Genomic DNA, 144,179 nt, shown 5'->3' with positions numbered 1-144,179 from the left:
TGACACATGGGTTGGTTGCCTCCCGCACGCTCCCTGATCCCCGACTGGGGCCCAGGATCGAGCCTGCCCCCGAGGTACGTGCCCTTGGCTGGAATTGAACCAGGGACCCTTCACTCCGTGGGCTGACGCTCTAACCAAACCTTGTCTAGGGCCTTTCTCAACAATTTTGGATGCATCGGTATCTAAGACTTCATTTGCCCGAAAAAGTTTCTCCCGGAGCCTCTCTCAGCTGCCCCCATGTGGACTTGTCCCCTTGCTTGGTGCACCTCCCTTCATCCCGAGATCTGCCTTGACGGTTGTCCTTGGTCTTTGCCTCTCTCTCATTTTGGATCTTGTGTTGACTGTGCCCCATGCCCTCTTTGGTCATGGTATACTCTCTAGCTCTGGAGAAATATATTCTCCAGGAGCTCCCAGAAAACCAGCATGTAAAAGGTAAACTCTTTTCAAGATTTGGCTTGTCTGAAAAGTTTTTATTTTGTCTCTGCCCTTGAGTATCCAGATAGAGAATTCTAGGTTAGAGATAATCATTCTGTTCCTTCTAGCTTCCAAAATTATAGGAAAACCTCGATGTAATGGACTAGTTGGGGCTAAGGGGTGTCTGTTAAAGCCGAAAGTCCGTTATACAATAAAGTAGGTTTTCTGAATGCATATGTTAAAAAATTGAGAAATTGGTTTCCCTGTTTTCACTTATGTAGACACATTTGTGTAGTTAAAGTTAAGTATGTATGAAAAGTTTAATTGCACAGAAAAGTTTTCTATATGTATTACAGCAATTTTAAATTTATACTGAATAGGTCTAGTAAATGAGTGCATTCACCTGTGGCCGAAAGTAAACATGCACATGACTGGGGCATGGCTTAGCTCAGGCCGGACATCCCCCCGGCACCAGTTAAAACTGCTGCAGAAAGTCACCCCGGGTGACAACAGAACCGATTATCGTGTGCGATGCGGTGCCATCATGTGCTAATCATTCGCCAAGGAACATTGTTTAAGAGCCAGGACTCTTGGATTTAAATATGTAGACTATAGTTGTAGGTACGTAATATTTATTTATGTCAGTGAAATTACTACAGTGTTTTTTCCAACGTATGGCCTATTTGCTAAAATTTGTTAAAAATTACAGTGAATTAATAACAACAAAAAAATAAGCTGTTAATTTAATTATAAGCAAATCTCGGCTAAAAGCATTTTAAAATGAACAGGGTGTTAATTTTCACATAGAACGTAAGAGCTGGAAATTTTGTCTGTTAAATCTGAAGCCCATTCATTCGAGGTCTGCAAAATTGAGGGTGTACTGTACCTTTGAGAAGTGTGAAAACACTCTAATTCCTAATATTTTGAACTTGGTCTCCCCCTTCCCTAGAAACTTGTAGGATCTTCTCTTTATGCTCAATATTCTGAATTTTTATGATGACAAGCCAGATACGTGGAGGGCCCTTTAATATGAGAACACATGTCCCTTAGTTCTGGGAATTTTTCTTCAATGATTTGTTGATTTTTTCTGCCCTCCATTTATTCTTTTCTTAGAATCCCTATTACTTGAATATTGGATATTCTGGATTGACATTCTCTTGTTTTTCACCTACTTTTAATTTTTATTTTTATTAATTGAATTGATTGGGGTGACACCGGGTAATAAAACCATGCAGATTTCAAGCGTACGGTTCTAGAATACATCATCTGCACAATGCATGGTGTGCTCACCACCCAAGGTCAGGTCTCTTTCCACCACCATTCACGCCCCCTTTGCCCTCTTTGATCTCGCTGACCCCCCTTTCCCTCTGGCAATTACCATACTGTTGGCTGTGTCTCTCTCTCTCTTTCTTTCTTTGCTTAATCCCTTAGCCCTTTCCACTCAGTCTCCCAACCCCATCTCCTTTGGTAGCTGTCAGTGTTCTCACCACCTACGAGCCTGCTTCTATTTCGTTTGTTAGTTTATTTTGTTCATTAGATCAGACATATAAGTGAAATCACATGGTATTTTTCTTTCTCTGGCTTATTTGACTTCGCATAATACTCTCCAGGTCCATCCATGCTGTCACGAAAGGTAAGATTTCCTTCTTTTTTTATGGCCGAGTAGTATTCCATCGTGTAAATGTCCCAGAGCTTTTTTATCCACTCATCTGCTGATAGGCACGCGGGCTGCTTCCAGATCTTGGCTATTTGTAAATAACGCTGCAGAGAACATAGGGGTGCATATATTTTTTTGAATTAGTTTTTTGGGTTTCTTTGGATATATTCTCAGAAGTGGAATTGCTGGTTCACAGGGTAGTTCCATTTTTAATTTTTTGAGGAAACTCCGTATACTGATTTCCCCAATGGCTGGACCAATTTGCATCCCCACTAACAGTGCGTGAGGGGGTCCCTTTTCCCCACACCCTCGCCAACACTGCCATTTGTGGATTTATTGATGACAGCCATTCTGACAGATGTGAGGTGATACTTCACTGTAGTTTTAATTGGCCATCTGTATGTCCTTTTTGGAGAAGTGTCTATTCAGGTCCTGTGTCCATTTTTTAAATTGGATTGTTGTTTTTTGGTGTTGAGTTGTGTGAGTTCTTTATACATTTTGGAAATGAATCCCTCATCAGGTGTGTCATTGGCAAATATGTTTTCCCACTCAGTGGGTCGTCTTTTCATTTTGTTGGTTTCCTTTGCTGGGCAAAAGTTTTTGAGTTTGATGTAGGCCCATTTGTTTAATTTTTCTTTTGTTTCCCTTGCCCGAGGAGATAGATCAGAAAAAATATTGATAAATATCTGATATTTTACTGTGTGTTTTCTTCTAGGATTTTTATGGTTTTGTGACTTACATTTAAGTCTTTAATCCATTTTGAGTTTATTCCAGTGTATGGTGTAAAGAGGTGGTCTAGTTTCAGTTATTTTGCATGTATCTGTCCAGTTTTCCTAGCACCATTTATTGAATAGTCTGTCTTCATCTCATTGTATGTTCTTACCTCCTTTGTCAACTATTAATTGACCATAAAGGCACAGATTTATTTCTGTGCTGTCTATTTTGTTCCATTAATCTATATGCCCATTTTTATGTCAGTACCATGCTGTTTTGATTACTATGGCCTTGTAATATAGTTTGATATCAGGTAGCATGACACCTCTAACTTTGTTCTTCTTTCTCAAGATTGCTGAGGCTATTCAGGGTCTCTTGTGGTTCCAAATAAATTTTTGGAATATTTGTTCTAGCTCTATGAGATATGCCACTGGTATTTTTAAAAAATATGTTTTTATTGCCCGGCCGGGCGTGGTTCAGTGGTTAAGCGTCAACCTAGGATCCAGGCGATCAGGGTTCGATTCCCGGTCAGGGCACATGCCCGGGTTGTGGGCTGCAGCGGATCAATGACTCTCTCATCATTGATGTTTCTAGCTCTCTCTCTCCCTCTCCTTTCCTCTCTCTGAAATCAATAAAGATATGTTTAAAATATATATATATATATGTTTTTATTGATTTCAGAGAGAGCAAGGGAGAGGGAAAGAGAGTTAGATCGGCTGCTTCCTGCATGCCCCCCACTGGGTAACAAACCACCCAAAAGTGAAACTGAGGATAAGTGGGGACTACGTGTATTCACATACTGCATGTCATTCAAAGGTCTAGTAAAGAATTGACACCAAGATTTACAAACCCTGTAAATGACATATATATTTTTATATGTCTGTAAGATGATCCAATAGATTTTTAAACGTAATAAGAAAAAAAATAACAAAAACAAACTCATGAATAGAAACAAAAAAGATCCTTTACTAGTATAGAGACCAAGTGCAAGTGGGTGTTTTCAAAATCATCCACTTGGCATCTAACCTTCTGCTGTAACTGGGTTGACACCAGCATCATTTCACAAAGGACCCAGGCATGGTCCTAAAACATACTGCCATTTGTGCTGCAGGAAAGGATTCATCAGCTTCTTTTGCAGGCACAGGACACCTTTAGAAACGAGACATGTGACCCAGACTCTTGTGAGGAACTCCTAGTGTTTTGATTGCTGTTGCATATTGGAAGGACTCTTGAAAACAGTTAAAAGCATTGTCCTTCTTGTGGCCTCTTTTGGTGGCTGACTATGAATGGGACATGCACCTCTCTAAGACATATCTGGTGGAGCACTGAGGGATGGATGAGCAGGTGTCTGGGGAAGGCACTCCTTCAACTTTCTTACGGAGGAACAGGAGAAAACATGGACTTTGTAGAGCTGTTGGCTGTAGAAAGGAAGTCATGGGAAGGAGTGTTTCTGGCAAAGTCTATGCTCTGATGACTGTGCAAGGTACGTGGAGGTTGCCGTGAACACACAGGGGATACTCGGTACATGTGACCGCAACAGGGCGTGAGTGGCATGGCCTCAACTTGCTTCTGGATGACATCAGGAAGCTGGCCTTTCGCCCAAGGATTCGGAGAGCCAGAATGTTGTGAAACATGCAGGAGCCACTCACCTCTGCTGTCTTCAAGAAGCCCGAGGAAAAAAAATGCAAAGAACTAAAAATCGAGCCACTGAAGCTACGTTGCAAAACCGGTGATACATTGGATTACCTGCTCTTTGATAATCTTTGGAGAGTTCATTGAAAAGGAAGGAGCTCTTCGAGCACATGCTGTATTTGAGAGGTAGCTGAACCTCTTTTTTCCTGCAGGCTCCATTGTAAATGTTTATCCTTGCTTACATTTCTCTTTATTTTGTGTGTGATGTTTTTTTGGTGGCCTGTCCGGGGTTTTTATTTCTCTTTAATCTTTCACACATGGACCTCTCACTTGTGGAATCTTGAGTGAGCCCATGTAAAGTGGTCTCGGGGGAGGACGGTGACTCCAGGATCTTTGGCATCTGAAGAGGGGACTCCCTTCCTTTTTCTCTACCCACACCCTGTTTCCCCTTTTGCTTTGCATTTTATCATGTTCACAGGCATTTCTCCCCTTTACAACCCGTCTTAGCTGGGTCTTTCCTCATGGCTCCCCGAGCTGGGGTTGGCTGGTCTGAACCAGGGTCACTTTGGGTGGTTGGGGTGGAGGCAAAATGTAACATGTGAAATCGCTTCATAAATGGCACGGTGTTCCAACAGGTTGGCTGTTATTATCTTAAGCATTGTTATGGGATGTGGCTCATCCTGCATAAAGCAGCCCCTCCCTGTGGGCTTGTTCTGAGCTCTGTCCTGAGTTCCTCTTGTCCTACCTCTCACTCTCGCTTCCCCAGCTCCCACTGTGACGTCCATTGAGATCTGATGGCCCTGTTTCCCCATCTCTGCCTTTCCCTTCTTTTCATTATGGCTTATCTACTTTTCTCAGAGCCCTCTTAGGAAAGGATTAATTTTGGCTTGCCAAGCACTTTGAAGCTAAGGTGTTAATGACTAACAGACTTGATGGAAACAGGTCAGGGAAACCCACATTTTAACTGGACACCCCTGACTCCAATATGGCACCTGCCAGTGAAATTTTAGGTAGTGTGAGAGGTCATTGGAGGAGAAAAGAGAGCTTTTTCTTTTTTTTTTTTTTGAGATACCATTTTTATTTATTTATTTTTATTTTAAAAATTTATCTTTATTGTTGAAAGTATTACAAATGTCCCCTTTTCCCCCCATTAATCCCCCCAGGCCTTCACTCACCATTGTCTGTGTCCCTGGGTTATGCATATATGCATATAAATTTTTATGTTAACCTCTCCCCACCTCCTTCTTCCCTCTGAGATTCGTCAGTCTGTTCCATGCTTCTGTGTCTCTTGATCTATTTTGTTCATCACTTTATTTTGGTCATTCGATTCCACATATGAGTAAGATCATGTGACATTTGTCTTTCTGTGACTGGCTTATTTCGCTTAGCATAATCCTCTCCAGGTCCCGCCATGCTGTCTCCAAGGGTAAGGGATCCTCCGTTTGTACAGCTGCGTAGTATTCCATGGTGTCAGTGTCCGAGAAGATGCTTGCTGTGATTTCAGTCTTCTTGAACACTGGCACTGGGCCTGGGAAGCGGTGACTGACACGGGTATCTGTCTGCATTTCAGCATCCTGGTGCTAAGCTCAGAAAGGCCCTGAAGATGAGGCTTTGGAAAGCCTTGGGGAAAAGGCAGGTAGTTCATCTCTAGTTACCGGTATCCATAACCACTGTCAATGGACAAGCCCATGAGTGGAAAAAATACAGGTTTGGGTGCTGTCCTCTCTTTTCATTTCCTTCTTTCTGTCTCACTCCTTCCATGTCCCATGAATCCGTTTCCATCCTCTATTCCACTCCTCCTTCCACAGCTCCTAGTCCCTAGTCTGGGTCTCAAACCATCTTGAACTAGGATGGTGGCCTCATTTCCTCACAGGCCTCTCTCATTCTGTATGTGAACAACCCTAATAATGTTCTCCAAGCATGATTTTGGTCTGTCTGCCCTTTACAGAGACCTGTAATGGTTATCAGTTGACTCTGTGTTTCTTTTTCTTAATGGCAGCATAGATCGCCCCACCCCACCCCTGCACGTTCATTGCCCCCCTCATTGCTCTGCTCTGGGCTCAGTCTCTACTTCAGTCCAGTAGAGCTGCTTTCCATATCCCCACACGTTCTTCCCTCCGGCCTGTGGTTGTTGGCCCATCTGGAATGTTCTTCTTTGCTTTCTCTGCTGTTCTTTGCTATTCCCTTCCTTCATGCCCTGCTATGTCTGATTCATCCATGCAGCTTTTCCAGTTTGATCCCACCGAAGGTTGAGGGCATATATGAATTTTGGGTCAATGTAGGTCCTATCCATGATTTTGTATGTGTGTTATATGTTGGATTAAAATGAATTGTCTGATGTGGGAATGTTTTTAGCTTCTGGCCAACAGATGACAGAGAAAGAAAACAAAGGAAATTTGCTGCAGTGCATAATTTTGACAATCCTACCATTCCTGCTTGCTCAGGAGGTGGACCCTCAGCACCAATGTGTATAGGATGGTAGTCTCCAAATTGGGGTGTTTGCATCCCAGAGTGTGTGCAAAGTGACCCACTGTCTGAGAGAAGAAAAGTGTGGCATCTTCAATTTCCATTTATTTTTATCTTATCCTTCTAATTTCTATTTTTATGTATGTTTTATGATGTACATAACATATTAGTAAAGTAGTACGTGTGTATACTTAAGTAAAAATTTATATGGTGAGATGCATGTTCATAATTTTAATTTTGTACTTTTTACTGATGGAGTTCACTGTAAAGAAAGTAAAGATTGAGAAAAACACTAGACGCGGTTGAGAGGGATCCATACGTCTGAGCTAGTCAGAATGAAAGTAATAAATAGCAGAGCAGAATAGAGTTTACAAGGAATTTTCAAATAAATAACTGCATTGTCTAACGTTCTTGGGAAGCAAAGGCCCCGATACATTATGTCATAATGCTCGCTGGAGGCTGAAGTCTTGGCAAGAGGAGAGAGAAAGAGGGGCAGAGATGAACTAACAGGGTGAGGAGTTCTCATTTGGAAAAAGCTGAATAACACTGTAAAAGAGATTTCCAAATTGCAGGAGAGGAATGCAGGGGGTTTCCAGAAAGTAGAGAGAGGGTGAAGCTGGGTAGAGGAAACTGTGGGAAGCTGTTTCATAAAGAGTTCCCCTCCCTCCCTCCCTCCCTCCCTCCCTCCCTCCCTCCCTCCCTCCCTCCGTCCCTCCCTCCCTCCCTCCCTCCCTTCCTTCCTTCCTTCCTTCCTTCCTTCCTTCCTTCCTTCCTTCCTTCCTTCCTTCCTTCCTTCCTTCCTTCCTTCCTTCCTTCCCAGACCCGGTGTGAGCTGATAACTTCCTACATGGGGAGCAATAATAAATTGTGGGGACTGAGCCTTGAGGCTCAAGCCACAAGAGGGTTGGGTGGAGGCAGCGAGGACAGGGGTGCCTGTCTCCTGTCTGCCTTCTACTCACCTGTGAGCACCTGGAGACTGCCTTTCCCTTGGCAGAGCTCCAGAACTTTCCGGGATGTCTCGAGTGGGAAGGGGATGCCGCTGGGACTCTCGTGTTCTGTAGCATTTCTGCAGTCCTTTGAGTTATGCCACGCCTTGCGGCTTCTCTCAGAAGTCTTCATTGGTGATGGTCTCAACCTCCCTTTCTAGGCTCTAACTCATAACAGTCCCGAAACATCTGGTGGCTCCATGTTGACCAATCGGAACCCGCTACCTCATCCTGACTTTCAGGGCTTTCTGTGATTTCTCCCAAGCCTCCCTTATCAGCCTGATAGGCCACCATTCCCTTAGGTGAATCCTCTGCTGCAGCCAAGCTTATCTGTTCCCTAGACACAATCACATCTTCCCCTCCTTTACTGATGCCAGGCCTCCTTCCTTCCAATATGCGAGAAAACATCTTTGGTGTCCCACCACGAAGGGACGGCTGCTGAGCTCCTCTGAGAATTCTTAGGGTGGCGATAGGATGACACATGACATTCAGAACCACAGGCTGGGAATCCTCCCTTTTTAAAATCCCTCTGAGACAAAGAGTTCTGAGTTGCGTGTTTTCCCATATGGAGAACCTACTTAGGATCCCTGCCTCTGCCACTCTCATGATTACACTCATAAAGATTAGCTGTGAAAATTTTTAAATTCTTAGACTCAGCTTCCACTTAAGAAGATAAATTTGAAAATGAGAAAGAAAAATGCACGAAACCAAAAGCGCAAACAAAAGAATCACCATAAAACACAACACATATTTTAAACACAAATGCTTATTTCCTCTTTGGGATTAACTTAATCTGTATATGCCCAGTAAATGTTTGTGGTTTATGATGAATGCATGAAAACACTGTGAGGGCAGAAACCTAGTTCGTTGTTGCAGCCCCAGTGCCTTTCACGGGGTCATTATGACATATGGGAAATGCTCAGTAAATTGTTAAATGAATGGAAGATTAACTGCACATCTTTCCCCTTGTATGGGCCATCAGAGATGTAGGAGATAGATGGGCCCAGATGAGTTCCCCACATTGAGGGCTTTGTGGCTGGCCAAATGCTAGAGCCAGGAGCCCAGGGTTTGCCTCACTGCTCCTATTTCCAGTAGGAAACAGCCAGATGCCACCCAGAGGAACAAGGGCAGGGAAGAGAGCAGTTGGGAACTCTCTCCCCTGGCGATTTGCATCAAGAAAGGCAGAGTGAGTTACCTTAGTTCACCTTTCCTTTCACCAGGAGCACAGTGGTCACTAGAGCTCAGCCTCTGTGTTGGAGGGACAATTCCACCTGGACCTGGAAAGAGATGCTGCATGTTCTGCACACTGCTCTCTCTTTGTGGAGTTCTGTGCATGAACTGGCAAGATATGATGCTAGTCAGGAGGCGAATGTACCCTGAAATTCTCCCTCGCTGTCATGGTGCTTGATCCTGAGTGGTCAATTGCCAAAATATTGACCACTCAGGATCAAGCAACATTGACCACTCAGGATCAAGCAATATATATATATTTATATTATATATATTTATATTATATTATTATATATTATTATATATGTTTTTATTTATTTCAGAGAGAGGAAGGGAGAGGGAGAGAGAGACAGAAACCTCAATGATGAGAGAATCCTCAATCAGCCGCCTCTACTGGGGATCGAGGAGCCCACACCCTGGGCATGTGTTCTGACTGGGAATTGAACCATGACCTCCAGGTTCATGGGTCAACGCTCAAGCACTGAGCCACACTGGCCAGGCAGTATTGCCGTAGTTGATTCAGGACAATTTCTGCTTGTCTGCCTTCCTACAACACATTAATGTGCTAACATTCACCTGGTTAGTAAGCGCTCACCTGATTGCTTGTTGGTTTGTTGGTTTGTGTATCTATTTATTTCTCTTTGAACTTCATTCCTGTGGCAAATGTGGCCTTTGCTTCCTCTGCCTTCCTCTGGTTAAAGTAGATGGTCTAATATTTAGTTCCCTGGGCCCAGACTACATCCCTAGTACTCTACCTGTGACCCCGCAGGATAGATGGAGTGGAAGACAGTCATTATAATAACAATTGTCATGGCCTTAGTTCTTTCTTAGGCGTGGGCAGAGATTTGTAGTGTCCGTAGGGGGCGCACCCTGTGGATTTGCTCACCAGTTGCCCGCAGAGCGAGGATCATGCCTCAGGTGTCAGCTCTAAGAAGTGTATCGACTGCCGTGTGAGGGATGCTAAATGCGAGGGCCTGACGTATTATCACACCAAGGTTGACACGGGCAGAAAACAGGCAGAGAGACAGCAGGCAAATTCACGGGCCGGCGGGAGGACCTTGGAAACCGAGCCTTAACAATATTTGCATCTATTCTGGGAAGAACCTCTTCGCCTGCTCAGATCGCCTGCATCTGCTACTCCGCCCTCTGCATTGGGGCCGCCGGAGGGACAGCCATCACCCAGGACTTTCAGAGCAACCCCGTGGGAATAGACCTTGAAGTCTGGGCACCCACTTTGTCCACAGGGGTGGTGAATGGGGATGACAAAGAGAGCCATCGTCTTGGATATCATTTCAGTCCTTTTGTGCCTGGTGGCCGTGGCTGTGGTGAACAGTGGCCTCATCACTGCAGCACTGGGCATGCAGTGGTTGCTACAAACATTGTCACCTTGCAAAAGATAAATTATTCATCAGCCTGGGGTCTCTGGCTTTTGTCTGCAATGGGTGGTGATCAGTGAGAGAATTTATGTTTTCCTGTATCCAAAGGCCTTCCCGCACAACCCTGTATCCAGTTCCTAGCCCTGCAGCGGGACTTCTTTACCGCGGCCACCTTATGGCTTTCCAGCTGGCTCGGTCTCTTCCGCTGCGTGAAAATTGCAGCCCTCACTCACCCTGTCTTCCTCTGGCTGAAGCAGAAGGCGTCTGGGTTGGTGCCAGGGATGCTGCTCAGCTCCGTGAGGTTCTCCAGCTTGAGTACCATCTTATTTTTCATAGGCACCCCAAGCATTTATTCAAAGAGAGGCCTGCAATATTGGAATGCCACTGGGAATACTATCAGGAGGACATATGAGAAATTCCATTTCTTCCCTCTAAAAATTGTTACCTGGACACTCCCTACCATTGTCTTCCTCACTGGCTTGGTTTTGCTCGTCACATCTCCAGGAAGACCCGCCGAGAAGACCCTCCTCACTGTCTCGGGCTCTCACGGCCCCAGCGCTCGGGCACACATCAAGGCTCTCCTGGCTCCCATCTCCTTTGCCATCCTCTGCACCTCTTTTCTGTCACTGGTGCTCAGCGCTGTGGGTGTCTTCCCATCTCGGGAGTGTAAATGGAAGGTGATGATTTTTTGCGCACAGCGGTCCACCCCCAGTCTACTGGTGCAACCCCAGGCTGAGAGCTGTGCTGGAGAGGAGAGGGGCTGCTCCTTCAAGGTGCGGGGCATCTTGAGTCGCGACGGATGAAAACCCTCAGAGACTCCATTGCAGAAAGCATGGGGACACTGCTTCTTTCAGTCCCTTTGCCACCACCCTTAATGCTCTTTTCCTCTTTGCCACATTTCATGATGAGGAGAGGAACTTCAATGAAACGGGATTTCAACGGGAGATCGAAGGTCCTGAAATAGTGGCTGGCATCGCTGGTTTACACACTCAGCAGGCGTGTTCCCTGATACGGCTGTGCTCCCCGTGGGACCTGATGTGGCCGAGACTCAGGAAACGTTTACTTCCCCTGCGGTCTCCCTCTCGGTGTTTAAAATTATCCTTCTGAACACCGGACGCGCGGATCCTGACACAGCAGGCCATTTGTGTCTGCTCAGTCGGACTCGGGCAGATCTTTGGACCCTCAGTCGTCCTCTGGCCTGGCGCTTCAGACCGCATTTCCTTTTTTATCACCAACCTGTCTTCCAGCCACATCCCGCGGTGCGGCTCTCTGCCCTTCCCTGCAGGGGCCCCCGATGGCCGAGTCCTCCCAGGGCCTGCGGGGGTTCGTGCGTGTGCGTGGCAGTGAGTGTTACCGGGCTTCGGATATTTGCAGACGGCCTTCTGAGGGCCCTCTGAGGGCTAGTGCTTTATGGTTTATGTATTGTCTGCGCTCTCTTAGCCCAGCCTCTTAGCTGGTTTTGTACATGTTAAGGTCCACGCACCCAGAGGCGATTTCTTTTTTGCTGACGTTGAGACCCACGGAAATCTTGATGTGGAGAGTTTCCCCTCCACCTGTCTGACCCTTGAGATTTTAAGAAGAAAAAACAAACCAGATCCTGGCGTGATGTGCTGAAGAAGGAAGACTGCGTTTTCTGCCCGCCACAGATCTGCTGAGACCTCCCTTAAGCTCCGTTACCACTGGAACCATTCGCACTGAGACCCCTAAACTTCCCTCTGTCGGCTTTAACACCTCTCGGCCTCGGCTCCCCTTTCCCCTCCCTCTCCCCTCTGCACCCGGAGACGCGTCCCGCTTTTGGCTTTTCAAGGCTTCTTTTCTGCTCCCTGCTCAGAGCCTCACTTCTGCGCGAATCTTCAACCTTTCCCTCCCTATTGCCTTTCCCTTCTCCAACAAATGTACCTCTTAACTTTTCTCCCGAAAAAGATCCACTCGGCTCTCTTACCCACTCAAGTGATCATCCTGCTAATTAGTCACTTGCCCAGAGTTCCCCCCTCCCCACAGCCCTTCATGGTCATCTTCTGTTCCCCATTCTGTTGAAATGTGTTTCTAAAGGACACACATGAGTTCCCGATCCCTCCATTCGATATCCTCAGCTCTCATCTTCCCTTGTCTCTGTAGCATTTGCCTCTCTTGATAACAGATTATTTCTTAAAAACAAGCTCGTTTCAAATATGTTTACAGAAGTAATGCCTGCTCTTGGTAGAAGATACTTAAAAAAGGAAAGTAAGCCTGGCCAGTGTGGTTCAGCGGTGGAGCATCCACCTAGCATCCAGGTGATCGGGGTTCGAGTGCCGGTCAGGGCACATGCCCGGGTTGCGGGCTCCATCCCCTGTTAGGGGCGTGCAGGAGGCGGCCGATCAATGACTCTCTCATCATTGATGTTTCTGTCTCCCTCTCTCCCTCTCCCTTCCTCTCTCTGAAATCAATAAAGATATATTTTTTTTAAAAAGGGAAGTAAATACCACCTGCCATGGGTGGAGTGGGATGACCAACTTCCTCTGATAAGGAGGGGTTGCCTCTGTCGGTAAAGATTTGACAGAATTTAGAGGTTCAGGTTTCTTGCAATCTTCACTCCAGATCTCCCATAGTATCAAACTGAGTCTAGAGTCACCCCCAAACCACTTCATTTTTGGCGGCCTAGCTTCTTCCCCTGCCCTGTCTGGTGTCCTTCAGTTCCCTACAGGTTCCTCCTGAAAGCAAATCTTCAAAAAGAGCCCCCGTCACAGGCCCCATTTCTGCAGAGCTGGATCTAAGTGGGCGACCTTCAGACTGTTCCTCTGCGCCACACTTTACATCCCCTCTGAAGCATCGCATGGACGTCTAACAGGCATTTCAAACAGATCCAGAATGCAGCGCCCAATATTTTCCGGCTCCCACACGCTTCGCTCTGTGTCCTTCCTGTTGCGGTGTCACAGCTCCGATTCTTCCAGCTGCTCTGGACAAACCTTTTTACATCCCGCCTTCAGTCGCTCGGCAACTCTGATGCCAGACTGTTTAACCTGGGGGGGGGGGGGGGGGGTTCATATGTAGCAAGCAGCCCCTTCGCTGCGATCTATTGAAAGTCAGCCCTTGACACGAAAAATTAGGGTCAGACTCGTTCACTCTGCTTCCAACACGAACCTGTCATTTCGCCTCCCGTCACCTCCCCGTCGCTCCGGCTCCGGGGCAGGCCACTCTTAGCTCTTGCTCGGATTGTTGCAGTGGCCTCCTAACTGGTTTTTCAGCTTCCGCTCTCATTAGCCTTTGGTATATTCTCAGCTCGTCAGCTAGCAGGATCCTTTCAAAATGTCTCATATCTCTGTCATGATTCTCCATTTGCTTTTCAACCTGGGGTAGAAGCCTAAGTTTCCATAATGCACTACGGTGCCCTCTATGATTTTTGTCCCCCATCTCCCATATCCCTGATGTCATCTCCTGCTATTCCAGCTTCCTCTCACACTGTTCCTGCCACTTGGGCCTCCTCAGTGTTTCTTGACCATGCCCGGCATCCATCTGCCTCAGGGCCTTTGCATTTGGTGGCCTCTCTGGTTGGAATGCTCGTCCCAGATATTGGCATGACTCCCTCCCTCACGTCTTCCGGGCGTTGTCACTGCCACTCTAAAGCGCGGTCCTCCGTACTGCTATTCCCAGCGCTGGTTTCCTCCTCAGCCCGTCACCATCTATTTTACTTATTTATACTTTGTATTATTTGTTCCCCTCGCTCTAATGTAGACTCCAAGAGTTCAGGGATTTGCATCTGGTTTGTTCCCTACTGGCAAGTGGAAGAGACGCTCAGTAAATATTTGCCGAGTCACTGAATGCATTATCCGATTATAATTAACTAGATTATTAATGCAAAAATCCATTACATATACACCCGTAGAAGTACCTGCGGCTGCTGGAAGCTGAATCGCCAGTTGATATTCTCTTACTAATTCAAACACTCCGGAGATTTGGGCGGGCTCGCGGGTGTAACCCAGCCTTCAGTTTCCAAAGCTGTCGTTAGAGAGCAGGGATTGCTGCCGTGCTTCTTTCACATTTCCCAGGAATTTACCGAACATCTAGACATTGGAGGTCTAGCTACGTATCTTCCTGCCAGGTGCAGTGGGGATGGGAAAGTAGGATCTAAACATTTAAGAGACCTGCCGTGTAACGTACATAAACCAGTCAGAGGAATACAGACCAGTGATGAGCCGACGGGGTCCTGAGTCGGGCTCGATCGCTCTTCTTTGCCTCTGGCGCCGAGGGAATTCTAAAGTGGAAATTACCCAGGCACGGTTGTCTAGCATTGGCTCTGTACAGTGTTTGGCTGCAGATTTGGCATGTCTCAAATTCGTGATACTGGGGAGTTTCCGTCTTTCTTTCACAACAGCCTGTTGGTTTCCCAAATCTGTTGTGACATTTCTGGATGTCACCGGTGGCCTCCTCTTCGGAATTCCTGTAGATTTTTGGCCCGTGTCTCTGGCCACTCTTGAGCGAGTCACTGAAGTGAAGGGGGATCATCTTGAGATTTGAAAAGTCGCAAGGACAAAGGCTTGCATGGGAGGAGACTTGTGAGGGGAACTGAACCTTTGAAGCCAGGTCAGAAGAGTGCAGCAGGGAGAGAGCCAGGAGGTGGCTCCTGGTGGCTGCTCTTGGGGTTGGCCTCAGTCACAGGCTTATAACGAATCCAAGTTCCAATTGTTTGGATGGTTGGCCTTGGTAACAGATAAAAAAGCTTTTCAAACTAGGCTTTAGCAGAGGGCAGCCAAATGCATTTTGAACTTTAGTAAGCTGAGCCAACTGACACGTCTTTTAACTATAAATAATTCTTGTCCTGCACTGTAATGATGGAAACCCAAGGCTAGGGTGGCAGAGAACTGTGGGTCGTGACAGGTTTTTTTGAGGACTTTTCGTTTCCTTTTAGTAAAATTACACTATATATTTTTTAAACAAGAGGTTGAATAAACTAAGATACAACAGTTACATAATACTATTTGTTCTTTATTTTGCTCAAGGTGATTTTTTAAAATGTGACACCTCTTACATCAGAACTAAAGGACAACAGAATTTGAGAGGAAATGTGGATTTCTGCCTCCAAGGGGCACTATCCTTTTCATAAAATAAGTAATTAGACTTGATTTTTTTGAGGTTAGTAGCTTCTCACCCTACTGACAGACTTGTTGGGAGCACTGTGATTTGGGTCAGCACCAAAAGTAGGATCCGTTCAATCCTGTAGGGGTCAGATTCAAGGTGACTCTTGTCCTTATTGCTGGGAAGTTTCAAACAGAGAAGGAAAAGTAGCTGGTCCAAAGATTAGAATTGGAAAGCATTTAGGCTCTAACTCCTCGGTACTGTAATAGAGAAATCCACTACGAAGCTGGGGCGAGCTGCACCTCTCCGGTTACAGCCAGTGAGTATTATGTGAGTCAAAAAACATTATAGTTTACTTCATACTTGTTTGACATTTTTTTGCTACATGTATTATTGTAGTTGAGTTTTTACTAGTCTGTCATTTTGGGGGGAAATCATCACCAACCTCTAGTAGCAAGACCAGTAAGACTGCAGCATCTCTGGTAGGCACACACCACATGCCTGTTTCTTCCCAGCGTTGCTGAGCGAGGCACAGGTCCCTGCTTCTGTTATCACAGCGTTTATGTAAAACCTTGCTGACGCAATCTCCTCAAATACCCAAATATTGAAAGCATCTGTAGCAAAATATTTCAGTAATTCAATTTGTAGAAGGGTGACACAGAGAAATTATTTTTAAAAGGAAGAGCATCCAAGCTCATTCACTCAACAAGTATTTCCTGAGTGCCCTCTCTGTGGGAGATGTGGGGGCTGGAGAAGACACAGTCTTTGTTCTGTAAAAGAATAACATACTTTTCTTTCTTTTTTTTTTTAAAAAATATGTCTTTATTGATTTCAGAGAGAGGAAGGGAGAGGGAGACGGAGAGAGAAACATCAGTGATGAGAGAGACATTGATCGGCTGCCTCCTGCACGCCCCCTGCTGGGGATCGAGCCCCCAACCCGGGCATGCGCCCTGATCGGGAATCGAACCGAGATCTCCTGGATCCTCAACCGCTGAGCCACACCGGCCAGGCAAAAGGATAACATACTTTTCTAGTAGACCAAGAAGGATGTTATTAAAAGATTAAGACTTTATAGTGTGTCAAGAAAATATTCTTTGAGGAGATACTTTTTTTATTGTGGTAAAACACACGTAACATAAAATTACCATTTTAACCATTTTTAATTGTATACCTCCGTGGCCTTAAGTACAGTCCCATTGGTATGCAGCTATCACCACCCTCCATCTCCAGAATGTTTTAATCCTGCCGACGAAGACTGTCTCCATTAAACAACTCATCTCCCCTCCTCTCCCAGCCCCTGGCAACCATTCTACTCCCTGTCTCTGAACTGGACTATTCTAGGTTCCTCCCGTAAGGAGAGCCATACGGTATATGTCCTTTTGTGACTGGCTTAATCCACTTAGCGTAATGTCTTCAAATTTCATCCATGTTGTAGCATATGTCAGAATTTTCTTCTTTATTAAGGCAGAATAATAGTTCATCGCATGAGTATGCCGCATTCTGCTCACCCACTTATTTGCTGGTGGACGCTGGGTTGCCTCCACCTTTCGGCTCCTGTGGATAATGCCTATTGGCACACACATATCTGTTTGAGAGAATCCTTTTTAGAATCAGAATACGAGTGGCGATGAACACTGAGGAAGAATCACTGAGGCACAGTGGATGAAAGTATTTACAGGTGCTAATGGGTGAAAGAATTGGGAACATGATAGCATGTTAAATTACTAGTTTGGTTTTTTTTTTTTAGCAGAGGCGTGAAAGAGAGACACATTGCAGAGTGGCTACAAAGAATGTGAAGTTCTTTAGATATGGGGGAAGCTCAACAGTTCCTTTGTGGATCATTTCAGAACTGCGGCGTCTCCCAGAGGGGGAGCCGTGTTGCTTTGTTGCAGCGACAGGCCCAGGCCCAGGCACCCGCAGAGCCCTGCTTCTCTCTGGAGGGCAACACGCCAGAAGGAAGGACTTTAAAATCACAGAGCTCTGGGCAGTCTGTCCCTGTCCTAGATCAATAGCATATTCACTGGGGTAAAACTAAATTAAACATTGACATGTTTTCCTCTGCTTCGCTGTGCTGTCTGGTCACATTTCTTTGCTTAGTTTCAACTTTGGATTCCGCCCGGCTGGTGTGGCTCCGTTGGTTGAGCATCTCACCATGCACCAGGAGGTCGCTGTTTGGATTCCCCGTCAGGGCACATACTTGGGTTGCAGGCTCCATCCCCAGTAGGGGGCCTGTAGGAGGCAGCCGATCTATATTTCTCTCTCTCTCTCCCTCTCCATTCCTCTCTCTGAAATGATAATAATAATAAAACCATAAAAAAACCAAACCAAAAAAAACCTTTGGATTCCAACTTCTGCTTAGGTTCTTCTGTTTTGTAGAGACATCTGGAAAGTGGATTGGTTTTCCAAGGAGGCCTATCCCCTCCTGTGCTTGCTGTCTTGGACTCTTTGACTCGTAATACCGGCACATTTGGGCCTGCTACTTGCCTTGGAAAGCATCACACTTTATGGACCAGCATGGTTTTTTCCCATCCTAGTTTCTCCTGGCCGGCCCAGTCCTGCAGCAACCAGCAACCCAGCCCTGGAAGTGAAATTGCCAAAGCCTCAAAGGAGATTCTTTTCTTTTGCTTGGACTTGGAATTTGTGGTTGGTTTCCATGAACATAGGAAATCCCGTGGGTCAGATCCTGAGGATTTGGAATAGGCCAGTCAAGAGTCCTAATGACAGCCAGTTGTCCTACTAATGACTAATTCCCAAGATACAAGCGAGGGCCTTATACTAAAACTAACTAACTAACTAACTAACTAACGAACAGTGCTAACCAATACAAACGCTAGTGCTACTTTGCTGCACCGCACCTTGTGTGCTGCTGTTGACACTCTCCCTCCCTCAGACCGTAGCAGAGATTTGGGGAGTAGAGAATATTAGTTTCGATTTTGGTCATGGGCATGGTAATTAAAGGGCTTCCAGGCAGGACACTGGTCATAATGATAAGAACAAAACCAAATGACACAAGGGCTCTCAGAGAGCGTAAGACAGTGTCTTGGAGTCAAGATCTGAGTTTAAGAACAAAACCAAATGACACAAGGGCTCTCGGAGAGCGTGAGACAGTGTCTTGGAGTCAAGATCTGAGTTTAAGAGTTCATTATTTTCTGCCTAAGTGTCTGTTACGGGAGAGTCAGTTACCCTTCCAGGGCCTCAGTTTCCTCGTGTGCGGCATGGGAGTGGAGGTTGGAATCCTCAGGTTGTCACAGGTGGTAGTGCTGTGTTGGTGGCGGTGTCATGCGTGGGTCTGCAGGGAGGCATTGGCAGATGTGCTGGAAAATTTAGTTGGACCAATTAGTTAAATGCTTACTATTTATATAGAACATTTGCAGGAAAGCAGGGGTAAGTCAGTCTTTGGAAGATTCACACACATCTCTGCATAATAGTGGCACCTTGAGTCCTGGTTCTGTCCTGCTCGGCTCCACCCTACCTTTCCCTGCCCTATGCCAGGCTAATTAATTCTTCCTAGTCCCAAATCATAGGATCCTGCAGGCTAAGGTTAATGCTGGAGATAAAGCAGAGTTACTTATCCTCTCATAAATATAGCAAAAGGATTTATTACTTTTAAAACTTAAATGTTCTTTTTCAATAATACGTGATTATTACAGGAAACTTAGAAACAGAATATTATAAAGAAGTTTAGTAATCACTCCAACTTTCATTGTCCAAAGTTAATCGCCATTAACAGTCATTCCTTCCAGACATTTTTTCTCACCTAGGATTGTATCTACATACAGTGGCCCCTTGGTTTTCGAATGTCTCTGTGGACGAACATTTTTGGTTACGAACGCCGTAAACCCGGAGGAAATGCTTCGGTTCTTGAACTCGCCTCGGAAGTCGAACATGTCCCACGGCTTCTGCTGAGGGCAAGGTCCTGAGGCCTGGCTGTTGGCTGTGGATCCTTTGGTTTCCGAACATTTCAGAGCTTGAATGGGCTTCCAGAATGGATCCCATTCAAAAACCGAGGCGCCACTGTATACATCTGCACAAAAAGAAATAATGCTGACATTTCAGAGATTTGAACAATTTTTATAAAATTAGGATAATACATTTGTACATTTTTTCATGTCTTATGAATATTTCCCTCTTCTGCAATAACAAACATTAGGAGGCCTTTCAGTGACGATTGAAAGAGACTTTGAAATATATTAAGTGAAAAACCATGAAAAATAGAAAATGATGAGTAATGAGCGAATAACTCTCAATTTCCCATGAGAAATCTGCATTTGTTCCCACAGATGGCAGTTTTGTAGGGCGCCCAGATATTTTGTGGGAAGTGTGGCATAAAACGTGAAAAAAACATAAAGCTTAGGAGTAAAAAGATTTGATTCAATGAAGCTGCTGAATAAGCAGGATTTTATTATAGGACCTTCATGGTAATTTTAAATGGCACCGGGACGCAAGAACCTCGGTGTCGCTGCTTCAGCATCATTCCCTGCAGCGGCGCCCCCCCCCCCCAGCGCCCAGCAGGACAGCCTGGAAGGGGACGCATCTGAACAGTTCATTGCAGGCACTATTTTCAACGTGGCTCATAGTTGTGCAAGCTACGTGGTGATGACTGTCGTCTTAGATGTTCCATTTCCTCTCTTCAGAGAGGGAACCACGGGCCAGCCTCACCCTAGATTCTCAGCCACTGTTATTCTGCATTATAACACAAGGTCCCAAAGAACATACTTTCACATATGTTGACTTTACATTTATTACTTTTTAACCACTATAGACAAACGATATATTATCTAAGACTGTCCCAGAGGCCATATTTGCTCAGACTCTGCTACTTTGGGGATATTTATTATGCCTATTTTATCTTGCATCAAAAGTCTCAGCCTCTCTCCCCCTCTCTCTCTCGATCTTTCCCCAAATATCTTATGTTTATTTACCCTTGTTTCCATTCATCCTATCATGGAAATAAATATTTGAACACTAATATAATAGTTAACACACATCATCTTATGTTCTACACTTCTCAGTTAAGATTTGTATTTCTTTTTTGATTGACCCCAGTCTTTTTTTTTTCAGCTTTATGAAAGTATAACCGACAGATAAAATTGTAATGTATATGACATGTATAACGTGATGATTTGGTATATGTATCTATTGTGAAAGGATTCCCACAATTGAATCTGACATTGTTTTTTGGTTCCATATGTCAGTGATATCTTACATATTTGTCTTTCTCTGTCTGGCTTATTTCACTTATATAATGCTCTCCAGTTTCATCCATCTTACGGCAAATGGCAGAATTTCCTTTTTTTTTTTTAAGGTTGAATAATATTCCTTTGTGTATATACACCACATTTCTTTACCCACTCATCCATCAACAGACACTTAGGTTGTTTGCATACGCTGGCTGTTATGAATGGCCTACAGTGAACATGGGAATACAGGTATCTCTTCAAGATAATGCTTTCACTTCCTTTGGATGGATATCGACCCAGGAGTAGAACTGCTGGATCATACGATAGTCCTGTTTTTAAAATCTTGAGGAGCCTACATGCTATTTTCCAAATGGCCGCACCAGGTTTTACCAACAGTGTGCAAGGCTTTCCGTTTCTCACCTCCCCGGCAACACTTGTTATCTCTCGCCTATTTGGTAATAGTGATTCTAATATGTGTGAGGTGATATCTCACTGCGGTTGTGATTTGCATTTCCTGATGGTTAGTGATATTGAGCATCTTTACATACACCTGTTGGCCATTGGTGTGTCTTCTCTGGAAAAATGTGTACTCACGTTCTCTGGCCATTTTTAAGTGGGATTATTTGTGTATGTGTTTTTCTTTTTGTGTGGGTTTTTTTTTTTTTTTGCTACTGAGTTGTGTGAATTCCTTGTATATTTTGGGTATTAACCCCTTACGGAATAAGTTGTTTGCAAATATTTTCTCCCATTTCATAGGTTGATCATGGGTTCATTTTTATATGGGTTCTTTGCTGTCAGAAACTTTTTACTTTGATGTAGTCCCAATTACTTATTTTTGCTTTTGTTATCTTTGCTTTTGCTGTCAAATCAAAAAAACTATTGTCAAGACCAAGGTCAAGGAGCTTACTCTCTTAGTTTTCCCCTAGGAGTTTTACAGCTTCAGGTCTTACATTCAACTCTTTAATCTATTTTGAGTTGATTTTTGTATATGGTGTAAGATAGGGATCCAGTTTAATTCTTTTGCATGTGGATAGTCAGTTTTCACACCACCATTTCTTAAAGAGACTATCCTTTCCCCACTGTATATTCTTGACACCTCTGTAAAAATTAATTGCATGGATTTATTTCTGGGCTTTCAAATCTATTCTGTTCATTTGTTAGTTTTTATACCAATACCGTACTGTTTTGATTACCATAGCTTTGTAATGAGGAAATATGATGCCATCAGCTCAAGAGAGGGGCTCAGTCTTCCCCTCTCTTGACAACATTTATTGTCTTTTTTTTTTTTTTTTTTTTGCTTTTAACCACCCTAATGCATGTGAAGTGGTATCTTGTAATCTTGATTTGCATTTTTGTAATGACTAATAATGTGAAACATCTTTTAGCGTGCTTATTGGTCATTTGCATATCATCTTTAAAGAAATCTCTATTCAAATCCTCCACCCATTTTTAAATTGGGTTACTTGTCTTTTTATTGTTGAGTTGTAAGTGTTCTTTATATATTCTGGATGCAACTTCCTTGATTTGCAAATACATGGTTTGCAAATATTTTCTGCCATCATGGGCTATCTTTTCACTCTGTTGATGCTATTCATGGAAACAAAAGTTTTAAAATTTTGATGAAATCCAATTTATCTATTTTTTCTTTAATAACTTACACTTTTTGATATAATACCTAAGTAGGCTTTGTCCAACCCAAGATCATGAAGATTTACTCTTACGTTTTTCTAGAAGAGTTTTATAGTTTTAGCTCTTATATTTGGATCTGTGATCCACTCTGAGTTCATTTTTGTGTGGTGTGAGGATGGGGTCCAACTATATTCTTTTGTGTATGGATATCTAGTTGTCCCAGAACCATTTTTGAAACTCATTGAGTTTTTATGAGTATCAAAAAATTAATATATGTAAAGCACTTAGAATAGTGCAAGAGGATGCTTAGCAGCACTGAGCAAATACTAGTTATTATCATTTATCGTACCAAATTGTCATTATATGTTTACTTGTATAATTCTCTCAAGAGGCTATCTTAATTTTTGTACCTATGTGCTGGCCTAGTGCCCAATAGACAGTACATGCTGAATAGATTTTGTTGAATGGATGAATTATAAATAGGGCTTCTCTGCTCAGGCAGTTAGTGGGTAAAGCACAGGACAGATGCCAGTTTCAACACCGATATTCTACTGTGCTAGTCTTGAGTCCCTACCAAAGGGCCTCTCAGAGTTAGAACATGTTAACAGTGGCTGCCCTAGGGCATCTCCCCAGAGAGCAGAGCCTATGATCCCTGGGTGCAGATCACTTCAGCACATTTACATTCTCACGTCTCCCTCCCCACCTGCATGTTTCTTCCTCCCCTGTCCTTGAGCATGAGCTCATGGAATAGAATCCCTCCCTAATGTTAGCCTCAGCCAAATCTTCTTTGTTGCAGCCTTTGACTCTCGGTCCCTAGCACTGAAGGTGCATGACTTAACAGCCATCCCAGACCCTTAACAGCCTCCATCTACATTTCCCCACATGATCTCATCCAGTTTAATGGCTTTAAATACATGTTAGTGTTGCTGACTCCCAAACCTGCTACTCCAGCCTTAACTCTTCACTGAAAACCAGGCTTACATTTCAGCTGTCTGCTTCATGTCTCATCTTAGATACCTAACAGGCTTCTCAAGCTTAACATAACCAGAATAGTTTCTCCCACAAACATTTTTCTCTAAGTCTTCCTCATCTAAGTAAATGCTCCATAGAATTCTCCCAGTCACTGAGGCAAAAATATTTAGAAGTCATCCTTGATTTATTTTTCTTTAACCCCCTATATCAGGCCAGTCTTTTTGAATCTGTCATCAAAATATGCCAGCATCTTATCACTGCTCACCACCTCCAGTGGTCCTTCTTGAGACTAAGCACCATCTGCTTGTACACAGTCTATTGCAGTAGCCTGTGACTGCTCTCTTCCATGCTTGCCTCTCCCAATTCCATTCTCTACATAGGAGCCCAAAGGATCTGTTTAAAAACACAGAAGATCACGCTACTCCCTGTTTAAACCCCCTAATGGCTTTCAGTTTACATTAGAAGAATATCCAAATTTCTTACCATGACCAACATGACTTTCTTGGTCTTGCCCTTTAAATAACCCATTGTTCAAAGTTGAAATTTCTATCAGGTGCACAGACTTAATGATATGAAATATCAGAGCAAGTTGCCAGTTCATGATATGCAGGTTTTCAAAGGAAGTGGGTATAAATCTGTTCCATACTCTTGAAACCCTTTGATAAAATAAAAGGGTTGAGACAGTAAAAGAGAGAGGATGTTTTGAGGAATAAACGTTTAGCAAAAGCCGAAGAGGACTTAGGAATGCCTCCCCTCAAACCTGGTGGTGATCCAGAGGCTCCACGAGGCCACTCACAGAGCTCACTGTGTTAGTTCTTCAGCTGGGAGGCATAGTGCGGTAGGGGCTTGCTCCTGCCTGGGGACTAAAAGATTAGAGACAGGCCGGCTGGCTAACTTTGGAGTGGAGTCAAGGGAATGTGGCTCCACTAGGACTATGGGAGTAGGGTTAGGGGGGCCAGCTGTGAGCCCCAGGGGAGAGAGCATGTGTGTGCGAGTGTCCTGAGATCCGACTAGTAGGCCAGAGTGTGGAAACTCAAGCAGCAACAATTTGGTGGTGAATGCCTAGGGGCTGATGAAGGAATCCTGAGGGATCACTCAAAACTAAGATGCCTTCTCCCCATCGAAGGAAACTCCAGGGGAGTAGGCCCAATAGGGGCTTCCGGATCCCCGAAAGGTCCCCATGAGGGAGAAAGTCAGCATAAACATCTGCCAGGCCTGGGGAGCACAGAGCCAGGTCACTGTGGTTCTAGCCCAAGCTGGACCCTTCCTGCCCCTCTCCCATTTGGCCTCTTCATTAGCCCATCTCGCAGCGGTGGAGGCCTGCAGTTATCTAGTTATGTAATATTTATATATTGGACAGCAATGTCCACTTTCTGATGTGAGACTGTTTTGTGACTTGAAGTGATCTTGGGACAACCTGTTTGATAAGAGTGAAAGGAAAGTCATGCAGTCGCTGGAGCTCTTCTCTGGCAGACGAAGGTTCACTTGCCACATAAAGTTAGAAGGATGATGGAAGAGAATGAATATGATTATAGTTTGACGATATTATGAATACGGCCAGTTATACATGTAAAAGCTCTATTGTCCAGGCTGCTGAGGTCACGTCACCCGCTGAGAAAACCCTCCTCAGCCAACAGGTCTAAAGGAGCCACTTTCCCCTCTCCCGCCCTCTCCAAGAGTCTTCTTTATGTGTTTACTTATCCGTAATCTTCCGTTGGGCTGCAGGCTCCATAAAAGCAGGAATGCCACCTCTTTGCTTCACTGCTCTGTCCCTAGGGACTGGGACAGGTGTATAAGTGCCCAACAAGTACTTGTTGAGTGAATGATTGACGGTGAAGACCGTATAAGGAACAGATATCTGAGAGGGAGCATATTCACCCAATTTCAGTGGAGTCTCTCTTTTAATTGTGAATAATCTTTAGTACAATTATACATTCACGTGGTGGTGACAACTTCCACATCATTTGTACGACTAATTTTCTTAGTTGACTTTTTCCTGACAAGGTCACAATGTAAAATGATACACAAACATAAAAAAGTTTTAAACAAATGTCGGGGAAGGACAAATGTGATATAGTAAACAGAAAACATTTGAGTATGGATTGATTTGAATCTATTTTCATTTGGAAAAAATATATATTTTTTTCACATGGACTCATAGGGATCTCTCTTTTTAAAAAATTTTTATTGATTGATTTTAGAAAGAGAGGGGGAGAGAGAGAGATGAGACATGTTGATTTGTTGTTTCACTTAATTATGGATTAATTGGTTGACTCTTGTATGTGCCCTGATTGGGGATTGAACCTACAACCTTGGCATGTTGAGACAACGCCAACTGAGCTACCTAGTCAGGGCAAGGATCTCTTTTTAATGTTGGTGCTGGAGGATAGGACTCACACATGCCTTGTAAGCTACAGTATCTCAGTGTGGTAGGCACACTTTAAGTTGACCCCCAATGCCCCCCATCCTTGGTATCCTCACCTTTGCATAACCCCCCCTTTTGAGTGTCTGTGGGGAATGTGACTTGCTTCTAGCCAAAAGGATATGACAAAGGGGAATCACACCGGGGATTATGTTTTGATATTTAAGACCCTCTCTAGGATTTTAAGTGGCTTGAGCCACCATGTTGAAACAGCCCACTTGGCAAAGACGTCAAGCAGCCACTAGGACCTGAGGGTGACCGTCAGTGGACACCTAGCAAGAAGCAGAGGCCCTCGGTCCCATAACCAAAAGGAAATGAATTATCTCTCTGGAAGCATGAAACCAGCTTAAACCATTGTCGATCATTTACACCTCAGGGGCATGAAGGATTTAAGAAGAGGTTTGCTACCAGAGTGAACCAGGGTATCTGACCTTGAAGGGATGGCTGTCTCTAGGTAAGGTGGACGTGTAACAGGGGAGCTTGGCTAGATACATGCTTCTTGAGCATCACTATTTGCTAGGTCTTGGCCATGTGAGTGTCTCTATACTTCCTGCTTGTATACTTCATATCTTGAGAAAGACCTGATGGGGAGGTGTGTGTTTAGAGGGCCCACGGATGGCATAAGAAGGCTGAAGCTCAGTCACAGACTCCCTGAGAAGCCCTCTACGTTGATGTTAACCATGGCAACATGCAGGCAAAACGCGAGAAAGCAAATCAGGGCCAGTTGGCAGGCATAGTGGTAACTGAGCCCAGGGGACATTTGCATCCTCGCTGAGCCAAGCTCACCTTTTCTCTGTAGCCCGAGCACCTTCTTTCTAAGTGAACTCTGGCTCAGATGCAGAGCCTGGGCATTCTTTCCACATCCCCCAAGGAAAAATCAGAAGAGGGACTGTGAGGGGGTAGGAAGGAGGCCAAGGACCGAGGCAGGGGTGGTGACCAGAGGAGGGGTGGTGACCAACATGCAGCCAGCGTTCACAGCCCTCTTCATGCTGCTCTTTGTCCTGCTGTGTCTCCTGGGCATCCTGGCCAATGGCTTCATTGTGCTGGTGCTGGGCAGAGAGTGGAGGCGGCTTGGGAGGCTGCCCCCCTCTGACATGATCCTCATGAGCTTGGGAGCCTCCCGTTTCGGCCTGCAGTGGGTTGGAGTGGTGCACAACTTCTACACCTTCCTCCGCCTGGGGGAGTTCAGCGCGGGCCCCGCTCGGCAGCTCTTCGGCCTCCAGTGGGACTTCCTGAACTCGGCCACCTTCTGGTTCGGCACCTGGCTCAGCGTCCTGTTCTGCATGAAGATCGCTACCCTCACCCACCCCGCCTTCCTCTGGCTGAAGTGGAGGTTCCCAGGGTCGGTGCCCTGGCTCCTGCTGGGCTCTCTCCTCATCTCTACCGTCGTCACCCTGCTCTTCTTTTGGGGCAACCACACTGTGTATCGAGGTTTCTTGTTTAGAGAGTTCTTTGGGAATATGACCTACAAGGAGTGGAACATGAGGATGGAAATCCACTATTTCCTGCCCCTGAAATTTGTCACCTTGTCGATTCCTTGCTCGGTTTTTCTGGTCGCCACTGTGCTGTTGATTAGCTCTCTGAGGAGACACACTCGGACGATGCGGCAGAATGGCCACAGCCCGCGGGACCCCAGCACCCTGGCTCACACCAGAGCCCTGAAGTCGCTCGTCTCCTTCCTTATTCTGTACGTTCTGTCCTTCATGTCCCTGATCATCGATGCCGCGGGCTTCTTCTCCACAGACACCGACTGGTACTGGCCGTGGCAAATTTTAACCTACCTGTGCACATCTGTCCATCCCTTTATTGTCATCCTCAGCAACCTCAGGCTCCGAGGGGTGGTCAGGCAGCTGCTCCTGTTGGCCAGGGGCTTCTGGGTGGCCTAGGTGGCATGGGCTCCCTTAGCCTGACCCCCAGAAGAGACTCGGGGAGGAGGGCAGAACCACGGCCCGGTTACGTGGAGATGCCTTCAGGGGTAGATGCCTGCTGCCTGGGGCTGTGGGCTCCTCCTCTGAAAGGAGACGACAGCAAGACCGGGGACACTCTGAGCATGATACCTTCCTTGGGACACTATCAGATGGGGCCCAGGAAGCCAGTATTGTCCAAAAGGTCAAACACAAAATTTTGTTACTCTCCCTATTTGTGTCTCTGTTGTGAGGAAGCCTTCAGGCAGAGCCTCGGTTTAAGTGAACTCTCTTATCTTGACAGCCCCTTGGGAATTAAGAGAAGATAGGCCTGCAGCTGATCGGGTGTGGCCGGGGGTGCCGGCCTTGGCGAGGGTGGTGCCCAGGCTGCTCCAAGGGGCAGCTGCGGCGGCCAGCGGCCAGGCTGTGAGGTCCACGCACGCTGCCCTCGGTGGAGATTCCTTTCCTCTCCCCAAACCTGGCTGACTTGGTTTGGATGTTATGAAAGCTACTGGGAGGTTTCTTTACAGCCCCCCATCATCTCTTTCCTCACTAGCGTTTCCATTGTCCCGCCTTTGATTCCGCCTCGCCGGCGTCGAAGTGGCAGCCAGACAGTGGCCGTGTTTGTTCCTCCTCTAGAGTCACCCATTGCGATTTTCTCCGTTGACATATCATCTCTGGAACTTTTATTCCCCTCAAGCAAATGTCACAAAGTCACATGTGAATTGAATAAACATGTACTTTTTGTTCTGAAAAATAAACACCCAAGGATTTCACTTGGTTTGCGTCCAAAGACTATTTAACCTCTGTTTAAATAGAAAAGAATCACGCTATTAGATCTCATGTTTAAATGTTTTAAAATAGTTTGCTCCAATTACTATGCAAATGTTTTCAGAAATAATTTTGTGGAAAACTTTCATTAGAGCCGGGTGCCTCTAAGGCAGGCTTAATCGTTTTGGCTAAAAGGCACCAATGTGCAGATTTCAGAGACCAACTTGCAACTGGATCCCAAGAAGGAGAAATTTTCATCTCCTCCGAGAGTGTAAATAATTTCCCTCCCAATCAGGCTGAATGCCGCCGAGGGGATGCACACTCATGAACTAGAATTTTGGGGCAGCTTATTCTACATTTTTATTTTAAACATTTATTTTTAGTGGGCGATACACTTGTATGGTTAAAAATTCAAAATGTACTAAAGAGTATATATAAAAACCTCTCTCGTCCCTGTCTGAGGCATTCTTACCAGTTTTAAATATTTTTTTATTTTTTAATTACAGTTGACATTCAATATTATATTAGTTTCATGCGTACTCTTAGCAGCTTTTTGTCTGTCCTTCTAGAGATATTTTATGTATAGCAGAAAGCCACTGAAGCTAACTAACAAACCAGTCAATTAACTCACGCACATCCAGTAGCTAACTAACCAACTAACTTAACTATGTTCTCTCTGTGTCTTTGTATTTTTAAAAAAATTAAAAAAAAATTCTCACCCAAAGATATGTTTACTGATTTGAGAGAGAGAGAGAGAGAAAACAACAACAACACACAAAACATCGAAGTGAGAGAGAGACATCGGTCAGTTGCCTCTTGTACGTGCCCTGACTGGGTATCAAACCTGAAACCTAGGTATGTGCCCTGACCAGGAACCAAACCCGCAACCTTTTTGGTGTATGGATGACACTCCAGCCAACTGAGCCACCCTGCCAGGGCTCCCTGTGTATTTTTATATGATTGATTGTACAATATGCATACTGTTCTGCAGGTCACAGGCCGCCATGTAGTGGTCTTAAGCCATAGCCGATAGAAGAAGGAGCTAGACCCCCCCCCCGCCCCCCCCCCCAGGACTAACAGGAGGAGCTGGGCCCCACATCACGCAAAGGAGATAGCCTTCTTCTCTGGGAGAAAGTGCACCAGCATCTGGGGGACCCCTGGGCCAGCTGATAGGCGGCCCCAAACAGGACCAAGAGCCACCCTGGGTCCGCCTGTCCCTGGACAGCCCCAGTAGGACAAACTCACCCACCTGAGTCAGGTTGTCCCTCCTCTAGAACAGGCGGGCCAGGCTGCAGGGGGAGGCGGTGGGTAGAGAAGCCAGAATCAGAACCAGAGTTCACAGGCTGGGGCCGAACAAAGGAGTTTAAGGAGGAACACACGGACTCATGTTTTCTCTGTTAGACTCTGAGCTTCTCGAAGTCGGGGATTTTTAATGACTTTTCTTTTTATACGAAGATTCCTGACAAATGTTTCACAATCAGACATCTTTGTTGGGAGCATGACTAGAGAGGTTGAAGGTCCTGAGGATTGCTCCGATCCCAGGATGTGGCCCTGGAATTCCCTTCTCACTTGGTTCTCAGCCCACTGATGGAGCAAGCTCCGTCCTAGGCTGATAAGATCAAGGCCTCACCGGAGACCACGATACCGGCTGTAATTACGTCCCCACTTCGTGCGATGATGCTATTTCCTTGGTGAAACGCTGGCATTTATTTGAATGTTAAAGCGAGTGATTAATAGAAGATGAATGCAACATCACTTTCTTGCCGTGGCAGCATTTGGAGACGGTGGTGCCCACAGATGACATCAGCGAGGGAGTGCCTCTGAAACCCTGCGAGCCTTGTTGTGTATAACCTGTTACAGCGAAGATGTGTTTGTCCTTGGAACACCTCCCTGTTTACTTTCTTGGTCTTTAGCCTCTATCCAAGGGTAAAGATGCCATTGTGACTGTTAATATGAACGCATTGAGCAGTTTTATAATCTTCATTTCTCTCTTTATTAGTAACAAGCCCCTCTAGCCCCATTTAGCATGTGCCTCGAGTGCCTTTGCAGTAAGGTGGGAGAAGAAACAGCTAGTGTCTGGTAGGGTAATAAGGAAAGACCACAGGGACAGGGACAAGAGTCCAGCTGCCAGGAAAGCCCATTTGAATGCCCGTTAGGGGGAGCTCGAGAGGGAAGGAAAACACTCCAGATAAAGGGCTTCTGCTATGAAAATCCCACAGGATCCCTGGTGGATCCCAGAGCACTGCTTTCCACATTGGCTACACATTAGAGTCACATTAGGGACACTGAAAACTCCAGAAGTCCAGACCACAGTCCGGAGTAATTAACTTAGAATCTCAGATGGGCGGAACCCAGACATTAGTGTGATAGTAACTGTTCATGTTTCCCAGGTAATTAAAATGTGAAGCTGAGTTTGAGAACCATCGCTGTAGAGGGAACCTCAAACCTTCTGAAGATTCAGTATGTGGGTTTTGAGAGAGGATTTGAAAAAAAACCTTAATTCTTTCATCACCATTTAGTTTTGAGAGAGGAATTTGTTTTAAGATAAACCTAGAAGGGCTTTCGAGGAGGAAAGATCTTTCGGGCTACACTTCTTATTGTTTGAACACGTTGAAGCCAAGAGAGTGTGGATGACTTGCCTCAAATCCCACGATGAATCAGTGAAGATGTCATCCTGGATATCGTGCCTTAGTCTGAGCTTTCTGAGGTCTGGTCCCTGAACAACATTTTAGAACATCTTAGACCCAGGGAAGGACTAGTGAGTACCCCGTGAGGTGATGTGTGAGAAGGCCCTTCCTGAGTTTCAGAGCATTCTCTAATGACAAGGATTTGTACTGAGGATATGAGAGCTGGGCTATGGAATCCAATGAAATAGAAACGAAAACAGTTCAACCCAAGTCTTTCTAACAGGGTGTGGCGATAGGGCCTGTCGTTGGGTGGGATGAAGAAGACGGAGCAGCTGGATGCTTTCCTCTGTCTTTCCTGGATGGTTGGGACCAACCCCCATCTGGTTCCCGTTGCGTCTATGGCCAGAAGGTGTCACTGTAGGAAGTGCTAAGAATAGAATCTGGTTTTGGTTCCTGAGCCCTGCACCTCGGATGGGAACTCCTGGCTTGCCACAGAGCCCTTTTCTTGTTTTGTTTTTTGGTCAGCATAGTAAGTAACCAAGCTTTAGTCCCCAGATGTGGCTCCTGATTACTGAGAAAATCAACTGAGATTCTCACCATTGAAGAAAATAAAGTGCAAAAGGGGAGTCACAAAAGAATGAAAGCCTGGAGGAACTTTTAGGGTCATTTCCACCTCATCGTTTTACAAAAGAGAAAACTGAGGCCCAAACAGCAGAAGCGATTTGCTCGAGGTCATTCTGCCTGTTGGGAGCAGAGTGGGAGCTGGATCCGGGACCCGAGGACCACAATCCCGTGTTCGTCCTGCTCTGGGCACTGCTACCTGGCAAAGCACAGGAGGGGCTCAGTGGCCAGGGGGCAGCATCCCAGAGGGACCGGAGGGCAGGTGTGATTTATGGGGAAAGGTGTAGTGTTTAGGATGTTGCCCCTGGGGGTGTGTGTGGAGGGGAGGTAGAGACTTTGAACTTCCACAAAGTAACACAGGGCAATAGGCTGGAGCGTAGTTTGGACAAGTCGGTGGGTGGAGGTCCAGCTCATCAGTGCGCTGACCTCTTTCCATTTCATCTGCAAAAGGGAAGCACCCACTTCATAGCTGAGTGAGGGCATGGAGCCCATGACCAGCTCTCAGATTTCCCAGCAGCCGGAGGTAGAGCTGGAAATACCCTCCACTAGGCCCAGCTTGCTTTCACTTCCTCTTTCTGATTTCTAATGAACTGCTTGAAGGGTGGCCAGGGTGTTTCCCTTTTTTATTCTACACATAATAACAGAGATTGGCACATAGAGTTGTGGGCTGACTGAATGGATGCACATCAAGGAGTGGTTTCTTTGAAATTCATTCTCTCGCCTAGAAGCTCAGTGTGGAAATTTCTCGTAGGTGTTTGTGGAGTCCACTCTGCGGCCACCTCAAGGATGACTCCACTCAGAAGGGTCTCTGGAGGGACCAAACAGTTGTTTCCTCCTGATTAGTAATGTCCTTTAAATATATCAAATTTCTTTTTAAAAAGGACCCAAATAAATAATCTAAACTCTAAAACTCAAACAGTGGGGTAAGTAGGAAAGTATTTTGGACTCCTCCCCCCTTTCTCTAACATGTAACTTAATGATGTCTTCCTTGGATAAACTAGATGTGTGCACTTTGGCTGTGGAGAATAGAATATTAGTATTATTTTATATACAAAATATATGTTTTAGTTATTATGATTAGAAGGTATGAATAGATTACTGTCCTGACTATATCAGAGTAATATTTACCTAAGGGATGCTTTATTTTGAATTTTAAAAGCTGTTTTAAGAACATTTCTCTGGATAAAATGATCGCTGCTGCTTCACTTTCCATTTTAGGATGTGTAGAGCTCGATCATTAATTGGTATGTTACCGGAGTAGAGCAAAATTGTCACCACTGGGGAACTGCGGTTCTTTCCTGCAGAGCTCGGCTCACCTCTGAGGGTGTGTGCCACGATTTCTAGTCAAGCATGGGTTCTTTATACATCCCTCAGCTTTCACAAGAAGATACCCTTACACCCGATTGTGCAGAAAGATAGGTGTCGGAGGTCCTGAACTTTGGACTTTTGGGCTAGCCATTTGCCACCATAGCAAATCACAGAGGTGAACGTGCGGAGTGATGTCTGTGCCACTCCCACGAGGTCCAGTCCTGCTCATCGGGGCTGTGGAGACCCTTAGTGTGACTTTGGCTCTGGGCCCCCACCCTGCTGAGCTGGGCTGCGCCATGTGTGAGTCATGTGGACGACCTTTTCACTCCTGGTTAAGGACAGTTTCATCCCAGGGCACAGTGAATTTTGTAACTTACAGCTTCCTCTCTCCCCTCTTTTCACTGACTTCAAAAAGCTTAGACATATAGTGGTAAATTTTAGCAAGGAAATTGACTCTCTGGGCATACATTTGTGTACTTCTCTGACTTCTGGTCTAACTATTCTTTTTAATTCATATATATTTTTTTCCATTATTCTAGAGGGTGTATGTATTTCTAAGTTGTTGTAATTTACATTTTTTACACTAAGTCAGGACCAAAACCAAATTCCAGAGATAAAATTCCACCTCTCCATGACCTCCAGAGATAGTAGTGTAGATTGTGGTCTGCCCACCGGCTCCCTTACACGCGCACACATGCAGGTGCACACTCTTAGGCCCGAGCCCCACCTAACGCTTCGATCCAGAGCCCCTCAGCAGAACTCGGCTCAGGGCAGCCCGCACCTCCTTGTTCCGCAGGCTGTAGATGAGCGGGTTCAACATGGGGGTCAGCACAGCATAGAAGAGCACCACCAGCTTGTCCTGCTCGGCGGAGGCTGTGGAGCGGGGCTGCATGTAGGTGACCAGGGCCATCCCGTAGGACATGGAGACCACAGTGAGGTGGGAGGCGCAGGTCCCGAAGGCTTTGCGGCGCCCCCCGGTGGAGCGGATCCGCAGGATGGCAGCCACGATGTGGGCATAGGACAGGGACACCAGGCAGCAGGGCCCCAGCAGCATCACCATGCTGGAGGCCACTATGACCACCTGGTTGAGGGTGATGTCCACACAGGCCAACCTGACGAGTGCCAGCGTCTCGCAGGCCACATGGTTCAGCACGTGGTGCCCACAGGTGGGCAGGTGTATGGTGACCGCTGTCACCACCGCAGAATTAGTGATGCCCATAAGCCAAGGGATGGCAGCCAGCACCACACAGCGCCTGGGGCCCATTGCTGCCACGTAGCGCAGGGGGTCACAGACCGCCAGGTAGCGGTCATAAGCCATTGCGGCCAGCAGCAGGAACTCGGTCCCCCCAAAGGCCAGCGAGAAGAAGAGCTGGGCCCCACATCGGGCAAAGGAGATGGTTTTCTTCTCCAGGACCAAGTGCGCCAGCATCTGGGGGACCCCGCTGGAGGTGTAGCAGATGTCCACCACCGAGAGGTGGCCGAGGAAGAAGTACATGGGCAGGTGCAGCTGGGCGTCCAGCTGGATGGTGACGAGGAGGAGACCGTTGCCCAGCAGGGTCAGCAGATAGGCGGCCCCAAACAGGACAAAGAGCCCAGCCTGGGTCCGCCTGTCACTGGAGAGCCCCAGTAGGACAAACTCGTCCACCCAGGCCAGGTTGTCCCTCCCCATGGCGCGGGCGGGCCAGGCTGCAGGGGGAGGAGCAGAATCAGAGAAGGGCCAGCACAGGCCATGCTTTAGGGGCCTCCGGGGAGCGTGGGCTCCCACGGGGCTGGGGTCGGGGCACCTCCCCTCCGGTTCCTTCACCAGGTGCTCGGAGGGGACTGCCGCGAGATGCTGGAGAAGGGGACAGCTGGGCTCTCACCCCAAACCGGGAGGCTCTCAGGGGTGAAGCCCCTGCCACGGCCGCCCTTTTACGTCTAGGGTCCAGCAGTTACAGTTCTACAGGCGATCACCTGTCAATGCCGAGAAAAGACGGAGAAAGAAGGTGTTGGAGGAAAGGGGGAATGACACAGGGAAGACAAATAAAGAGAGGAAAAGAGAAAGGACAGGGGGCTGGGGTGCAGGACCCAGGGCGGGGGGGAGAGTGGAGCACAAGAGTCTGCAGTGAGGGGGCAGCTGGCCAAGCGCAAGAATCAGCGCTTGAGACCACGAAGGCCCCGGTCCCTCCGTGTCATTCCTGACAGACTGGATCCCATCGCTCTTCACGTTTCTTCTAGGGCCCAGTCTAGGTTACTGCCTAGAACGGTGTCCTCTCCTATAGTTCTCACTGTGCCCATCAGTCAGGTGAGGTTTAAATATTTTAAAACACTCTCTGTTCAGCCCCTGTGTGTGCCAGGGACTGTGCTAGACCTCAGACACCTGTCTGTGAACGGGAAAGACAGAAGCACAAGTCTTTTTCCCTTGGTTCTTATAATGTAACCAGGAACACAGATTAAATTAATGATGACGAGAATTAAGTCCACTTGTTCCAAGCGCTATGAAAGAGATGAACAAGGTTACTAGTTGGTTAATTAAATTTGCAGCTGAATTAAATGACCACTGCAGTTATACCTTCCTTCTCAATAATGTGCAGTTTATATAGGAAGTTGCAGGCATTTATTTAGACGTTTAAAGAAATGATTAACAAAATAACGTAATGAGAGCACTTGGAAACCAATGATACTTACATATCACTACTGAGTGCGAAGTGGCAGAAATCCACTAAATTTTCCTCAGAGGGAGTGAATTCTCCTTTTTCAGCTAAGGTTGCTCTGGGCTCTCTCCCTTCCGACATGTCAACCAGCCCTCTATAAAAACAGAATTAAATGCCATCAGTTCTTCTTAATACAAATGTAATCTCAAGGCATATTTTCTGCTCTTAAAGTAATTCATAAATTAACTCATCTATTAAAAATATTTTTGTGTCTATGAGGCACTATATGTTCTACCAGGTTCCAGGAAATGCTTCCCCCCCACCCCTTTTTAAAAAATTTTTAAATCCTCACCCAAGGATATGTTTTTATTGATTTTAGAGAGAGGAAGGGAAAGAGAGAGAGAGGAACATCGATGTGAGAGAGAAACATCAATTGGTTGCCTCTCATATGAGCCCCAACTGGGGACAGAACCCACCACCTGGCTATGTGCCCTGACTGGGAACCTTTCGGTGCACAGGGTGATGCTCCGGGCGACTGAGCCACCCAGCTAGAGTGGACATGCTCCCTTTCAATGTTAGGAATTTGTGTTTAGAAAATCAGCAGTGCCACAGAATCACATAAACTATTTTAAAAAATGGATCTTTGGTACAATCTGTGAGAATTAAATGAGAGCCAAACAGAAGACAAATGCAACACATCAGTGTTAAAACCAGGGGGAGACTCAAATACAGTAGAATTGAAAAGCATAATCCAATTCAGATTTCTTCTGGCTGGAAATAGTGGCCCCCGCTCTTTGTGGAGGGAGAGAGCAAAGAACCTGGATGGAGCAGGTCATCTATTCACCCCTGGCCCTGCAGTGGCCGGAAGGTGTCACTGTTGAAACTGCTAAGACTAGAAACTGGCTTTAGGATCTCAGGGTTGGTTGGAGGCTGGCTTCTGGGGCCAGAGCCCAGAAGCTGGAGGGTGGCTGGGGTTCTGAGCACGGCCCAGGGAGCCTGTGGCAGCCCACAGAGCCTGGTCTTTTATCAGCAGAGGAAATAAATCAGTTCTGATCTACTGTGATCCAGAGGCTGCTACAGCATCCAGAATGCTCACCTTCAGAGTCACTGTCATGGATCAAGAGCCCCTCCAGAGGGGCTCTTTTACGATATAAGAATATAAAAAATATTATAAATGAAAGAAATCATATAGGTTATGTTTACCATCCATTTCCTTTTACAGATGGGGAAACCAAGGGCTTTTTTTCAATAAATTTTGATGCTGTTTTTAGATGATGATAAACTATTTTTATTAGTAAATAGCTCTGTCTTCCAATTTTGGGGATAATTAGAGATAATTTAGAGATCAATTTGGGGATAATACTTTACGTGACTTAGTGCTAACATTTCCTGGGCACTGAGTAGTGTCCGTTCCAGGGGCAGGTGCTGGCGTGACAGGGACCAATACAGCCTCGTCTCCCTGTTCAGGAAGCCACGAGTTATGATCTTATCAGAGTTTTCAAAGGAAGCTCAAGTATCAAGTCTGGCAACTGGAGACCTGGAGTCGGAATATGTAAATAGCCAGGCAGATATGTAGAAGTAAAAGCAAAGAAAAAACCAGCCCATTTGCTTCTTGGAAAAAAAGTAGGTGAGATTTAAGGTGTATGTAGATTGGAGACCTGGGTTTCAACCTGTACCGATAAGCCACCCAGGTTTCATTAGAAAACCCTTCCTTTCTGAGCCATATTGTCTTTGCCTGCACAGTGAGCAAGTTAGGCAAACACCAAGATTTCTCCCAGCTCTACAGACCTGCAATAAATGAATATACCTAAGCTGTAGTTTAAAGCAGTATAAAAAGGGAAAAACTTCTTTGCTTTTTGATCACTCTATTTAGTAGGACTAGAGGCAATAAAATATTACGGGTTACTAGGTTTGGGAATCAAAGCATTCATACCATACATAACTATATGGGGAGGTGTCAGTGATTGGGACTAGGCTGACTTGAGACAAGAAAGGGGCCATACCAGTAGAAATGGGAGAACCTCTGGGTCAAGGCTGAAAGACTTGTAGACATCTGATACATGCATGTGCTTCTATCTAAAGTTGGTCCCAGATATTTCCTAGTGTGAGGTAATCCCTAACACCAAGTTTTCAACCAGATCAGGGGCCAAAACTGAGAGAAGAGGGAGTCTACGTCTACCTTTGGTTCTTACAACAATCCCAGCCCTTCTCCATTCCTTCCTCTTACTTAACTCCAACATAGTGGACTTGCCTTGCGGCCAAGAAAAGAGCTTATCTCTTCTCATCTCTACTCCTTAGTTCTTTGAATGTATGTCTGTATATGCCGAGCACTTTGGTTTATGCTGTGGATTGGGTCACTGACCAAGACCAAGGACTCTATTGATTGGCTCACAAACGAGGAGTTACTTGTCTAGGTCAACGGAAGGATCGAAGAGCCTCTGGGTACAACAACCACTGAGAAAAGCACAGGGGGGATCCCAGGGCAGTCCTGGCTGCCCCCAGGGATTTGGGCTGCATCCCCTGGACCTCCTCACAACCTGCCCTGGGTCACTCACCGAAGCCGAGTGCTCACCTTGTGCACAGAACCTATGTTGGATGGGAGGCAGCACATCTCTCAGGAAGTCCTTGGAGCAGTTGTCCATCTTCTTCCTGGGAATGGAGGTTTTACTTTGTCAGCCTTAGCTGATACTTTGCAGAACCGAAGAATCCCCAGAGGTCAATTACTTGCTCTTGGTGTGCTTTTTTTACTCACTCCCTTGCCCCCCTCCCAGCCACCTACTTCTCAGCAACCACCGCAGTTCCACACTCTTCTAAGTTCCCAATGGGATAAACATTCTGAAAATGTTTTACCTCAACTTTTAATTGTTCTTCTAGATACCAAGCTAATGAGCCCTTCCATGACTCTTTGGGGTCTTTCACTGCTCTTCAAGGCTATGGCATTGCTGAGACTTCTGGCAGGAGTCAGGAGACAGGAATAGTCTAAGCATGAGCTCCCTCCCAAGGGGAGAAAATGAAAGCCTCTTCCCCCCTCCTTCCACACATCTAGTTTTTATGACCAGGGTGTGGTGAGTAAGTGTTGCACAGTAGAATCAGTATTTCCATGGCCTGGAAGCCATTGAGAAATCCCAAGTTCACAATCATTAAAATATTTCTACAGGCTCCTCGGTGGTCTCCCAATTCACATTTCTGTTGAATTGGGTTTTCTTTCCATATTTTCATACCACCAGAAGCTTTTCCAGCTTTCACTAATCTTGACCTCCCAATTCTTAATCACTTTCCTCCAAGTTTTAATCTCTTCACTGGCATAACCAGAAGGAACAGAGAAAACAATGAGTTGGGATGCAGTTTTATTTCCAATATTTACCTACCTATTTCTATGGTATTAAAACATGGGTCTTCGGTAATATGGGAAGGAGAAGCAGAGGCATTGTTAGCGAGGAACCCACTAGAGTTTTTTTGGTAATAACTGGCCAATATCAGCAAGATGCAGGTTTAATGATCTTGAAGATTGTCACTCTGATGGCAGTAGACTGGGGAAAGGTGGTCTTAATTCATGCTCTCCCCCTAGTGCAGGGTACAGAGAATCTCAGGTTCACCTCTGCTCCTTTCATCATCCAGCTAAGCCCAGGACCCAAAGGGCCCGAAGCTCTCCCAACCTCAAAGTCCATCAAAAGAAAAAAATGATGGGGCCTTTTGACTTAGAGTTGGAGCCAACAGCCAAGGGAAGGAAGGACAGAGGTGAAAAGAAGCCTGCGGGCACCATGAGGGGGAATAGGAAGAGAGAGTGACACCTGAGAGGTGGGATTCCTGAGGCCCATCAAAGGCAGACTGAGCATGAACTGATGTAGGCGATTCGGCGGTAAAGGAAAGGAACTGCCAGGTACCATCTTCCAGAGGACATAGTACATGATCATCTAATAAAAATATTTCCTTGTGGGTAAAACAAAAATGCAGCTTTCCTGCCTTTCCAAACACCAAGATTACAGATATGTAACTGGATGAGAAACAGGTTAGAAAATAGTAGATTCCGAATGATCCCAAATTGCAAAAAATAATATACATGGAGTTGAACTGAAACATAAAGACCTGAGAGAATGATTATAAAATGTCAATAGATTAACTCTGGTAATAGGTTTAGAGATATTTTTATTTTCTTTTTGCTCATCTATATTTTGAAGATATGGACAACAATGATACTGTTTTTCTAATATGAATCGAAATGAAAATTTTAAAGTTACTCTTCATACGGACATGACGGATGGAGATAGGGGTGCTGAGAAATCAGCTCGGTGGTTTCCCACCCAGCGCTTCTGCATGGCCTTCGGACAACATGGTGAGTGTTAAGGAGCGAAGGGAAGGTACAGTGAAAATCCTGCCTTGAATCACTTACACCGCGAGAGGTGACCCGCAGACAGTCTGCGGTGACACACACACTGGACTGGGGCCGGGATGACGGCTGCTGCTCTGCCTTCCGTACGAAGAGCTCCACCGCGTCATTGAATCTCCCTGGGTCTCAGTCTTCTCATCTGGGAGATGTGATTAGAGATGTGATTAGGTCTCGAAGGGTCCCGCAGCTCCGGAAGTCAGAGTTCTCCAGGGGGACCGCTGCGGTGTCCTTTCAGCCGAGACACTGAGGTCCGAGGCTGGACTCAGCGTGGTGGGTTCCGACTGCGGCCTTGCGGAGACTGGAGATTTCTCCTTTGAGCCCGCTCGCACCAGGAGCTCCATTGACAGACCAGTACTTTCCGCACTGTTTGGCCCCCTGGCTCTGGGGAAAGCTCGCGCCCTGTCACGTCTGTGCAGCCCCAGACCTGCTGCTTGCCCGGGTCCTCTCACTCCTTTGGATTTGCCACTCACCCCCCCGGCCCCTCCTCCGCCCTCAGCTCCTTGCCGCAAGACTGTCCTCTTACTAAGAATAGTTTAGTTAGTTCCAGTGAACTGCAACATCTGGTTCCCAGGCACCTTCCCCTTTCAGTTCTTTCCACTTAAAGAAGAATTAGCGTTTCCCTACCTTTCTCCGGTGAACTGTCAAGAGGCACCTGTCGGAAGCAGGTTATGTGGGCCGACAGCTGCCACACTCAACCGCAGCTTCGAGAGCCCTGGATGCAGCTCGTCGCCTACAAGCTCTGTCCTGAGAGGGTCCGAGCACTGCTCTGCTCCCCAGCTTTACACTCGAGGAAGCGTTTAAATGGCATTTCTGTGCTTTGGTCTGCTCTATGCGACTTGGGGGAAAACCATGTAAGAGGTGGTGGTGGGGATGACAAAGAAAGACTTGGCCACAAATATATAGTTTCAGAATATGTTGTTATTGATTTTAGAGAGAGAGGAAGGAGATAGAAGGCTGCCTCTTGGGCGCCCCCTACTGAGGATCAAGCCCGCAACCCGGGCATGTGCCCTGACCAGGAATTGAATTGGTGACCTCTTGGTTCATGGGTCGACGCTCAGCCACTGTGCCGCATGAGCCAAGCTGGCCACAAATATTTAATGAGTGCTAAATGCTTTATAAGAATCATCTCCTTGAAACTTGATGTTACTTTATTATGTATTAACACTGAACAGATGGACTACAGCTTATTTCTGTAAATAAAGCCTTTCTTTCATAGATTAGCAGCGCACACATGAAATCAGAGCAACTTCTACTTCAAGGTCAACTTGCTTATGTGATAGAGGGACAAATTAAAATACACTCTTCATGGACGTTCAATGAAAATGTAGCTTCTTTGCTTTCTACAGGGATCTTATTTTCTTGACTCTACATCCTGATGGGTAGTAAGGGGAGGGGGAAAAAAAAGCAAACAGTATAATAGGCCAATTAAAAATATCTCATGTTCTACAGTCAGTATAAACAGTTTCTTTGGCTTAATTTTTCTTTTTAATCTTTCATTAAACACTAGTTAAATATTTAATTAGTTCGAAGTTCAGCCTTTGATCAGACTGGTTGATTTCTTCCCTTGCTTAAAGTGTCTTCTGGGAATAAGAGAAACTGATACTACTGGGGTGTTGTGGAACGTGGACTGAGGGTGTTTCGTGCTGGTCCTGGTGCTGGCCTCTGCAGCCGGGCAGCTACTCTCATCTGCACGCACACGGCTGGTTTCTGCTGAGTGGTGGGTGCTTGGGTCTAGTCTGTGGCATCCGCTGTTGAAGTCTGTGGCTGAGGGACTCAAGGACTGTCGTCTTGGCTTTGTCAGGGCTCTGTGGCAACCCCTTTGATGAAATAGTCCTACTTCAGGGTTTCCCAATATGATTTCTCCAGACACACACCCCCTTTAAAAACGGACCATGATTCCTTTGGGGCCCTGGTTTAGGAAGTCCACTTTGTAGTCATTTTCCCCACCAAGCTGATCCTGTCCCGGCAGGTTCTCTGGTAGAACTTTCAGTTGCCTCTGCACCTCTTATTTTAACCATGCAGGAGTTTGGGGCCTACACCCCACATTCTAGGAGCACTGCTGCGGTTCTGTTGTCCTACTACCTCCTTGGAGTTTCTGGGCTGCCCCGAACAGTCGTCTCCCACCAGGTGTCCAAACGGGGATCAGGAAAGCATTTCTGCTTTCGGGCCTCTCCTCACCATCCTCAGGGACCTAAGTCCATCAAAAGGGGTGGTCAGGACACATATATTTGACTGTGTGCTTCTCTCACTTTTCTCTTTCTTTCACTCCACACCTGTGCCAGAAGGGAAAGGTTTTCCTTCTCTAAGGAATTCGGGGACTTCCCTTGTATCATACCCTGAATTTCCTGTGCTTCTACTTTATTAAAATATCTGTGTCCAAGTCAAAAGGCTGTGGGCTTTGAGTTAGGTGCCTCAGGAAAACTAGAAATTTGGACTCAATAAAGACAAAACAATATTGATCTGATATTCCCAAAATACTAACCGTTATACCAACTATTCTCTATACAGTGTCCCTCTTGCATGGAAAATTGGTCGTCTCCTCTCTCCTCTATTCAGTTCATTACACCTGCCCCCAGTGGACAGACGGGGCCTTCAGTTTCAACTCCATGAAATTCCAATGAGGGAATTCTCAGACTTCCTCTCCCCATTGGTTCCTGTAGTCTCTGTGCTCCATATGTGGCGAGTGTGGGACTATCTGTGCCCGAGTCTCTTGACTCTCTTGGCCACAGGCTGGGCTCTCAGGACACCATTCACAACAGCCCAAGGTCCCAGGGGTGTTCTGTGTCACGACAGCTACTTAAGTATCTGTCACTGGATACCAGGAGAGCTTCACCTCTTATTGCTCCCTCTTATTTTTCCAAAGGCTCTGCAACTTCATAAAAGATACTAAAATGGATTCTGTCCCCTGCATATGAACCATACATCCCAAGGCACTGACAGGTACTTGATTTCACTGTGGCGTTCGATGGGTTGAAGGAGGCAGGGCTAGATCACGCATCACACAGCAAGCCTTCTTGGAAGTCACCCTAAGTGTCTTTCGTCTTCCCCTGAAACCCCTTCCCTATTACAACTGCCTCTTTCCCCATAACTGAGACTTTCTCAGTCAGATGTGCAGGCATGATTTTGTTTCAGGAAAGAGTGATGTGAAGAAGTATCCCACGTAGGGAAGGAGGTGATGGAAGCAGCAAGGTTCTCAGGGCAGAGGGTCTGGTGCCTGATCCCCAGTGTGATATGTGCTCTGTCCCTAGCAGCAGAAATGTGGGGCATGGCTTCCCTGCCTCCATGCCCAACTCTGTAGCCCTCCTAGAGATTCTACAGGTTTCTAAATATCCCTTATAAATTATTTTTATGCTTCATTTACTAGAGTGCGTTGTTATCATATTTTTAATGCAATCAAAACCCTGGTTGATCTATCTGCCTTGTTGATCTCAGCCTCAGCCCCCAAGTTAGATCTCAGCCTTTCCATCCTTTCACCCCACTGGCTTTCCCATCTCAGAACTCCTTTACAAATCAGGAAAGAGAGGCAGAGAGCAGTCCAGCAAGACAAACCCCGCCACCCCCCTGGGACACTCAGTTCATCCAGGAACAATAATAAAAACAAGAGCAAAGACACCACGAGCGGCTGGGGCCTGGCACCCAGCCAGGGCATGGTCTCTGGCTAGACAATATTTCTGGACATGGGCATTGTTCGGCTGCCAGATCTTTGCACATGCTTTGCTGAGGCTCACACAGGTGAATTTGGTGTTCTTTGGGCTGGGTTATACATCTCTAACACCATCTCCAGCTCCAGTGTCATATTATTCTAGAAACAGCAGTATCATTTGGCTCTGTCGATCACTCCATCCCTTCCTTGGTTTCTGTGACATCACGCTATCTTGAATTTTCTCCTATTTTTCTGATTGTTCTTTTAAAAAAACAAAACTCCTCTTTGTATTCCTCTTCCTCTGCTTAGCTTTTATTTTTATTTTGTAAGCGTTTATTGCATAAGTAATGCACATATGTTTATAAGGAAAGTGTTCAATGAGAAGTGAAGGCTTGTCCCACCTCTGTCCCTCAGTTCCTCAGACTCTTCATTTGGTTGTGTGTGTGTGTGTGTGTGTGTGTGCGAGTGCGTGTAAACCATACAGGACACTCATGAGCACACACAACACACACACACTTTATATTCTATGTGTTTTTATATATAGATGCTGTCATATCATAACATTGTTCCTCACTGCTTCATTCACGACTCTAGGCCGCTGCTATGTGCCGGACGCTGCTCGGCAACAGGGGATGTCGCAGGCAGATCTCACAGAGGTTACATTCTGTTGGGAGGAACAGGCAATTCAAACATCAAAAAGTGTCAGATCATGTCCAACGACGAGCGATGCTTGGCCATGAAAGCATGATGGCGTGAGAGGCGGCGGAGAGGTGGTGCTACGTAGGGTGACCCCTGCGGGCCTCTGTTCCACGAGGCGTCGATCCTGGGGACGAGACAGCCGCCGAATGACCAGGAGCCAGCCTCCGAGGACCTCAGGCAGGAGCCTTCCAGGGGTGGAAATAACAGGGACCAGGCCAGGCTCAGGGATGACTCCTTGATACACGGCACGGTGCGCCTTTCTTTTCACTTAGCAACGTAGACGAGAGATGGTTCCAGGCCTGTCACAGACCCGCCTCCCTCTCCCCTTTCCCCCCCGTCCTCCTCTGGGCAGCTGCACAGGATTCCATCATGGGGGGAATCATAATTTATCTAGTCCCCTGTGGTACTTACACAGTTTGTAACCGTTTGCCGACTCCTGGACGTCCCTGAGCCCCCCTGGTGGCATTCCCGAGGCAGAGGCCACCTGCTGAAACTTCAGGGAGCGGAGCCGGCCCTGCCTGCTGTCAGGGCTCTGAGCCCGCGTCCGGCCCCCGCCCCAGCACCCTGCGGATGGCCGCGGTGACCTCGCAGTTGCGCAGGCTGTAGATGAGCGGGTAGAGCAGCGGCGTGGCGTTGGTGTAGACGAGCGCCAGCGCGCGGTCCCGCCGCGGGGAGTAGCTGGCCTTGGGCCGCACGTACATGAAGGTGGCGCAGCCATAGTGCAGGCAGGTGACGGCCAGGTGCGAGGCGCAGGTGGAGGCGGCCTTGCGCCGGCCCCCGGGGGAGCGCAGGCGGCGCAGGGCGGCGGCCACGGCGCAGTAGGAGGCCAGGATGAGCGCGGCGGGCAGCAGCAGCAGCGCCAGGCAGGCGCCCAGCAGGGGCAGCTCGTCCGCGTAGCCCCGGGTGCAGGCCAGGTGCAGCAGCGCCGTGATGTCGCAGAAGAAGTGCACCAGCAGGCGGGGGCCGCAGAAGGGCAGGCGGAAGACCGCCGCCGTGAGCCCCACGGACACCGTGAGCCCCCCGAGGCAGCAGGCCAGGGCCAGCCGCGCGCACAGGCCGGGGGTGACCAGGGCGGCGTAGCGCAGAGGGTGGCAGATGGCCACGTAGCGGTCATAGGCCATGGCGGCCAGCAGGAAGCACTCGGCCCCGCCCAGCGCCACGAACAGCTGCATCTGGACAGCGCAGCCCAGGAAAGAGATGGGCCTGCCCCTGTCCCCGCCGGGGGCGGCCAGGTCGGCCAGGGAGCGGGGCACCACCACCAGCGTGTAGCACAGCTCGATGGCTGACAGCTGGCACAGGAAGAGCAGCATGGGCGGCCGGCTGGGCACGCGGGCCACGGCCACCAGGATGAGCAGGTTCCCGCCGAGGGTGGCCAGGTGCCCGGCCAGCAGCAGCAGGAAGAGCGCGGGCCTCAGGTGCGGGAACTCGGAGAAGCCCTGAAGGACAAAGCCGCAGGGCACGGTGGCATTGCCCGGGCAGCCCATGCGCGGCCGCCCAGGGGCACCTGTGGGAGAGAAACGCGGGAAGGGGAGCGTGTGGGGCGCCACCCCTTTGGCCCTGCTGGCGGAGTTAGAGGGTGGGAGGGGGTAGTGGGTACAGAGAAGGGTGGGGTTCACGTCCATGCTCAGCCCCCTCCCCATGACGTGTCTTGTTAACTTGTCCAGAAACAGGCGGCAGGTCTTCCTGCGTCCTGGGCTAGAATTCTCACAGCTGTTCTCTCAACATGCTTTTTCCAAAGAAGCCTGGATTGTAGGCCCTTTCCTTGTAACGCGTCTCTCCTGACCTCCACCTACCAAGAATTCCCTGCCTTCGGACTCCAGTTAGCATTCTGAGGGGCCCGAGCTCCCCAAGGCAGGAGCTGTGTCTTTGGTCTCTGCCTCTGTTTCCTCCCCCGTGCCCTGCGCGGTCACTTCTGGGTTGCTGTCTGTCCGTGTCACAGAATCACAGAAACATAAAGCAGATGAAGACCTCAGAGCTCATCTCCTACACCCTCAGAGTTGTCAAGAGGAAAATAAAGCTGGGGGTGGTGGTGGTGAAGGGCTTAACTGTTCACCGAAAATTACAAACAGAATCTGCATTCCCCAGGCTGAATCTGGAACCTCCCATGACCCCAAATGAGGCCATAAAGAATGTCTCGAGGGTCAGCCAGTTCATATTAATTTAGTCTTAAAAAAGACGCAGGTCTGCACCAGGCGCTGAGGCAGGCACGCAGGGGGCAGGGTAAGTTAGTGGGAGGGCCTGGCTGGGCACATCAGGAACAGTGTGTCCCTCACATTTTTATTAGGAGTGCCGTGTATCTGCCCTAACTCGCTTTCTGAGCGAGCAGTACATTCCAGAATTGCCAAATGAACAGTTTCTTTCTAAGCATCATCCCTGACTCGCTTGTAGGCAACTTTTGGAAAACATTGATAGCCTGTGGGTGGACTGTGCTTGTTGTAAACTTCTGGCATGGGGGGAACGTGGGTGGTAAGAAATTCAAGGCCATGCAAACCGCAGGAGGGTGCTCGATTTTCCCAATGGCTATTTACGGTATCTCTTATTTTCTTACCTCTTATTAATTTTAATTGTAAGCTTGACTACTATATCCTGTCGGTGACTGAGTCACAGTTGATAGTGTTGGGAGTGGAATTTATGCATAGAATGCAACAGCAATAGAGCTGAGTCAAGGGCACGGTCGCATGAAAGAGTTGAAAGGAATGCGAAGAGCTTGGGTTTTGCTAGCAAATGCTCCTTTTGGAGAAGAGAATTCTGAGGATTTATATTTATCAGTGTCCCCCTGTGCTTTTTCTTGTCATCTGAGGGGAATGTCTTCAAACAGAATGTCTTGCAGTTTTATGGAGGATGAATAGGGTGGGGTTTGGAGTGGGTCTAAGGGGGGGGGGGAATCATTTCCCTTGTGTTTTAGAGCCCTCACTTTTTTGGGGCAACATGCAGTCCCTTGAGCAAATTTAACAAACCTCTTTTTGTTGAGTGCCGCTTCCTTGCCAGGGGTTGCAGCTGCAGGTGTGAACAGGAGAGAAGCCTGGCTGGCCCGGAGGTCGGGGCAGGATGCAACTGCTGCGGGACCCTCTCTACTCAGTCCTTCTTAGAGATGCAGGGGGTGGGGGGCAGAGGGACAGAAACCGTCCGGTTCTTTTGCCTTCATGTTCATACTAAGCAGAAATGGAGATGACAAGAAAGGCCAGGTGAAGGCGCCAGTCACTGCACATGGAACGCAGATCATGTTTTTTTATAAGCAAGGCCCGCAGGCAGCGAGCCAGGTGGGCCAACTAAACCCAAAGGAGACTGAGGAGTGTTTCTACTCTGTTTAGAGTTTTTAGGGGGATTTGTTACAAACTCAAGGAATGTATGTTACAAAAGCCTTTTCTCTGCGAGGGTGAGGGAAACAGACACTTTCCAAACTTCAATGATTTGGCCCATTCAAAACCCAGCTCCTCCCGAGTCCTTGAAGCTACGGAGGGAAAATAAAGGATGACAAGGCCTCCTTGAGCCCCCCTCCCCATGCCCCCTGCCTCCCCCCAGGGGCAGAAGGGCAGATATTCTCATTCTTCCAGGTGATTCATAGCATCAACAATAGCTTTGTTTAAGAGAGGGGCAGGCAAATGCTCCTAGGACTTCACACATTTAATTCACTTAATCCCAGTGGCAACCGGATGAGGCAGGCCAGCTCTTTACTCATTTTACAGACGAGGAAATTAGGGCCTAAAGGAATTAGGCGGCATGAGCTGTGGTAAGCCAGGCTTTACACCCAGCCCTTGGGTCCATGGTCCCGTCCACTACAGTCTTCCTTACTTAGACCTCTCCTGAAACTTCGCCCACCTAAGACACACCCGGCCTCCTCCCACGCCTCCCACTCCCCCGCCTCCACCTTAGCTGCGCTCTCCTAGGCATCGCTGTCCTCAGATTTCCCTCTTCTGACATCTCTCGAGGCCACGCGGATGTGAGCAGCAATACAGATCCTCTAAGATAGCAAATCTAAAAATAATTTCTCCTTAGCTTTGACATTCCTCGCTGCTGCCATTATTGTTCTGGCAGATCCGCTTTTCTAATCGTGTGAGGCTCAATGGAGCACCCGCAGAGTGATGGCTGGCTGGGGGCCCAGGACACAGGGATGTGGCTGAAAGCCTGGCTGGGCTGCGGCTGCAGAGCTGGGCTTTGATTTTCCTGGTGCAGAATAATTAAAATTACCCATAATACTGATGTTTTTTAAATTGGTTGTTTCAATAGTCAATGGGAACCCTTGTAAAGAGAGGGGATGAGATGGGAGATTGGAGAGGTAGACAGGTCAGGTCCCTCCAGACCACTGGACATGCCCAGGCCCCTGGCACCCACCCTCTAGACTACATGGCATCGATTGTTTTGACTGACATCTGACTGATCACCATCCTGGACCAATCCTAGGGCTTCGAATGCAGCTGGTCATTCTCAAGAATGCACTTTGAGCTATAAGAACTCAACTTTTCTTTCTTCTTCTGAACGTTTTTGGGTTTTTGCCTGGCTGTGTTCCCAGTTTGAAAACTGAGACCCTGGAATAAATCTTCATCGTTCGTTTCTGGCCAAGCCTCCAGGCTCTTCTGGAGTTCCTTCAACATGGGTTAGAACCCAGCCTCTACAGTATCTCGGCAGCCCTTGGGCTCCATTTGCATAGCAGCTGACAAGTATAATTATGATAATGACTCCTTTTCCCACGTCATCAGCCTTTTCCTTGATTTATGACAGATAGCTCAAAACTTATGAGCATCCATATATTTCCATTATTATTATTATTATTTCAGATTTAGATTTGTTTTCTAAAAACCCTCGAATTCAGACTCATTTGCCATTTTCTTACTGTGTCATGCAAACTTACATCTTTTGGTGGTGTTTTTCTCATCGGTGTGATATCTCCTTTACTCAAAGGAGCTAAATATCATCTCTGGATGCACAGATTTTACTGTGTGCTCCCTCTTCCGACCATTTACAGTCTCAGCCTCGGCCTGAGGTATGTGCCTCTTTTCTGTCCTGGTGTTTCTGTCTCATGAGCCATTTCCTTTTACACGATAAAGCAGCCCTCTGAGTCCTTGATGACTAAATTTGGTAAGATAGCTTGTCAAAGGCTTTTGAAAGTCTAAACAAAAGAAATCCTTTGTTACTTCTTGTTGGCATCAGTGTCCCCTAAAAGCATTTGAATAGATTTAATAGGGATATTTTCCTTACACAAACATTCTTGCTTTCCCCCCTTTATGGTATTTTCAGAAGTATTTAGTGATCCTACCTATTATAAAAGTGAGATGCCCTTAATCCTTTGTGTCTTCTCAGGAGTTCTTCTTAAAGCGATGGTTACATGGGCGTCTTTCAGTTCTCCAGCTCTGGGTCAGTACATTATCTTGGGTTTTGCATTTTGGCCAACATTTATCCTTCGGGTTTCCTGACAACTCAGAATTATAACTGGGTGTGCACCTGTGTTTAGAGCCCCCTAAATAGTTGCCACTGTTCATTCTCTTTTTTTAAATCAACTGTGGGATTAGGGCTTTGAGTAAAGTATCATTTCAGGCTCATGCTCTCTTGTATTTTCATCTGAAGAGAAGCTTTGAACCACACAAATCTAGGAGTCCTGCTGCTTTTAGAGCTTGCTCTCTGCCTTTGATGCTTCTAAAGAATTCTCAGCTTGAACGAAGCAGCATCCATTTCAACGGGTAGCTCTGACCCAGGCTTCTGCCAGAGGAACAGGGATAGACTTCAAAAACCAGCTCTTTAATGTTTAACATCAAAATCGTCTGGCAAAGAGACTGTCCCCATTCTGGGACTGTGAAGGTCACCCTTATCACACATAAATGCATGGTCATTGTACTGTTAGACTCTGAACAGTATTCTAGGCCTGAGGGTCCGTCACTCGATTGACTGGAAAAAATATTAGCACCTTTGCTCTATAGGGACACCAGTTTGTTTTCTAAATTTATTTTTAAGATCAACTGTCATTTTTCGTGAAGTAGGTTTGAAAATACTTTTAATTTCTAAACTGCATCTATCTTATGCCGCAAAGTGGCAGGAGGGTGACCTCAGCAACCCAGATGGCCCTCCTACTGAAAGACGCTTCTCTTTTTTTTGTGGGCCACAGACTGACAGCTGGAACTAGGAACAGGGCAAGGCGGCTGCTTGAATGGGGCAATCAAGGCTATCTCAGTTCCACCAGGCTCTTTTCATGGCTCATTAAGCTAAAAAAAACACACACACAAAAAAACCACACAAAACAAAAACCAACACACCAAAACCCACTGGCGAAAAAAAATATGTTGATCTGCTAGTCCAGCCCCCATGCAGGAGAGAGCACGCTGATATCCTGGGGACACTGCCTCAAACAGCCAGGGGCCCTCAGCAAGCCCTTCACCTGGGCGAGTTGCATGCATACTTCTGGCTTCAGGAGCTCTTTCCAATGGGGTACGCTCCGCCCCATCCCCCTGCCTACCCCCGAGTTTCCAGAGCAGGCTCCTGTGGTTGCTGAGCAAAAGGAACAAAGGCCCAGATGAAATGAGGTGGAAAGCACAGGACTCCGCCAGCCAGGGGTGGGCTCTGGTGGCCGCCCAGGTCTTCTGCAAGGGGGAGGGTCCCTGTGGTTGGTGTGGTTTGGGGCCCGGAGATTTAGCTCTTTGGGCCCGAGCAAGGGATAAATGCAGCCGCTGACAAGATCACAATGGGAAGTTCTGTGTGGTCAACTCTTTGTGGTCCGTGGAGCTAAGGAATAATCATGGGTATCACCTTCATGAATGCTCTCTATCTGGCCTCTAAAAGTTGAAAGGATAATGTTTTCCTCAATTCAGTTCTTACCCACCATTCTGTAGAAACTACACATCATCAAATGCTTCTCTCTCTGAGAACCTCTGTCCACCTGAGAAGTCAGGGCTCTCCCATTTTATTTTTTATTTTTGTGTGTGTGTGTGGGGGGGGGGGGGGGGGTTGGAAAAGCTGAGGCAGAAGCGATGCATTTGGGCAAAGATATTGAATAAAATTATATAAGAACCTAGACGTTCTGGCATCTGTAGCTGCCTCATGTTCCTCACACAGCACCCCATCTCAGGGTACCACAAGTGCCCCATGATGTGGGGTGCCTGGTCTGACCTGAAGAGGGGGTGCATGGGAAGAAATACTTCCCTCCCAAGTAGTTACCTCTTTTGGGCAAACCTAGCTGGGAGGTGTTTCGATTTCCTTATTTCCATGCTCCATTCGTGGTATTTCCTTACCTTGTCTGCCCACGTACCCGCTAAATGCCAGGTTCTCCTTACCTGGGCCCAGAGAGAGGGGGGACTTGGAGACGGGTGGTGAGGAGACTCAGATCATGGGGACTGGAGGTTAGAATTGAAGCAGCAGAGTGCAGAGTGGCGGTGGGCAGTCGTAGAGGAGCCGGAGGGCTGAAATGTGAAGAGTGGGAGATGGAGAGGCTGCAAGGAGGGGAGATGGCCCAGAAGGGCTTTCCACAGCAGCCTCTGGTTAGCAGTCTGCTCCGCACTATAATCTTAGCTTGCTATGTATCCCTGGAGAGGTGGGGACAGAGGAGAGGAGTGTATTGGTCCCTTCCAGAGGGAGGGCAGGCAAGAGCCAAGGCATCTGTGATTAATGCGCTCACCGCAAACCTCTCCTCAGGGCTGGAGGCCTAGGTGGGGCTTGGCACCTCTGCAGGGACTCTTCACCTGTCCGAAGGGAAATGACTCTGCCTCTCTCACGAGGCCCACTGTCCAGAATGCTGTCCGTCCCACTGGCCCTGCGCTGTCTCCCTAGGGTGCTCCTTGCTCTCTCATCATGACAGCCCCCCTCTCTGCGTGCCGGGGCAGGAGGTTCCAGAACCTGCTGGGAAGTGTCAGGTGCCTGATGGGCCCGCGATGCCTTAATCTGTCCAGTGGCTAGAGCGCGGAGCTGGCCCTCGAGGCGCATGAATGAACCTCCTTTCAGCTCTCACATGTGTGCAAGGGCGCAGGAAACTGCATGAGGAAGCCTCCGCCGCCAACGCATCCTCCTGACCCGGGAGAAGGAGCTCGGCCGTTCCAGCGGGTCCCCCCAAGTTTGGGGACTGAAGACCTGCCCTTGAATTTCCGGTTATTATCCTGCACATTTGTGTGTATAAGAGTTAGACTATTTAGAATCCTCATTTAGGTGGAATTAAACTGATATTTCCCCCATCGTAGAGAAAAGCTCTCTGATCCCATATTTTCACCTAGTTCCCATTCTCATGCAGTAGGGAAAAAAGTGAGCTCTGTCTTTGTCGTCTATACTTCCTCTCCTCTTCTTTCTATTAAAAAAAGTCACTTTATCGAGACATGATTGACATGTAAAATGCTGTTTTGAGATTTTTACTTACGAAAACATTTTAAAGTGCTACAAAAATGTCATTTATTATACTGAAGAGCCACGATGAACATATTTTCCAATATAGGACTCTACCCCGCCTTCCCCGGCTCTGAGCTTTCAGAATGTGGTCTGCCCTCTCAGCCTTTCTTTCCAGGCACATAGTTTCCCCGAAAGGTAAGAAGCAGTCAGTCGGGAAGGGACGCGGTCTGGACAGGCCTCCCTGGTGATCAGGACTCCCGGATGTGATGATATCACACACAAACAGCGGTGTAGTCATGGTTCAGAATTTTGGAAAAGGTGCCAAGAAAATCTTGGACATAGTCTTCAGGATATGTCAGCCCCTGACCTAAAGCAGAATTTACCAGTGATGGGAGTTTGGAGTTTCGTGCACAATGTTTTTCTTGGCTGGAGTCTGGCTTTATGTGAAGAGTTGTGTCAACACGGGGGAGTCCCTGCTTGGGCTCAGGGAGGCCTCAGATTGGTGGTGCCTCTGTCCCTTCTTGGAGAGTTGCTGTGAGTTTTCTCAGACTTGGAGTCATGTGGGATCTGTGTTTGGAGGGACTGGAAATAGTTACATCATCTCCACATTCCTCAGCCGTTTGTCACCAGGTTATACATCGCTTGGTGGGATGCCTGCTTCCAGGGGGAAAAGACACCCCTCCTCTCTGACTTCAGCAGAGAAGAGGCTGGTTAAGTTGTTGAGTTTGATGAACATCTCTGGCTCTGTCCCTAAGGAGGAAAAGTTTATTTCTTTGGGGTCTTTGCATATTTTTTTTGAGTAAATTTATAGACATATGCATAATAGAAAAAGGGCAATAGAGTAAACCTAGAGTATCAACAACAAATGAAATTACAGTGGTACATGAAGAAATTAGAAGTGAAACAAAACAGTATAACCAAAATCTTAAGTTGGTTCTCTGAAAATTCTAAGAATATAGATACATTTCTGGAATTCTCACCAAAGAAAAAATTTAAAAGATGGAATAAAAAAATGAAAAGGTAGAAATTAAAATAGATATAGTAGAGATTAGAAATAATAAAATAATATTATTAAAAAGTAGTTATGGCCCAGCAGGTGTGGTTCAGCAGTTGAGCGTCAACTCATGAACCAAGAGGTCACCAGTTTGATTCCTGGTCGGGGCACACTGCGGGCTCGGTCCCAGTAGGGTCGCGCAGGAGGCAGCCCATCTATGTTTCTGTCTCTGTTCCCTCTCCCTATGTTTCTACCTAACGTCAATAAAAACATGTTAAAAATAAATTAAAAAGAACTTATGGATGCAATAGACACACATCTGAATATAAGTCTACTGGCCTAAGAAGGATCAGAAAACTTGGGTAGAATTTTAATCATTAATAACATTGAATTGCTACTGAAAATATATCCTTTCTGCCATTCTCATGACACCCGTGGAAAACAATTTTACAAGTGGACTTTACCAAAGTTTCAAGGGACACATAAATAAATCCCCACATATTAATAAGCTTTTCCAGAAAATGAAAAAGAAAGAAAAATTGCTCAACACATTTTATGAGGCTTACATAAACTAGATTAAAATCATTCTTTTAAGTATATTAAGCAAAAAGTATACACTGATTTTATGGATGACAACATCTTTTAATATTACCCAAAGAAATTCAACATTTTTTAAAAAACAGCATATTTCTACCAAGTGACAGTGTTCCCAGGAATACAGAGATGATTCAATTTCACAAAATTCGTGAATTCACTATCACACTGGATGACTAGAGGAAAACAGTCATTTCAATACACATGGAAGAAATGATGAACATTCTTAGAAAGCTAGAATACAGAACTTGGTAACCCAATAAAACCTATATCCCAAAATTCTACAACAAATGATGTACTTAATAGGTAAATCTGAGGTACTCCTTCTAAAGTCAGAAACAAGATGCATTCACTTTGCTAAGTGACACTTATGAGCACACACAGTACTTATGCTTCTAGCCAATACAAAGAAATTAATTATTGATATGGAGAATGTACTATAATTATTTGCTGATGGTATAATCCAAGATCATTAATGAGCAAATTAGTCATGCTAATAAGGAAGTTCAGCAATATTTCCAATATAAGAACAACATATAAAAGTAAATAAGATTCCTGTATACTAGTGATAATTAAAAAATGTAATAAAATAAGATACCATTACAGTAGCAATATACGCCATAAAATATGGAATTAATTTAACAAAATGCTTTATAAAAAAATTAATAAACTCCAGTAAAGGACAAGAAAGACAATTCCAATAAATGTAAAATTTTACCATGAATGATAATCATGAATGATTTTTCCTTGTAAAAATGTCAATTTTTAAAAATTTTTGGATATAGTAAGTGCATTTTTAATAATTACAACAGCAATCAGAAGGCTGATTGGCATATCAGTTCAAAAAAATATATGGAAAAATAAAAGCCCTAAAATAGGTAATAAAAGTAAAACATTTTGAACTAAGGTAGTGAGGAGAGAAGTTGACTAATTCTCTTAGATATTAAGATACACTGCAAAGCAATAATTAGTAAAGTAATTGACATTTGTATAAGAAAACTGGCATAAGGTACAGGATTGACTGTTCAGAAAGAGATCCGTATTTTTATGTGAAATTGGTAAATGATGGTGATTGCACCATAAATCAGTGGAAAATGCTTTAATTTAAAAATAAATGTTTTAAGGAAAATAGACTAATTAGATGGAAGAAAATCAATTAGTTGCTCCAGACACACCCAAAGATGTAAAATACACAACCTTTAAGAGAAAAATTGGGCATCCAGTCTGCACTCGCTCAGTGCCAGCCCCTCCGGTTCAACGGCCAGCCTGCTGGGACCCGTTTGCTGCCTGGTTTCTGCTGCGATCCACAGGATCCCCGATCCACAGGATCCCCGATTCCAGGTCAAAGCTGAAGCAATGCTTGACCTCGCCCAGCTAACGGAAAATGAGGTTTGCCTCCTACACAGCGATTGTCCTTTCGAAAATGATGCTTGTGAGTATTCAGCTGCAGTCTACAGATGGGCAAGAAAGGTTTTTGCCAGCCCAGAGGACTGTGCCGGCGCTGGCAAAGGGGAAAACGCCAAGAGCAGAGGGCGCCCGGAGGGCCCCCCGAATGACCCGGAGAGTATGGAGCCGCGGCCCGGCGTTGGCTCCTGTACGCCTGACGGGGCCCAGGCAGATCTCCCGCAGCACCCTGGCCAGGCTCCGCGGGGGCGCCGAGCCGCACACAGTCGCGCCCCTTCCCCGTCCCGGCCGAGTCGCTCGCTGGCTTTTCTGTGGGGCATGGAGTGACTTTGTCAGTGGCTGACAGATTGCTGAAGACTGGATTGTACCAGCAAGGAGAGCCATACAGCTCACCATCCAATTATTTTCTAAGATTCTGTACTTGCAATTTTATAGTGAATGCTTTTCAAGGTTTTAAGTGGGAGGGAGCAGAGAAATTAAGATGGGGAAGACCTAGCCTGAATCTTAACATCACCAGTCCCCTTTACTCTTGTGTTTCTATTTGTGCGAGAAATTTAATTCTTAAATAGTTTTTCTTCTTCTTAAAGTACGTTGTTGTAAATTTTCATTATAATTTGTAACACTCGTTCACCATTTCATATTTTAAATCTATAAAAAGAGTGAGTGCATGTATGAGAAACCTGTTTTAATATTGCTGAAATGGACATACGAAATAAAGAATTTAAAGAATCTTTTAAAAAAGAAAAATTGATAGATTTGACTACATTAAAAATAAATATTTTGGTTAACAAAGGATAACATAAGTAGAAATAATAGTCCAGGAAGTGATACTTGCATCATTAATAACAACAACAACAACAAAATCTAGAGTCACATAAGGAAATACTACTAATTAATTTTAAAAAAGAAGAAATATGAACAAAATTATTAAGACAAATTTGAATGAATAGTAAGTCATTGAAGAGATTCTCAGCATCATTTTTAATCACAGATAAGTAAATTACAACAACCATGTAATCTCTCTTTCTTCTTTCCCCACCATCACTGCTATGACGTGGATACTTGGCCTTCATTTTAACTTCGGCCATCATTAGCTAAAGGATCCAGTTATCTTTCATCAAAAACAAAAGCAAGAATATTTTAGTCTGTGAAGCACCGTGCTTACCCAGTGTGACTCAAGCTACACCTTCAGCCTCGGTCAGGTGGTGTGACACGTTGAGCATCACGCCTGACACTCCGAGATGCTGAACAACTCTTCAATCAAACAAGCAAGAATAAATGAGAAGCCCACTGGTAACCACCAGGCTGGCAAAAATGAAAATGCCAGATAATATGAAGTGCTGGTGAGTTTGTAGAGAAAGAGGGGCGAGCCCTCCTGAACTCGAGCGGGGGTATAAATTACTGCACTCGTTGTGGAGACAACTAAGTAATATTACTGAGATGGCATCAGTCTCAGATGCTTCATATTTTACGTCTTCGCAGTTTCACTCCTAAGAAAATATGCCCCGCAGGTGCTCTTCTGGAGGTAACAGGAAAGAAAAGTTCTCAGAAGCATAGTTTGAGCTGCAAAGAGTTGGAAATAACTTGAATGGATAGAGAAATGGATAGGAAGGGGAGATACATACATGGGAATGATGAAATACCATGCAGGCGGTTAGAAGTAATGAGCTAGATTGCAGTATGTTACATGAATAAATATCAAAATGCAATGATGAATTAAAAAAAAAAGTAAGAAAAAATGTAGCATAATGCCAAGAATGTAAATTAAACACACGAGAGTACTTGAATATAATATTAACATACGTTAAATATAAGAGTATGAAAAGAGGATCATGCGTGACTGATGATGTCATTGTGCCACAAATTGACTTTGGTCAAATTAGCTTTTTGCCCCATTTCCCAAGACTTAGTTCTTCAACCCTTCTCCCCTGAAAGAATATAGTTGGCTATAGCTGACCAGCGTCAAATAATGATGGATCCTTCCCTTTCTCCAGTCTTCTCTTTGAGATCTATGGGATCACCAGTTCGTATCAGAAATTCTGGTCACCACTGTTAACAAATCTCTAAGATTTCTTTGGCCGTCTTTGGTGATTTCTCGTGATAAAGGCTGAGCAATGTGGGGCGAGGGCAACATTGTCAGCCTCCTTGAAGTCATATAATTGGTTCCTTGAATGAAGCGACACTGCAGAACCATGGTTCTGTCCATCTTCTGCATTTTCAGTGACTTCACCACTATAATATACTAGCCATACTTCCCATCCTTGACTATTTCCTTCCCCTTTCTTTTTTTTTGGTCACCGTTTATCTGCTCTGTGCCCTCTTCTACCTCCACCTACCCCCTCCTCCACCCCCTTTGACTAGTAGCAAGGAGATGCTTAAGCTTCATGACCGAGTGTACACCCTCCTCTAAGATATCATCTGCTAAACCTTTTACTTATGTATTTATTTTCAATTCTCACTGGAGCATTTTTTCCCCCCATTGTTTTTCAGAGAGATTGGAAGGGGGGGAGAGAGAGAGAGAGAGAGAGAGAGAGAGAGAGAGAGGAGAGAAACATTGATGAGAGAGAGAGAGAGAGAGAAACATTGATGTGAGAGAGACACATCAATTGGTTGCCTCCCGCATGCGCCCCGACCTGGGCTGGGGGTCGAGCCTGCAACCGAGGTCTGTGCCCTTGACCAGAATCAAACCTGAGACCCTTCAGTCCTCCGGCCGACGCTCTAACCACGGAGCCAACCCAGCTAGGGTTCTACTAAACCTTTTCAATAGTTGTACCCTTGTTTGTGTAGTGTGACTGCCTACTTATTCCAGTTTCACCCATTCTACAGACTTCCTTTCTGACCAGACACCGACCAACCTCTCCCAATGTTTGGCCAAACTTCAAGTGGGTTCCCACAGATCCTTAATAATAATTGTTCTTTTGCTGGTGAAATTGCCGTAGCATCTCTTTCAACCTTCTTTCTCCTGCTTTTCTCAAGCTTACTTCTGCTCACTTTTTTCTTAAACAGACATTTCATATTGATTATTGCAGCCCATGCTCCTTCTAATTCCACCACTACCTCTGCAATAGCTTAGAAAAGTTCCTGGAACATAGTAGAAAATCAATGTTTGCCACTGTTTTTACTACCAGTATTAAGTCTCCCAGGATCACCACATGTCAAACAATTATTATGTGTTGTGCCTTGTGCCAAGCATTTTATGTATCTTATCTCGTTTAATTTAATAGACTTTTACTGAGTATGTTGAAACCATTCAAGAACAATCCTTAGGTTTTTCAAAATGGATTTCCTTAAAATTGGAGCTCTCCTCTGATCTTTCTTGTCTCAGAAAGAGTTGTGCTCTTTCTCTCCAAGGCTAACACTTCAAGACATGTTTCCATCCTCAGTCCTTTCCAAAGCCATGTTCCCGGCGTTTCCCACTCCCTAGATTCTTCAGTCTCTCACTTTCCGCTGATTCTTTTTTTTCTTGGCCCTCAAACATGCCCAGGTCTGCCTAGCTTGTCTTGAAAGTTCCCAGGTTTGAACATTTTTCTGTATAGCATTCTGTGGCCATTTTCTCCTTTCCATCATTGTACATATTCTTAGGTCACTTTTCTATCCTACGCCTTTTTCTTGCTGAATTCTACGTTTCTGAAACCCACCTCTATCATTTCTGAACTAATCATGATCGGTCATGACTTCCTAGTTACCAAAGCCCTCTTCTAATGGCTTATCCTCTATAGATTTGTCTAGTGCACTTTGCCCCTTTGACCACCGCATCCTTGAAACTCTGCCTGCTTTGGTTTTCATGATAGGGCACATTCTCGATTATTCCCCTGTCTCTTCCTGTCTCTGTGAGGCCAGATGGCGAACATCATGTGAGGGCGTCACCTGAGGGATCTTGGAAGCAGAGCGTGCACAGAAGGTCAAGGTTGGGGCATCAGAAGCTCAGTATTAGCATTGTCAGGGAGAAATCAAGAGGACGCCAGGAGGCAGAGGAAGGCAGGAGGTTCAGATTCCTGGCATCAATTGGTAGCTGAGACAGCTGCAGTTGCAGATGAAATACTATGAATGTCTGGGCACAATTGGTCAAAGAGTTTACAAAAACGGATGGAGCCGGAGCAAGGAAGGGCAGAAGTGTGCATGTGGCAGTTGGGTGGGATGGCAGGGAAGTAGGTGGGTTGTTGGGCAGAAGAACAGATGGACAGCAGGGGGAAAAAATGGATAAAGAAGAGTCTTGGCTCCATTTACTCACCACCTGGTGATGGGCGTTCACCCTGGGCTGGCCTTGCTCAGAGGCGGGGGTGATGCTGGCCTGAAGTGGCAGGCTGGTGATCCGGAGAGCGAGCTGGGGACCCTGGTTATTGGCAGTGGGATGGATGGGCCCCGGTAGAGGTACAGGCCTGACGAGCAAGGCGCCTGGGCCACCATTACCCTTTCACTATAATAAACAACGGTCACCCACACGTTTTATAGCTTTTCGTTACAGAAATTTTCAAATGTACAAAGAGAACCTTCACGCATCTGCCGTCCCATTCAGTAATTACCAACATTTGGCTGATCTTGTTAAATCTGTCTTTGCCCCGCGCCCCTTGGCTATTTGTTTTTGTTACAATGTTTTAAAGGAAATCTAAAATATCCCATTATTTTACCCACAAATAATTCAATGCATTCACTTGTTTTGTGTCTAAGCATCTGCATACACTGGTGCATTTTCTGCTTTTGTACAGTTATACCTGTGGCTCTTCAGTTATGACGTTTGAGTACCAGGCGAGTCTCAAAAAAGAGCATTAGCCTGAGAGCCCTGCTGGTTCTGCTTGTCAATGTGATAATGACCCTGGTGCTAGTGTCTTTTGTTTCCTTTGGGTTTTGTGGTTTCAAGACCACCCCCCCTCCCCTTATTCCTTATGTTAGAGTAGAGATTTCTTTCTCAGGAAATCAGCCTGAGCTTTACAACTGAAACTTGTAGTTTGGGTAAAAAGGATTTTGCCATTTGAATCTCTGAGCTAGTCTTATGGTCAACCTTGGAATCATTATTATAATCAACCTGAGTTATTAAGCATCTAACTGGAAGATTCATAAGTACTGGAGATACATGGACCAAAAGTAGGAGGGATACGAAGGCACAGAAACATAGTTCACAGTACATACTCTGTATAGTGCCTCCACTAAACAGTACAAAAATAGGTGTGCTCAATAATTACAGTGAACCACCTATATAAATTGGAAATCAGGATATTTTAAAATTTTTTATAAAAATATGTCTTTATTGATTTCAGAGAGAGGAAGGGAGGCAGAAAAAGAGAGAAACATCAATGATGAGAGAGTCACTGACTGGCTGCCTCCTGCACGCCCCCTCCTGGGGATCAAGCCCACAACCTGGGCCTGTGCCCTGACTGGGAATCGAACTGCGGTCTCCTGGTTGAAGCTCCACCACTGAGCCACTCCTGGCCAGGCAGGATAGGTCATTTAATAAAGATTTTTTCCAAATGTGAATTTACTTATAATAAGAATCCCTCAAAAAATCATATTTCATGCAATATTTGAATAATTTTTATTAAGAATGATAACTCATATAAGACCAGGGCCATGTAGAGCACCTGGCGCCCGTGGTCCCCAGTGCAGTGATGTAGGTCTGGAGCTCTCAACAGGCCTCAGGTGGTCAGAGAGGGTGATGTTACACCCAAAGGTGTGGCTCGGTCCAACTTGGTCAGGAGCCAGTGTAAAGGCCCACAGGGACTTTTATAGGGTAGCATTAGAAAGTAATTTCAGGAAGGGACATGGAGGTGACGTGGTGAATGTCCTGAACTGTTTGTTGGGACATTAGTGCCCATCAGATGTTCCTAAGTTTTCACTGAAAACAGTGTTCTGTGGCCAAATGCATTTTGAAAATGCTGGTTTTCAAAACATTTCAGGTCTCTGATCACGTATTCAGACTCTTGGCTAATGAGCCTGTATGGAGAAGAGGTGATAGCAGGTAGCATTGTTTTCTTAAATAAATCATCTATTAGACCAGTCACAAGTATATACTCGTGTCTGCACTTACATTAACTTAAGTAATTTTAAACACCTTGCTGACCAAAGTAGCCGGCCACATGGGCAAGCTCTGGCTCAAAATAGCCAGTGAGCAAGGTGTTCATATTCAAAGAACATGGCCCTTCTCAACACACAGTTCAGGAAGCGCCAGTTAAGGGACTGATCTTACCTTAAAGGACACAGAGGGCCACAGGAAGCTTTTCTGCAGGAACAGTGACGTGCTACCAAGGCTAACCTGCTGTGGCTTTAGGATGGAATGAGAGGGGCTAAGACGAAAGCAAGGGGACTGCAGTGTAGCTAAGGGTGAAGTGAGGCGGCCTGACTCCAGCAGTGGGTGTGCGAGTGCAGAAAGGAGTTCACATACGGGAGATGACACGCAGGGAAAGCATCTTCATTTTCCCTCGAGAACTGGATCATCGAATGCGGCTGAGGAGGGCGAGGAATAAGTCATGGGTTATGCCGAGTTGTTCTGTGTAGGAAAAATACGAGGCCATGGACAGAAACAGGCATTTACCCAGAGCTAGGGCTGGAGAGGATGCCAAGGTGAGAGCTGAGCACCTGAGCTGCATGGGGCCATTCAGGTGATTATTGCAGCAGCTGCTGATTGAGCGCAGAAGGTGAGAGAGCGGGCAGGGCTGGGCAGGGAGCGCTGGACATTTTCATAAGTGGGTTTCCAGCGGTGGAGGTCTATGCAGGTTTTATAGGTAGTGTGGCGTGCTGCAAAGAATACAGTATCTGGAGTTAGAACGCCTGGCTTCTAGTTCTCTCTCTGCCACTAATTCTTCGTAAGTTTGGACAAATTATTTCTCTCTTGCAGATAGATAGGTAGATAGATGATAGATAGATAGGTAGATGATAGATGATAGATAGATAGATAGATATTGATATGCAATAATGCCTATCTCAAAGGTTGTTGTGAAGTTTGAATTAGATAATGTTTGTGCAATATAAACTGTAAAGGGCTGTGCCAATTTTTAGTTACTACTATGAGTGATACACCTAGGGAGATGGGTCTGACATGTAAGCCCCAGATGCAGAGGTCATCCCCAGAGTAGGTCAGCAGCGCGTCAAGACCACCACGCCCATGTCTACACAGATGCCAGGATCTGGGGGATGGAACTCTATGCGGGGGGGAAAAGTAGGGTAAAAGTGGGCAAATCACTAGTAACAAGGAGCTCTGATATCAAGCGTTAGAGAGCCACTCATTGGGCACCTGGGGCATGAAGGGCAGGCCACAGGGTGCTCTATGTGAGGGAAGAAATCCAAGCAGCAGGCCTGGGGTGGAGGAGAGGGACACCACGTCCTTGGACTACCAAGAGCGGAGCAGAAACAAAGCAAAGCTGGCAATGCCAAGCAGGGGACTAACAGCAAGAATCGGTCCCAGGGCTGGGAGCACAGCACCCTTAAGGAGGTCCTTAAGTAATAAAAGTGCAATAATAGTCATCAACCCCCCGGCACTTACCGCGTGCCAGGCGCTGTTATAAGCTCTTCATTTACACCGATGGAATCTCTTCCTCCTCAGATAACACAATTACCGTTAGCATTTTGCAGATGAGGACCCCGAAGCCCAGAGGAGTGCAAGGACTTCCCAAGTTCACAAGGCGGGGAAGTAGCCGAGTCAGGACTTGCATGTGGTGCGCCTGGCCCCCGAGTCTCTCCTCCACCTCTGTGCCACAGCTGCTACTAGAAGGGAGAGGGTTTCCTTAGAGGACAGGTAACCCATTCCACCACCCACATGCTCAGGATCTGGGGCCTCAAAACGGAGGTCCCAGGATGCTCTCCCTCGCAGGAGCTTGCAGGGCACCTCTTCCCTCCAGCTTCCCCTCCCTCTCTTCTTCCCCACAGGTATTCGTCTCCTAAACCCTAAGGGACCCCAGGGGGCTTGCAACCAGGGCAGCACTCGGCGGCAGCAGTTCATGCTGGGCAACCCCCCTGAACTTGTCCCCAGGGTCCCTTTTTCTCTGACTTCTTAGTGAGGCAAAGCAGCCCAACCCAGACTCATTTCCCCACCCAGCACGTCTCCTGTTATCCTAGGCCCTTCCTTGTTTCACTGTCGCAGCTTTAATAAATGTCCTCTAACATTCAAAAAAAGGAGAAGAATTTGGGGATTCTTACTGTTAACCTCTACAAGTACTTTCCTATATCTCTGTGCTCTCCACGCCCCTTTACTCACGATCACCCCGAGTGTTAATCCTATGACAGAGGGTGGCTTGCTTTCCTTGCTCGATTGGATCTTCCATTGTGGAGGCAGCGTAACACATGTGGGCTTCGGGTTTGAGGACCGGCTCCACTCCTCGGCGACCGTGAGCCCTCGGCTTCTGACTTTCCTCTAGGCCCTCGCCTGGCCCGTGTCGCTCCAGGCGAGCACTGTGTGGGACGGTCGCACTTACGGGCTTTGGAATCACACACTTTGAGTCCTGGCTCGGCCGTCTACTAGCTGGGTGCTGTTGGGAAGATGATGAACCTTCCTGTTGCTCAGTTTCCCCATCTATGAAACAGGGGTAACCACAGTCGCACCCCCACCGGAGTGCTGTTAGAAGGATTAATGGAAGGTCAGCATAACCCAGCCAGGGTTCTCTATACACCGATGTATAGGGTTCGAGGGAGGGTGCAGAGGGATAGTTCGCGCTGTGGTGAGTACAGTGCTTGGCACAGAGGAGGTCCTCACTAAATATCATTTATTATTACCTTTTTATTTGTCTTCATGCACAAAACAACAGCAGCGCGAGGTCCATAGTCTTCCCCTTGAGGACTGACCCTCTGCATGTTCCCAGGGGTCTGGCTCTTGGATTTAGAAGGCCTTCAGGTGGGCTTGAATCTAAAATTCAGTCTTGTTACTGACTCCAAGGTCCTGAGGGAAACTTCTGTTAGAGCTTTTGGCTTCCGGGCAGCACCTTCCCAGCTCCCTTCTGTGGTCTCATTTGAAGAATTCTCCTGCCCCGCACAGCGAGATGGAGCCTGGGCAGGGCAAGGCTCGGAGGTGGGACACCCCTCCTGCTGCCGGCCGTCGGATTTCCTGTAAGCCTGTTTCGTGAATCTCACCGCATGCCCTGCCCCTGGCAGGAAAATACACTTCTTTTTCAGTTGAAGTTTTAGAAGAAAGTTTCTGTCCCCTACTTTGCCCCTTCCTACCTCTGACTTTTGCTGCTCAGTGTCAGCTCTTTTAATTACTTCTTCTGACCCTGTACTTAAAAACCACCTGAACCTATTATTGGTTGTTTTTTCCAGTGCTACATATTATTTCTCAACTTTCTACTGTGCAAAGACGGAAATTTGGCTTTCTGGTCTCCTTTTCCCCAACAGGAACACATATGAGACAAACACGTACATCTTTTCCCCATATGATAATTAAGTGAAAATTTTGGTACAGAACGACAGTCGCTGTACTGTGTTCATGATCGCGGTTATGTTAATATCCACAGATGAGCCATGGATTATACTATTATCACCAATTAGCACATTTGCATTCTTGTAAAACTTTTATTTCCCTAGAGTTCATAATTACCTCATTTTTGTCGTTTGCCTGGTTTCCTGTCTGGAACACTGCGCCAACGCTGTGGGTCTCTGAGGACATTTGAACATGTCAGCCACGTGTCAATTCTCCCACTGTCACGGCGATGCCCCTCCAGGAGCCCGAGCCTCCTGCCCCAGCGTGGCCCTGTGGGTCCCTGCCCACTGCACAGCTGTCCTGGCATCTGCCTGTGTCACCCTCCTGGAGATTTCCTCACGTCCCCTGGGTCCCTGTGTCCTGGATGCTGGATCGGCCTCCTTCCCCTTTACTCCCTTACTCGTGGGGAAAGATCCGCCTGGAAGCTTCCTTAAAAAGGGCGTGTGGGAAAAGAAAGGTGTCGAGGCCTTTGATGTCTGATAGTGTCTCTGTCTGTCCACACGATGGACGAATACTTTGCGAGGGTGCAGACTGTTGTGCTGAAAGGGATCCTTCCTCAGCTCCGTGAAGGGTCATCTCATCCTTCCTGGCTGCCAGCGTTGCTGTTGAGAAGTAGGGTCCCGTCCTGGTCTTCACCCCTTTTCATCTAACCTGATTTTCTCTCTGAAAACATGTGGTGTCTTTGTCCAGAGGAACCTGAGACGTGATGACACTGTGCCTTGGTGGGTTCAGTCACCCTTGGAACTCATTGCCTTCGTTGCTGGAAGCCGTTCCTTTACTATGTTCAGTCTAATGTTGCTCCCCCGTGTTCTCGGCTCTTCCTTTCTGGGACCCCTGGTCAGGTGTTGAGCCTTCTCCCTGCTCCTCGATTTCTTTAAAATATGTATTTTTGGCTAGTTTTCCCGCTCTGTCTTTTTGCTCTACTCATGGGAGGTTTTTCTTGACTACCTTCCAAACTGTCATTTAATTTTTCATTTCTCCTGTCAAGTTTCTGGTTTTAAAGAACATTTTATTCTCTGGTGTTCCCTTTGCCCGTGTGATGCGATGCTCTAATTGTTTTCATTGGATACGTGCAATGTCTTCTCTAATTTCTCTGAGGAAATCCACTCTATATATTTTCGAACATCTTTCTTTCCCCTGAGATTTCTTTGTGTGTGTCTGTTTTCTCCAATATTAGCGGTTTTTAAAGTGCCTGGTGCTTCCCAGCTCTCCGTTCGTGTCTCTGATGAGTCAATAAAGACCATTTCGAGGGACAGTGTACAGACAAAGCTTGTGATCTGTGGGCTTCCCCTGCTATGGGGACCTCTCGCTGTCAGGGCCTGGAGATCGCCTCCGCTGGCTTGTCAGTGCGCTCAGGGAGCAAGGGACTGACCCCCAGCTGCAGGGCACAGGCCCTGTGCCAGCCGAGGCTCTGCTAGGGGGAGGGATCCAAGGGTGAGCTGGGGAGAATCGCCCTCAGTGCCCGTCCCCAGCCAACCTCCTCGTCCTGGGACAGGCCACGGCCCTGAGTGTAAAGTCCCCTGGCTCCAACTCTGCCACCTTCGCCTGGGGTAAGGTAGGGGCAGCCGGTTGACTATAGGGGTGGCACTGCTCCTGGGCAGAGCTTCCGAGCAGCCCCGATTTTCACCCTTCAGACCCCTCTCCGCCCCAGGTCCAGGTCACTGTCCGTCCAGCCTGGGTTTCTGTTTCCCTTGGGCTGCGGAGCCGGTCACCCATCGGCCTGTCTTGCAAAGGGGAAGGTTTGATTGCTGTCGTCTCTGCTTCCGTTGTCTTGACCCTTGGAGATTTTTACCTCTTGCTGTCCCTTGCTTGTCACTTTAGTGACAGGGCGCGGAGGCGAACGCGCGTGGGAAATCGCAGGCAAAAGTGGAAGTTTCTTGAGAAATATTCCTTCTCCGTATTTCGCAGGACTGGCTTTTTGGTGCATTGATTTTTTTTTTCTTGTCACCTCTCTTTTTTTCCACTTTATTGTTCTTTGCTGTTATTCTTACTATGTCCCAGGAATTCTGGGTTGATTTCCCAGAATCAACACCATAGGTCATCGTACCTCAAACTTTTTTTTTTTTAATTGTGATTTATAGTAAGGACTTTTTATATCATATTTCCATATGTGCAGGAAAAAACCACATACATATAATTAGAACAAATTTTCACAGAATAACACTTACCTGTGTTATATGCGGTAAATTTCAGTTTTTCCAGCTCCACTCCATTCTGTTCCAGTCTAGCTATATTATTTTTTGTTAAGAAAAAATCTGAATTAAGCTAAGTGAAAGAAGCCAGCCAGAGAAAGGCAAGAACCATATGATCTCACTTATATGTGGAATCTAATGAACAAAATAAAGCAACGAACAAAATAGAAATAGAGGCATGGACACAGGGAACAGACTGGCAGGTCTCAGAGGGAAGGGGGGGCTCGATGAAGGAAGGGGAAGGGATCAGCCAGAGAACACACATGCGCAGCCCATGGACGCATTACAGTGTGGTGATGGCCGGGGGGGGGAGCTGGGTGGAGGGGGGCCCAGGGGAGGGAAACGGGAACATCTGTAATAGTGTCAACAATAAAAATAAAGCTAAACAAAAGGGACAAATCTCTTCCAAACCTGCGAAACTATATTCATTGCCTACTAATGGTTGGTGATGTACAGTTTGAGAAACATTGTTGAGGACGATTCTGCTAACAGGCCATACGTACCACATTTTGTGGAACCCAGTGCTATTTCTTGCTCCGTGCCATCGATAAAAATGGAAAACAAGACAGGGCACACTATCTGGTCCTGTGGAATATTTCCAGAGATCTCTCGCCAGGTTGAAACAGTGCCGTTAACGAACATACTTTGCATGCGGTTTATCCGTTTATTCAGCAAATATCATACCCAGGTATCACTGCGGGCAAGTAGAGACAGCAGACAATAAAACAGATAAGGTCGTTCACCTAGGAAATTTCTATTTCAGTGGCTAAAACAGTCAAGGACAAAATACAAATAAACGTGTCCAGCGGTGATAAACGCAATGAGAAACTAAAGCAAGATAAAGAAGAAAGACAAGCAGATGCTGTGCCATTTTATTTGCAATTGCCAGTGGTTGTTTCTTTTTTTAAAAAACACACAAACCTAATATTTGAACAAAAAGCTGAAGAAGTGAGAAATAGCTGGGGAAAGAGCATTTCAAACAGAGGAAAGAGTGAGTGCAAAGGCCCTGAGGCAGGATCCATTTGGGACTGGAGAGGAACACGTGAGGGAGGGGAGCCATAGAGACGAGAGCAGAGAGGTAGCAGTGTCCATCCAGCCCGTGGACTGCTTTCAGGGCCATGGCAGTGGCTAGATTTTACTCTGAAAGAAAGTGCTTTTTGCAGCTGAGTTATATGATCTGACTTACACTTTAAAATACTCATTCGGACTGCTGTAGGGACAGTGGAACATGGGTACGTAAGGGGAAGGTATTGCAAACGTCCAGGCAAAAGGTGGTTGTGACTTGGGTCAGGGAGATAGCAGTGAAGGTGGTGAGCGGCGACTGAGTTCTGTTCTGCATGTTCTGTCCTGCGTGTATCTAGAAGGTAAAGCACATCAAATCCGCTGGTGACTGTATGAGGGTTTGAAAGGAGGGAAGAGGCCTACACCCACTCTGTCATCCCGTCTTACGTATTTTATAGCACTCTTTACTATTTATAATTATATTGTGTATTTTCCTTACTTGTACACTGTCTTCCTTAACTGCTAGACTGGGGCCTCCGTGAGGTCAGAGACCTTCCTCTCTTGTTCCAGCCATAATCCAGCACCTAATGCCTGTCACATATAGAGGCTCAGTAAGTACTTGTCTGCATGATTGAGAGAAAGGAAAAAATGGCAGCTATATTGAGTCCTTAATATATTAATATATTTCTGCCATTTCACTCTCTCAATCCACTTCTGGGAACCTATTTTGAGGAAATCTCCACAAATGCAAAGGTTTATCCCCGTAGATATTCATCAAAGCAACTGATTCTAATAGTGGAAAATTCAACATCCTAACTGTTCAACAAGAGGAGAATTTGAGACGCTTCAAAAATGTTCAAGGGAGCCTTTGCCCACTTTTGGGCAGGCTGGTCAATGTTGGAAATAGCCCTGTCTGCCAGGGTGCACCAGGGCCCCGCAGGCCCATGGGCACAGGACTATGCCAGCTAGATGACAGGGTTTTGTTAGTTCACTTCAAATCGTGCGTTCTAATTACAACTCTTCAAATCTCGGGGGTCCAATTTAAAAAGTTTTACAGCAGGCTTTGAACCAGCTCCTGGGGCCTCATTATTGTCAGTTCTCCTCACCATGGGCCTATGTGGAGAGAGTTAAGAGAGAAGAGAGCCATGACTTAGTGAGAAAAATGGAGAAGGAGACGTGTACTATGATAGAAAAACCCAAGGGAGAGTAGGAGCTGAAATTAAAACCCAGCTGGGCAATTTGCATCAGTGAGTTTAACCGGAGAAGGAGAGGGAGGCCTGAGAAAATGCTGTGGGAATATGGGCTCCTGGGCCCCTCCCAGGTAACATTTTCAGCGGACATTGCAGAACGGCGTAGGGCAGGTACTCAGCATTCCTGTGGGAACTTGTGCTTGTGTGTACAAATAGAAACACACTAGCTGTTATAATTTTACTAATTAATAAAACCTATATTTATTCTGCTGAGTGCTGGGAAAAATAAATAGGATACAACACCATTTTTTTTTCTCACCAGAGAATTTTTTTTTATAAGTTACACTCACAGAGTTCTAAGTCCTAATACACAATTGCAAGTATATTTATTCCAAATCAAAGCACTTGCAAGCTGAAAGGAACTTAGAGCTAGTCTGCCTCTTCATTTTACAAATAGGAAAATGATGTCCAGAGAGTATTTGAGGTAGTAGAGAAAAAGAAAGGAATTCGTTAATTCCTAACCCCTATTTCAGGTCTTTATCCACTATTCTAGAATGTTTTCCATTTTTTTCTGGATTTATTTATTTGACAAATACTTATTGAAAACCTATGTGCAATGCATTCGTTAGTGATTAGGGAAGGTGGTACACAAAGATGAAACTGGAATGAATTTTACTTTCTAGAGATGTATACTCTGGATATAAGTAGTCTCACCCTCATTCTTTTCTCTTTCTTTCCTCTTTCTGACGCTAAAGCCAGATTTAAGTGGCCAAGATTTAGATCATCGTGAAACAAATGGGATCTGATGCAAAATAGAAAATAAAAGTGTTATATGGACTTCCAGGGATTCTAAGAATTGGGTAGAATTCTTGGAGAAGGAGGCTGACAGGCTGGCCTGAGAGGAATCACTATCTATGACAGCTATAGCCTTCCAAAATGTATTTCATAAATAATAAGGCTTGAAAGTCAAATTTACTCCTTGATCTAAGAACTGAAGAATGGATATTGTGTTAGCAGATATGAAAACAACATTGATATTGTTGCACATCTCCACTAGAGCTCTTGAGTGACTAGGTACATTGTTAATCAACAGTAGGTCTCAATAGTAGGCTTAAAATATTCAGTAAACCATGTTGCAAACAGATGTACTATCACCCAGGCTTTGTTGTACCCTTTATAGAGCACAGGTAGAGTAGATTTATAATTCTTAAGAGTCCTAGGATGTCCAGAAAGATAAATGAGCATTGGCTTCAACTTAACATCACCAACTGCATTAGCTCCCAACAAGAGAGTCAGCCTGTCCTTTGAAGGCTTGAAGCCAGGCATTGACTTCTCCTCTCTCACTGTGAAAGTCCTAGATGACATCTTCTTCTAAAATAAGGCTGTTTCTTTATTTTATTTTATTTTATTTTTATTTTATTTTATTTTATTTATTTTATTATTTTATTATTTTATTTTTTCCATCACCATTTGTCCCCTGTATGCTCTTCCTCTCTCTCCCCCCACACAATCACCTCACTGTTGTATAAGGCTGTTTCTTTTACAATGAAAATCAGTTAAGTGTAGTCGCCTTCATTAGTTATCTTAGCTAGATCTTCTGGATAATTTGCTATGTCTTCTACACCAGCACGTGCTACTTCATCTTGTACTTTTATGTGATGGAGATGATCTCTTTCTTTACACCTCATGAACCACCCTCTGCTAGCTTCAGACTTTTCTTCTGCAGCTTCCTCACCTCTCTCAGCCTTAATGGGATTGAAGAGAGTTGGGGCCTTTCTTTGGATTAAGCTTTCATTTAAGGGAATGTTGTGGCCGGTTTGATCTTCCATCCAGACCACTAAAGCTTTCTCCACATCAGCAATAAGGCTGCCTTGCTTTCTTATCATTTGTCTGTTCACTGGAGTACTTTTAATTTCCTTCAAGAACTTTTTCTCTGCATTAACAACTTGGCTAATTGATGCAAGAAGCCTAGCTTTCAGCTTGTCTCAGCTTTCAACCTGCCTTTATCACTAAGCTTGATTATTTCTAACTTTTGATTTAAAGGGAGAGATGTGTGACTGTTCCTTTCACTTGAACACATAGTAGGGTTACAAATTGGTCTAATTTCAATATTGTTGTGTCTCAAGGAATAGGGAGGCTGGAGGGGAGGGGAGGGACGGAGGAATGGAGAAAAAGAGAGAGAGAGACACACACACAGAAAGGGAGTGAGGGAGAGAGAGAGATGGGGAACAGCTAGTCGGTGCAGCAGTCAGAACACACACAGTGTTTCTTGCTTAAGTTTGCTGTCCTATATGGGCACAGTTCATGGCACCCTAAAACAATTACAGTATAATATCAAAGATAACGGATCACAGATCACCATAACAAATATAATTAAAAAGTTTGAAATATTGTGAGAATTACCAGAATGTGATACAGAGACACAAAGTGAGCAAACACTGCTGGAAAAATAACGCCAATAGACTTGCTCGACGCAGGGTTGCCACAAACCTTCAGTGTGTAAAAAACACAGTATCTGCAAAACACGATAGAGTGAAGCACAGTAAGATATCTGCCCGTACAGCTACAACTATGCCACATGAAGGACTTGGTGAGGAGGTGGCTGCTGGTCACTGGATGCCCCTGACAGAATTAATTCCACTCTTCTCAAGTCATCTGCTTGGGACTCAACATCCCGGTGGACCCGACTGACTACACTCTAGCTACAAGGGTTGAGGGTAGAAAATATACATATTTGGCATTTTTAGCTAGCATCCTGTGAAAAAGGACCCTGCCTTCCACTCAGACTTGGAATATTGGAGTAGGATTCCGAACAGAATCAGGATCCTGATTCTGGATCCAAGTAGCCAAAAAAGAAAAAAAAAGGAAACTAAAAGTCCCCTATGCCTTTTTCAAGTTCAACAGAATTCAGTGAGTTGAGAATAGAGTCTGGTGATTCCCATCAAATTTCCACTTTTCATTCATAGGTTTTTAGATGTGAATCAATATGTTTGTCGTCAACATAGGTTCATCCTAGACCCCAAAGATATACTGAGAAGTAAGGTGCTATTGTTAGGGGAACCCACCTCCCCCAGATGTTTTACTGTTATAAAAATAGCCCTGGGTGGTGTGGCTCAGTTGGTTGGAGTATCATCCTGTCCACCAAAAGGTCACAGGTCTGATTCCCAGTCAGGGCACCTACCCAGGTTGTAGGTTCGATCCCTGGTTAGGTGCATACGGGAGGCAACTGACTGATGTTTCTCTCTCAGATTGTTGTTTCTCACTCTCCTCCTCTCTCTCTCAAATCAATTTTTAAAAAAACATATCCTCAGGTTAGGATTTTAAAAAAATCTCTGAGCTAATTATAGTTCATTAAAATAAAAAAACATTGTTTACACATTACTCTCTTAAATTTCAAGCACATAATAAAATCTAATTGAGTTGATAGAAAATCAGTTTTTCTGGCTGACCTATAGGTCACATTCTAGCTAATCTTTTTTCCTTTACTTGAAAACTACTTTATATTTTCATATAATACTAAATATAATGTACTTTCCCCCCTTTTTAAACACATAAGTCACAATTTCTCCCTCCATTCTGGATTATTCACAACTATATACAGTATAAATATTCTCAACTATTTCATTATTTTAAAAAACAAACTCTTGCCCAGCTAGTATGACTCAGTGATTGAGCATCGACCTATAAACCCGAAGGTCACGGTTTGATTCCCAGTCAGGGCACATGCCCAGGTTTCGGGGGGACCCACGGTAGGGGGCGTGCAAGAGGCAGCCAATGGATGACTCTCTCTCATCATTGATGTTTCTATCTCTCTCTCTCTCTCTTCCTTCCTCTCTCTCAAATCAATGAAAACATATTTAAAAATAAAATAAAATGAAATAAAAACAACCTCTTCCCTTGGCCCTTGAATCCTTCCGTTACCTGTTTCTTTGCTTCCTTACCAAGAAAAATGTATTAAAAGCGATTTGAATATGAGTTATCTTGAATCCCTCACCTCCGGTTCTCCTCAACCTGCCCCAGGTGGGTTTCTGACTCAGCCACTACCTACCTTGATGAGATCACCAACAACCTCCATGAGCACTGCTCCCAAAGTTACCTCTCAACCCTCATGTTACATGACTTTTTCATGAGTATTTAACAACACATGACTGTTGACATTGCCCTCCTCCTCTGCTTTAACATAATATTTTCTTTCCCACAGTTCTGTGATACTATCATAAATTTGGGCTTTCCTCTTATCTCACCAGGCTAGTCCCTCCCAACTTCGTTTGCTTGCTTCAAAACGTTGGCCTGTAGCATTCCCAGTGTTCTCCTTCTTAAGGAATTCAACTCAGCCTAAGACTTTGAGTACCATCTATATTCTGGTAAGTTCTAAATTTACATTTTCAGACATTACCCCTACTCTGAAGTCTAGACTCATCTATCAAACTGCCTATCTAATATCTCCTCTTAATTCTGTACTCTAAACCTCTAAAATCTAGACTCATTTATCAAATTGCCATTCTAATATCTCCTCTTAATTCTGTATTCTAAACTTCTAAAGTCTAGACGCATCTATCAAACTGCCTATTTGATATTTTCTCCTAACCTCATACTCTCATTTCCCACTATCTCAGTTAAAGTACGAAAAACTCTGATGGCTCAAGCCAAGAGCCTAGGGTATCATCCTTGATCTCTCTCTACTTGTCCCCGTCACTCCCAATTTATCAGCTACGTCTACTGCTCCACCCCCAAATATAGAGGATCATAGTTTATGAAAATAATGACTATTTTGTCTCTTCCTTTTTGATCTGCTTATTTTTCTTCTCTTACTGCATTAATAAGGACCTGCTGGGATATGTTGAGGATAGCATTAAGAGTGAACATTATTTGCATGTACTTGAATTGAATGTGAATGCTTCTAACTTTTTACTACTGAGTATAATGCTCTCCGATGGTGTCTGGTAGATGTACTGTTTGTTATAGGATATTTCTTTCTACTTGACTATGCAGCAAATGTTCGGTTAGAACTGGATCTCAGACTTTTCAAATTAATTTTGGACATGATCGTAAAATTCTTCTCTTGTAATCTATGAATTTAGCGAACATATTAGATACCCTAGAATCGCATCATCTTTGCATTCTTGAGGTTCACCTGTTCCTCCAATTCACTTCCCCTGGACTTGGGCCGCTCCCGTGTCCACGGCTGCTCTGAAAGCACTTTGTACTAGGCAGGCTCTTGGTTTTCTTGAACCATGTGATACCATCTCCCCGGGTCCTCTAGAAGGAGCCTGCCTTCTGGTTTTCCTTTTCAGTGAAGGATCACTGAAAAGGAAAACCCCTCAAAAATTAATGCTGGCTCAAGTTCAGGTAAGGTGAGAAAAGAAACCTGTGCGGGGAGAAGTCGAGACAGAGACCGTAAAATGTCAAGGCCTAACCAAAAGACTAGTCTCTCTAGGTGATTGCGAGCCGGGTCGAAGAGCCTGGAGCCTGTGCTTAGTATGCCATCTTGAGGACAGAGAGGAAAGGACTCGAGTTATTTTGGTTGATGACATAAAGAGATTTGGGGATCATCTTGACTTAGGGGAATGCCCTTGATCTGGAATATAATGACATATAGCAGGGCCAGGAAAAGTGATCCTTTACAGAGAAGGAAAACCCCACCAAAATTAATGCTGGCTCAAGTTCAAGTAAGGTGAGAAAAGAAACCGGTGTCAGAAGAAGGAAAGACAGAGACCATAAAATGGAAAGGGCTAAAAAATTTTAATTGAAAGCTGATTATTTCCCTTGAAAATTTCCATCATCATCATCCTCCGAAAAAAATTTGCTAAACATTCTCATAGGTCCTGAATCTTTAATATATAAAAGGGGTGGGGAGGAAGCCAAAGGAAAGTTCCCTTTCATCCAATCTGACCAGCAATATGGCCAACATTTGTATGTAGCCAGGTATGAGGTAGAAAACGTGGAAGAAAGATTGAAGTCATACTGAAACTTCCTTCTAGATTAATGGGAGAATTTCTTTGAATTTTAGTAACTATCCTAGGCCTCTTAGAATATTCAGGGGGGATAAGAATTGGGAATCCTAAATCAGTCTTATATACCTTGATTGAGTACACAAATACCTGTGGAAACCTTTTGACATGCCAGGCACTAGGACATGCATTGGAGATAAAGCTCTGAGAAATGCGGGCATCAGCCCTGCCTTCATGAAACGTGCGGCCTGGTGAGGGGCGAGAGCACGGACAAGCATTCACTGCCAATGTGATGCGAAGTACTGAAAGCAGGGGAGGAGTGACTGCCGGTAAACAGCATGCAGAGGTCATTAAATTGAGACTTTAAAAGAGTAGACACACAGCCATTGGTCATTCCAACCAGACTCCTTGTTTCTTTCCAAAGCTGGAAAAAAAACACCCCACAGATTCTTTGCTTATGACAGATATTTTCCTCTTTATCTAAAGGTTTCTTTAAAAACAAGAGTGTGCCCTGGCCAGGTAGCTCAGTTGGTTAGAGCATCATCCCCATACACCAAGGTTGCCGGTTCTGTTCCGGGCAGGGCACATGCAACAATCAACCAGTGAGGGCATAAATAATTGGAGCAACAAATCGACATTTCTCTCTCTCTAAAAACCAATCAATGAATAAAAATTAAAAAACAAGAATGTATGGTTGCAGAATCATGGCATTCCAGAGGCGGGGGCCTTGGTGACCACTGGCTATCAGTGGAAAATTGGCTTGTGTTCTCACTGTCACAACTCAAGTGGAGCCCACCGACTGTGAGGAAAAAGATGTGACAGCCTGAGGGTCTGCTCCAGGGCAAATCCTCTATGAGAAAAGACAAAGCTCACGTTGTTCTACTAGCGAACTTAAGAGGACTTGGGGAAGGTGAAAAATGTTTTAGTTGGACTTCACTGATGACCGGTTTAGGTTATCGCCAAGAAGCAGGAGAAAGGATAGCAGATGGGCTAGGACCTCAACAAAGCTATCTGGGAGCGACTCTGATATTCATGAAAATCTCTTGCATGAGGACCGAATGCTAACCTCAAGGTAGTCAACTCAGAAGTGAGATTCAGTTTTCAGGTTGTCCCCACAAAACTGGACATACGAGCCATTCTGGGACCTGGCGAAAGCTGAAGAATGCCCTTGCACAGGGTGCAGGAACACATTCGCCAGTATCAAGGGATAGGCTTTTATCCCCACGTCCTGGATACCTGAATCACTACGAGGGCTTTCAGTGCAGATGTACGTTGAATATGCTCTGGGGGTCAAACATGACAAGATAGACATTTATGAAATCACTACTTTTTATTTTTAAAGAAGGAAAGAGTATAGAAGCACAGAGAGGGTAAGTGGTTTCCCATAGAATCAATCACAGGCTCTCTCTACTATACTAGCTTGCCTCTCTTGCTATTGGAGAATTTCTCAAAGCACAAGAAATCAGGGGCCTTGTTCAGGGCTGGCAGGGGTGAGGGAGTGCTATTCCATTATTATGGTAATCTGTGGTCTTTAGAACTACAAAAGCCTGCAGGATCTCAAGATGTCTAGACGAAAAAAGGCTTCCACTGGAGGACTGGGATGGTGGAGCATGGCTCCTGGAGAGAGTGACAGTGTAAGCGGGGGAGCTGGCGAGTGGCCATTCCTGTCCCCACAGTGACTGCACGTTTTACTTCTCAGCGTGGATGTAAGCCCACAGCGGGTTTTCCTCCCACCAAGGCAGACAGGCCAGGCTGGTAGCCACTTCCTTCTGGATGGGCCAGCCCCAGGCCTCAAAGAACGGAACCAGATTCTTCTGCACTTTTTTGGAGAACTTCATCACCCACAGGTTCATCTTGCCAACGTTGTCTTTGGGGATCTCGACGAGGTTCTGGTACTCAGCAAAGAGGCAGGTGAATGACTCCCACCCAAAGGCCTCCTGGAGCTGGGAAGACATTTATGAAATCACTACTTTTATTTTGAAAGAAGGGAAAAAAGAAATACGAAGCACAGAGAGGTTAAGTGGTTTTCCATAGAATCAGAGGCTCTATGAGGCGTCCAGTTTCCAAAAGGAACTGCAATGAGCTTGGTCATCGGAATGTGTCATTGTGGGTGATTGCTGCCTCTTAATCATTCATTAGCTTCACTATTATCTGTCCCTGTCTCCCCACATGACCCCTGCACATAAATACAATCCCATTGGCTCATTCCACCTCCTGTCAAAAACCTATTCCCCCTGAGTCTAGTAGGGGATGTTATGGGAACCTAATATCTGAAAGGGGGTAAATATTCAATAAGTGACAGTTATTATGATTATTATTATCTTTAACTTAAAAAAAAAAAAATGGCCCGGCCGGGTGTGGCTCAGCGGTTGAGCATCGACCTAGGATCCAGGCGATCAGGGTTCGATTCCCGGTCAGGGCACATGCCCGGGTTGCGGGCTGCAGCCGATCAATGACTCTCTCATCATTGATATTTCTCTCTCTCTCCCTCTCCTTTCCTCTCGGTGAAATCAATAAAAAATATATTTAAAAAAAAAAAAGATCCCCCAGATCCTAACTGTTTTCCCAGGCATCAGACAGGTCTGAGCCTGAGTGAGATGAAAAACCCTCACGTAGTACATCCTTGGGATGTTATGGAGAAAAGAGGGCAATAGAGCTGAACTTTGATAGGTGACCTGCCAGGTGATAGATAAGATGTTCAAACAAGTTTCAGCCACAGGAAGGAAACATGGGGAGGCACAGAAGCCTGGAACAGCAAGGTATGCTCCTAGGGGGAAGCAGCCTGGTGCAATGGAGGGTAATTACGGAGGTGAGGAAACTGGGCGCTGGAGCTGGAGGTTCCCATAAGGCGCCTTCCACACTCTGCTAACCAGCTTCGACTTTATGCTGCGTGGAGAGGAGAGCACTGGGAAAGTGTTAAGTGTGGAATATGAAGATTGTTTAGGAAGATGGGTTGTAGAGGTAGAGGCAAGGTGCTGGAACAATTTAGGAGGCTTCTGAAATAGGCAAGGAAGGGTAATGAGGACCTGAGCTAGGGCGGAGTGGGAGGCGTGAGGGCGAGGAGAGCCCCTGCAGGCTTGGGAAGCAGGTGTCTGCTTGTCCCGAGGCCGAGGCTCAGGCGCCAAGATGGCTTTTGCAAAATGAAGTTCAGGGCCCCATGGTGAGTGGGGAGGTGGGGAGGGCAGAGTTAGGCCTTTGACTTTCCGCTTCAGTGGCAACCTCCTACCATCTAAGGTCTGTTTCCTTGTAGACCCTCAGACTGGCTAAATAAGAATCCAGAATGGAGGCAACGCAAAGTCATTTCGTTGACATTCACTCTTTAGAAAAGTGAGTGAAAGATACCCGGCCGGTGTGGCTCAGTGGTTAAGCATCAACCCATGATCCAGGAGACAGCAGTTAGATTCTAGGTTTCAGGCTCTATCCCCAGCAGGGGGCGTGCAGGAGGCAGCTGATCAATGAGTCTCTCTCATCATTGGTTTCTCTCTCTCTCTCTCTCTCTCTCTCTCTCTCTCTCTCTCTCTCTCTCTCTCTCCCTTCCTCTCTCTGAAATCAATAAAGGCATATTTAAAAAAAAAAATGAGTGAAAGCAGAAATAAAAAAGAAATAACTCATCATTAACTTCTGATTTTAAGTTCTGGGTCCGTCCTTTAAATGTGTGATGTTGGACAGGCTGTTTAAACTCATCTTAGTATGTGCGTCTATGAGAAGTGTGCCGTCCAGCTCCTAGCGGCAGGGTTGATGAGGACAGTGTAGGAGATCTGATTTGGAGAACAGCTTTGACAACTCCAAAACATTAAAATCCCAAGTAGCACTGGGGGAGGAGACAGGGACTTGTGCTTATTTCACAGGAAGTGGACCTGGTTCAGGGCTTCCTCCTACTGAGTTGGTTGGTGAGTTAGTTAGTTAATGATTCTAAAAACATTTGGGGTTCAAGTGGGGTGACAGAAATCTGCGAATCTCCTTGCTAGACTGACCTCCTACCATTCCTTCTTGCAGTTGTCCCATAGACACATCACTATTACTATGAAGGGACGTAACACTCACTTGGCCCATAAAACTAAGTGAGGTAAAACAAAGCGAAATAAGACAATGACCCTGTCTGGAGCGCTTATTAGGGGACCAAGGTCAAAACCAATGAGTGGAAGAGCTGCGATTCAATCTCAAGAATGCCTAACTTGGTACTTTGGCCAAGAGCTTCTGCTCTTGGCCAAAGTGCCAATAGGCTGTGTTTCTCTCTACTTTTTTTTTTTTTCTTTTTCATAATACTTTTCCTTTCCTCTTACTTATGATCGCAAAATCACAGGAGGCAAGGGGGACAACTCCAAAACATTAAAATCCCAAGTAGCACTGGGGGAGGAGACAGGGACTTGTGCTTATTTCACATCTAGAAATGTATAAGGTGAGAAATCGCCGTACGGCCCAGTCTCCCGTGTCTGGGGGAGGGGGTGGGCCCAGGCTGGTGAGGGTGGTGAAGGGTGTTACAGGACGAAGGGGTGTGATGGTCCCCACCTCCCCGAATCTCGGCTCAGTACCTGTAGATACGTTTCCAGAGCTGTCCACGTGTCCCACTTACACAGGGGGGCTCCCTCCTTCAGGTACTCTCTGATTCTCTTCTCTCGTGCTTGAGGGCACAGAGCTTGGTGGGCCTGAGCCCTGGGGATGCCCAGGACTGTCTCATGCACATAGACGGACCAGAGGTTGCAAGTAGCCTCAGTACTGTTTGGGGGGAATTCCCACCCATGCTGCTGCTGGTTGTGGCCCAGCTCATGCATGGGTCCCCACAGACCTCTTCTTCTTATGTGGGTCTCACTGATGAGTTCCTTCACCGACTGCACGTGACACATGATGGGGTACCCTGAATGCATCCAGCCTGGGAACCCAAAAGGAAGAGCTGAGGCATGGTGGGGGGGCACCCGAACCCATCTCCCTTCATTCCTCTCCACTGTGTAACTTTCCCTCAACATCCTGGCTGCAGCCAGTTAATTCCAGGATCTCTGTGCTCATCGGAAAGTAGATGGCTCTCCTGACTTGGTCAGAAACTGGAGTCCTTGCTCCCACCCAGCCCCTCACACTGGAGTTACACCCTCCACCTCACTGGGGCCCTGAAGACTATGAACACACTTCACACGTTCTCGATATAATTCCGGGCTTCATTTGCGTGTGTTACCTATGCGTGTGAGGCTGTGAGTTTGAGACCCTTGAAACGAGAATGGTGTCATCTCTTCTCCTATGCAGACTACTACTGTCCAGATGTATACTCTTTAACACAGAGAATCTTGAGGCCCAGGGGAATTTTTCCCACGTGGGAACCAGACTTCCTTATTTTTTCCTTTAGATTCCCTTCTTTCCTCTAAACCACTCAATACTTAATATAAGCCTCGTTAGTCCCTCTTTTCATTGCCAACTCTGACTTATGCTTGAAGGGAATGTTTCTATTTTAGCCTCTCCCAGTGTCATCTGTGAACTCCTGGTACTATGTTTTCTGAGGTGGTTCTACCCATCCTGTGCAATCTCACCTTGTAGGTGTAGATGATGTACCTTCTCGCATGTAAACATCTTTGCATCCCATCAAGGTCCATGTCTTTTATGTCTATCTACCTTTATCAGTAAGATTATGCCTTTCCCATACTGGACATTAAAAAGGGGCAAAATAATAAATGGTGCCCACTGACTAGAAGTCCTTCCCTGGAGCACCCACCAGAGGAGATCTGCACGTCGGCAACAATCCTCTCAGGACGGTGGAAGGGGAAGGGCTGAGACGCCAGCTTGGCTATAGCCTGCATTATCTCATCCCAGAGGCGGAGCACAGGCTCGGGGTCCTCCAGGGTCTGGAGGTTTGCAGTTGGCACAGTCAGGATGATGTTGTCTGTTTCCAGCTCTCCCCAGGGAGCCTGGATCTCCTGGACACAGCTCCTCCACTCCTCCAGGGATGTCTTACCTGGCAATAAATACCACGGATCTGTCAGCCGCTTCCCCAACTTCCCTTGAACTGAAAAACACAACTTGAACTCCAGGAGGAAGATACGGAAATAATGAACTACTATCACGCAGGTCTCCATGCTGTGAAGGGAAGAACAGGCCTCCAGGCCCTTGCTTTGGTTCTACCCTGCAGTCCCCACAGACAGGGTGATCGATTTCTCCTGCCTCCACTTCAACGTCGAGCAGTTCTCCCTCCTTCTGCCCACCTGGCCTTACCCCTCTCCTCCTTAGCAACCAGCCTCTAACCACTGCAGCACCCTCAGCCGACCCTTCACCCCTCAACGTTTAGTCCACTTACCCAGCTTGTAGTATGGGGCAGGCACAGCCCCCTTAACAGTGACGGAGATGGGTCCCAGGTTACTGCCTTTGGGTAAGATGACATAGAGAAGGCCACCCCAGAGGCAAGAGATTGACTGACTGGTGTTTCCCATACACCACTGGCGAGTCACCACAGGGGCTCGACACATCTTGCTGGCATTGGTCAGGTCATCGGTGTGGCAGCCAATCTGTACCTGGAAAAGCGATTCCACCGTGTGTGGGAGGAACTAGGTCCCTGTGGTGTGAGTGTGGGGTGGTGTGCAATGTTGTGTGGATGCAGGGTATTAGAAAAACTTCAAGAGCTCCAGGATGGCCGTGGAGTAGATGGAAGTTACACTCACCTCCTCCCTGGACCAAATCAAAATTACAACTAAATTATAGAGCAATCAACCTGAGTGATCAACTAAAGACTAGCTGAACAGAAGTCTTATAAACAAGGATTTATAGAAGATTCCACATTGAGACTGGTAGGAAGGGTGGAGACACGAAGGGGCTGGCCACACAGCCATGTGCAGTGGTTGAGAATACCAACAGCTACCTCAGCTGCAAAAGTACCCCGGGAAGAACACGGGGTATCAACTTCACACCAGGCTCCCTACCCCGGAGCACCAGTGCTGGGAGCCCGCATAACATCTGACTGAAAATCAGAGTTTAAAGACAAAGAGAGAATCTTAAAAGCAGCAAGAGAAAAGCAGTTAGTTACCTACAAGGGATCACCCATACGACTGTCCGCTGATTTCTCAACAGAAACCTTGCAGGCCAGAAGGGAGTGGCACAAAATATTCAAAGTGATGAAAAGCAAGGACCTAGCCCTGGCTAGTGTGGTTCAGTTGGTCAAGCATCGTCCCAGGCACAGAAAGGTCACTAGTTCGATTCCCGATCAGGGCACATGCAGTCGGGCAGCAACCAATTAATGTTTTTCTCTTCACTTCGATGTTTCTCTCTCTCTCTCTCTCTCTCTCTTCCTCACCCTTCCTCTCTATCTAAAATCAACATATATAATTATTTGCAGATGACGTGACACTGTATATAGAGAACCCTAACAATTTCACCTAAAAACTACTAGAACTGATGAATGGATCCTGTAAAGCAGCAGAATACAAAATAAATATTCAGAAATTGGTTGCATTTTCATATGGCAATAGTGAACTATCAGAAGGGAAAACTAAGAAAATAATCTCATTTATAGTTGCATCAAAAAATAATAAAATACCTAGGAATGAATTTAGCCAAGGAGGTAAAAGACCTGTACTCAAAAAATAATAAAATGCTGAAGCAAGAAACTGAAGATGATATAAATAAATGGAAGCATATACCATGTTAATGAATTGGAAGAACTAACTTCATTAAAATGTCCATACTACCAAAAGCAATCTATAGATTCAAAGCAATTCCCATCAAAATACCAATGGCATTTTTCATAGAACTAGAACATGTCATCCAAACATTTGTATGGAACCTCAAAAGACCCTGAATAACTACAACAATCTTGAGAAAGAACCTGGAGTTGGAGGTATCATGCTACCTGATATCAAACACGCTATAGTCATCAAAACAGCATGGTACTGGCATAAAAACATACACATAGATCAATGGAACAAATTAGAAAGCTCAGAAATAAACCTATGCCTATATGCACAGCAAAGGAGGCAAGAACACACAATGGAGTAAAGACAGTCTATTTGATTAATAGTGCTGGGAAAGTTGGACAAATACACGCAAAAAAAAAAAAAAAGAAAAGAAAAAAGAAAAGAAACTAGATCACTCCTTACACCACACACAAGAATAAAATCAAAATGGATTAAAGCTTAAATGTAAAACTCAAAACCATAAAAATCCTAGAAGAAAACATACCCAGAAGTGAATCACTGGGTCATAAGGCAGTTCCATTTTTAATTTTAAACATAGGCAGGAAAATATCAGACATTTCTCATAGCAATATTTTTTCTGATGTATCTCCTCGGGCAAGGGAAACAAAAGAAAAAAAATAAACAAATGGGACCACATCAAACTAAAAACATTTTGCACAGCAAAGGAAATTCTCAACAAAATGAAAAGACAACCTACTGAATGGGAGAAGATATTGGCCAATGATACACCCTCTAAGGGCTTAATATCAAAAATTCATAAAGAACTCATACAACTCAACAGCAAAAAACCCCAAACAATCCAATTAAAAAATGGGCAAAGAACCTGAATAGTCACTTCTTCAAGAGGACATACAAATGGCCATAGACATATGAAAAGATGCTCAGTGTCACTAATCATCTGAGAGATGCAAATTAAAATCACAATAACACTCACACCTCTCAGAATGGCTGTCATCAATAAATCAACAAACGAGGTGTTTGGTGGGGCTGTGGTGAAAAGGGAACCCTCGTGCACTATTGGAGGGAATGCAGACTGGTGCAGCTACCATGGAAAACACGTAGGGAGGCTCCTCAAAAAATTAAAAATGGAGCTGCCTTATGATCCAGTGATTTCATTTATATATATATATATATATATATATAAGTGAAATCACTGGAGATATATATATATCTGAAGAAACCCAAAGCACTAAATCGAAAGAATATATGCACCATTCTGTCCATTGCAGCGTTATTTACAATAGCCAAGATATGGAAGCACCCCAAGTGCCCATCAATAGAGGAGTGGATAAAAAAGCTGTGGTACATATATACAGTGGAATATTACTCAGCCATAAAAAGAATGAAATCCTACCATTTGCCACAGCATGGATGGACCTAGAGGGTATTGTGCTAAGTGAAATGAGTTGGTCAGAGTAAGATTTGTCTTACCATGTGATTTCACTTATGTGTGGAATCTAAAGAATAAAATAAATGAACAAACAAAATTGAAACAGACTCATAGATACAGAGAACAGACTGATGTTTGCCAGAGGGGATAGGGGTTTGGGGAACTGGGTGAAATAGCTGAAGGGGTTGAGAAGTACAGATTGGTAGTTGCAAAATAACCATGGGATGTCAAGTCCAACATAGGGAATATAGTCAATAATATTGTAACAACTGTGTATAGTGCCAGGTGGGTACTTGAATTAGTGAGGGGAAGACTGTGTATAAAGTATGTGATTGTCTAACCACTATGCTATAAACATGAAACTAACACAAAATAATGTATGTAAACGGTAATAAAATAAAATAAAAAAATTAAAAAAAGACAAACTCCAGCTTCTCTTTTCTCTGAGCTGTGCATGGAAACCTGTGATATTTTAGCACTCCAAAAGTCACATGGACTGAAAGGCACATAGAATGACTTTTTCAGGGATTAGAACAGCTCTTGAGGCTGATTCTGACTAGGGTCCCTTCATACCAGGCAGAAGCCCGGGCTGTTCTACGGGGACCCTAAACCAGCGTGTTGAGTTTGATGCTGGGGATGAGCCTGATGGGTCCTGTCTGCCCTTTGTGCCCAGACTGGAGATCTGACTACAGGCTGTGGGATCTGGCCTGAGGGGGAGGCCCGAGTCTCTCTTTCTCTCTTGCCCAGGGCTCCCCTCCTGGTCTGATGGACTGAGTACTCCTTTGTCTGGAGTCCTGGAATTGCTTTTCTTAGGTTTAATATAAGTGAGCTCCAGAAAGGAGCCTGACACAAGAAACCCTAACGGTGGAAGGAAGCGACCTTCAGAACTGAGGCAGGGAGAATTTAAATTCTGTGTGCAGGGCCTAGTTTTGTGAGTGACCAGATTAAGTATACCCTTCAGGTGTCAAGGTAAAGCGGTAAAGCCCAGAAAGGCAGTGTGCTATGGGGAAACGGGTGGGCTTGAGAATATGCAACGGGCCCCCCTTCTCACACTTGCTGTCTCAAACGTTGCCACGCACAGAAATCGCAGGCTTAGGGCTGAGTCCTGGATCTGATGTTAGCGCTCTGGCAACGTCGCTCACTGCCTCAGGCCCCGTCAAATTTCGCTGCTTCACCTGGGAAATCTGTAAAACGGGCAGAATACTCCCTTCCCGAGCTCCTGGGAGCACTGCCATGAGCTGGATGGGCATGAAGCAGCCCTGAGGTTTGGGGTGAGGGCAGTGGGTGTTCTGGCCTTACCTTCAGGCGGGCGGAGGCCGCAGCTGCAGACAGTGAGACTTCTGCCTTTTGTCCATTTGGGATGTAGAGCCCAGTGCTCACCCAGGAGTCACTCTTGCCTGAGAAAAGCCATAGGAAAGGCTGAGCTCTTCCCCCACACGAAGCCTCACTCTCAGGTGCAGGCCTCCCCGACATACCCTAACTCACCCATGCTCCTTGCTCTCAGCCCTCCTAAACCCCAAGCAGGACCCCAGCGCCTCTTCCTGGACCTCAGCACCTGCTAACCCACCTTCCCCGGGTCCCACGCAGCTCCCAGCACTCTCCCCTCCCTCCACACCTGGGTTGTTTCCAAGGATGTCCACAGTGATGGGGCAGTCCGAGGGGGCCTGGCTGGTGTCGAGTTTCTTGGTTTGCAGCTCCTTCATCAGGTCGGTGCAGTCAGTCCCAGAGCTGACGAGCTCCGTGGCTAGGTGGAGCACTGCAGCCTCCCGGGAACCACTGGCCACTGGGTATTTGGGGCTCACAGCTGGGATGCCCCACACCTTCAGCATCTTCCGTAAATATCGGTGAATGGATATGTACGCAGGGACCTTCTCTGCAGGGATCTGCAGGAAGGCGGCCCCATCGAATTCCAGTTTTTTCATCCAGCTCTTTTCCAAGTTTTCGCCCCCATGGTTCAGGGAAGCCTGGAACTTCAACAGCGCCTTGCGAAAGTGGTAGCTCCTCATCTCGGGGGTGGGGACAGGGAAACAGCCTGGGTTGAGGGTCTGAGGTAGGATGCTGAGGCCAAAGCAGTTGAGAATGTTGTTACCAGGGAAACAAGCCAAGGCGGAGCAGTCCGGGTTCCGGGCGGCCCAGCTCCAGGCCTGGCCCCCGATCAGCAAGCCCCCTCCTTCAGCCACAAACTCCTGCAGCTGCTTCGCCTGACTGTTGCTGTAAGCCTTGCAGCAGTAGACAGCCACGCAGCTCGTCACACGGGCCTCCAGACTGCATTCCACGCCGTGCTCTGACAGCAGGGCATACAGGTCTTTTAGTTCTGTGTCCACCCCGACTTTGCCAGTCTGGCCTCTGGATAGCCAGCGTATGGCATTGAGCAAAAAGGGCCCCAACTTGGGAGTCAAGAGCATGCCCTCGTGGGCAGCCAGGACCACCCGGCCCCGGCCGTAGCGGGCCGCGGCCAGGAAGCAGCTGAGGGAGGCATCTAGCCCCAGAGGGAAGGCCAGGGCCCCGTGCACCAGCAGCTGCGAGGGGATTCCTCCCATCCTGATGTCCAGCTCGCAGATCCCTTTCAGGAGCTGGTTCTGGTCCTGCTGCAAGTCCTCTCCACACCTGGAAAGTGAAACGGGGAACAAAGGGGTTACAGTCAGTCAATGAACCACTGACCTGAGCTCACTGCAGAGAGAAATCTGTGTGTGGGTACAGAGACCACCAGGTTCATGCCAGTTTCCTGTTCTTACTGGTAACACTTAGGACTGTAGTGCACAGAACCATTTATTTTTTCATGTCTGAGGCATATGTTTTCACCTCTTAACAACTGATGGCATGTCATTGTTTAATGGGCATTGCTTGCTCTTTCTCGGTGACACATAAAATAACGGTGCCTCTTATAATCCATGTGGCCATAGATCTGATGAAATACTGAAGAGGTAGTGGCCTTAATTGCACATTTAAAAAAAAATTTTATTTTAAATACATCTTTATTGATTTCAGAGAGAGGAAGGGGAGGGAGGGAGAGATAGAAACATCAATGATGAGAGTCATTGATCGGCTGCCTCCTGCACACCCCCAGCTGGGGATCGAGCCCGCAACCCGGGCCTGTGCCCTGACCGGGAATCAAACCCGTGACCTCCCGGACCCTAGGCCGATGCTCAATCGCTGAGCCATGCTCGGCCGGGCTCGCACATCTTAAAATCCACACTCTCCGAATGAATTCTTCCCATGTCAGTCAACTGAGTGTGAGCTAGTCTGGCTTGAATTTCCTATCTTTTCAAATAGTTAAACATATAAATGAATTAAATTAGAAGAAATGGTCTATTATTCCAAGAGAAAGTAGTTCTACTTATACATATCTCAGAGCTAATTTTCTTCAAAAGGTGGGTGGGGGGGGAGCTGTAAGAAAACATCAAATTACCCTCACCTTGTGCCAGTTCTGATCCAGGGACACATTACAAGTAAGTTGTTTAACATAACACTTGAAGATTTATACAAACACACTTTTTTTTTTTTTTGTTACAAAACAAAATTCTCGCCTAAATCTGATGATGTATTTACTACTTTTTATTGAGAAATGTTCAAAATGTAATGATTCAGAAAAGGTTTTGTATTCCAGGACTTTTCCTTCTTTCTCTTTTAAAAAAACCAATTAGTAGATGCTCTAAATGTCAAACAATAGGAAACTGGTTAAATAAGTTATGGTTAACCCTAGAGAGCATACCAAGTGGTAATTAAGAGAATTAGATAGTGGAAAATGCTTAGTGAGAAATTTTTAAAAATCAGATTCCAAGATACTGTGCACTAAATAAGCCGGTTTGCAAAACAAACAAAACACCCAAAACAAAGCAAAAACAGATAAAAAACACAAAACCAGACACAGATACAGGATTTAAAGTAACATGGCGAATGCCATACGGGTTCAGGTATCAGTGTTGTTTAAAAAAAAAGTTTTTATTGATTTTAGAGAGAAGAAGGGAGAAGGGAGAGGGAAAGAGAGAGAAACATTGTTCACCTGCCTCCTGTATGCACCCCGACCAGAGACTGGACCCACAACCTGGGCATGTGCCCTGACCAGGAATCGAACCAGCAACCTTTCGGTGCACAGGACGGTGCTCAACCAACTGAGCCACACCGGCCAAGGCCAGGCATCAGTTTTGCTCGTAGCCTGTTCTACCTGTAGAGACCCTAGACTTGTGGGAAGTTAATGACATTGAGCTACAAGACTTAGCTTGTAGACTTGGCTTCCACTTTTAAGTGTTCTTCCAGAATCTTCTGAAAAGCACCTTCTAAAGTCTCACCTAATGACAGAAAACCTTCAGTCTGGAGAGCCGCCGTTAATGAAATTGCTAACCTTCGGATTCACGCTCACTCCTAAATCTACTATCCAGCTGAGCGGGTCGCTGGTGGGCCCCGGTTCTGATGGTCCGGGCATGATCCTGCTTCCTCCCTCCACACAACAGCCAGAGGACCCTATGAAAATCACTTGCCCTCTCAAAGCTGCCATTCTCTCATTGGTTTCTGGGCATATTAAATAAAGATAACATTCCTAAGTTGGCAAATACACTGCTTGATACACAGAAAGCCTTCAACAGGGGTCAATGATTATTTAAAATACATAAATACCCCCAGTATACTGATCTGATAATAGGATGTTATATCCGATAAACAGGGACCTTAATACCTAAAGGTCACTGATACCGGTTGAGTTGTGTCCCTCCGAAATTTATAAATTTATATGTGGAAGTCCTAACCCCCAGCACTTCAGAATGCAACCTTATTTGGAAATCAGATAATCGAAGAGGTAATTAGCTAAGTTAGGATAAGGCCATACTGGAGTAGGGTAGGCCCCTAATCCAATATGACTGGTGCCCTTTTTAAAAGGGGAACTCTGGACACTAAAAGCAGACAGGGAGAATACCGGTTGTCCATGAAGGTGGAGATCAGGGTGATGCTTCACCAATCCAAGAAAGGCCAAGGACAGCCAATACACCACCAGAACAGGTTCACCCTGGCAACCCTCACAAGGAACCAACTCTTCCAGGGCCTCCATCTCAGATTTGCAGCCTCCGACTATGAGATAAGCCACCCACTTTGTGGTACTTGGTTCTGCCAGCCCTAGAAGCTACTTGTCACAATTCTGAAAACTGATCCTCGGGAAACCCTTAGCTGTAGGTGATGTGTAAAACTGGTCTGGATGTTTCCTCACATTCTCGGACCTACTTTTAAAAACACTGGCACCAACTCAGAAAGTTGCTCAGGGGTAGGACCACATCTTGTATGTATGTCTCTGGCTCCAGAAGCACCTACTTCTGAGCCCGGCGGGGAGACAGGATCTGTAGGCAGTTAGGCATGCCATAGACACTAGGGGGGCTTTGAGGATGCAATTAGGTGAAGTTAACACGCAACGGGGCGAGATGACCCATTGAGCCGCATTGCCTCATAGGAGTGTGCCCGTTTCCTCTCCGGAAAAGACTCTCCCTCTCAGCGTTGCCAGTGTTCAATAGGTCATTCTGTATTAAATGCCTAAGACAGTGCCTGGCACAATTCTGAAATTTTAAACTAGGCAGTCAGGATGGGCTGCCCAGGTCGGGCCGAGGAAAGCAGCGCCGAGCCTCCAGGAAGAGCCTGCGGCCCAGAGAGGGAGCCTGTGCGCCTGCGGCAGAGCGGGCCGGAGGCCGGAGGGGTGACGGGAGGCCGGGTAAGGGTAATGCGAATGACCTCAGATCTCTACTTGCCAGTATTTAAGTCTTGTAAGATACCTTTTTTATAATATTTAATCTGGATAATGGCATAATGGAAGCAGCTATTATTTAAGGAGGCTTCATACAGGCCAGGCATTTATACGTAGGGATGATCTCTTTTCATGATTATAATAAACCTGAAAGGTATCATTCTCGCTTTATAAATGAGACTTAGAAACGTTAGTCCGTTCGCCCCATGTTTCTTAGCTAATAACTGGCAAGGACAGGAAGCAGATCCAGGGTGGCTCTCACCTGCACACACCAGAAATCTCTCTTCCACTGTGGGGTGTTTGCATGAAGCCCACAGCGGGCTACACGGCAATCGACAGGTATATTGTGTGCAAGAGAGGCTTTGAATAGGCATGAAGGTGCCGACAATACTGCGTTGATGAAAAAGGAGAAGCGTGTCCCTTTAGAGCTGGAAGAGCAGAAGGCACAGAGGAAGGGAGGGAAGGAGAGACGGTGGCGTTTAGGTCACACACCAAATCCCACCCGAGCAGACAGGTGACACGGGCGATGGCCTTCTGAATGCCACTGACTGGCCTGTCATAGCAAAGCCAGCAGTGATCAGAAAGTTCAGTGGGAAGTGAGTTGCCGTCATTGTGGCCACAGGTTGGCCTCGTCTATTCTGTCCCCTGTGGTGACGAGTTGACTTATTTTACCTGAGGCGCTTGGTTCTTAATTTGTTTTCTTGACTTGGAAATCCCCCTTTCATCTCATTCTGTCTCCGGTTTTATTTAACATCCATTTTTTTAGAAAGTTCTTTCCTGGCTTTCTGGAAGCATTCTCAGGAAACGTGCTTCTGTTCACGGGGGGTGGTCACCTTTTTCCTCCAGGTGTGACTGATTCCATCGTCTTTCCATACTAAATTTCTGTCTCTCATATTTCCCTTTTAAAAATCATCACAGCATTTGTATGTGGTCTTTCTATGGATTTTTTTCGCAGCTGGCGCGGGCAGGGCTTTCGCGTGTCCTGGCCTAGAGTGGGTGAATTCTCTGTGATGTTCTAAGTCACCCAGGACCGGCTTGTTTCTATACACACATCCACCCACCTTCTCAAATTGTATTGAGGTCTGTAGGTTGCTTCTTTCCACTTTCCTATCACCTGAGCTTCGTAGCACTAACTGAAGGGCAAAGACCAGCTGGGGCAGATTACTGTCCTCGCTGGGGACCTGTCCCTCCACTCGTTGGGGTTCAGTCCACCACGGTGCTGGAAACAGCATCCCTCCTGCCTCCCCAAGTCACTCTGCTGCTTTTCCACCTGAGGGTGGTTTCTCCTTAGATGTCCACTCACCACTTGTTCATTCTCCTACAACGTGAGAGGCGGTGATGATCATTCTTGGATTCGTGGTTTCAAGTTTCTCTTCGCTTTCAGTTGCGCGTCTGGGGTGGGGATGGTATCAGGAGAGGCCGTACACTGGGTCACCCGTCAGCCACCCATCTCTAAACTGGCCAGTGCTCAGCGACCTAGGCCTCAGCACCAAACCCTCCAGTTTCAGCTGCCTCGTTATTATTTCTCACCCATTTGGTCAGATTTGGTGGAGAGGTGATTCCGGGATCTAGCCTCGTTCTCTGCAGTCTTTTCCTGGAAACTCCACATGTACGGATCTTGGATATAAAAACAGAACTGTGCGGCGACAGCTGGGGGTCCTTGGACAAACCCCTCACGCTCGAGGGGACTGCGGAGAGAAGCCGAGGAGACTGCGCGGGGTCTTCGTGAGATGCCTAAGCTACTAGCGCGCACTGACTTGTGAGCAGCTCCTGATATGGTCCAGACCTTGCAGGTTACACAAGGTGCGGGGTAATGAGCTGTTGATCTGAGCTTAACGTTTTCTCCGGACTGTTCTGCGTCTTGGCACTAAAGAGGCAAGGGCCTTTGAGGCTGATTTTGCACATAAGAAAGGGACTGCTGTGCCCTCCTCCGGCGTACAGACCAGCTGTGCAGTCAGCTCTTGTCCTCGGGGAGAGGCCGAGTGATGGGATCTCCCGTTGGTTTGGGGGGTGGGCCCTCCCCTGGGCACACAGACCAGCCCTCTGAAGGAGTTCCCACACCTTCAGCAGAAATTTGAAGTCAGCAAACCTGCTGGGTCTGTTCAGGAGCCTCTGACCAAGATTCGTTGGCAGGAAAGTTCACTGAAAAACCTCAGAGGGGACATCCCTGTGAAGGAGGCATCTGAACGGAGGGCCTGGGCCCCATTTAGGGGTCGGTCTGCTCAAGCTGCTTTCGGCTGAGGCTGGACTCGGGTCCCCCGGCAGTACATTCCGTGAAGGTGTCTGTCTGCGGGTTCCCGCTAGTACCCTAGGCCACCCTTTCTCCGGTTATGGTTTTGGATGGGTCGGCATTCACATATTTATTCATCAATCTCTATGGTCTACAAGGTTTGCTGCCCTCTCCCACCCGTCAGGCGCCGAGGATAGAGCTGCATTCCCGGGGCTTTATATCTGGGCTGGCTAGACAGGCACTCGCAGGTACACAGACGGGGGGTTACGGTGATCAGGACCTTTAGGGAATCATGGAGGCAGTGTGGCAAAGGGGATGGAAGGTAAGGCCTGGTGTCAACAGGGCCACTGGGGAAGGCTCCCTGTTGGAACATATTACTCACCTGACCTCGAGTGGGATCTTGGGTATCTTCTTAGAGATTTTGAACTGGCTTATGTCGCCATAGGTGTCGGTGAAGTACACTCCAGCCACACTGGTCACCTGGTTCCCGGGGAACTTGGACAGAATGTGTTCACGACCATGCTCACTGGCCCAGTACCAGGCGTGGCCCCCGATGAGCAAGCCTCCACCAGATTTTACAAACTGGACCAGCTCCTCAGCCAGGCATTCGTTGTAGGCATTGATGCAGTAAACCCCCAAGGGGTCTCCCGGTTCCTGCTGAACCTGCGCCTTCACCCCAGAGCACTGCAGGATAGCAACGAGTGCTTCTACGCTCCTGTGCACTCCCACGCGAGCCCCGGGAGAGGGACAGAGCCAGTTCACGACGTTGCGAAGAAATGGAGCCAAGGAGGCTTCCAGCAGGTAGCCCTCATGGGCCATCACCACCAGGCGGCCTTGGCCGTAGAAGGACCCAGCGATGAGGACCTGGCCCCTGTCATTCACCAACACTGGGAAGGCGGCCTCTCCAACGAGGAGCAGTTCACACGGGGTGGGACCTTTCGGGATATCCCAGCTCTTCAATCCAAGCATAAGGGCCTCGAAAGCAGCCATGGTCACTCCGTTGCTGCAGAGGAAAGCAAACACGGCGTGGTCAGAGCAGGTGGAGCAGTGAGGGAACACATGAAAGGCTGAATGCTTTCAGATAAGAACCGTTTCTTGGGTCCCCACTGTGTGCCAGCACTGGGGGAGCAGCAGGGAACAAAACAAACCAGGCCCCCGCTTTCCTGAAGCTAGTATTTTAGAAGGGGAAGGACCCTAAATAAAGAGGTGACAAACAGATCAATAAAATGCAGCAACTAATAAGTGTTGGGGGGAAAAGAAAACAGAGTGAGGTGTCATTGAGCGACTGGAAGAGTACTTTAAACTCAGTGATAGGAAAGGCAGTTATGAGAAAGGGACATGGAAGCTGAAACCTGACAGGTCCCACTAAGAGAAGTGACAACGTGGCCGCAGAGAACCTGGGCGGGGAGGAGTAGGACCTGGGTGGAGTGGGGAGGGAATGATGCTGCAGGGCCTGGTAAGTCACTGGGACAGGTGACCCGCATGTGGGAGACGACTTGTCTTTCTGTCACTTCTCTGGACCAAAAGGTCAGGTGACCTTTCAGAAACTGCATTTGTTCTGACAGCTTCTTCGACTAAACGAGTGAGGAACGCCTCCCGATTGAGCTTGTCTAACTGGGGAGTTCGCCACCTCTTTTGGGGTAGCATTCTGTGGTTTGGGGGGCTCGTTTAAAATTCGCTGCTCCTGAAACTAAGCTCACTATACCCCCTTAAAGCAGCTCCTCTTGGATAAACTTAGTTAAGCCTCAGTGTCCCTGTGTGCAGAAAAAAAATCATACATCTCTTTGAGGATTGGAGAGATTAAGAGAGCCCATGTAAAAACGCTTTGTCCTGGGCTGCGTGCACAGGGACCACTGAGAAAAATGTGTCTGTCCCTTTGCTGCCCTTTTTAGCTTCTCCAAGTGACAAGGCTCCTCTAGTAGATGCTCTGGTGCCGGTGCACGCCCCCCCCCCCCTTTCTGACTTCAGTGGCTGCCTGAGATGCGTCCTAGAGTCCTCAGAGGTCCCCGGAGGAACCGAGCTCCAGGGGCCCACGGTGGAAAACAGCTGAGAGACATGCCCTTCCTTCCCTTCCTTGTCTCCTCCCCATGTCCTCACCCTGGTTCTGGGCTCCCTTCCCAGATCAACTAAGTGCACCCAAGTCCTTCTGCCAGGCCTTGCTCTGGAAAAAAAGATCTCACCTAAGACAGGTACCCAAGCCCCCTGCTGATTTGGGCTCCCCCCCCCTTCGGTTCCATATGAAGTCAGCTGCCTCGACGTCCATCGTCCTTCACGTCACTGCCTTTCGTTTAGGTTCCTATCTAGAGGAAAGCAATCTGGTTTCCTCCCCAGGATGCCAGGACGTATTCTCATCTGCACCTTTCTCAAGCCACGCTACACACCTCTCTCTAACAAGAGCCCCCCAATCTCACCCACTGCCCATAAGGGAAGAGCTGAGCGCCTCTCTCTGGATTTCCAGGCCTCCAGGGTCTGGGCTTTCCATTGTTTTCTGGATTTTTTTTTCTCCTTTCTTTGTTGGTTCTCCATGGACTCTCTGGTAGGCTTGACCTGTGCTTCCCGTAAAATTCCAGGGCTTTTTTTTTTTTTTTTTAAACTCTCACCCAAGGATATTTTTTCCATTGATTTTTTTAGAGCGTGGGAGGGAGGGAGAGAGAAAGAGAAAGTGAAACATAGATGGGAGAGAGACACATAGATTGGTTGCCTCCCGCACACACCTTGTACGGGGCTGGGGAGAGAACCTGTAACCCAGGTGCGTCTCCTTGACCGGGATTCGAACCCGTGACCCTTCGGTGGATGGGCTCACACTCGAACCACTGAGCGCAGCCAGGGACTTTTTGTTTGTTTGTTTGTTTTTAATCTATCACCTCTTTCTCAGTATTGCTCCAGGGAGCCACACCCCTCCTGGACTGCGTGGGTGCGCGATCCCAGCCTTGGGGTTCAGGAGTGGGAAAGGCCGGAGGGAGGCCGGCCCCTCGAGGTCCAGATCCTGTTAACTCCCTCTGAGATAGCGAGGGAAATCTGTCACTAATCTGGGCAGCCCTCGTTTTACCGGAGAAACCACGACGAAACCCAGGAGATGAGGAATAGGTCCTCGGGACGCTGACCCCCAACTCTCCAGACCAACCAGCGCGCGCGCCTCCTCCCCCTCCCCCCCCCCCCCGCCCCAACTCTGTCAAATTCTTGTTCCAAGAGGCGAGAAGAAAGTGTTTTGAGACAAATAGTAAATAGTTTCAGGCCGGCGAATCAAACGGAGATGAAAAGCTGGCGGTAAGAGGAGAGACGCGCCGACCGAGGGAAGGTTCCCGGGCGTGCGCCTGGCGCCCGGGGCGCAGTGTGCGGGGTGCCCGGGCGTCCACCGCGAGCGCGGATGAAACACTCACATTCGGGGGCTTCTGGTCTGCGGCTCGGGCTCCGGCGCAGGGGATGCTGCAGGTGTTCAGTCCTGGGTCCTAAAGAGGCCCGCGGGACAAGGCGGGACGGGGCGGGACGGGGCGGGACGGGGCGGGGCGCGCCCTGGATCCGCCTTCCCAAGGTGTCTCCTCCACCCCACCCCCACCCCGCCCCGGGCCAGCCGCACTTGGGGGGTGTCTGGGAGGCAGGATCCCTCGGCCTCTACGGGGATCGGGGCCGAAACCCGCTCTCCCACATCCCCCCGACGGGTCCCGGAGGGCGCGAGGGCGCACGGCCCGGTTGCTGTCGCCCTGGGAGTGGAACGCAAACGCCAAGTCTCCAGTAAACCAGATTCGGGGCAGACAGCGCCCCAGCAACGACGCAACCCACGGCCGAAGGCGGAATGGGGCGCGGCCCGGCGGGGAATCGGGCGCCCTCCTCTCGGGTCCCCGGGGGCGTCACCGGAGAACCTGGAACCCCCGGTGCCACGTCACCGCCGCGCGGCAGCTCCTGCGTTGCGTTGCGGGCCTGCCCCCTGGTGGTCAGCACCTGCCGCGCACCCTGTGCTGGGGCGGTTCTGGGGGGTGCAGGGAGCTCAGCTAAGAGAGCAGGGCCTGGTGTTATGCACAGAAATGGTGCCCAGCGACGCTGCTGCTGGGAAGGAAACGCGCCTGTTACATCGCCCAACAGACAGGTCCGTGCCTGGCTGCAGAAACCACAGCTAAAGCTAGAGAGTGGCTGCTGCTGGAATGGCACCTGAGAGCGCTGAGAAGGTGGGAGGGTCCTAGGAGGTTCTAACCTCTGCTTCTACGGCTTCATTCCCTTCCAAAGTCATGCTCCATCCTTAGCACCTTGCCTCCCGCGCACACTTGGCAGTGCTGGTTGGTTCATTGGCAGTCTTTTCCCTTAAATTAACATGATGCTATATTTTTACTGTATTTCTCTTTGGAACTTGATCAAAACATACTTTTAGTATTTTAAAGCAGGTTTGTTTGCTTTTCTTTGAGAGTGGGGACAACCAGGAATGAAGTGCTGATTCTTATTTTAATACCTCTTGGCTGCTTCTGGTTATGGGCTGAATTGTGTTCCCCCATTTCCCCAAATTCATATGTTCAAGTCCCAGCCCTCGGTACCTCGGAATGTAATTGTATTTGGAGAGAAGGTCTTTAGAGAGGTGATTAAATTAAAACGAGGCCGATGAGGCGGGGCCCGAGCCCAATATGACTGGTGTTCCTATAATAAGAGGAAGAAACGCTGTAGTTAGCGTTCATTCTAAAGTTCAAGTCTGGTTATGGCAACTCCCTGCATGAAACCACGTAGTGGCCTCCGGCCTGCCTTAGGCTATTGACCTAGATATCCAGCCTCCACGTGGGATGGCCCTTGCTCAGAGCTCTTCAGCCCGATTTACCACCGTGGTTCCTCTTTTCTCCCAGGACTCTAGGCCCATGGGTTCCCTTTAAGTTTACTCAATATGCAACTCTCACTCCTCCTGATGGTGAAATTACCTTCTCCTAGAAAATCACTCCTTTTTCCTGTCTAAGCTCAGTCACCACTTCTCTAGAAAAGACTTTCCTAACCTACAGACTAAACCAAAGCCTCTTCCTGACCACACCAGATACCCCTCTCCTTAGTGCTCACGCAGCTTGGAATTTTATATTTATTTGTATGACCGTCTGGTTAATGTTGGCCTCTCTTGTAGGATCTCATCCTATGAGTATAGAGTCTGCCTCCGTCTTGCCCACCTTTGGGTCCTCATTGCCTGGTTTCATTTCTGGCTCGTCAGAGACTTTCGTGTCTTAATAAACATATAAATGTACGTGGAATAAATGAATCAATATATAGTGAATGGTCAAGAAAATCCTGTTGAATTAGTGAGTAATTAGCTGAGTGTTTGGAGGACTGGTGGGAACCTGCTTGGCACAGGACCAGGTGCCGTGAGGGCTCGGAAAGAATGAGCAGTGGGAAACCTACGCGCGGGAGGCGGTTTGGACGAAGTCATCAGGATTTCAAATACCCAGGGCGGGGGCCCAATGTGAGGGGAAGTTAGTTGAGTTCCTAGGTTTTGTACCAGGAAACAGTTGACCTTCGGGAAGCCAAGTGGGAGACGGACACAGAGAGAGTGGATCAGAAATATCACATGTCAAACACTGAGCTCAGGGTCTCTTTTGTGTGTTTGTGCTCATAGGTTTGAAGTGGTCCCTACCTATGTCAGTGTGGGAAAGGACCACTATTGTTCTAAAGACTCCTGAGTGTATCTTGGTGTTGATCTAATATAAGAAAGAGCTTCAAGCAAAGGTGATTTTTTCCAGGGTCAGAGAGCAGAAGCAAGCCCATCATCACCTGCCATTTGGGAGCAGGAATTGGCCAAAGTATGGAAACAAATCAACAGAGGACACAGCATAAAGGCCTGGTTCATTCCTGGAAATGAAAGATGGTGACTGGCATGGGTTCTGACCAAAGGGGCATTCCCCATGTGGAGGTGCAGACCGCAGACCTTTCATCGCACTGAAAAGAAAACAGAAACTACTCCATGAAAGTCAGCCTGTTCTCACCGAGCACATATTCGGTGAGGCATTCTGGGAGATGAAGATGATCCTATGGTCAATAAGTCTAGGGAGGAGAGCTGACCGGAGAACAGCTAGATCAGACCAGTTCATGTAGATGCCAAAATTGGTAGCAAAATACGAGGGAACAGAAAGGAAGAAGTAACTCTTTCTAATCAAGCTCTCAGGGAAGAACTTCAGAGAAGGCGACACTGAATCTTAGCTTTGAAAAAGTCTATATGACCTTGGTGGGCAGAGATGGCATTACAGTGGAAGGCCGCGTCACGGTCACACCAGGGAGGCGGGGAAGTGAAAGGCTTGGTGAAGAGAAAGACAAGCTGTTCACAGGGAATGAAATTTGTTGACAGGACTCATACAGTACTAGCTCTGAAGAGACCCGGGGCCAGGTTTTGAGGGTCTATGAAGGGGTCTGCAGCGTGGTCTACAGTCTGGAGAAAGGTTCTTAAGAGACGCCGTGTAGGAAACACTGACGCCATCGCCTCAGCTCTGTTCCCTACTCCACCCTTACTGAATTTCTAACCAAACCCCAGCTCTGTTCAGATAACCCACCTCGCCCTTACAGGATGCAGGGGAAAATGGAGCCGTTTCCATTTCCAAGGCTAGATAGGAATTGGCTTAATCCAGGCATGCTAATGCATACCCTTTGCACTGCTCTTTCTGGGTTACAATCAATAAATGTACATAACAATATGATGCTTAATTGTCTGGCAAATGCAAGAGGCATACACAAACCAGAATTGTTATTGTAAATCAGTCCATTTTTGTCAAGCAGAAGAAAATCCCTTCATTAATTCTCACTAAGCCAAATGCAAAAGAGGCTACTTCATACATATGCTTTCCAATTACGGGCTAACGTGAAGAACGACTGGCCTCCTTCAATTATTTTTAGTGATGAGTTAAACTTATGTGCCCCATATATTCTTTCCCCGAAGGCCCTCAAGAATCTGGGAAGGATTAGCCACACTCTAATTTAGGAATAGAGATGGATGAGTCCACCTGTGTGCACTTACTGGCATGAGTCACTGGGGACATTGACGAAGTCACTATTTAAGATGGTCCAGAACAGGTGTCTACAGCTGTTTTAAGAATAAGTGCTGTGGTGGCCACGAACATGGTCTGCTCAGATCTCCAAATGCAAGGTTTGGAACTGACAGACGGCCCCAGCTGGTTGCTCTGGAATCCTGGGCGCCAAGGCCAAGCTGCCCAGGGACTTCTTCTGGCCAGTGATTAAGTGTGGTGGGGTTACTAAGGTAGGCCTATTTCTGGGAGACATGGGACTCTTCTGATGGGTGGCTTTGGGTCAAGCCCCCCCCCTCCCCCCATTGGCCTTGACCAAACTTTCTGAGAGCTGCACTGTAAGCCTTTCCTTCCTTCACTCTCTCCCGCATCACATATCAGTCGGGTGGCTCTTCCAGCACGTTTGATCTCATCTTGGCTTCTGCCTCTTGAAGGACCAGATTAACACAAGTACTGTTATATCTCCTAACACTAAAACGCTCAAGTGTATTTATTAAAATTGTGTTGTTATGGTAGGAATAAAGAGCAAAGTCATAAACTTGAGAATATTTATGAAAGACACATTCACTACAATTTCCATTCTCTAAGATGTGTGTGATAACCTTTGTTCAAATTATAGCATTGCCCATCTCTGAGGGCAAATTCCTGTCTGCCTAGTTATTTAAAGCAATGAAGCTGAAGTTTGCTGCTTCTCTTGACAGGTGGACAATCCTAATTCAGTTATGAAAACATTCATATTCTCCTGTGGTGTATTTGTGAAATTATCCTGGGCCTGTATTCTCTTTTTGGATCATAAGTATGTGGAACATATATTCTAGGAGTCAATGATATTCCAGTCACAGAGGATGTCTTGGAATCTATCACTGCCATTCCAGAGATAGCCATGCTGAACCTCTCTTCCTCCAGTAAGAAACAAGGGAGGGGTCTTCTTATATTTCTCAATTCCTCCCAGCCCCAGGTTTTAAACACTAAGTTTGGTTTTGTACTGAAGACGTCAGTCGTCTGGAAGCCAGTGGAACTGACTTAGCCTAAGGCTGACTGGATGTTTTTCCTCTGGCTCTGAAATATCAGACCCATTGGGTAGGCACACAATAGATCCAGTTTCCTATAATTGCACCCACACCCGTGTGGCTTATATGTCTTTACATATAATTCTATAAGGGTTGCAGATATCCAGATGCCAGAGGTGCTAGTGTGTGGGGATTGGGAGTCATGGACGATCAAATAGCTCTATGACAAAATTCCTAACAGAGAAAGAATGTGTGACAGTTCCTAGTGTTACCAGCAACATTATTTTTTTTTCCTGCAAATATAAACAATTCTTTCCAAATTGGTTTATTCCAAAGTTCCTGTGACATTGACTTTCTTCCCAAGGCTTTCCATTATCATCGAGAATTGTGATCCAAAGTCTTAATTTTAACTGAGATCAAATGAACATCATTCAGCTTGGTGGGGGAAGGGAGGGAGGATATGAAATGAGAAGCCAAGAATAACCGACTCTAAGTTTCCCACTACTCTACACATCAAAATGTAAGACCAGGCCTTTCATTGCTGAACATAGGTAATAACTTAAACCACCCACGTTTTCCTATTCATTAATTATAGATTAACCTGGCCTATTAAAGAAACGCTGCTTCTTTATAGCATCTAAATGCACAAGAATCCAAATGCATAAGCAGCATTTCTATAGCTCTCTTGAATTGTATGTGGAATTGTTTGTGTGCACATGTAGTTAGATCTCTGAAAAGTTATCACTCCCACCCTTCTCTACCACACTTGGGAGACTGACTCCAATGTGTGGGTCAAAGAAAGAAATTCGTTTCAAGTGGAAGCCAAGTAGGGCCTGAAAGCTTTAAAGGAGTAAAGCAGAGGTGTGAAGTAGTCTTGAAAGAAGGGTGTTACTTTTGTCAGCAAAAATAGTCAACATCTATGGCTGTACCTGGTTAGCTATTGACCTGTTAAATACTTACATTAGGTGGGGACGTTGGTTTAAGGATGAAATAGATCAGAGATTAATCTTATGGGGAAGAGATCAGAAGGAATTCCAATAAATGCAGCTGTTGAAGATTGGCTGTAAGGCTAATACTACTCATTAGAGAGCTCTAGTCAGCCTTGGGAGTTAGACACTAGAAGACAGTAGACTAATGGAGAAGAAACAGCCACCAAGGAATAGCAGGACACAAGAAACTTGGGAGCCTAAAGATTTCCACTAGATAGTTGACCGCTTCTCCTAAATACAGGGGGTGAAAATAGCTGAAAACAGATTATGATGTTCGGGCAAAGTGGCAAAGAACATGCCAAAGAGGCTGACGGATAGAAATCCTCTGACACCATCTGGTCTCGTGTAAGACTAAACCTCAATAAAACTGTCCAATGAATTGGAGTGCAGGAAAGCCTACAGCTCCATATCATTTTGAAATAATACTGGAATTAGGACAAATATTATGTGCCTTCTTGGGAAAGAGAACTAGTTGGCAATCTTCACACAACACCCTATTGTGCATTCATTCGCTCGACAAATATGGAAAATCTGCTAGACTGTGAGCTTAATCACCAGGCCCATGAGATCAGAGGCAGGCTTTGTTTTCGTGGAACATCTGCAGGAATGAGGTGAAGTGTGTTTGAATAGTTGGAGGACATTAAGTGTGGCTGGAACTAGAGAGTAATGTGGAGATATCATGAACCAGGACACACTGGGGGAATCCAAACACTTGAGTGCATTATAAGCCATGTTAAGGGTTTTGGTTGGACTGTATCTTATTCGACGTGAAGCCACTGAAGGATTTTTATTTGAGTTTATTAAAAATTTTTCAAAGTGATACATGCACAAGGTAAAAAATTAAATAGTACAGAGGACTTGAAATGAAAAACACGGTTCCCCCCGCCACCCTTTTTAACTCTAGTCCCATACCCTAGAGGCAATGTATTTAACAATTTCTATTTTTAGATCTTCCGTTGACTAGCTTCCTAACATTAAATAATATGTTTGAATAATTTCTTGGTTCATTAACTTTAGACAATCTTTAATAATACACCATTACAAAAGATAAGAATTTGACTTACACTATCCCCACTTTTCCTTTGCCTATCTTTCCCCAAATTTTTGATAGATATCATTTTAATACTTCTATTGGTTTAATTTATAGCTTTGAACAGCATACCAATCCTCCAGTTCTTGTTCCATCAACTGCAGACTTTTTTTTCATCCCCACTTTCAATAGATAAGTAGTCCTACTCTTCCTTCCACCTCTTTTCCCACAGGTAATTTGCAGCTCTTTCTGCTCTCTTTTTCTTTAACTTGTCAGGATTAATTACTTTCAATTTTATTTCTGAATAAAAAATTAAGCCTTTCATGTTTTGTCTATAGGCTGATCAGAACACTAAATACCAATAAATAGCATCTACATTATTTTGGCTAGGTAAATACTGTTTCTTGAGAGCCAAGTAGAAGCTAGGACATTTTCTTCCATATACGTATATCCAATGTCATGCCTGTGCCACATGGAAGGAAATATACCTACCGCCAATGTAAAATCGACTCTTCTTAAATTCCACGAGTATTTTTTGTTGTTGTTTCAGAAATGGACTTAAATTTCTTGACATATTTTTGTTTTGTTTTCTTATTTGTTGACTAAAGAATATATGTTCTCCACATTCTCAAACATTCCAGCTTCTCAGTGATACTATCCTTGGCACACAATGCACATTCTTCCCAGAGAGCCTGAGACTGTATCCTTATCTGAACTGGGTATGTCTGCTGGATAACTAACTGTCACTGTATAGTGAGACATCCTGTTGGATAAGTGTCACTCTAGAGTGACACATCCCGGGTGAGGGCCATCATTTCCTAGATTTCGTTTCTTCTTCTTTCTCGGTTCTCATCTTCATTTTGCTGGAGAACTTCCTCAAAGTACTACCTTAGTAAGGGTGCAGAGAAGGTAGACTTTCTGGAAACTTGCATGTCAGAAAATATCTTTATTTTGGTTTGACTCGACAGCTTGGCTTGCTATGGAATTCTGGGCACAAAGTTTTCAGTAAGGTATGTGAAGACATTGCTCCATTGGCTTTTAGCTTTCAGTATTGCTGAAGAAAAATCTGCTGCCAGTCTATTTCTTGTCCTTTTTTAGCTGAGCTAGTTATGCTGATCTAATTTTATTTTCTCTCTGGGCACTTTTAATGTCTTCCCTCTATCCTTAATATTCCAAAATTTCACAAGATTGTGTCTCGATGTTGGTTTTATTGGGGACCCTGGAATCTGGAGACTTAGTTCTTTCTGTTCTTCAATTATTTTTTCTTCACCTATATTTTTGGCTTTCTCTTCCAGAAACCACTAATGGTTAGATATTGATTGTCTAGGTCTTTCTTTTCTTCATATTTTCTGCTATTTCTTTTTGCTCTATATCTAGAGAGATTCCCTGAACTTTATTTCTAGCCTGTCTATGGAGTATTTTTGACAATCTTATTTCACTCTCAAAGGGCTCTCTTTATTCTCAGAGTTTTTCCTTTCTTTGTAACATCCTGTTTTCATCTTACAAATATACCTCAGAACTTTCTGAAGATATAGGTAGATTTTAAAGTTACTTTTTCCACTTTAACTTTGTTTCCTCCAGAACTGGTTGTGGTTTTCAAATCTCCTAATTCTAATTGGTAATTTTTTCTTACATGCTTCTCCCCTGGTTCTCCCTCCCACTCTCCCACCCTCCCCAATGCTCAATGTCTGGGAATTCCTAGCTGAAAACCATCTGCATTTAAGCATCAATATAATGGTTGACTTTTATAGGAGTTGGTATGGGTTTCCTCTGCCATCGTATGGTTTGGTCTGTTTTTCCAGTAAGCCTCATCTATGACTGGAAACACTTGGTTACTTGGGTAGGGTGTCTCAACTGACAGTAGAGAATTAACTGATAGGCTAGGGGGGTCACTTATTTCCACGAAAAGAGAAATTTCATTCTGGAGCACCAACTCCTACCTCTCCCCAGGCAGTTTATTCATTTACTTTATATAAACAACAACAACAACAACAACAGCAACAACAGATTTTTTCACTGGTACCAATAGTTGACTGCCTGTGTTCTATGCACAAAGGATGGGGTAGAATGGGATGGGGTTCAATTTTACAACTGGTAATAACTCTTTAGTAGGTAAACTTTTTAGGTGTCCAAGTCTCTCTGGGGTTATGTTGTTCAGATTAGCTTATATTCTGTCTGAAAGGTACCTTCACTCTTTCATTCTTTTTCGTAGTTTGTCCACCTTCTCTCTTCCAGAAATGTGTTGCTGTCTTCTTCACTCAACCCCAAATGCCTTCAGTTTTCTTTGACTTCAATTTCAGTGGGGCCTGGAGAGGGAGGGGAGGTAAACTTATATGTTCAGTTCATCATCTTAACTTCAAAGTACCATTGAAAGTTTTTAAAAAGGGGGGGGAGCTAACTTTACATTTCTAAAACTTCCCCGGGGCTGTAAGGCTGAAAATGGATTAAAGAGGGCAAGAATAGATATAAGTATTATTCTAAATAACTGAGGATCTAATTCCCTTTCTAAGAATATGTAATGTCTGGGACTTTGGGGAGTCAGGCCCTTTACCGAAATAACCCATTCTTCAAAATCCAATAAGCTAGTAGAACGCTTTCATGGTGCCCTAGAGGTAAGGACTGGCATCTGAAAAACCTGAAACCTACAAAAGACTTGGGTGACACTAAAGGGATCATCCCAGCTCTGTCTATTGGGAAGCACCTCAGGAGCCTACCTCAAATTCTTCCTTTGAACTGGAATTTGGGATAAACAAAGAGACTTTCTGTTCTGATAAAATTAGTGCTGGCAAGGACGGACATAAAGTTTTCCCTGTTTGCTGGTTGATTTCTTAATTTGGTTATTCAAAGCACTGTAGTTGCTCACACTCACTGTAATCAGAATGCCCAGGTTTGCACCCCAACCCTATCACTTGTTACCAATGTAGTCTTTGGCACTTCACTTGCCCTCCATAAAATTCTGTTCGATCATTCCTAAAAAAGGAGTGGTAAATTTCCAGCTCATAAGATTACTGTGAGGATTTAACGAAACGATCTATGAAAAGGAACCAGTCTAATACCCAGCATGTACTTTACACCCCTCTAATGGACAGAAATTATTTTAAAGGTTGAATGGATATTCAATATGTATATTTAAAGCACCTATATGAAAGATATTCATGAAATAAGGGAAAATAATTCTATGAGTAAGAAATGTCATGATAAAAATAATCCAAAAACCCCCATTATCTAGGTCAAATCTCATCATCTATGCATCCACTCAATTTCCAATAATGGCGTATTAGAACAACTAAAAAAAAAGAAGTGAGCTAAAAGAAAACTGGCTGGATGTACACAACGTTAATCCTCCCATTAATTCAACTCTAGATGAAATTCATTAGAAATACATTTTTAATTCAAAGAAATGGGAGCTTCTGAATGTGATTAGAAAAAAATTTAAGAAAATCTTTGAACTGTTGCAATTAAATGAAATTCGAGTCAGCTATATCTAGTTCTTTTGTTCCAAAGTAAAGATTTCTATCTGTATGTGAACTTTATTTGCCAACCAGTAACTCGTGACAGTGATAGAAATCTGTGTCACTACAGAAATATAAATGCCAACACTGAGCCGGATGCCCATTGTTTGCTAAAGACAAGCATCCTCGTGGACCTTTTCAGGGTTTTCAACTGACCTCCGCTCTTTATTTAATCAAAGAAGTAATTCTACCCGAACAATGGAACTGAATCCAGAGACCAAACCCTAAGTAGCTTGTAAAACTCTGTGAATTTAGAGCCCTTCCTTTAGATAGTAATGCAACCTACCAGATTCCTTTGGTGTAGGAAGTGTAGACCGGCCTAGGATTAACTACGCTGCATCTGTAAAAGCCCTCTGACAATGAAGTCGAGCTCTCCAACCACAGTGAGTTAAGTAGATAACAATGGCAGCTGACATTTTCTCTGTACCTACTAACTGCCAGCTACTGTTTTAGTCACTTTTAGAGACACTAAAATTTAATCCTCACAATAATCCTATGAAACAGACCCCATTTTAGAGAGGAGGAAATCGAGTCACTAAGAAGTTAAGGAACTTGCCTAGAGTATTACAAATAACAGTGAAAGAGCCAGGATTTGGAGGCAGGGAGTCAACTGTGAGAGATGATGATCTTAACCTCTAGGCTGTGGGAAATAGCTCCCTATTCTGAGAGCCAGCATAAAACAAGGCAATCCCTTGGACAGCATGTGCTGTACTCACAAACCTCTTCAGAAGTACTGAGTCTCTATGACAACCCTGTGGGGCAGAAATTTTTATCCTAATCTCATACACGGGAAATGGGAATGCCAAAATACAACGACTTTCCCAAGAGTTGACCCTAGCTATGGGCTCTATTTCACCAGATTGCCTTTCAAGCTCTTTAAAAACTATCCAGGACAGAAAATATATGAGTCCTCAGGGACCTGATGGTAAATCTGTGTTTCAGTTGGGTTCTAAGGGCAGGGTTTTTGGAATAATTCATCAAAAATAAAACCCAGCAAGTCCTCAAGGTGTCAGGGCGAGAACCACTCTCTGTGGGCTATGGCCATGATGGAGAACCAAGGGTTAGTTAGCACAGACACAGGGGCTGGCCGAAGCTCTCAAAACTGGCCCAAACAGGGTCAGGAGCAATCTGAAAGCTGAGAGCTGAGGAACAGGACTCATAAACAGAGGGCCTTGCCCCTGAGAAATTCTGACTGTACCTTCTTACTGTGTTCTTAACTTACTTTCTAGAGTCAGAACTAGGGCATTGAGCCCAGAGGACAAGGCTAGAGCCCTAAGAGACAGGTCGAGGAGTGAATCCCCGTCTCTGTCTACCTCCCCACACCTCTCTACCTGCCACCTCGCTGGGCACTCCTTACATCTGTGTGAGGAGGTACAATTTCATAATATTCTCCTTCCATTCAGGCAGGTAGGCCAGGCTGGTAGCCACTTCCTTCTGGATCGGCCAGGCCCAGGCCTCAAAGAAGGGAGCCAGGTTCTTCTGCACTTGATGGGAGAACATCTTCACCCACAGGTTCATCTTGTCAACGTTGTCAGTGGGCAGATTGGTCTGGTTCCGATACTCGGTGAAGAGACGGATAAAGGGCTCCCAGCCAAAGGCTTCCTGGAGCTGGAAGGAGAAGGAAGGGGCAGGATGAGACAGGTAGTCCATAACCAGAAGACCCAACCAACACTGAGAAATGAATCGACTGCACGGAAACCCTTCAACACTAGTTTCATGGCTCTGGCAGACCCTCTCTCTTGTTTTACCTGCTGGCCACATGCCCTACTCTCCTGTATTTGAATAGCACAGGGCTTGGCACAAAGTAGACATTCAGTAAACGATGGCTGTGGTAATAACTGCAATGATCATTATCAGTATTTACCATCAATATCATTATTCATATATCTCACTAGGTCATGAAAGTGGAGATAAGATATTATACAAGGATTTAAAATGGGCTGAGGCAAAAAAAAAAAATCCTTATATCTTTCATAGTTACAAAGTTAAACCTCAATATTTGGGGAACTCCTACTCCTATCCTGACATAATCTTCATTAATCATAGGTCTTTGTCAATTTCCAAGGCAACTAAAATGGCCTTTGTGGGGAAAAGTGAGCCTGGTAGAAGCAGAAAACTACATATAGTCTAGGTGGCTAGAATCAAGAGCGGAGCATCACCTTAGAGACAGGCAGCCATCCTGAGGCCACTGGAGACAGCCCGTGTTAGGCTGGGTTACGGAGCTTTAGCATGAAAAAGGACATTAGCCGTTCCCTAGGACAGCCTCAACTTCACAGATGAGGAACTTCTGTTCCTCGGGTGAAGTGGCCCCATTGACAAGTTTAAGTAGAGTCCCCCGGCAGTTTCTCATGGCCACGGGAATGAACAGAGGAACTCGAGCAGGCGGGAAAGCCTGGCCTGTGACTGAGTTTCAGAATCTGAGGTGCTGAAACTCCATACGGAGCTGGGAACGAATCCAGCGGCTCAGGGGCAGAGCTGGGCCGTTTGAATGCTAGGAGGCAAAGGCACCCTCCATGTCCAGGCCAGGGAGGAATCCTGGCTTGCCCATAAGGTGGAACTGAGGCACAGCCAAGTCACCATGAGACGATGGTATACTCATCTGAGGGGAAAAAGTAGGTCCTATCCCATATATTGTGTGCGTGTGGGGGTGGCTGGCTGGTTTTTAATACCTATTAAATAGCATAGTTTGGCTTCCATCTCAGTTATGTCTTGGTCTAAAGCCCGTGACAGTAACTGTATTTATAGCACATGTGCCTCTACCACGTCTTCACCTCTCAGTGCTTCCGGCCTCTTCTCAGTCATCTCAAGTTCATGGGCTGAGGGTGGGGCTGAGGCAGTTAAGTCCGCTTGGGGTCATGAAAATGATGCACTGAGAGAGATAGTCTAATAGGACTGTCACATCGCGCATTGTCAGGGTCTCCTGAGGCCTAGTGTGGGAGACAGGTGTCGTGGGAGGTCTCCTGGGTTACAAGACTATCACCTAACAACGATGCTCTGGCGTCCCCACAGCAGGGGGCTCCCATCACCCCTCGTTTTTGCCTAGTATACCTGTAAATACGTTTCCAGTGCTGTCCACGCATTCCAGTTTTTCACATTGGGACCCTTGCTCAGGTAGATTCTGACTCTCTTCTCCCGAACTGGGGGCCACAGGGCGATATTGGCACGGCCTCGAGGAATGCCCAAGACCGTTTCGTGCACATAAACACACCAAAGGTTGCAGGTGGCCTCGGTGGTGTGCGGTGGGAATTCCCACTCCTGCCGCTGCTGGTTGCGGCCCAGCTCATGGACTGGGCCCCACAGCCCCTTGGTTCTGATGAGTTTCTCATTGATGAGCTCCTGCACCGATTCCAGGTGGCACATGATGGGGTACCCTGCGTGCATCCAGCCTGTGGGACAGGGGAGGGAGGAGGGTTAGAGTGCTCCCCACACATCCCACAAAGTTCTTCTCTGTTTTGCATCTCCCAAAATACCCAGTGGCCCCGATGACTTCCGGAGCCCTGTCCTGCTCAGAAGGCAATGCAAACCCAGACCCTCCTGGGCCTTCCTCCTCATTTTCCGAGAGCTTGTGCTTACGGGAAGTGACACAAGTCCCAAAGCACAGTTCATGTTACTATCCAATTTTCCCATGTTTATGAGAGTGCCCTGCCCATGGGAACCCATCTCATTATACTCTTTTCTCAAAATTAAGAACTTAATAAGGGTGTCCTCTCTCATTATTTAGATGTGGAGTTGCCCACATTAACATTACTTTACAGTGATCACCTACGTAAGCAAGAAAACTAGGGTCTAGAGTGATGTCCATGCTTCTTTAATTTCTATAGAACCCCCTACCCCCAATTATTTAGGCCTCTTGGCCCACTGGTAAAATGCCATCAAAATATCGCTTTACATGTCTTCTTCAATGCCCATCGAGGTCCCACACAATGAGGTACTTAACCATTCCATAATCATAGGACATTTAAGTAGTTTCCAATTTTTGTGTGAACGGAAATTGCCGAGCCTGTGCTTTTCTAAAATACGCTTTTTCTTTTCATTTAAATAGCAAGGATTGCATCTTCTATGTCTTGCTAGAAAAGCATGTTCACCCTGCGGGCTGCCCACCGCATGGCTGTTGGGGGAAAGGAAGTCCCTTAGGGGCAGCATGCACAGGGGCTGCTTGGACCAGGGCACCCACCTACTGAGATCTGCACGTCAGCAACGATCCTCTGGGGCAGGCGCAAGGGGAAGGGCTCGGCGCCCAGCCGTGCCACAGCCTGCATCACCTCGTCCCAGAGGCGCAGCAGCGGCTCCGGGTTCTCCAGCGTGCGGAGGTTGGCGGTCGGCACTGTCAGGATGATGTTGTCCGTAGCCAGCTCTCCCCAGGGACCTGGATTCTCCTGGAGGCGCCTCTTCCACTCCTCCTGGGATGTCTCCCCTGGGAAGAGAGGCCATGGGCTTGAAACGCCCTTTTCCAGGTCCCTTGGGTTGAAACACATAACTTGAACCCCAGGAGGACACCAAGGTCATGAACAACCGCGTCCCCCCTCCAGCCTTCTTCTGTGACATCCCCATGGATGTGGTTTGGTCTGTCTCCTTGGCACCAAAGCTGAATTGAAGGAGGCTTGCCTTCCTTCCCTCCTCCAGTCCCAATCTCTCTCTTCGGGCAACAAACAGCCCCCATGACCCGTCCCCCCAGCTCTGCCGGCCCCAGGGTTCGGCCCACGGCCCCCACTCACCCAGCTTGTAGAATGGGGCATGCACAGCCCCCTTCACAGTGACGGGCACGGAGCCCAGCTTGCTGCTCTGGGGCACAATGATGTAGAGGAGGCCGCCCCAGAGGCAGGTGATCGATTTCGTGGGCTTGTCCAAGCAGCACCGGTTGATCACCAGTGGGCCCCGGAACAGCTTGCTGGCCCTGGTCAGGTCGTCAGTGTGGCAGCCAATCTGTACCTGGAGCAGAGAGATCCCCCCACGGAGTCAGCTCGGGGTGCGTGCGGTGGGAGAGTATAGCACCCATGAGGTGGGGACAGGAAGGGCACAGGGCTATGTGACCCCAGCCTTCCTCCCGTCTATGAACCGTGTGCGCTAAACCTATGGATTTGCATCAGCCCTCAGGGGGTATGGACCGAATCGTGTGCAAATATCTTCCCAGGGGAGTCACACAGCCCACTAGGGTGATGCTGAGACGCTGATGTGAGGGGCCCCAGGTGTTCCACGGCGGGGACTCCGGTGTTGGTAACAGGGTGGAGGGGGTCCGGCGGTGTGACCTGCTGATGTAGTGGAGGGTTGATTCAGTTCCTCCCAATTTCCGAGGCCCTCCTTCCTGGGCTGATGGAGTGACCCAGGAATTGGAGTCACTCCTCAGAGTCCTGGAATTGTTTTCTGGGTTTATGCTAATCAAGTTCCAGGATAGATGCAGGCAGAGGATAGGTCCTAATTGTCACAGCGACCCCCAAGGGAGACAGAGCAGTACGGCAACTTAATTTGTGACTAGGGTGTGTGTATGTGCAAGTGACAGAGCTGAGAGGGGACAGGGCCAGCAAGGAACAGACTTTGGCGTCCCACGGAGAAGCCGGAGTCAGAAGAGCCGTAAGCTACAGCGGGGGATGCGTGTGGGATGGAAAGGGAACTAGGGTTTCCTGACTACCACAGCGCCAAAGCTAGGGCGCCTTCCACGCCGCACCTCGCCTACCCCCTACTCCGCGACATCAGTGAAACGCACAGCACTTCAGGGTGAGAAGGTGGTTAGGTTTGCGTCCTGGGCCCTGAAATGTATCGGATCTACACATTCAATCAGTCCATGAGCCGTTCTGCACCTTTGCTGCCTCACCCTTAAAATGGGGGTAAAAGTACTCGCCCCCTATTGCCCATAGGGTTTTTATGAGGCTCAAGCAAGATGCCGACTGTGGAAGCAAGAGCATCCGGGCCCCACGTTTCCCGGGGAGGGGACGTGGCCTTACCTTCAGGTCGGCCGAGGCAGCAGCCTCAGGCAGGGACACCTCTATAATTTGCCTTCCAGGTATGTACAGCCCGGTGCTCATCCAGCAGTATCGGGTGCCTGTCAAAAGCACAGGAGGACAGACTTCACCCCCCCTCCACGGGCCCGTCTCCGCCCAGCATCTCCGCAGCCCCCTCATGAGCTCTGCACACCTCTCCCCCCCCATGCAGCCCCGACTCGACTCTTGCAAACATTACCGAATGCCCCAACCCCTATCTCCTTGAAAGCTCATGGCAAAGGGTGGGGGTGGCCTTCTGGAGGTGATCAGGTCCCTGCAGCGAGCTAAGTCAGCAGGTCCCCCAACACTGAGCTCCCGCCCCTCGTTCCACACCTGGATTGTTGCAGTTGACCTCAACGGTGATAGGAGATTCTGAGGGGCGCAGGTAGGGGCTGCTGTACATGTCTTCGATTTCTGGGACTAACAGAGACAGGTCGCTTCCAGAGTGGGCCAGCCCAGTGGCCAGGGAGAGCATAGCACCCCTGCAGCAGTCATTGATGACTGGGTTCTCTCGGGTGGCCACTGGCAGGCGGTACCGACTGAGCAGCTTCCTCAGGAGCCGATGCACCGACATGTAGGCGGGGATGTCTTCGGCAGGGATCTGCAGGAACGCCGCGCCGTCGGGCCCCAGCTTCGCCAGCCACCCCTTTTCCACATTCCCCCTCTTTCTGCCCATGATGACCTGGAACTCGGCCAGGGTGGAGCGGAAGTGATAGGTCCTTATCCCGGCTTTCGGGGTGCGGAAGGGCCCCGGATTGAGGCTTTGGCTTGTGATGCTGATGCCCAAGGGGTTGAGGAGGAGGTTTCCTGGGAAGCGAGCCAGAGGGGACACTCCGGGGTTCTTGAAGGCCCACCACCAGGCTTGGGCGGCGACAAACAGTCCCCCGCCCTCGGCCACAAACTCCTGCAGCTCCTTGACTCCCACGTCACTCACGGGCTCAAAGCAGTAGACACTCGCATCGCTGGTGAGATGGGGCTCGATGCTGGTGTCGATGCCCCCCACTGCGAGCAGGCCGCTCATTGTCCTCAGTTCCGTCTGCACCACGATCTTGCCTCGGCGGCCTGCGTCCAGCCAGCGCACGGCATTGAGCAGAAAGGGGCCGAGCTTCCCCACGGTGAACAACACCTTGTGGCCCATCACGACCACCCTGCCCCGGCCATAGCGGGCAGCCGCTATCACACAGCCGTGGTAGGTATCCAGCCCCAGGGGGAAGGCCAAGGCCCCGTGCACTAGCAGCTGGGATGGGAAGCAATCCGAGTTGCTGATGTCCAGCTCGGAAATCCCGTGCAGAAGCTCCTCTCTGTCCTCGGAGAGATCGTCCTCACAGCTGCAAAAGAGACACGGGTTCTTTTAAAAGAGAGGCCCTGCTTATGGCTCTAGAACAGCGCTTGGCATATAGAGAGCAAGCAGCAGCCTTACTAATATTTTTTTATTTTATTTTATTTATTTTTTAAATATATCTTTGTTGATTTCAGAGAGAGGAAAGGAGAGGGAGAGAGAGATAGAAACATCAATGATGAGAGAGTCATTGATCGAGCCCACAACCCGGGCATGTGCCCTGACCGGGAATCGAACCCCGATCGCCTGGATCCTAGGTCGACGCTCAACCGCTGAGCCACGCCGGCCGGGCAGCCTTACTAATATCACCATCGTTAGCTTTTCCAGGAGAGCTGGGAGAACCGAGGGGGGCTGATCTGAGCTCCCTGGGCATGGAGACGCCTTTCAGGGAGGAGGGAGGGACTCAGCATTGGTTCCGCTCGGCTGCTTCTCCAAAGGAAATCTCTAAGAAAGCCTCGCTGTGTTTACCCAACACTATGTGTGAAAGAGTCTGGATTTAAGTGTTAAAAGTGTCCGTTAGGCATTCTATAAAGAACTGAATGGGAAATCATATTTTCATCCTTATAAGGAGTCTTGTTCACAAATTTCATGCAATTAATTTTCTGCAAAAAAAACCCTCCATGGACAGCTGTGTTCATGCTGCTATTAGAATCACTGTTATCTCAAAATGTGGGCCAGGGGAGCTGACTGGCCTCAACTCTAGTGAGACCCTCCTGTTACCCGAACCCAAGAGGACTGACTGTCTACACCCAGCTCTCCACCCACTCATTGTCAGCCCACGGGGTGATGCATATCCATGCTCTACGGTTTTTCTGAGCACCATCTGTTCCTGTCCCAAAATGGAGATGGAGACTTTGGGGTTATTAGGTGATAAGGGGCAGAGTGACCTCTATAAGCTTGAGACCCCAGAGCTGGTTATGACACTTGTATTAGGTAAGGCTGTGGTAACTGTATGGTCAGAAGGCAGCTGCAAGGAAACACTGAAAAACAGTGAATTTTAACTTCTGCACTTAAGTCGAGATCACTTTTTAATTACTCATTTTGTATGGAGTGGGATAAATCTCAAGATTCACGTTTTTTCCCCCCCCATAAGGGTTTCAGAACCATCTGTTAAAAAGATTCTCTTTCCCCTTTGCCAAAAAATAATTGAGCATAAAACTGTGGGCCTATTTTTGAACTATCTAGTCTGTTTCATTCATCTGTGTATCTATCCTTATGCCAAAACCACAGTGGTTTGATTACTTTAGCTTTCTAGTAAGTCTTGAATTAGGTTATGCTAGTTCCTTTCATTTGCATACAGTTTTAGAATCAATTATAACTTTGCTTGGGATGGCATTGAATTTATATGCCATTTGGGAAAAAACTGACATCTTAAAAATATTGAGTGTTCTGATCCATCAACATGGTGTATTTCTTTAGATTTTATTAAATTTCTCTCAGTAATGTTTTGTTGTTTTCAACATACAGGTCTAGTAACATATTTTGTTAAATCCATTAGCATTTCATGATTCTGGGTCCTATTTTAAGTAATATTGTATTTTTCATTTCAATAACCATTTTTTGGCTGCTAGTGTATAAAAATATAATTGCTTTTTTAACGTTGACCTTGTCTCCTGCAACTTTGCACAACTCAATTATTATAACTTTTTTGTAGATTGAAATTTTTTACATAGATGATGATGCTTTCTGTAGATAAGCATAGGTTTACTTCTTAATTTTAAATCTCTATGCCTTCATTTACTTGCCTTATTGCATTGGCTAGGAACTTTTGTACAATATTGACTAAAAGCAGTGAGACCAGATATTCTTACTTGCCTTGTTCTCTATCTTAGGGTATTTCACCATTAAGTACATTCTTAGCTATAGTTTTTCAGAGATGATTCCTGCCACATTGAAGAAGTTCATTTTTTATTTCTAGTTTGCTGAAATTTTATCATGATTGGGTATTAAAGTTTGTTAAGTGCTGTGTGTGTGCATGTGTTGAATTATATGGTTTTCTCATTCATTCTGTTAATATGGTGAATTAATTTGATGTTTGAATGTTAAATCAGCCACATGTTCCTAAGATAAGCCCTACTTCACATGCCGTATTATCCTTTTCATACATTGCTGTATTCTATTTACAATATTTTTTTAAAAGAATTTTTAAAACCTATGTTCATGAAGCATATTGTTCTGCAGTTTTCTTGTAATGTCTTTCTCTGGTTTTGGTCCCAGAGAAATACTGGTCTAATCAATAAAGTTCCCACAATTTTCCTCCTCTCCTATTTTCTGGAAGAGTTCATGTAAGGTTAGTATTATTTGTTCCTTGAATGTTTGATACAATTCATCAGTGATGCTATCTGGGTCTGGAGTTTTTTTAATTGGGATTTTTTTTTTTTTTGCATTGTAGTTGGTTTTAAATAAAAATTTTTAAGTAAAAAATATAAAAGTTGACAATATAGTACAGAGAGTTCCTATATACCCATCACCCAGTTTCCCTAATTTGAACATGTTATATAATCACAGCACATTTGTCAAAACTAAGAAGTTAATATTGGTAACATACTATTACCTAAACTCTATACTTTATACAAATGTTACCAGTTTTCCCACTCATGTTTTCTAGGATCCAATCCAGGCTACCACATTGCATTTAGTATTGAAATGTTTTTAATTACAGCTCAACTCACTTAACATATATTTTCTTTTTCTTTTTGTGTCAATTTTAGTAGTTTTTATCTGTCAGGAAATTTGTGCATTTCACCCAAGTTGTTAAATTTATTGGCATAAAGTTGGTATAATATTCCCTTAGTATCCTTTTAATGTCTGTAGGATCTGTATTATTGTCCCTATTCCATTCCTGGAATTTATAATTTGTGTTCTCTCTCTTATTGTCGTAACCAGTATACTTAAAGATTTATCATATATATTTTTTTCTGCTAACCAGCTTTTGGTTTTATTGTTTTTTTCTATTGTTTTTCTATTTCCTATTTCATTGATTTCTGCTCTCATCTTTTTTTTCTCTTTTTTTTCCATTGCTTTTTCAGAGAGAGTAGAAGGGGGAGAGAAAGAGAGAAACATCAATGTGAGAGAGACACATCGACTGGTTGCCTCCCGCACATGCACCCCAACTGGGGCCAGGGATCAGGCCTGCAACTGAGGTATGTGCCCTTGACCAGAATCAAACTGGAGACCTTTCAGTCCGAGGGCCGACACTCTAACCACTGAGCCAAACTGGCCAGGGCTCAGCTCTTGTCATTATCTTCTTTTTCCTTTTACGAATTTTGGGTTTAATTTGATTTTCTTATTTTTTAGCTTGTCGATGTGGAAACCTAGGCCCTCAAGCTTAAATTTTTCACTTTTCTAATGAAAGCATTTAAATTTCTCTCTAAGCACTGTTTTAACTGCATTCCACAAATCTTGACATGCTGTGTTTTCGTTTTTACTCAGTTCAAAATATTTTCTAATGTCCCTTTGTAATTTCTTCTTTGACTTACTATTTGTGTTGTTTAACTTACAAATATTTAGGTATTCCAGATATGCTCATGTTATTGATTTCTAACTTCATGCCGCTGTGATCAGGATGTACAATGCATGATTTCAATCCTTCTACTCTCGTCGAGACGTTTTATGGCTTAACATATGGTCTTGCTTCATGAATATTCCATGTGCACTTAAAAAGAATGTGCATTCTGCTGTTGTAACCTTGTTCACAGTTTACACATCCAAAAATTAACACGGAATCAACAAATATGGGGGAAAATCACTTTAAACAAAAATAGGACCAAAGGAACAGACTGCTTTCTATGCTCTGCGTGCAGTATATTCTGAGAACAGCAACAGCAACAAAAAAAAAACTACAAAAAAAATCTTGGGCTTAACTTAGTGAGTTTGCTGTTGGTAATCGGATGGGAACAGTAACCATGAAGTTGTCCTGTGGGCACTGCAGGGCTGAGCACATGAGCACATACTGAAGTTGTTGGAAAGCAGGATCTCCCAATGGGAGAGGAAGGTACAGATGGGGTGGGTGGTGGAGGGGGCTTCTGTGGTTTGGGGTTAAAACTGGATGCATCGGTATGGATTTAGGACGAAAACGTATATGTTTCTTGGCTCTGTCTTCGTAGGGGTCTGGAAATGATGACAGTCGAATGGTAATGAGCACACCTAGATGAGCTTGGTTTCTAAATACCATGCACGACTAAAAGGACCAGGATTCCTCGAAGAAATGGCTGAATCCAGGTGCTGGACAGGAAAAAGACAAGGTAAACCTGCAACATCTTGATCTTTCAAAAGTCAAGTACTAAAGAACTGATGGAGCGTGCCAGAGGGCTCAGGACTCAGCTTAGAGGGGATTTTAACTTGCCAAATTTGGGACGATTGGGCCTTGAAAAAATACCAACTATAAATAAATTATAACACATTTGCTTTCTTTAAAAAAAAGGGTCCATGAGTAGTACTAAAACAAACGAAATTTAAAAGCAACCACAGGGCCACAACAAATGTTATGAGGGTGGGGAGGGAAAGCTCATCCAGAGAGAAGCATGCACCCAGTTCTGGGAGGCACCTAGGAGTAAACCTACACTCTGCTGGGGCAAGTCCTGGAGTGTCAGGCTGCTCTGGGCTCCCAGAAGAGGGGCATCTCGATTAGACTAGGAGGGGAGGCGCAGTGTCTGGAGGAGGGGACGCTTGACATGAATGTTAAGGAAGGAGCACAGGAGCTGCCTGAGTGGTAGAAGGAACCACTTTTGTAAATCCTGACAGTCACAGATCATCAATGGGTGATGAAACCCCTGCGTGAAAGGTTGTTGAACAGGGTATTAATAGTCTCGAATAGTCATCCCATCGATGAAGTTAGTTAAATGGGGGAAAGGCACTATTACAATAGGAAAATCTGGCAAACTCCAATTTAACTAAATGACCAGTTCAAACATCGCTAATAACAGACAAACTGACCTCAAGTCCTCCCAGTTTGATATATTGTGATAAACACAATGTCACCCGTGTAGTGTTCTTGACAAAAACGTTTGAGCTGGGTGTAAGTCATGAGAAAACAACGAGGCAAATCCGGACTGAGGGGTAATTCCACGAAACAACAGGGGGCTGGATGCTTCAAAAATGCTAATGTCCTGAAAGATAAGAAAGGCTGGGAAGTCTTTTGGTTGGATCCTTCATTTTTTAAAAAGACACTGTTGGGACAGTTGGAGACATTTAAATATGGACACTAGGTAACAGTATTGTTTCAGTGTGACATTTTTTGAGTGAGACAACTGTGCCATGGTTGTGCTGGAGGATGCCCTTATCTTTAGGAGATACATGCTGAAGTGTTTAGATGGGAAACGTCGGGGTGTCCAGAGGGTTACTCTCAAGTGGTTAAGCGAAGTAACCTGTCCCTGTGTGTTTCCATAGTAAATGTGACAAAATCTAACCACTGGTGAATCTAGATGAAGGGTATGGCTATCAATATATTATTCTTACAAATTTTCCCATAAGTGTGGAAAATTTTAAATAAAGAGCAGGGGGGGAAATTAAAAATTGCAAGAACAGAAAAGCTGTAATTTCCAAATAGTGAGAAAGAAAAAACAACAATTCAACCAATAGAGAAAAAATTTAAAAACAAGAAACAAGAAAGTATAACAGAAAACACTGAGCAAGATGACAGCAACTACAACAAACATCAATTTCCTCACCGATATAAATGAATTTTTCCCTTGTAAGCAACAAAGGCTCTCTGATTGCGTTAATCAGGTTGATGCTAAAAAAAAAAAAAATCTTTTTCAAAAGGATCAACAAAGAAAGTAAATAAGATAGGAATAGTAAATATAATGTTGGACAAAATCGAGTTCAATGTGAAAAATAGTTGCAAGAAAGAAGGATATTTTGTACCAGAGGAAAATGTACAAACCACAAAAAAATTTGTAAGTTTTTAGAAATCCAAAATATAGCTTTGAAATATATAAAGTAAAATTCAGTCCCAAAATCACAATGGGGATATGAAGCAATTGTTTGGGAACTCTTAGGTCAAATACTATCAATCCTATTTTAGTATACGTGCTGCCAAAGCTAGCACAAAAATATGAATAATCCAGTTGACCTAAAGGATGAATATAAAGATATGTACAAAATAAACTGAGATACTTACAGAATGCCCTCAGAAAATGATATCGTTACTGATATTTTGTTACGTCAGAAAAAATGCTATTTAAAAAAGGTATTTAACAGTGTTGTGGTTACATTTAAAAATTAGTCTTTATCTTTCAGAGGTACACTATTATCTCTTAGAGGTACACTATTTTTCTTGTCTTTTAATGTTCTTACATGTGAAGCAAGGTAATGAAATATATGCCTTATTAATAAAGTTTGATAGAAACTCTGGAAAATAAAAGTTTAAAAGTAAAAATCATCTACCGTTATCCCACACCCCAGAGATCTACCCATTAGCGATATGTTGGCCTTTTTCTTACGTAATACTCTCTAAACAAATGTTTAATGGTTGGTTACTAATTTTGTAATTTATTCAACCATTCGACTGTTCCCTATTACAAATAATGCTGAGCAGCACATCCTTAAACATGAATCTGATGATATCCCGATTATTTCTTTATTTTTCAAAGTCCTATTCAAAGAATCGATTTTTTTTTAAAGGCTTATTGCAGTTTAATTCACATAGAGTAAAATGAACTCGATTTAGGTGTACAGTTCATGAATTTTGATAAATGTATATAGTTTCGCCCCCCCCCCCCAAAAAACAGGGAGGGAGAGAGAGCTCAGTGCTTCCCTTTCCGCATCGGGCACCTGAGAGCTAAGAGCAAGGACACTGTGGTAGGGGGGAGAGGATTTGTTTTCTCCCTTTCCCGCTGCCCACTGTTCATTTAATTATTATTTCATGTACCCCTCCCTCCCTCTCTCTCTTACACACACTGTTGCACCTTGTACTTTCTCCTGCTTTCTTCATCTCAGCCAGTTAGCTCAGGAAAATCACTGTTGCCGTCCTCAGTTCACCCACAAGTCAGAAAATCACCCGCCTAACGTGTAAGCGATGCCGTGACGCACTGTACCTACCTGTATGTGCAACGAGGCTGCGATGCGATCTTACCTAGTGAGTAACCGATATAACAGCCCGTCGTCTCCAACAACAGATTCTGTCTACTTCCCTTAATAAATCAGGTTTTTTCTCTCAAGCGTTAGCCTTCAGGTTGATTTCATGCGGGCGCGCACATGTGTGCGTGCATCCAACACACACACGCAGACAGACAACCCAACCACCCGCCCGATCGGCATCACTGGTGATGAGAGGTGATTTAGGCACAGCCAAAGAACAGAGAGGTGTGGTTTTGGCAGGAAAAAAACACACAAAACATCTTTTAAGGCAACCAAGGGGGAGGGATTAGGCTGGTAAGAGACAGAACCATGGCCCAGTGTTGCCTTCCCATTCCTCGGGCTCAAGATCACTGGTACACTCAAGTTGGGCCCGCTTCATCGGCCACTATGCCTCTGGATAACGGTGTCCTTCATTGCACATGTGAGCATGGAGCTGCGGGATGTTCTGGGAGTTCCAGGCCAGGGAGAGGCCACCGCTCATTCATCCCATCTCTCTACCAACCCTGGTGTGCCCTCCGCACCCAGTCCTACCTTCCTCTGCTCCCACGCGTCAGAAATACCACGGCTGAGAGTTTTCATGTACAATACAGGGCGGGGCCTGGGGCACTTTTTCTATTCCCGGACTTCCAGCTTCCAATCTCTCTCATCCCTTCATCCAACGCCACCCAAGAGATGTTTACTGAGCACCGGCCAGTAGGGGGCGCGCAGGAGGCAGCCGATCAATGACTCATCATTGTTGTTTCTCTCTCTCCCTTCCTCTCTCTGAAATCAGTAAAGATATATTTTAAAAATAATAATAAATTTTTAAAAATCCTCTCCTAACTCCTAGATTCAGCATAGATAACTTGTGCCATCTCAGCTTCTTACTGCCGTCCTAATCCCACCTGGCCAGACATCTCGAAACCTTTGCCACAGCTCTCGAGGCTGTCTGAGGGGGTCCCTTTTCCTCACTTTTCAGCTGCAAGCAACCTCCTCCTATGAGCCTTCCGGGATCATCACGCCAGGTCTGGGATTCAGCAATGCGTTTTATTAAGCTCAATGCTGAGGGACATAGTAGTCACGAAGAAATTTCTCCCCTCCAAGAGATCCTGCCCCTCCTGTGACTCAGGGTACATTAAAAATCTGCTTGATTTATGGCAAATCCGCCAAATTCTCTTCTGTTAGCCTGGGAGTAACCTGAACACAAGAACAGTGTCCGCTTTTTAACCTGGGACCAGCTCTCCCCTGGGGTAGTGCACTCACCTAACTAAGACGGGGATCTTGGGCATCTTCTTAGACACTTTACAGAAACTCGTGTCTCCTTTGTTGTCAGTGAAGTACACGCCCGCCACGCTGGTCACCAGGTTCCCGGGGAACGTGAACAGAACCCTTTCATCGTCGCCTTGGTTGGCCCAATCCCAGGCTTGGCCTCCAATGAGCAAGCCTCCTCCACGTTTCATGAACTTGACCAACTTTTCCGTCATGGTTTCGTTGTAGGCGTCAATACAGTAAACCCCCAGGGAGTCCTTCACTTCTGGCTCAAGCTTTGCCTCCACTCCAGAGCCCTCGAGGATTTTGGCCAGCGGTGCCAGGGATGGGTGGACACCAACAGGAGCCCCGGGGGAAGAACAAAGCCACCCCACTGCATTGAGGAGAAAGGGAGTGAGCTGGGCTTCCACCAAGTAGTCCTCGTGGGACACCACCACCAGGCGGCCTCGGCCATAAGAGGACGCAGCTATGAGGACCTGGCCCATGTCATTCAGCATCACTGGGAAGGAGGCCTCTCCAATAAGGAGCAGTTCACATGGGACGGCATCTTCAGGGACATCCCAGCTGGTCACTCCATTCATAAGGGCCTCAAAGGCAGCCGAGGGGGTCGCCATGGCTGTGGCTCTGCAGAGAGGAAAGCAAAGACTCAGCTTAGTGAAGGATAGATAAACAAACAAACAAACAAACAACAGGCCATGAATTTCATTCCTCTGCCAGCTGGGGCAATTCTTCCCATCACACAGATGAGACTGACCTCGTGAAATGACTCAGGCACTCACCAGGGTGCAGTGTCTCCAATGTAGGAGACCCCATCACACTCTGTCCTCTTAAACTCTTGGGGTCACACTAAAAGGGCTGAAAACACCAAAGGAAACAAACAGAGGTAAAGAATGTGTCCCCAAAGAAATACGGTTAAGTCCTAAGCCCCAAAACCTGGGAATGGGACCTTATTTGGAAATAGGGTCTTTGTAGATGTGATCAAGTTAAGATGAGGTCAGACTGGATTTGAGGGGGCCCTAATCTAATGACTGGTATCCTCATAAGAAGAGGAAATTTGGACACAGACACCGATAGACAGGGGAGAATGCTATGAGAAGACGATACAGGGACTGGAGTGATGCATCTGTAAGCCAAGGGATGCCGAAGATAGGTGCAAACATCAGGAGCTAGGAAGAGGCATGGAACAGATGCTCCTTCAGAACTTCCAGAAAGAACAACCTTGCCAGCACCTGGATTGAACGCTCCTCAGCCTCCAGAACTGTGAGAGAATAGCATTCCATTGTTGAAGCCACCTAGTTTCTGGTCATTTGTTCCCACAGCCTCCGGAAACTAATACAGTCGTGCAGCATGCAGCTCCCCCGCCCCCACTCCACCCGACTCGGCTCCCACACTAATCTCATTAACCCCAGCTTGGGGCACCCAGAATTTCAGTCTGAAAAGTCTGAGTCCTCGAGAAGGTGCTTTGGCCACAGTCGCAGGTTGGCGAAGAGGAAAGCAAGGTCCTCTGAGTCCATGTCCCAGACAAGCAGAAGGTAGGAGTTATGAAATGATAGCAAATCCTCACTTGCACCTGTCCAGGTGGAGGAAGGTGTGTATGTCTGTGGATATGTACTCACAAAAATCCTCTGCTCCTTCACATGAGCTCCCCACTTGAGGACACTCTATAGTCTGACCTCCACTGTATGCTCTTCACTGAAACAATTCCCCAAGCACAGATGTGTTTTCATACTCCCAGGGCTTGTCATCCTCACGGACCACCCCATTTGGTGGCCCTGGACAGTACTGCTCTCCCGGTCCTTGGGGCTCCCACCACTTCTAGCCTTACTACCCAAGCTAACATCATCTGCCACTCCTTGAACCACTCGCTTTCTACCCTGCTCTTACCTTTTCTGGAAATGTAGGCATTCCTTACGATTTTATCTTTGGCACTTACTGCTTTCTATTTCCTTTGTCAGAGAACAGGCTCATTCTCAAGTGATTACAAGTTTGGCTCTGGAGTTAGGCTGCCTGGGTCTGAATCTCAGCTTTGCTGTTACTGTGAGATCAGGCAACTCATCTCAGACTTAGTTTCCTCACTCATTAAGTGGGGATAATAGGATCTACCACGTAAGGTTGTCCTGAGGATTAAAGAAATTACATAGGTTAAGTGTCTTTCAGTTACTTATTACATTTATGAGTATTCAATTATTTATTATATATGTATATGCAGATATAGAAATACACACAGATCTGTGTATATTTGCTTATAAAAATATTTGGTTAAGTGTAAACTAAATATGTGCATAATAGAGAATTCTTATAAAGTAAAGAAAAAAAACCTAACCTAATGTTAGATTTTACAAACACTGGATCGAGCATTTATTGATTCTGATCTTAGAGTTTTCATAATTTTGGAGTCTATACAAATACTAATTAGTATTATATGGAGTTCTCAGGTGTTTCTATGGGCCCTTGAAAAAGCCCTTGGCACAGACACCGTGCCTCCCCCAGGCCATGGATGGAAAGGCCCTGGTCCTGACGTAACTAAGTGCAAGGCCCCTGTGAAAGAGCCCACCCTCCGACTGGCAGCAGTCTCTAAAACTAAGGAAGTCTTAACATTTATTCTTTTTCCCTCCAAAATAGCTCCTCTTAGGTAGATCACCTAAGCTCCCTCGTTGCTTACCCTCAACCTCAGAGAGCTACTGAGAAGATACAGTCGGCAAAGGGTTAATAAGAGCTTGTCCCTGCCCTGCTCCTCCTGGTGTCCACAAATAACCAGGACAGCAAGCCACAGAGTCACAGTGGTGTCCCTTCTCCCCCTGCTCCGTATCCTGTCACCGTTTCCAGTCGCGCTGCCACTAACCTAGTTCAGGCCCCGAGTAACTCATTCCTTCACTAAGCTGATCCAGTTTCTCAGTCACCAGCATGTGCTGTCCCCTCTTTCTTCTAAAGTCACCTTGGCATAACTTCCCTGAAGAGAACCCCCAGACCTCACCTTGACCCAATGGGGGGGGGGATCTGAGTGCTCAGTGGGGGTGTGAGGCCTCCAGAGCTGGCAGCTCCTTACTTTTGCAGCCACATCTCCTGCCACCCAGCCTCTCCGACCTCCTGCCACCCAACCTCTCTGCAGCTTCCAGAACACTGGGTGCCCCCGGGCATGCCCTGCTTTCACTTGAAATCCTCTCCCACTCTCATCCCTTCCTGCTCTTTCCTTCTTTTTTTTTTTTTTTTTAAATATATCTTTATTGATTTCAGAGAGAGGAAAGGAGAGGGAGAGATGGAAACATCAATGATGAGAGAGTCATTGATCGGCTGCCTCCTGCACACCCCCGACTGGGGATCGAGCCCACAACCCAGGCCTGTGCCCCGACTGGGAATCGAACCCCAATTGCATGGATCCTGGGTGGACGCTCAACCTCTGAGCCACGCCCGGCCGGGCTTTTCCTGCTCTTTCTATCTACTGAAAGCCTATCCTTCCAAGAAGATATTCACAGAAGGGCACATTTATATGGCCAATTGGTCTATGAAAATATGCTCAATCTCACTCGTCAGGCAAATGAAAATATAATGTAAGTCGCCCATATTGTCAAAAAAGAAGGCGGTGAAGGCAGAAGAGGTAAAGACGAAGGCAGCTAATCATGTCCAACGTCCAGAGGCTTTGGGGACAGTATCGCATCTGCTGGAAGGACTGAGGACCCGACAACCACCTGAGAGTGGCCATCAGTTTCAAAGGCGTACCTATCCTCAGACCAGCGATCCCTCTTCCAGTAACTGTGCTTAGAAATCAGAGCAGCTCCATTAAAGGTTTATATACTAGGGTGCTCACCGCCCAAAACCCACCTAGAAACGGAGATGGGCGAGTGACAAGGAATGCTTCTCAGAACCAGCTTTGACTCCTGTGGGTACAGACAGGATCTCTAACCCAAAGGCACACCTGCTATCCCCATATCCTGCCCCCATAGCCCACTGAGCTGCAACATGCCACCCTGGGGCAGAGCCCCGCCAACCACCCATACTCCCCACGAAGAGCTGCCCTAAGACCCCCTCTCTCTGGGCCTGTGTCGCTGCTGGTGCTGATACTCCAAACACACACAGGACAGGGAACACCCGTCTCGGTCTCCCTGGTTGTCCTCTGAGCTAGTTCCCGGGAGAAGAAATGTCTGTGAAGTGACAGTGACATGGGGTGGGCAGGTGGCTTGGAGATCTGAAAGGCAGGGGACCAGGGAAAAGAGGAGGGTTTTCCTGATGGGTGTCCCCCTTCTACCTTTCTTCTGGGCAGGTCTGCTGACCCGAGGTGAGTGGGACCACCGGGGCTCCCTTTCTCTCTGCGAGTTTCCCCCTCGCCTGCCCCCAGAGTGAGGCCACAGGGTCAGCCCTAGTCTGACACCAACGCTGTGTATGTGGGAAGGCAATGTTTGAGGGGGGAGAGTGTTTGAGTCAAGTATGATCATCCATATGATAGATTATCAGGGAACTATTACAAAGGATGAGTTATATCTGTTTTGCATCTACCTACAAGAATGTCCTAGATATGTTTTAAGTGAAAATTTCGAATTTAGAGGCCACAAACCCATTTTTAAATGGATGGAGATAACAATAGTAGTAGAACTAGTAATCTCTGTAGTTGTAATGACAAGACAGTGCTTACCAGGTTCCCAGCACTCTTCTAAGTGCTTTACATAAATTACTTAATCCTGACGTCTGACGTATGTGTTATCACTATCCCCATTTTACAGATGGGCAAAACCAGAAAGAAAACGAAAACCAGATGGCCAGAGAACCTGTTATTTGCTTAAGTCACATAGGTAGTCATGGTGGATTCAGCGTTTCAAACCCAGGAAATCTAAACCTGGAGTCTACTTCTTAAGTACCAGAAATAGACAAGCCGGTTCAGTACCTGTTTCTTATATACACAGGAAATCTATGAGGCCACATTTCAATATACTAGCATTAGGAAGGGAAGGGGCGAACAGCGTTCTTTCCCTTTACGCAAGGCTGCATCCTTTCAATTGTTTTCGGTATTATTATTACAATTAAAAATAGCGCAGGTAATATAAACTCAATGAACCAAGGAAACATATATCAATGGATTGAGTGTATAAATGATTGAATTGAGCAACTGATCCTGTCTTACTCGCCCTAAAACAGGTTATGTATCTGCCCAGCAATACATCTAATTTTTCTCCTCTGTGGGGGTTCCTTGAGCTTGGCAGCTGGTTCTGTTCCACTTTAACCAGCTACGGGTAACCCCGACCCTTGAACCAAAGGCCTCTCCTCTCTGTGCCTGAGTCCCTGTTCGCCCTCTAAGCTTGGAGAGTTCAGATGGACACAACCTGGAGAAATCCCTTTCATTTCTCCCCCTGGAGTTCTCCATCTTCGTTTCTACTTTGCTCTCTCTCCCCCAGGACCACCAACTTTCTAGAACCCAAGGCACCTCTAAAGCAGACGGTCCCCCAGGCACAACTTCTAATTCAGGGAGAGAGCTTTACAAATCCCTGCCACGAAATAACCCCATGGTACCTAACTGAGGTTCCCCTTAAGAATGTATATGCACAGGAAGGAGGGCAGGGGGCCTGTGCTGTTCACTGTACCACATCTTGCATTATAATTTGACTTCAAACCCCCAAAGTAGGGCAAGTGTCTGAGGTCAGGCTCTTTGGATTTCCTAGAGAATGAACAGATATACTCTGTAGATGGACGACTGAATGATGGGTGTAAGCCAGCCTAGGACGACTTCTTCAGCGAACAGCGACCCTGGCCTTGAAGAGTGATGCCTATCGGAGACATCCAGTTCTACCGATCTTCCCTTCTTCAGGCCGCTGTCTTCCAGGAACTCTCCTTTTTCCTTAAATGTCCAATATCTTTTCCAATGTCCATCAACCTCTCTTACGCCAGAATTAGGGCGGGCCCAACCTCTTCTGCATTCTGTCTGAGATATTCCCGGCTCGATCTTATTTAAATGATTTCCACCTAAAAGCGGTTTAATTCATACATTTAAAAGAATACGTAATGCGCGTGCAAGGATATAGGCGGTAAAATAATAAAAAAGAATTCCCATATACCACTTCCCGGCTCAGAAACCAGACCCTTCCTATTATCTCCGAAGGTCTGCTTGCAGCTCTCCAGAATCTTTCCCTCCCCCATGCCCCTGAAAGTTAGCACCATTCAGAACTCTGCTTTTCCTGCTCCCTCCTTTCGATCTTACAGCATTCCCCTCTTAATCCCCCCCCCCCGGGGGCTCGCTCGCTCTCTTGCTTAGATTTGCTCACTTCTCTCACTGCCAGGCCCCCAGCAGAACAGCAAAATGGAAGATGGCCAGCCCAGGAGGGAGGCCTGTTTTGTTTTAAAAGCATCCTGGTGCTGCCTCTTACTAGCTGTGGATCAGGCTGCCTCAGAGGGTGTTCACCAAAGGCGCGGCGCTGGGGCAGGGAAGCCTTGCACTCCTAGGTCCTGGCGAGGGGTCCCCTCTCCCCGTCTCCCCCCCCCGCAGGCCCCCCCCCAGGCCGCTTTCCTGCCCAGCGCAGAGCCTGTGCACAAACAGCACGCCCGCGACGTCAGAGGAGCGGAGGGGGCTTCGGTAGCCGGTGGGCACAGCAGCGGGAGGAGGGGCGCAGAGCGCAAAGGCTGGGGGCCGCAGGGGATTGCGCAGGCCCGCCGGCACGGAGGCTTGGGGCAGGCCAGGCGCCGCTCTAGCACACCCTCCAGTCTCCAGGGAACCAGCGCGAGTGGGTGAGGAGGCCTGGCCCCAGGCACCGTGTTTGCCGAGATCAAAGGGCAGTGGGACAGAAGGGATGCTCTGTCGCCAGCCACCTGCGTGACTCTGAGCCAGCCCTGCCTCCTCCCTGGGCCGCGCGCGGCATTCTCGGGCCCTAAAGCTGCGGATTAGATGCTGTCGCTCGAGGTCGGGCCTCTGCGTAAACTCGAAGACACAAAGCAGGCAGACAAACATCACATGCCAGGGCCCCCGAGCGCAGCACTGCGGCAGGCGCGGCGCGGAGCCCGAGCAGAGAACAATCGCCACCCGGAGCGCGACGCAAACAGCGAGCGGTTCGGTCCTGGGCTTGGGCCCCAGATGGTCCGCCCGCGCCCCCCCCCCCCCCCGCCTCCCGCACCGCCCTCCCCCAGACCCGCGCGGATCCGCCGCCACCCGCCCTGCTCCGGCCTGCGGGGCATTCGGAGAGGGCCACTCACCTGGTCGCCTTGCAATTTACAAGCAGGCGGCGGGAGCGCGGGGCGGCGGGAGCGCGGGGCTGGGCGCACCGGGGACGCGCGGGGCGGCGGGAGCGCGGGGCTGGGCGCACCGGGGACGCGCGGGGCGGCGGGGATGGGGCTTCCCTGCGAGCGGCGGCGGCCCAGGAGCCGGGAGCGCGCAGGAGCGGAGGGTCCCCAGCAGTCTCCTCCCCCCACTTCCTCCCGGGCGGGCCCGAGCCCGAGCCCGAGCCCGAGCCGGAGCCCGAGGGGCGGCGCTTGGCAGGGGACAGCGTCTCTTTGTGTCGCCCGCCCCGTCAGATGGACGCTGCGGCGGCGGCCCCCGTCCGGATGGCAGGGGGACCGGCCGTTTTGTTCAAGACTGAAACTTGTCTATAAGGAAAAGGCTGAACCTACTATACAGGGCACATCCTGCGGAGTGTTACTCCGCTCTCAGGAAGGTCTTAGCTCTCGGTTCAGCTGGAAGAATGTACCTGTGTTACCCAAGTGTTGCCAAGGGGAAAGGGCAAACCGCAGAACCTGCTCCGTAGGCTTTCGTTTCAATATTGCGAACAGCCCCGTGTGTATCTGTTTCGCGGTGGGACCGGTTACCATCTCTGTGAATAGGTGCCGTCTAAGCAGCGGGATCGGGCAGGGAACTTTTAAATAGCTCTACATTGTTTCACTGTTACATGTGACTTTTGTAAATTAAAAATAAGAATATATTAGGTTGCAAACAAACAACGGGGTAGCTAAAAGTTATTCTTGGCCGTACATTTCAAGCTCTTCTTTCTTTCCCGCGAGTCCTCGCTAATGATCGGCTGACAGCGGCTCCAGCCTCCTGCGAATTGCAAGTTCCTACTTGGTGTGGTGACGGCCCCCGCCTCGGTGCTACTTCTAGCCACTGAGGTCAGGGTAGTACAGTGGTTAGAAGCCCAGACTGTCACCCGACGGCCGGGATTCAGATCTCAGGGCTCCATATTGTGGCTGAGTGACTTTTGAGAGCAAGCTACTCAATCCCTCGTATACGCCTCAGTCTTATTACCTGTAACGTGGGGAGAATGAAATGAGTGCCTATGTTACAGATTTGCTGCGAGGTTTAAAGGAGGTGAGTGCGCCCGGCCGGGCGTGGCTCAGCGGTTGAGCATCGACCTAGGATCCAGGCGATCGGGGTTCGATTCCGGTAGGGCACATGCCCGGGTTGCGGGCTTGATTCCCAGTCGGGGGCGTGCAGGAGGCAGCCGATCAATGACTCTCATCCTTGATGCTTCTCTCTCTCTCTCTCCCTCTCCTTTCCTCTCTCTGAAATCAATAAAGATATTTTATAAAAAAATAAAAATAAATTAGGTGAGCGAATATTGTAAAGTTCCTCCATCACTGGCGGGTAGTAGGACTGTATGACTGTTAAGTAAAACAAATCTTCAGGTCATCCTAAGAATCAGTACTTCATGCTTCAGGAAAATGCCCATCTTTTCATCCTGACTAGGGTTTTGGTCCCAATCGAAGCCCTATTTCCCTTCCCCCTCTCCCTTCAACCCCCTTCCCTCAAACTGACTCATCTGAGCAATAATCAATAGGGGAGTGTGGGTAGGGGAGCTCGGCGGCAGGGTTTACACAGCGGAAACACCAGAGAGACGGCCAGAGAAGCTGCACCCAGGGTCCTGTTCCTTGAAGGACCACCTGGCCGGCAGTGCGCAGGCCTTTTCTACTCTCCAGGGCTGAGGGGTCTCCCCAAAACAGGAGGGCCGGCCACTTGTCTGCTAAGCCCCTTTCAGGTCTGAAATGCTAAGATTAATAGCGCTGAATGATAGACCCCCGAAATATTGAGTTTTATGGAAAAAAAATTGAAAATCAAAACAAAAATGCATATATTGCTTACAGAAAAATCAATAATAATAAATGTAGACATGGGAAGGATACCGCCTGACTTACCTCCGAGGAAGGGGGCATGAGATTTGATGGGGAAAAGGTCCTAATTGTCAGGTTTTGTTTCTTAGAAAGGAAGACACCCCCCCCACACACCGAGCTGAAGCAAAGGTCATAAAATGCCAGCCCCTGACACATCCTTTATGCTATTTTCCCGCACGTACCCGTAGCTTGGAACTGCTTCTTCATGGAAAATGTTTTTAAAGGACAGGGGTGTATTAGACTCGCGATGCCGAGGTCGCCGCAGGAGAAATGCCCCGCGCAATAACCGAGAGCCCGAGCGGCAGGAAAACAGCAGAAACGGACGCGGGGGAACCGCAAGCGATCGATCTTCTCGGAAAGACGATCCCGCCTCCTTAGGCCCAGGCGGTCTCAGGCCCCAAAGCCGACCCCTCCGCAGCCCCTCCCAGGTGCTGCCCCGGGCCCGGGCCCCGACCCTCCCTCTCCCGCGCTGGCCCGTTGGCCTCGGTCGGCGCGCCCGGGCCCGCCCGGGTCCCAGGGGCCATCACTGAACGGGACTCACCGGTTGTCCAGCAGTTTCCACACCCGGCCACTTCGGAGGGGGAGGGGACGCCTCCGCCTCGGAGATGCGACGGGGAGAGGGGACAGGCGGCCTAGGGATTGGAAAATGGGTGGAGGCGGCGGAGGCGGCGTGCGGGGCGGCGGGAGGTGGTCTGCGGCGCGGGGCGGGGCGGGGCGAGGCGGGGGCCGTCCTGGGAGCTGATTGGCAGCCGCGACGGAGGGGGCGGAGCCTGGCTGCCCCATCGCCCCCGCCCCCCGGGCCCCGCTTTGTGTCATTTTCTGCGCGTAGGCGGAGCCCCGAATCCAGCATCCGAGGCACCGGCGCCTGCACCGGGAGCGCGGCGGGGCAATTGGTTGGAAAATAAATCCGTGAGGCTATTTACCAACAAGGGAGTGGGTGGGAAATTATGGTAAATCTTTATATAAAATATTGCACAACTGCTTGCTTACAAGGACGAGTTAAATGTCTTCATGTATTTGCCAGGAGTTAGGCTGTGTTTATACTCATTTTCAATAAAACACTGGAAGGGGTAGCGAGACGGAGAGTTTGCATTTTTGTACGAAAGACTTTAAAAATATTTCATATGTTTATGTAATCATAGAAATTATAATGAAAAACCTCCATCGAACTATTAGGATCAATACTTCAGACAGGAAAGAGTAGCTTGCTTTTAAGTGTTTTTCTTCATACCCCTCATTAAAGTTTTAATAGTAGTATGTATTATTTTGTGATTAAAAATGGGTAAATTTAACCAACTAAAATAGATAAAATATTCTTGCCCAGACAGCTGGTAGTGTCCACTCTATGCATATGATCTCTCCCTCCCTGTGGGTTTCTTGAACTTGGTTGCTGGGCCCCACTCATTTTAATGGAGTAAGAGCAGAATCCAGCCCTTGGCTTTTGAGCCAAGACCTGGCTTTATGCCTGACCAGGTCCTGCCTTGAATCAGTGTCTGCTCATCTAGCTTTCTTTGTGAGCTCAACTTTAGAACCCCCTGAGGGGGGGGGGACCACTTGTCCCTTTTTGTGGTTGGCCCCAAAGCCCTGAAAGATTTCTGTGGTCTCTGGACACCCTCCTGTTTCCTCACCCCTCCCTGCTCTGGCCCCTGTTCTCGGCCTACCTAAGGGGGTATCCCCAGACCAAGCTGGCCCTGTGAACAGATCATTAAAAAGCTTTCTCCCGACAGTAAAACAGTGTCCAGGCTGGACCTTGCGCGGCAATGTGGGTTCAGTGGTAAAGGGGACAGAGCACCACATCCTGTAATTACTTCAGGGTTTCATTACAATTCTCCCAGCTGGAGTGAGTGTAAGCCAAGAACAGTGTTTTCTTCTTTGGAGTCTCCACGTCATGTGGCCATGAATGGGGGCTCCGTAATGTGCACTTGATGGGTTGATGGACAAAATAGATGATTGTGGACGAAAGAAGGCAATCATAGGATCACTCTTCAACACACACACACACACACACACACACACACACACACACACACACACACATCAGCTTGATGTAGAAAACTGATTAAATTACAAATTTCCTGTACCGTAAGTTCCCGCCTCTTCTTTGTGCTCTTTTCATTTTCTCCCTTAAACCTTTTGTTTTCTTTCTGTATCTCCCCAAATTTCAACAGGTTCTTTCCTCTCTTTCTCTGTTTCAGACTTCACATCACTAACTTCATTTTAAATCTTATATCCTTCCCTGTTTCTCATTCCCCGAGAGTTGCTGTTTTCCTTTCCAGATTTTGCCCTGAAGACTGCCATGAAATCTTTAAAGTACTGAAATAATTTTGAGATATTGAGTTTTGTAAATACTCAGGAACACAGGAATGAACAATTTATTAAAAAATCCATACTGCCCGGCCGGGCGTGGCTCAGCGGTTGAGCGTAGACCTAGGATCCAGGTGATCGGGGGTTCAATTCCTGGTCAGGGCACATGCCCGGGTTGTGGGCTGCAGCCAATCAATGACTCTCTCATCATTGATGTTTCTATCTCTCTCTCTCTCTCTCTCCCTTCCTCTCTGAAATCAATATATATTTAAAAATAAATAAATAAAAATAAAAAAATCCACACTACAAAATATTATGCAGTTCTTATAAAGGATGAGCTTGTCATACCTTGAGGGATGCTTTCAGTCTATATTTTCAATGAAAAATTATGATTCTATTTTTTTATTAAGATTTTTTATTGATTTTTAGAGAGAGAAGGACAGGGAGAGAGAGGGAAACATCGATGTGAGAACGTAACATCAATAGGTTGCCTCCCACACTTCAGCCTCCCACCCCACCAGGAATCGAGCCCGGAAACCCGGGCATGTGCCCTGACCTGGAACTAAACCAGCAACCTTTCATGCACGAGACAATGCCCAACCAACTGAGCCACACCAGCCAGGGATGATTCCATTTTTTATGTTTATGTTTATCTAACAGGAAAAATAAGGACATATTTGGCTACTTCAGGAAATGGTGAGGGTTGGCCAGTAATCTTTTTCTTTAGACATTTTCTAATTTTTAAATGTTACAAAAATCATTTTGAAATTTAAAAAAACACATACAAACAAACCAGAGCTATTCAATAATTCCACTCTTAGGTATATACCCAATAAAAATGCACACACATGCCAACAAAAGACACGAACTACAGGGTTCAAAGCAGCACCACCCATATAGTCTAAAACTGGAAGCTACCCAACAAGTGCTACTCTCCCTGCTGTCTCACCTATAGATGCTTAACATTTTTATTTTCAGACAAATATTGAGGGGTTATTATGAAAGATCTGCTTTGAAGAAATTCTAAAGGATGTATCTCAAGAAGAAATAAAATAATCGTCGATAATCTTAGATGTGAGACAAAATAGTGAGAGACTTCTTCTAATCCTGGCACTGCGAGAACATCCCATTTGGAAAAACCCTCCTGCTGAAAACAGCAATACAAGTCGGACAAAATATATAGGCAACAATGGAAGACTCTGAGGAGCCGACAAAACAAGCCGGACTTGAGAAGTTCCGATCCTGAAGGGGGGAAAGAGGACATGAGCTCCACATTCACTGTGGCTTTTTTCTTTGGGCCATTTTCCAGTTCACAGTGCAGGGTAACCAAGGCCAAGTGGAACGTATCAGCCTGACGGGCCTCAGATTACCAAACCACTGGAATTCGAAGGGCAAAACTTGAGAGAAGAAGAAATCTCAGAGAAGTGAATCTAAAAAATCGACGTATAAATTCCCCTGAAGTCACTGGTGACTGGTGAGCTACACATGCGCAGGGAGACCCTCCCTCCACTATCACCCCCCCCCCCCCACACACACACATTGCAGAAAATAGTAGCTAAAATGCTAAAACAATCGAACAGTTATTTCAGTAGTTGCACTGTTCTGGGAATATAGCAGTGGAGGTCAACTCCCACCAAAGTAAATGACTCTTATGAACATACCCTGATTTCAGTTGAGATACAAGAAATTTCATAAAATATGAATACAAATGACACATTAGGAGTAAGGGCTATGCTCTTGGATAAAGAAAAGACCTAAAATGGACCAGTTCTAAGAAAGCATAAAACTAGCCTTTGATCGTATGAATTTAATCTGCTGGTACTTTATCTGTCCCCCATCCCTGAAAAAATTCTGTTTGAAAAATAACACCAACCAGAATTTTATAATTTTTCATTCATAAAGGATGCTTTCCATTCAGAGGACCAATACAGCTGGCTTTTCAAAAGAAATGATGGAAACCAAAGCACTATGGAATTGCTTAAAAAAAAAAAAAAAAAAAAGATAAAATTCACCAACCTAAAAGTCTACGCACAGCAAAAATGAAGGCAAAAATAAAGACAATTTAGATAAACAGAAGCTGAGAGAATTTGTTGGCAATACGGTATAGGAACTACAAAAACGAGTTTGTTGGGATTAAGGAAAATTATCCTAGACAGGAGCCCATAACTATATGAAAGAATAAAAAAACCCGAAAAAGAGTAAATACATGGGCAAATATGTTAATATTGACTGTTTAAAAAAACAAATATAATGTCTTGTGGGATATAAAATCATACAAAAAATATATATATATAATAATAACAGCACAGCTGCAAGATGAGGATTAATAAAGATAAACTATTTTTAAAGTTATTGCACTGTTTGAGCCTAACCCTTACCCTGGTACAAAGACAGACAAAGGACACTACAAGAAAAGGACATTATAGGCCAACATCACTGATGAACACAGATGTAAAAATCCTCCACAAATATTACCAAACTGAATTCAAGAGTACACTAAAAGGACCGTAGACCATGATCAAGTGGGATTTATTCTAGAAATGCAAGAAAGATTCAATGTTTGCGAATCAACAGATGTGCTATACCACATCAACAAAATGAAGAATAAAATGATATAATCATCGCATCAGATGCAGAAAAAGAATTTTAAAAAATACAACACCCTTTTATGACAAAAGCTCTCAACAAATAATTGGATATACAAGAAATGTACCTCGATATAATAAAGGTCATATATTACAATCCCACAGTTAACATCATATTTAAAGGTGAAAAGCTGAAAGCTTTTCCTCAAAGATCAAGGACAAGACAAGAAGTCCTACTTTTCAACATTGTACTGGAAGTTTTATCCTTAGCAATTAGGCAAGAAAAAGAAATAAAAGGCGTCCAAATAGAAAGGAAGAAGTTAAATTGTCTCTGTTTGCAGAAGACATGATCTCGTATATAGAAAATCCTAAAGACTCCACCAAAAAACACGTAAGAACTAACAAGCAAATTCAGGATGGTTGCAGGATACAAAATGAACGTAAAAAAATCAGTTGGGTTTCCAGACACTAACAACAAAGTATTTAAAAGGAAAATTAAGAAAACAATCCTATTTATAATGGAATCAAACACAATAAAATACTTAGAAACCAATTTAATCAAGGAGGTAAAAGATCCGTACACTGATGAAAGAAATTGAAGACACAAATAATAAAAGACATGTGTTCATAGGTTGGTTGAATGAATAACGTTTAAATGTCTATACTACCCAAAGCTATCTATAGATTCAGTGCAAACTCTATCAAGACCCCAATGGCATTTTCCACAGAAATAAATAAAAAATCCTAAAATTCATATGGTACCACAAAAGAACTCAAATAGCCTAGGAAAACTTAAGTAAGAATTTAGTGTTTGAGGCATGGTCCTGTTAGTGTTTGAGGCATCACAGTCCCTGATTTCAGACAATATGACAAAGCTATAGTGATCAAAATAGCATGATATTTGCATAAAAACTGACTTACAGACCAATGGAGCAGACTAGAGAGCCCAGAGCTAAACCCACACATTCACATTCAGCTCATCGTTAACAAAGATACAAAGAGCACACAATGGGGAAAGGACAGTTTCTTCAATCAGTGTTACTGGAATAACTGGATATCCACATGCAGAAAAATGAAATCGGCCTCTTACCTCACCATACACAAATCAACTCAAAAATTATTAAAGGCTTACATGTCCAACCTGGAACTGTAAAGCTACTAGAAGAAAACATAGGGAAAAGCTTCTTGACATTGCTCTGGGCAATACAATTTTTGGACATGACCCCAAAACACAGGAAACAAAAGCAAAAATAAACAAGTGGGACTATATCAAACTAAAAAGCATCTGAACAATGCTTTTGTACAATCAACAGAGTGAAGGGATAACCTATGGAATGGGAGAAAATGTTTGCAACCCTTATATCTGATAAGGGGTTAATATCCAAAATATATAAGAAACTCAATTCAATAGCAAGAAAACAAATAATCCAATTAAAAAATTAGTAAAGGATTTGAATAGACATTTCTCCAAAGGAAACATACAAGCAGCCAATGGATATATGAGAAGGTCTTCAAGTCCACTAATCATCAGGGGAATGCAAATTTAAACCACGAGATACCACTTTGCACCTGTTAAAAGGGCTCATATAAAAAAGACAAGAGATGACAAGTGTTTGGTGAGAATGCAGAGAAAAGAGAACCCTAGTGCACTGCTCGTGTGAATGTAAATTTAACAGTCATTGTAGAGAAGAGTATTTATAGAGGCTCCTCGAAAAATTAAAAATAGAACTACCATATTATCTAGCAATGCTACTTCTGGGTATATATTTAAGTGAAATAAAATTGGTCCCTAGAAGTAAGACTTGCATTCCCAGGTTCATGGCAGCATTATTCAGAGTAGTGACGATACGGAAACAACCTAAGTGTCTATCAAATGGATGAATGGATGGAGAAAGTGTGGTACATATATACAGGGGAATTTATTTAGCTGTAATAAAGAAGGGAATCCTGCCATTTGCAACTTGAGGGCGTTATGCTGTTTCAAAGTAATTCAGACAGAGAAAGGAATATGCTGTATGACCTCGAATATGTGTGGAATTTAAAAGTCAAACTCATAAAAGCAGAGAATTGCATGGTGGTTACTAGGAACTAAGGGGTGGTGAAAATGGAGAAATATTGGTCAAACTTTGCAAAGTTTCAGATACATAAGATGAATAGTTCTGAAGATCTAATATATAGCGCAGCGACTATAGTTAATAATATTTTATTATTATGTACTTGAACTTTGCTAACAGAGTAGATCTCAATTGTTCTCACCAAAAAAAGGGTAAACTGGGTGAGGTGATCGATATGTTAATTAGCTTGATTGTGGTGATCATTTCGCAATGTATACGTATAACTAAAGATCACATGGTACACTATATATATTTTTATTTGTCAATTATACGAGTTAAGTGTGTTTTTTAACTAGGGTATTCCTAAAACATTCAACCTAAAATATTAGAACATGTAACTTCCAAATAATAGGAGCAGTAAAATGGAGAAGCAAAGAAAGAGAAAGAAAGAGGGGAGATAAAGCAGAGCAATAAAAAGTAAATAATAAGATGGTAGAAGTAAATCTAATTGTATTATTAATTACAATAAATATAACGACTTAATTATTCAATAACAAGTTGTAAATTATCAAACAATAATTTTAAAAACCCAGGATTTAAAAAACTTAGAAAGATTTAAAGTCGAAGGATGAAAGATAGATAAATGAGGCAAACACCAATCCAGGAAGCCTTAATTTGGTATCTGAACAAATTAAGAATTTAAAACAAAAGGCATTAATTGGTAGCCATAATATTCTAGCTCTACATTATGATAACATTTTCAACTTACTCCAATTCACTAGTAACATAGCTACACAATATATAAAGTAAAAACAGAAATCTACAATGAGAAATTTCAAAATTCACCCCTCTAGTGAGAGATTTTAATATACCTATTTTTGTAACTGATAATTCAAGCAGATAAAAAATTGGTGAAGATATGGCAGATCTGGATTGCACAATTAACGTACTTGTTTCAAAGGTATATATAGGATGTTATATAATAAGAGACTACACATTATCTTCAAGTATACAAAGCTGACCATATACTAGCTTATAACGCTAAGTACAGTAAATCCAAAGGAATTGGTGTCATACATTCTCTGATTACATTATAAATTAGGCAACATTTACTATAAGATAATAAAAGAATCTTTAGGTAAGTAACTAGAAATTAAAATACACACTTCTTAAAAATTCATGGCTCAAATAAGAAAACATAATGGAAATTATAAGTACTTAAAGCTACATAATAGTAAAAATGTTAAAATGGTTAACTATAGTATTCAATTTTTAATATTAAATCAACTTTACATCCTTAGAATAAACCCTTTAGGGTAAATATGCAGTATTTACCCATGTTTTTTATATTCATATCAAAACTTATGAAATACAGCTAAAAAAGGTGACACAAATTTATAGCCTGAAGAGCATATGTAAGAGAAAAAACCTCTAAATTAATAATCTAAGCATATACTTTAAGAGCTTAGAAAATAAATAACAGATTCAAATATAGAAAGTCATAAAATAAATAATTAATGAAAAAATGACAGAAGGGTTTTGTTTTGATTTTGGTATGTGAAACAGCTAATAAATTAGTCCAAGTTCTGACAAAATTAATCAAAACAAAAAGAGAAAGAATATATACACATATTAGTAATGAGAAGGAACTCATAATATAAGATGATGGAAATATTTAAAAAGATAACAAAAAGATTATTATAAACAATTTTATTCTACTAATTTTGAATATATACATGTATGTGTATATATGAAATGGTTAAATATCTTGGAAAATACAATTTATGAAAACTGACCCCATAAGGAAACCTAAATAGTCCTATAATCCTTAAAGTAATCGAACCAATAAGTTTAAAATCTTCTGACAAAGTAAATTCAAAACCCTGAGGGTTTTGCTGGTTATTTGAGATAATTCCAATCTTGAACAATTCTTTTCAGAGAATAGTAATAGTGAGAATACTACCCGTCTTAATTTATGAGATGACACCAGCAGCAGATAAGGTTAGTACCAAAAAGGATAATTACAGGCCAATCTCAATTCACATATATAGATGTAAATATCTAATGCTCATCTTTTTCTATATCTATACATAAAAGTTACTGCTTATTTGCCCTAGAGGGTTTATTCTAGGGATGTAAAGTTGATTTAATATTAAAAATGGAATATTATAGTTCACCATTTAAACATATTTAAAGAAAAAATGATATGTAAAAATCAATAGCTATAGAAGCATTTCATAAAACACGTCTTCATAATCAAAGTGCTTACCAAAAAAAACCCCTGAACTTTCTTATCACGTGACAGAGTTACAAAATAACCATAATGAATGCAATATTTTAAAGTTGATATGGTGAAATCTTCCTCTTTATTGGATAAAACAAGATGCCTTTCCCTACTTTTGTTCAACATTATAATAAAGATACTAGCCAATGCAATAAGACAGTAAGAGAAAAAAAATTAAAGTTATAAGAATTGGAAAGGAAGAAACAAACCATCATTATTTCAGGTAATATGACTACCTGTGCAGCAAATTAGAATTATTACTGGAGTTTATGAAGTTTGATTCATAATCAATATATAAAAGTCAACTGAATTTGTACACACCAGCAACAATAAGCTACAAAATTGAATTTTAAAAAATAAAACATTTGCAATAGCAAAGAAAATAATGTATTTATAAATAAGTTTAACAAAAATGAGAAAAAGGAAAGCAACAAAAAATATTACAAAACCTTAAAAAACATTAAAGGTGAGCTAAATAAATAGCATTATATACCAAGTTCATAGGTGGAAAGAGTCAACATCTTAAAGAGGCCATTTCTCCCCAAATTGATATATAGAATTAATTCACTATCAATCAAAATTCTAGCAGGTTTGTTAGCTTGTTTGTTCCTTGTTTTGTTGTTTAAATACTTATATCGAGGATCAAAGATCCAAGAATTGCTGAAACAGTCTAGAAGACGAATAAGGAGGTGGGAGGATCTTTCTTACTAGGTTTCAAGGCTTAATATAAAACTATAGTAGCTAAAATAGTTTAGTATTGGTGCAGAGTTAGATAAATAGATAATGAAAGAGAGTAGGGGGCTTAAAACAAATTCATGCATATATGAAAAACTTGATTCATGCAGATCACTGGTGATGGGAGAATTGATTACCCATATGGAATAAAAAAAAATATAACAATTTCCAAGTGGACTAAGACTAATTGCCAAATGCAAAACTATAACAGCTTTTAGAGGAAAATATAGTAAAATTAATTTACTTCCTTGATAAACAATTTTCTCTAACAAGAGAAACTATAAAAGAAAGTTCTGGTCACCCTGGATGGTGTGGCTCAGTTGGTTGGGCATTGTTCTGTGCATCAGGAGGTTGCCAGTTGGATTCTAGATCAAGGGCATATGCCCTGTGGGTTTTGAGTTCCAATAGGGTGCGTGTAGGAGGCAGCTGATCCATGTTGCTGAAATATGGATGTTTCTATCTCTCTCCCTCTCCCTTTCTCTCTCTCTAAAAATCAATAAACTATTCTTAAAAAAAAAGTATTGGTCACTTAAAATAAAAATTCAAAACTTACTTCATTGAGAGAGAAAGACAGAAAGAAAAGCTTAGCGCCAAACTGAAAGCAGAAATTTGCAGCATATATAGCTAACAAAGGATTAATTAGCATTCAGTTTATATAAAGAAAGCATTCCAGTGCTTTCTTGGGCAGCACATATACTAAAAGAAAATATTCTAATGAGTCAATAAGAAAAAGACAAACAACCTAATATAAACACGCACCCCCCCACACAGAATTATCAGAGATAAAGCACCATAGCTTATCAACATATGCAAAGATGGTCAACTTCACTCCTTATCAGAGAAATGCTAATGGAAATCACAAGGGAATGTTATTTCATGCCTGCCAGATTGGCTATAAATGAAATTTCATAATACCAAGTTATGACAAGTATGTAGAGCAGCAAGAACTCCCATCTATCGCTGAAAGGGGTGCAGACTAGCTCAACACTTTGAAAACAGCTTGAAAATAACCTAAATAAAGTGGCATATACACAAATCTTATAACTCAGTAATTCAGCACCTTGGCGTATACTTCAGGGAAACACCTGCCCATGTGAACCAGAAGTCACGTAGGAGAATGTTAGAGGACAACATTATTTGTTAATATCCCCTGGGGCAGGCAGCCTTTAGCAGGGCCCCCAATAAACCCTGCCTCTGGGTCTTCAGGCTCCTGTATAAACCCCGCCCCTTGAGTGTGAAATGAAACTAGTGATTCACTCCTAAGGAACAGATGGCAAACTGATGGGATGTCCCTTTTGAGATTAGGTTACAAAAGATTCTGGCTTTGGTGTTCTCTCTCTCTCTCAGCCTTTACTCTGGGGGAAGCAAGTTCCTATACAGAGGCCCATATGGCAAAGAACTGAAGTGTAAAATACGGGTTAGTGGAACACAAGCACCATGATACCTGAGAGCGGATCTTTTGGTGGAGGCCCGTCGGTTGATTGAGATGGCTAGGGACAGCGCCAGATTTCATCACGCTACTCAGAGCAGTGCGCAGTTTCAAACTCATGAACTGCTTATTTCTGGAATTTTCCACTTAATGTTTTCAGACTGTGCCTGACCACAGGTAACTGAAACCGAGGAACTGCATTTAAGGGGGGACTACTGTATTGCAGTGAAATCAATTGACGAGGAAATAGTTTGGAGTATAAAAGGGTGGATGGACGGATGGATGGATGGTCGGCTAGACAGATATTCTGTCCTTTACGTCTAGTTAGATCTGCACTTCTTCCAACAGTTTCCGTGGTTGTCCCATGGGTAAGTCATTTCCTGCTAACTTAAGGACTTCTCCCTCCATTGCAGGTTGAGTCAACTCCGAGGCCAGCTCAGGGGCTGCTTACCTGGTAATCGGATAATTCAGCACTTACCTGAAGGCCCAGTGCCTTCCAGACTAGACGTTTCCGCAGGATTCCCTGCACCCACTCTCACCACCAGCCCTCCCGCACCAGCAGCAGGCACTCTGAGGGCCCCACGTACAGCACTTGGGTATGTGAGGACTTTAACCTTGGGGGGGGGGGGGTTATGCAGAAGCAGGCTACACTCAGGGAATTCAAGAAGGAGCCCCAGGAGGTGAAATGACAACTGCTCCTGCGGAGCACAAGGGGGGGGGGGGAAATCACAAGGAAAGAGTGGGTCATGGCCTCCAGGCATGCAAGGGTGAACAGAGATGTGGAAAGAACAGAGACCGAGCCACAGGGAGACACCAGAGGAGGATCCCAGAGGTGACAGCAAGGAACCCTGCGTGGGACACGTCCGCCACCCTCCCATCGGGGACACGCGCAGGCCCCCACACTAAGTCCCAGCCCTTCCTGACCCCACAAGCGCACAGCCAGCCTCCCCTTCCCCCGGCTTTCACCGCGTCTCTGCTCCCGCCCGGGCCACCCGCGCTCGGGCGGTGGCCGGTGACACCTCCAGGCCTCTCCGGGTCTGGAATTTACCGCGGACCCCACTCACCGTTTGCCCCGCTGATGCCTGCAGCGCGGATTGGGGGGGTGGGGGCAGAGAGGACTGGCTAGGAGGGGGCAGGGGCAGTTCCCAAGGGAAAGAGCTTCCCGGCGGCGCAGGGACGGAGACGCAGGCGAGGCCTGGGACCCGGAATGTCGCAGGGTGGGCGAGAGGGGGCGGGGGCGAGGAGGGGGAGGGTCGTCCCGGGAGCCGATTGGCGGCCGCGGCGGCGGGGGCGGAGCCTGGCCGGCTACCTTGGGACCGCAGAGGGCCGGCCTGGTGTCAATTTCAGCGAGGGGGGCGGCCCCCAAATCCAGGATGGAGATGCTGGCGCCCGCCCCGGGAGGGCAGCGGGACAATTTGTGGAAAAATAGATCCGTGAGAATATATATGAACAAGGGAGAGCTTGATAAGTAATATATTTTTTATGTAAGATAACACACAATTATTGCCAAGGACGAATTAAAAATCTGTGGGTCCTACATATATTTATATTTATATTTATATTTATATTTATATTTATATTTATATTTATATTTATATTTACATTTATATTTATATTATTTATATTTATATTTATATTATTTATATTTATATTATTTATATTTATATTTATTTATTATTATTTTTTAAAATATCTTTATTGATTTCAGAGAGATGAAGGGAGAGGGAGAGAGATTGCCAAGGACAAGTTAAAAATCTGTGGGTCCTACATATATTTTTATTTTTGAAAATTTTTTATTAAAAAAAATATCTTTATTGATTTCAGAGAGATGAAGGGAGAGGGAGAGAGAGAGATAGAAACATCAATGATGAGAGAGTCATTGATCGGCTGCCTCCTGCATGCTCCCGACTGGGGATCAAGCCAGCAACCCGGGCATGTGCCCCAACTGGGAACTGAACCGTGATCTCCTGGATCCTAGGTTGATGCTCAACCGCTGAGCCATGCCTGGCTGGGCCTACACATATTTTTAGTTAAAAGGACCAAGTATTAAAATGATTACATTCTTATAAAAAGAAGACCCTGCATTGCTGACATAAGGGGAAGGCTAAGAGTGAAGAATTGGCCATTGATACTAATCTTCATAACCACTGAATTCCTTAAAAAATGTCACATGTGTTGTTTTATGAATTAAATAAAACAGGA

The 144,179-nt window shown here is 45.8% G+C and overlaps 5 protein-coding genes across 12 annotated transcripts; 2 read left to right on the top strand and 3 right to left on the bottom strand.

The window, feature by feature from the left end:
* Positions 1 to 10,358: 10,358 nt before the first annotated feature.
* LOC308562026 (taste receptor type 2 member 60-like) lies at positions 10,359 to 11,278 on the top strand (the record flags this gene model as incomplete). The annotated part of the gene is given in 3 exon segments (XM_081147712.1): positions 10,359 to 10,496; positions 10,500 to 10,602; positions 10,605 to 11,278. Coding segments are annotated over 3 exon segments (915 nt in total).
* A 15,411-nt stretch (positions 11,279 to 26,689) lies between these two features.
* Positions 26,690 to 27,616, top strand: LOC308562199 (taste receptor type 2 member 41-like; the record flags this gene model as incomplete). Its single annotated transcript, XM_081148052.1, has 1 exon — positions 26,690 to 27,616. One exon carries the CDS (start codon positions 26,690 to 26,692, stop codon positions 27,614 to 27,616), a length of 927 nt encoding a protein of 308 aa, XP_081004178.1.
* Positions 27,617 to 33,688: 6,072 nt separating this feature from the next.
* LOC308562025 (olfactory receptor 2F1-like) lies at positions 33,689 to 34,630 on the bottom strand (the record flags this gene model as incomplete). Its single annotated transcript, XM_081147711.1, has 1 exon — positions 33,689 to 34,630. The coding sequence occupies one exon, from the start codon at positions 34,628 to 34,630 to the stop codon at positions 33,689 to 33,691; it is 942 nt and encodes a 313-aa protein (XP_081003837.1).
* Positions 34,631 to 44,847: 10,217 nt separating this feature from the next.
* LOC308562024 (olfactory receptor 10AC1-like) lies at positions 44,848 to 45,807 on the bottom strand (the record flags this gene model as incomplete). The annotated part of the gene is made up of 1 exon (XM_081147710.1): positions 44,848 to 45,807. The coding sequence occupies one exon, from the start codon at positions 45,805 to 45,807 to the stop codon at positions 44,848 to 44,850; it is 960 nt and encodes a 319-aa protein (XP_081003836.1).
* Positions 45,808 to 76,662: 30,855 nt separating this feature from the next.
* On the bottom strand, positions 76,663 to 143,174 carry LOC308561874 (TRPM8 channel-associated factor 1; the record flags this gene model as incomplete). 8 transcript variants are annotated; one of them, XM_081147413.1, is made up of 9 exons in its annotated part: positions 143,042 to 143,174; positions 121,506 to 122,135; positions 112,178 to 113,172; positions 111,809 to 111,906; positions 110,585 to 110,798; positions 110,044 to 110,283; positions 108,918 to 109,255; positions 107,227 to 107,477; positions 103,710 to 104,663 (listed from the first exon to the last, which is right to left on the bottom strand). In XM_081147413.1, the coding sequence occupies exons 2-9, from the start codon at positions 122,123 to 122,125 to the stop codon at positions 104,654 to 104,656; spliced, it is 2,766 nt and encodes a 921-aa protein (XP_081003539.1). In that variant the 5' UTR covers positions 122,126 to 122,135; positions 143,042 to 143,174. The 8 variants fall into 8 exon arrangements, with proteins under 8 accessions (XP_081003542.1, XP_081003539.1, XP_081003540.1 ...); XM_081147414.1 differs by having other exon boundaries at positions 121,506 to 122,127; positions 143,033 to 143,113; XM_081147412.1 differs by lacking the exon at positions 143,042 to 143,174 and adding an exon at positions 131,128 to 131,274.
* Positions 143,175 to 144,179: the final 1,005 nt, after the last annotated feature.

This window comes from Miniopterus schreibersii (genome assembly GCF_964146895.1).
Source record: "Miniopterus schreibersii genome assembly, chromosome: 9".
In the NCBI taxonomy this organism is placed as follows: Eukaryota; Metazoa; Chordata; class Mammalia; order Chiroptera; family Miniopteridae; genus Miniopterus; species Miniopterus schreibersii.
The sequence above is the reverse complement of the archived record's forward strand: the minus strand, read 5'-3'. Positions and strand labels throughout refer to the sequence as shown.